The following is a 121,896-nucleotide window of genomic DNA, read 5'->3' as shown; positions in this document are numbered from 1 at the left end:
TGTGTGAAATGCAGCCAGTTTAGTGTACAGGACAAGCTGTGTTTGCTGCGATGACAAAACTGGAGAAACGGGGCTGTCCAAGCTCATTGGAACCCAGAGGTCATGAGGGAGTTTAAGATGGTAGACACTGACAGACAAGATTTGCATTTACACTTCTGGATTTGAGTTTTAATTAGGTATGACTGTTATTATGCCCTGGTTCTTTTGGGGGAGACAGAATATTTAACTTTTGATTTTTACAGGAGTCCACAGATAAGAGGTTTGGACTTTAACATTGAACTTTAAACTGTTGGAAAGTATAAATACTGTGGGACTTTTAAAATTGAACTGTGTTTCATATTATTATACTAACATCAGATCTTGGGTACAGACAAGAAAGGAAAGGTTCTGTCTTAAAGTGATGTGCTTGCATATCAACTTAATAAGGGGTGGATTCTTTTAGTTAATTCTCATTGTTAACTTGGTAGAACTTAGGGTCACACAGGAAGAAGGAATCTTAACTGAAGAACTGCCCATATCAAGTTGGCCTGTGCTTATGTATGTGGAGGAATTCTCTTGATTAGTAATTGTTACAAGAGGACCCAGTCACTGGGGGCAGTACCAACTCTGAGTAGGCAGTCCTGGGCTATGCAAAAAAAAAAAAAAAAAAAAGGCTAGGTAAGCATAATCCGCAGAATAAGCTAGAAAGTGAGACAATAGAAATAATTCCTTCGCCGAGCGGTGGTGGCGCACGCCTTTAATCCCAGCACTTGGGAGGCAGAGGCAGGCGGATTTCTGAGTTCGAGGCCAGCCTGGTCTACAGAGTGAGTTCCAGGACAGCCAGGGCTACACAGAGAAACCCTGTCTCAAAAAAATAAAAAAAAGAAAAAAAAAAAAGAAAAAGAAAGAAAGAAAGAAATAATTCCTTCATGGTTTCTACTTCAGTTCCTGTTTGACCCTTTTCCCTAACTTCTCTCAGTGATGGATTGTGTACCTTGAAGCAGAATCTAAATAGATTCCTTCCTTCCCAGTTGATGAAGACACCAGCAGGAAGCAAAGTGTGAAATTTTTCATGTCCTCAGAGTATTTTTTCTTAGAAGAGCTATTCAATGCAATTTTTTATCAAAGTTCACCATTGTAATAAGTCAATTAGATTGCCCTGGATAGGTGTAGTGGTTAGGTGCCAACTGGAATATGATTTAAATATTCTGAGGTTAATAACTAATGCTGGAAATTAATATGGCTGCAATTAGTTTTTAAAAACCATAGGTGTTTTTCATTTTTTAAGATTTATTTATGGGCTGGGCAGTGGTGGCGCACGCCTTTAATCCCAGCACTTGGGAGGCAGAGGCAGGCAGATTTCTGAGTTCAAGGCCAGCCTGGTCTGCAGAGTGAGTTCCAGGACAGCCAGGGCTACACAGAGAAACCCTGTCTCGAAAAACCAAAAAAAAAAAAAAAAAAAAAAAAGTTTATTTATTTTATGTGTGTGAGTACACTCAGTGTCTTCAGGCACACCAGAAGAGGGCATCAGATCACATTACAAATGGTTGTGAGTCATCCTGTGGTTGCTGGGAATTGAACTCAGGACCTCTGGAAGAGCAGTCAGTGCTCTTCTGACCCATCTCTCCAGCCCTGGCAGTTACTTTTTAACCAGCTATTTCTCAAATAAAAGACACAGAAACTGTTAGAATTACTATCAGGGGCAGCTTTCCTTATACACTGAAGGCCTAAAATCAGCCATAGGCCTAAGTCAGCCTGCTAACACAAAGTCTCGGGTCTCTGTGGAAAAACACTGAAACAGATAGCTATAAGATATTATAAACAAGCAGCTTTGGTGAAAAGTTGCCAAGTCTAAGTTGTCATAGACCTTGTAGATAGGTAGCCTTGATGGATAGTACCAACTTAGATAAGGACAAGTGAATCATAGGCAGAGTCATAGTGACCTGTCCCCTGAAGCTTCACCCAGCTGATACTCTGTTCTAGAAGATATCTCTACTCCCCCTGAGTCATTCCCTTCCCCCACATCCTGCCTTTTTGTGTATATAACCCCTGTGTGAAAAAGTAAAAATTGCGATTTGATCAGTATATAGACAGATTGCCATTCTTTGTTTCTTTGCCTGTTCCCCACTCCTGCCCCGCCTGCTCTTTTTCAGGTGACCTCCCTGGACCCCTGTTTAATGCCCTGCTAGACAGGGCAAATTACAATAAGGTTTAAAGCACTGGAGCTAAGCAAATATCAACCCTCTAAGCTATTTTTTTTCTCTGCTTCCATACCTTAATGCCTAATATATCACTTGCCATACATTTCATTTGCATGGCTCCTGCTTCATCAGGCAAGTCCTCATGATCATATTGTCATGACCATGGTGACTGACTTCCTTTTTCTCCTTCTCCTCCCTCTCCTCGATGGTCTCTACCCAAGGCCCTAAGCCTGGGAACTTTTCTGCCCAGCTACAGGCTGTCAGCAACTTTTATTAACCAATCAGGGATAATTGGGAAGCAAGGTTACACAACAAAAGCTGGTGTAGTGAGAATCTGCTCATCTTGAGGCAACAAGATCTTGGGATACAGAATTTAGTTTTTGAATATATAGCAACAGACCACACCCTGCAGATAAGGACTGTGGTGTTTGAATGAGAACTGTCCCTTCTGAGCTCCTATGTTTGAACACTTGATTCCCGTTAGTGCCAGTGTTTGAGAAGGCTAGGAAGACATTAGGAGCTGGAGCCTAGCTAGCTGAAGTATGTGACTTGGGGCAGACCTTGAGGTTTCTTTGTAGCCTGGCCTCACTGTCTATTCTGTTTTGCTTCTTATGTGTAGATGATGAAACACGGGAGCTTCCTAGGAAGTTCCATTTGCCATGGCTTTTTTGCCTATTTCTGTCTTCTCTGCCGTAGAATGCTCTATTCCCCTGGAAGCCTAAGCCAAAAGAACCTTTGCTTCCCAAAGTTACTTCTTGTTGGGATATTTTATTACAAGAAAAGAACAGTAACTAATAAAATGATGTAGTATAAGCTGAATGTTTGGGTCTCTCTAAAACTTACATGTTGAAGTCTAATCACCAGTGCTCCACTGATGTGGACATTTGGAGGATTGGCTGGGTCATTGTTGGGAGCTGCAGTGCTAAGATGGCGCGGACATCCTGTCCTCCCACTTGTAAACAATTGACTGCCCAGGTGCAAAAGGCAAAAGGCGCGCCAAAGTCACTGCCCATCCCGGGGCGTAATATGGGGTGATGAGTGAACAGCCAATCAGAAGTGAACACGCCACTCTAGGGTATATATAGCAGTGCCATTCCCGGGCTTGGGGTCTTTTCCGCTTTTGCTGTTACAAGAAGTAAAGCCTCGTCTGTAGTGATACCCGATTACTGCCTCCGTGTCCTTATTCGCAGGCGAAGGGGACACAGAAGAGATGCACGCAACAGGTCATGAGAATGAAGCCCTTAAAAATCGTCTCCCCGCCCCTATGGACGTTCCAGAGAGCTCTTGCTATTTCCACCGTGTGAAACAACAGCAATAAGTCATCAACTAAGAATCAGGAAATGGGCTCTTGCCACACAGTGAGTATGCTGGCATTTTGATCATGGATTTCACATCCTCTAGACTATGAACTTTTGATGCTTGTAAGTCACCTAGTTTATAGTGTTTTGGTAATAGCAAGCTACTTTCATGTCTGAAGACAAAGGCTCCCTACATAGACTATTCTGAGATATGGATAGATTTATGAGTTACTGTAGTCATTACATGCCTATTTCCCTGTTCTTTTAGCAGAGAGGGTCTAGTGGCAATGAGCATGCTCAGTACCAAATACCAGTCTACAAAAGAAGTCACTAAGACTCTCCAAGAAATGGATGGTTCTAAGCCAATGGCAAGAACTACACAAGATGAGTCTGAAACATCTTGGATCAGCAGAAAGTGAAAAAAATATGAAACTATTAAACTACATTGGTGAAGGATATGAAAAAGATACAGAAATCTCTCCAAGGAAAGCTGAAACAATTTGAGCAACAAAAAATAATATTGGATTTTAAAAGCCATCAATTCACAGTGCTGTAATAAATAACCAGACAGGCACCGTGATGCACAAGTGTCATGTTGGGACTAGGAGGTAGCGGCAGGAGGACCATGCCATATCAAGGCCAGCTTGGTTGTCTTAGTTACTTCTCTATTGCTGTGACAAAACTCCATGACCACAGCAACTTATAAAAGACAGCATTTAATTTGAGAGCCTATGGCTCTAGAGGGTTAAAGTCCATGACCGTCATGATGGGAAGCATGGCAGCAGGCAGGCATGTGGTGCTAGAGCAGTAGCTGAAGACTTACAGTGATCCACACCCACAAGGTCTGTATGGAGAGGAACTAACCAGAAATTATTTGGGCTTTTGAAACCTTGAAGCCCACTCCCAGTGACATACCTACTTTAAGAAGGCCACGCCTCCTAATCCTTCCCAAACACTTCCACCACCTGGGCAATATAGTAGTCAGATGTATGAGCTTCTGGGGGCCATTCCCATTTAAACCACTACCCTGGCTACAAACTGCATTCAGATTCTAGGCCAGCCAAGGCTACATAAGTGAGACCCTGCTTCAACAATGGGGCAGGGGAGTGCTTGTGTGAGTAGATGAGTAGATGGGGAAGAGGAGATGAAGTATTCCAAAGCAATTTATGTAATGACACTCCACTTTTTAAAGATACCATCTCACTGTGCGATCCAAACTGGTCTGGATCCTGCTGGCGGTTTTTCTAATTCAACCTCCCACATGCTTAGTGGATACTACAAGCTACACTAGAAAGAGTACAAATTTCCAGTTTTTTAATACTTTAGCTTAGTGTGTGTGTGTGTGCCGTGTGTGTGCCGTGTGTGTGCCATGTGTGTGCCATGTGCGCATGTGTGTGTGTGCAGGTGCTCTCAGAGGCCAGAGAGGGCATCAAATTCCTTGAAACTGCAGTGCAGGTACAGGTCTGAGCAGCCTGGTGAGGGTTCTGGGTCCTGGATTCAAGTTGTACGGAAGAGAAGCAAATGCTCTTAATCACTGAGCATGCCACCCTGCTGTCGGTGTTGGGAACTGAACTCAGATCCTCTGGAAGATCAGTATGTTTGCTTATCCAATTATTCACTGAACCATTTCTCCAGCCCTACGTGTCCAGTTCTTAAGTATGAACTTTGATTAATGATTTTCTTCCAGACACTGGAAACAGGAAACAGAGTAATTTTATAAGAAGGGAATGTGACAAAGCCAGGTAACCAAGGTCAAGGTCTACAGGATAAATTTTGCTGGTTGGATGTGACTTTAACATGTATGATGAAGCAAACCTTGTTCCTCTGAGAGCTCCAGGAGTTTAGCTATGAGAAAAGCACCAAATAAATTCTAGTGGGCTATTTTAAAACATTTCAGAGTAGCACAACACTGAGATACCAAAGCAAGATACCAAAACAAGAAAATGCCTGAGAAAGCATCACAATGGAGAGAAGACTAAGGAGGCATAGCCAGCACTGTGATTTGGGCTGCTGCAATCTCCCATGCATATGATCGGGACATTTTTGGTCCTAACAAAGGGATTTTGGAATAACCTAAAGATGGAGCATGCTTACCAAAGGAACCAACCCTACAATCAGAAAATTGACACTATTCACTCTACTCTCAGCCTCTGTGGAGCACAAAGAGATGCCAGTTGAATCCATTGCTCCTGCCTATGAAATAAAGACTCCACAAGCAATTTAAAAGCATGTGGTTTGGATTGCTGAACATTTATGGTTTCCCTGGTGGCAGTGTCCCAGGAGCAGGCTTGGGTATCTATCTTTTCCTGAATTCTTTGTCTGATCTGTCTCTTGCATCTGAATGGGTCTTTTGTGATATCATTTTTAATTAACTGGTAAGTAAACTGTTTTCTTAGGTTCTGTGAACTGCTGTAGAAAACTAACAAGTAGAGAAAGGGGTTGTTGGCCATAATTCTAGTGTATAGGAGATACAAGTCATAACCTAAAGAGTATGGTTGGCAACTGAAAAAAGAGGTGGTCTAATGGGACTGAGTTTTTAACTTATGGGATCTGAAACCATTTTCAAAAGGAAATTGTTAAAAATTGAATTAACTAATTGGTGTATGCTGGAGAATCTGGTAAAAAATGTTTGTTGCAGGGAGCAAAACAAGTTTTACTTTTTTTTTAAGTTCATCTTTTATAAGCAAATACCACTAGGTCAGGTTGCTTATGAACAACAGAAATTTATCTTTCACTGTCCTGGAGGGTAGAGGTCTGGGATCTAAGTTCTGGGAAGGACCTGCTGCTAAAAAGTAGAGTGTTAGACCATGTAGTCATCCTACAGGGTGGAATGAGGGCTCTCTGTGGTCTTTATGGGCATGGATCCTATTACTGTGGTATTTACCCTCACGACCTAATTGCCCCTCAAGTTATAATCACAGCAAAGTTAGAATTTCAACAGATAAAGTTTGGGCATACACACATTTAGTCAGTAATATCTAAATAATAGTGAAACATCCTGGAGCTTATCTGACAACAAAAGAAGAAAGCAGCCTTAGTGATTTTTCTCACTGTTGAGACAAAATACCCAAGACAAGCAGGTTAAGAAAGAATTTATTCTGGCTCCCTTGTTGGAGGTACAGCTCATTATGCCTTGAAGGCAAGGTAGCAGGAACACCAGGTAGCTGGTTACATTGTGTCCACAATTAGCAAGGAGGGATGGATGCTGGGGTTAGCTGGCTCTCTACTCTAACAGACAGTAAGTGCTTTTAACAGGGAACCATCTCCCAGACACAGTCTGCTCTTTATCAAACTTGGGTTATCAGGCTTGGGTCCCTAATGCCCTTATCCACGAAGCCATCTCCATGGTCCTTTCTCCTAACTTACTATCCTGCCTCAGCTACCACAATTACTGATAGACACTGAGGTAATAGAAAAAGCATACTATAGAATCCTAATATTTATTAAGTTGTTAACTATAAATTTATTAACTATAGAGTGCTTAAGAAAAGACCAGGCAGAGAGAGGATGTCTTTAGAAGCACCAATGGGTTAGAGAGAAAGAGAGAAAGAGTAGACTAAGTTGTCAATTTCTGTGCTCCTCCACTATGTCCCACTCAGTGGTGGGTCATCCCTGTGTGTTTTCATCAGGACCCATCTCATTTGATTTAATAAATGCCATAGTATTAAAGCAGGCTTACAATTCATAACATCTTCTCTTAAACTAGAGTGGATTCAAGCCACTTCTCTGTAAGTCCTGCTTGCTTATACTCCAATATACTTTGCTGAAATGGGCTGGAGTTAAAACTGATAGGTCAGTAGCTGGGTGTTAGCCATAGGCTAACTTATCTTTGCCTCCAAGCTGGCAGACTGTTGAGCTGTGTAGCACACTCCATCATGATTGAAGGCAGGGAAATACAAAAAACCTCTCTCAATAGACTATCATACTGTCCACCTTCTTCAATTGTAGAGACCATGACTTTTCATAGCATTGAAAAATGTCAGTTTTCACAGTGGCTGGAATTCAAAACTGTTTAAAGAAAGCGAAGGTTTGGAGATGGACCAGTGAGAGAACAAATGAAAAGAAGGTAGATAAAGGTGTTAGTAACGTTTCTTAAACCAGAAAGGAAAGAGAAGAAGCAAGGAGTCATAGAAGGCTTATTCTTTACTATTTCAGACACTTAGTTGGATGCAAGTTTTAACTCAAAATAAGAGAAACCAAATCAAAATAAAACAACAACAACAACACACACACACACACACACACACACACACACACACACACACACACACACCACAAAGCCCTAACAACAAAGTTTCTCCAAAACCTTCAAACCCCCGGCATGTAAAGCTGCTGAAACCTGCTCTGTGGTCAACAGATAAGACAACTCGAAGTTCCTGCCCAACGTTTAACTTACCATTTCAGGCTTTCTGCACAGTGGGAAAATGTAGGCTTTATTGAAGACATTTTTTTTAAAAAGTAGGAGCTGGAGAGGTAGCTCAGGGGTTAGGAGTACCAGATGCTCTTCCAGAGAGCCTATGTTCAATCTGCATAGCCTTTATGGCAGCTCACAACTGTCTGCAACTCCAGTTCCAGAGTACCTGGTACCCTCTCATAGACATACATGCAGGCAAAACACCAATGCACATAAAATAAAAATGCACATAAAAATAAATCTTAAAAACTCAAACTAAGCCGGGCAGTGGTGGCGCATGCCTTTAATCCTAGCACTTGGGAGGCAGAGGCAGGCGGATTTCTGTGTTTGAGGCCAGCCTGGTCTACAGAGTCTACAGAGTGAGTTCCAGGACAGCCAGAGCTACACAGAGAAACCCTGTCTCGAAAAAAACCAAAACAAAAAAACAAAAAAACAAAAAAACAAAAAAAAACCAAAAAAAACCCCCAAAAAACCCAACCAACCAACCAAACAAAAAAACAAAAACCTCAAACTAAGAATAATCATAAAATTAGATTAATATAAAAACAATAACTGAAAATAAAAATAAAACATAAGATAGCAATAAAAGCAATAGTCCAAAAGTGAAAATATATCAGGACACATTAATTAATTAATTAGTTAATTAATTAATTTTTGGTTTTTCGAGATAGGGTTTCTCCTTATAGCCCTGGCTTTCCTGGAACTCATTATGTAGCCCAGGCTGGCCTCAAACTCAGAAATCCTCCTGTCTCTGCCTCCCAAGTGCTGGGATCAAAGGTGTGCACCATCATTGCCCTGCTTCTCTTAATTTATTTTGAATTAAGTATCTTTTATTTAAACAGGTTTAACAACAAAATGTTACTGAGTTACAAATTTTAAAATGTGTGATTTATTAGATTCATTTCTAACTGAGACTTTGGAAAGGCAAATCAAAGTGTTAAATTGACTTAGGATACGTTTTGAGGGAAAGTGAAAGATGTGTGGTAAACACTTGTTCTTATACTTTCTCAGAGTGTTTTATTTTGGTCCTAGGATTTTTGAGACTTTGTACTCTATGTGTTAAGTATAATTGTATCTGATAATAACATTTTCCAAACAACTAAACCAAACCAAACCAAACCAAACCAAACCAAACCAAACCAAACCAAACCAAACCTAAAAACAAAACCCAAACTCCCCACTTCTCTGTATTCTTTAGATTTTGCTTTTCTTTTGAGACAGTCTCAGTCCTGCTAGCCTGAGCTCTCCATGTAGTCTCAGAACTCACAGAGATATACCTATCTCTGTCCAGGAGTGCTGGCATTAAACAAGTGTTCTCTGTGCTTGATGCTGCAGTAGAGTCTCAAGTCTTCACAGTTTCGGAAAAAACTGGCAAGTGGTTTTTACAAAACTCAGCTTCTCTTTTGGTCCTTGGCAACATCCTGTTGATGTAACTGGACTATTTTGTGATTCTTTTCTTTTCCCTTTTTAAAGCATTCACTCAATGTGTGCATATGTGTATTGTAGGTATGCATGGAGGTCAGAGGTTAACTTCTGGGAGTTCATTTTCACCTTCAGCCATGTGGGGTCTGGGGTTTACGTTCAGGTCTTCAGGCTTGACAGTCTGTGCCTGTAACTATTGAGCCACTTATCCTGCCTTACTTCCTGTTAGTTTTGAGACTCTCATGTAGTTCAGATCAGCTTTAGTGTCCCTAGGTTGCAGAGGATGACCCTGGACATCTGATCTCCCTGGTGATAATCTCCACAGTGCTGGGATGGCAGGTGTGGCTATCATACTCACTTTCATATGTTACTGGGGGCTCAAACCCAGGGCTTAACCCATGCCAGGCCAGCACTCTACCAAAGGAGCTACAGCCTGTGACCACTTATCTCTTGTAGATTAAAATAAACAGTAGAACCTTTCTGGGCTAAATCTTATCCATGATGCAAATGTGAAGTTCATGGGGTGGGAGAATTTAAAGGGTTTCCCCTTCCTTAAGATAATCTAGAGCTATTTCTGCTTTATAGTAATCCTTGTAAAATAGGGAGTTGATTAACTAAGACTGCTCCCAGTGACTGTTCTCAACCCGTGGTTGGTTCACCCCCCACCCCCACCCCGCCCCTTAGATCTTTAGAAAACACAGATATTTACATTGTGATTCATAAAAGTAGCAAAAAAAGTTATGAACTAGAGTTGAAAATAATTTTATGGTGGGAGAGGAGTCATCACAACATGAGGAACTGCATTAAGGGGTCATAGCATTAAGAAGGTTGAGAACCACTGCTCTAAGCTTAAAGTGGATTTCTTTCCTCTGAAGAGCTTTCCTTGGAACAGTGTTTAATGTTACATTGATGTCATAAGCCAGAAGATGGGAAAACTATGAGAGCTGGTAATTTTCATCCCGAAGAAAAACGACATTTCTAGTCTATTAAAAAATACTCCGTCATGAAGATTGACCTTTTTCTCCATTGACATTGATAGAAATTCAAACTGCAAAATCGAAGGATGGTGTATATATTTTTTGTAACGCACTTGATTTTTGTCTCTTGTTAGAACAAGTAACAGATTCACTTCAAAATCCTATTACAAATAAACATACTTTTTTGGTGTCACGTTATGGCTCCATTTATACAAACAACACACTTTTTTTAGTGGATTGAAAATGTACATTTTATTGAAAATGTAAAAATATTAATTTCTAAACACCATAAATGTGGGACCCCCCTTTCGGAATACACATAACTCACACACATTCCACAGGGGAAATCTGAGGGTAGCAAATATCCTAGGAAGACCCTCCAGGCTGCTTGAGCTGTGCGGTGTCCCATAGTAATTTACTGGCTCAGAGTTTTTGTTTAAAGCAGTGGGAAGTATTAAAAGTGCAAGTGACAATATCCTTGGCTTCCATATGACACGGAGATGAGATGAAAATCAAGATTACAAGTCAGTGGTAGGGCGGTGTCCCCTGTCTTGTTTCAAAGCACGCCACGCTATCCCGGGGCAATGTGTATATGCATCGTCCTCCTGGGAATTACAGGGGTGGCTGTACCCTCACTCGTAGCCCCTCGGGTGGCAACTAGGAGAGACTGCGGCCGGCTCCGCTGCAGGGGAAGCCCTCCCGCGCGCAGGTGGGCGGGCGCGCGCAGAGGGATGCGGGGCGCCGAGGCGAGTACCGGCGCCGCTCCCGCCGCCCCGCCGCCCAGCCCGCCAGGGGGAGCGAGTGCGCTCGGCGGCCGGCTGCGGGGACTGCGGGGCCTGCGCGGGCGGCGGCCGGCGACTGCGCCCCACCGCGGCGCACCCGCGTCCCCACCCCCTCGGCGCCCGCCCGCCCCCGGCGCGGCCCTGCCCGCCCCCTCCGCCCCCTCCCGCGGCGCCATGCGCAGACTCAGTTCCTGGAGAAAGATGGCGACGGCCGAGAAGCAGAAGCACGACGGGCGGGTGAAGATCGGCCACTACATCCTGGGGGACACGCTGGGCGTCGGCACCTTCGGGAAAGTGAAGGGTGAGGACGCCCCGGCCGGCGCGGACCCCGCGAACGGCGGGCGACCGCGCCTTTTCGCACCCCGCATCCTTCCCCGCGCCCGCCTTCCGGGTGTCTGAGCTCCGTATCCCCGGTCCGGGCGGCGCTGGGAGCGGAGCCCGAGGCCGCCGCGGGCTGCAGAGCTGTGGGGTCCACTGAGGTGGGGTGGGGGCGGTCGCCATGGCGACGGCGCGGCGCCCGAGGGGCGGGGATGGCTCTGGGTGCAACTTTGCCAGGCGAAGGAGTTGGGCACTGCGCGCGCTGGGGCACCCGGCGCGGACGAGGGGGTCTCTTCTCGTCTTCTGATCCTCTGTGCGCCCTTGGCGCAGAGCCAGCCCATCGCGCCCTGGCGGTCCTCGGAGTTGTCCCCGCCTCGCTTTTAGGAGGTTGGCGACCTAAGTGCTTCTTCAGTTTCCTGAATCGAAATGTGTTCTTCCAAAAGCAAGGTAGCTATGGAGCTATCTTTCCGAAATAATAATGCCCTTGTAAAGGACTATTGATCTCCATCAGGACTTTTGATGAATATGCCAGTGAACCGGCGCTGTGTTTCCTATGCGTGGTTTACGGTTGGATGCAGACGCTGCTTTAAGTGTTTCCGTTTTTGGAAGTTTTGCGGTTTCTGAGAGCCATACCTGGTAGGTAGGGCATCTGTTAGCTCCAGATGGTATTTGTTAGCTTATAGGTACAATTTCCGTTTATTCTCACACTATATTTATATTTTAGTAATTCAGTGCCCATCTTTTGGACTTTTTGTTTGTTTTGGTAGCATACCCTGCCTCAGCAAAAGCACAAGCATTCTGCCTTCAACAAACTTGCTCTATAGCCCACCATCTGTGACGAGGAAAATTCTGATTACAACCTTTGTGAGGTGGACTTTTTTCCCCTTTAAAATATTTAAGCCTGCTATTAAGTTTGGGGCTGATTAGAAATAATTCATGCATTGGTTTTGGAGGAATAATAGAGGATGACCTGCTCTTAGTAGGTATTCGATTGGAATGAAAAGTTTGTCAGATTACACAGCAAGCTAATTGAGCTCTGTTCTCCCAGGAGGAGCAGAAAAGCCCTTCCTTCTCTTGCCCTTTCCCAGTCCTAGAACTGAAAGTTGCTATGTAACCCTCAGGGGACAAATGCATAAACCTTCCTAGGAAAATCAGCAAGCCACACAGTGGAAGGGAGGAGCAGGTGAGGTCTAGGGCTGTAGCACTGATCACTGTAAGCCAGTGAGATGTTTGTGAACACTTTCAGGGTTTTGCTTTGTTTCTTCTTACATATGCATGAATGCATGCATGCATTTACTTATTTTGAGAGAGTGTTACGATGCTGTCCAGGCTGGCTTTGAACTTGTCATTCTTCATTGCGTCAGCCTCCTAAGTAGCTGATATAACAGGCAGCCCTTCCAGTGTTTTGTTTACCTTTAGCTAGGCATGTTCCCTCTTTGCCATTATATAGTGTGCTTCTTAGTTGACATGTTTTGCTAAGAAATGCTTATTAAGGCTCTGACTGAAGTGATAAGGCAGGCTTGAACTAAGAAGGCTTCTTCTGAAGGTCCTGCTTGGAATGTGGCTCCCGGTCCGCCATTCCTTTGACACAGACCAGAGTGAATCAATTGGAAAGGAAAGGAAGAAGAGATTGTTTTCAGTTTTGGGATTTGACCTGGGAAGTAGCGGTGACTCCTTGAATCTCCCTCCCAGTGACTCTGCTTTTCCTTAACCTTCACTTCTCCACCCACCCACACAACCTTCTCTTGAAATACTATCCAGTCAGTCATAAACCTCCTCCATCCAATACAGAGGGCCAGTGTGAGTCAGAGGATCATAGGCTTCATGGTTATAATTAAACTTGTCCTTGAACTTGTTAGTTGATGTGGGTCTAAATATTCAGCCAGTTCATTTTAAAACTGTTAAACGGTTGGGAGGTTGGGATGCTTTTTTTAACGTTAGTAATAGAAACCAGGATTTGCTGTGATCCTCTCCTTACTAAGGAATAGCTGGATTGCCGTATGTCATTTGGTTTATGCATCAGAAAGGGAATAGCATGACTGTCTTAGTTAGGGTTTTACTGCTGCGAACAGACACCATGACCAAGACAACATTTAATTGGGGCTGGCTTACAGGTTCAGAGGTTCAGTCCATTATGATCAAGGTAGGAACATGGTAGTTTCCCCGGCAGCCATGGTGCAGGAGGAGAGTTCAACATCTTCATCTGAAGGGTGCTGGCAGAATACCGGCTTCTAATAGTGCCATTCCCTGGCCTGACCATATATACAAACCATCACAATGACCATAGCAGGAATGTGACCCAGATTTGGATGTGTGTGTGTGTGGGGAAGACACAGTGTGTAGTTATGTATGTGCTTGCTCTTGCTGGGGGGGACACTATAAAGAATGAGTATTGTTAGGTGGGAGAGAAAGTGGGAGGCAGGAATGTGCAGAGTGGGTAAAAATAACCACTATGTCTGGTCATATTGGGAATTAACCCCAGTCTTAGTTTGACAAGAACTCTTTTTTTTTTAATTATTTTTATTTCATGTGCGTTGGTATTTGCCTGCGTGTGTGTCAGTGTGAAGGTGTCAGATCCTCTGGAACTAGAGACACAGGCAGTTGTGACCTGCCATTTGGATGCTGGGAATTGGACCCGGGTCCTCTGGAAGAGCAGCCAGTACTCTTAACCACTGAGCCACTTCTCTAGCCCTCATCTCTAGGAATTCTTAAAGATAATAGCATCAGCCATAAGTTTTATGTATCTATATATCTATGTATGTATGTACATACCGATCTGTCGTCTATCTATCATCTATCTATCTATCTATCTATCTATCTATCTATCTATCTATCCATTTTATTGGTTTTTGAGACAGGGTTTCTCTGTGTAGCCTTGGCTGTCCTGGAACTCATTCTGTAGACCAGGCTGCATTTGCACTCAAAAATCCACCTGCCTCTGCCTGGTCTAAAGGTGTGTGCCACTACTACCCTAGCCTTAAGTTCTAATTGAGAAAATGTAGAATACATTTTTCAAATATTATGCATGTTGGTAAATTTAACATAATAGAATCTAATAGAAAAAGTGACACTGATAAATGGATAAATCACCCGTATGTTATTTAGTGCTTCCAGGGAATTTAAGTGTGTTTTGGTTTTCTTTCTTCCTAACTTCCTTTTTTTTTCTTTTTTCTATTCTTTCTTTCTTTTTCTTTCTTTCTTTCTTTTTTTTTTTTTTTTTTTTATGATGAGATAGGGCCTCATTTAGCCAGGTTGTCCTCAAACTCACTATGTAACCGAGAACAGCTTTGGACTTATCCTTCTGTGTCTACCACCCTGGTCCTGGGTTTCAGGCCTATGCGCCACCAGGCCTGGTTTTATATAGTGTTAAGGACTGAACCCAGGGCTCCTGCATGCTAGCCAAATGCTCTATCAACCGAGCCACATCCCCCGTCCTAGAAATTTAATTTTGGGGCTAAATTGATAGTGGTTGTCTTGCTATGAAATAAATAGTAATGAAAAGAATTGGGTTACTTAATGATAGCATTTGGAGGAAAAAGTTGAAACAGATAACCAGGGTTTGGGGTTATGCTTGAATTATTATTTTCAAGGTTTCAATTATTATCCGCCCCCCCCCCCCATTTGTTAAGGTGTTAATCTCGACTCCTTTGCTTGTCTTCTGCTTCTCATAAAACAGTTATAAAAGCATGGACGAACAGTTGTGTTATTATAATAGTACAGTCAAATGGCTGTTCTTGACAATTTTATTGGGTTGTGTCTTCATGAAGCAAATATGTCCCTTTTACAGATAACCTTTTGGCGAGCATTTCTACATTAAGCCGCTATCTCAGTTAAGTAGATACTCTTTTCTTTGAAGGAATCAGAAACATTTCTTTAAGTTAAAAAAAAAAACAAAAACAAAACAAAAAAAACCCAAAAAACAACTACATATTGGCTGGAGAGATGGCTCAACAGTTAATACCAGTATAAATTAATACTATCTATAGTGGGCATATATACTAAAGTTAGCCTACTGATTGAATTTGTAGAAATTTATTCTGTAAATATGCATGTGCTTGAAGCATTGTATTATTCTATACCACATATATAACATAAAGCTTAGAATTAACTGGGAGTGGTAGCACACACCTGTAAACCCAGTACTCAGGAGATAGAGGCAGGCAGGAAGATTTGGAGTTGAAGCATAGCCTCTGCTACATAACAAGTTGAAGAAGAGCCTGGGCTGCTTGAGATCTTGCCTCATAAAACAGAACAATTACAACAAAAAGTTTAGAAGTAACTTTACACACACACACACACACACACACACACACACACACACACACACTCTCACACCATGGTGCATATGTGGAGGTCAGGAAAACTTAAGAGTGAATCATTTCTTTCTAGAGTTCTTCTTTCCACCACATGGTCCCAGGGATCAGACTCTGTAAGAGCTGTTACACACTAAGCCATCTCCCTGGAACTAACTTTCCTAATAGGCGAATGGTTATATTAGTTTCCTCATACAGTGAAATATCTTGTAAACATTTAGGGGGAGAAGTAAAGAATGATATGTAATTTAGAGAAGAGTTTTCTATAAGTACTTTAAGAGCAAAACATCATGTATAGGTACTAACCATTTATGTATAACAGGCAGAGGCAAATGTGTACATTCTTGCTCCTCCATGTAGAGCATGTTTCTGTGTAGATATGCATGAAACTGCTGTGATCTTTGCTCCACAGACTAGGTAGCCAAGGATGCTGTACTGTTGTGTCTGCTTCGTTCTTTTGTGCATATGCCATAGTCATTTTAAAAAAAACTTTATAAATATAATAAAAATTATTATTATTTAAGCATGAGTGCACACCAGAAGAGTGCATCACAACCATCGGGATGAGTAGCTTGTGTTCCTAACCATTGAGCCATCTCTCCAACCCATAGTCATTTTTAAGTGCCTAAATTTTATGAAAAGGGTGAGGTGTTACTGTGTTTTTACGGATTTATATGTAATAAAATAGCGTGCGGGAGAGGGACACTGAATTCACAGTTAGTGGTCACCTCTGGGGAGAGATGAAGAAAGGCTCTGGGAGGAGTCATCTAGGACTTCACATATGTCTGTCAAACAGTTGCTGGTATTTGAGTATTTTGTATAATTAAAAATAAACTTTGCCTTGTTATTGTGTGTGTGTGTGTGTGAGTGAGTGAGAGAGAGAGAGAGAGAGAGAGAGAGAGAGAGAGAGAGAGAGAGAGAGACTTGTGTAGATCTTAGAGAACTTGCTGAAGGCGTTTCTTTCTTTGCTTCCAGCATGTGGGTCCTGGGGTGTGAACTCAGGTTATCGGGCTTGGAGTCTGCTGCCTTACCACCGACCCACCCTTGTATGTTTTGATGTTCCTAAAACAAATCCTTTAAGCTCCCCTCTCAATAGGATTAAACTATTTCCTTACACTTTTATTAGTGGAATTTTCTTCTAATTTTAGAAAGGAAACGGAAGTGGTTAGGCAGCTAGAATGCTTCCAGGGGTTATTTCTATCTCTGTGGCATCTCTAGCTTGTTAAAATCCTTTTTTTAAAATATCAGATCTTGTTACACCTCGGCATTATGTATATGATTAGATCATTTGTTGACAATGTTTTGTAGTTAAACAGAGTCCAAGGTAGAGAGAACAATGAGTTTGTAGTTAGCTCATCTTTAGTTGATTAACTTCAAGAGGGGGACCTTATAGATGTGGCTAATGCAGGTGTTGCAATTTGCTTAAAAGCAACGTTTTAGCACTGTTGAAAACATAGAGTAACAGTCTGAAAATACAACTTGTAAGCTTTGACTGAGGGCAGGCAGGGCCGGCCCCTTAGGGAATATATACTCTTGGCAAAGTCCTTTTATTACATTCGCTGATTGATGTGAGCAGTAATTCTGGGGAGCAGCAGTTACTTTGACTCCACCTAAGTTTACTCAATAGACAATCTTTAGCCCAGTTTTGAGAAAAACAGTTCTGATTCTGACATGATGCCATTCCCTCCCCCCTTCTCGCTGCATATGGTTGGTAGGACAGAGTGGACAGGTTGAAAGACTGAACAGTCAGAAGAGCAGTAGAACTTGACCAGAATAGCTATTTATACCCTGGCAAATTACGGACCCTAAGAGTCCCCAGTTTTTTCATCTTTAAACTAACAGGCTTTGAAGACATATAATGACCCTGAGATACAATGTTTTAAAAGTGTTACACTGCCAATGTTAACGTTGCCAATCACATTCAAAGCAAACATTTGTGTTCCTATAAGTTAACATTGGCAACATTGTAATGCCATGGCTTTAAATGACTGACTTAACTGGGAAGAAGAAAGGTAGGAAGGACAGGTAAGTGGAAGGAGATAATATGGAGACCTGTTTGTTTGTTTGTTTGTTTGTTTATTTGTTGAGACAGGGTTTCTCTGTGGGGTAGGGCTGACTGTCCAGGAATTCTCTGCAGACAAAGCTAGCCTTGAACTCTGCAGTACATACATCTATCTGCCTTTGAGAGCTGAGATTAAAGGCATGCAACACCATGCCCAGCTGAGATAAGGCCTATGCTAAAAGAGAAAATATTTTATGGTCATCAGGGTTGAGACATTGTTTGAAAACTTTGGAAAGAGACGTTTGGATTACATTTATTTATTTATTTATTTATTTATTTATATGTTTGTGTTAGTGCTTTTTGGGGGGGGGCGGGGGTGGTCTCTCACCTTAAGTCAGAGCTCACACCCTTGGCTAATGGAACTAACCAGCCTGCTCTGGGGGATCAAAGCCGGTCGAAACAAGTGTAGAAGTACCTACTCCTCCACATGTGGCTGACCAATGTGAGAGTTGAGGTCTAGCAAACGGCAGAATAATCTGTGTCATCCCATTCGCATAGTTGTGTTCTCAATGATGAACCATGAAAGAGTAAAATGAGAACAAACCTACGAGAAAATGCTGAGATTCTTCTTCCCAGGGGCGTTATGCTCACGCCCAGATCAGAGTGGCTTAGATACTGTCCTGTCGCTCTGCAGAGGCACCAAGACCAAGGCAGCTAGTAAAAGAAAATATTTTACTGAGTTTCAGAGGGTGAGTCCATGACCATCATGGTGGGGAGCATGGCGGCCGGCAGGCAGGGCATTGGAGCAGTAGCTGAAAGCTAACATCTCATTCATAAGCAGGAGGTAAGGCGGGGCGTGTGTGTGTGTGTGTGTGTGTGTGTGTGTGTGTGTGTGTGTGTGCAGAGACAGAGACAGCAACAGAGACAGACAGACAGACCGACACACTGGACCTGGTATGGACTTTTGAAACCTTAAAGCCCACCCTATGACTCACCTTCACTAACAAAGCCATATCTACTAATCCTTCCCAAATCATCCACCAGAAACCAAACATTCAAACCATCACAAAGAAATAACATATTTTTTTTGGGGGGGGGGTTTATTTTTTTATAAACTGTAGGATTTCTCAGCCTTGTTAGTAAACATAATAAATCTATAGAAGGGAGAATGTCTATCTTTACCCAGGTTTGGGAAATCTCTGTGGAGACTGCAGTCCTCCACATATTGTATACATATATCATACACAAAGCACAATATACTTTATGCTTGAACAATGTGACTTGAGAAACTCAGTTCCAGTACTTTTAGCTGTATGACTTTTCCAGCTAATAGGAAGTACTTAGAGCACCAGAAAAGGGGGTGAGGAAGCTGACTCCTGACAGGCCGGGAAGGATACAACTTAACTTCAAAAGCAAAACACCACAGGAGCATCCAGTAGTCCTTGGAAGTCCTCTGAGCGAAACAGCGCCCAGCGAAGAATCGGATGGAGGCACGTTGTATGTGTTTACTTAAGATGAACATTTGTATCCCTGTCCTCATGAATTCATACTATATTTAAGTTATGTTTGACTAAAGGTGTGTGTGGAGGTCAAAGGTGTTGGAGCCTGCTGAAGCTGGAGTAACATGGTTGTACGCCTCCTGTTGTCGGTGGTCCTATGGAGGAGCAGCTTGTGTTCTAAACTGCTGAGCCATCTCTCTATCCATCCCCCTCAGGACGGATAGCTTGGCTTGGCCTCGACCTCCCAATTCTCCTGCATTCTCCTTTAGAGTGCTGGCCACTTTTTAAATCAATAGGCATATCACCTCGATAGGGCTGCATTAGCGCTAGAGTGTGGTGGCGTAAAACTAGAGAAAATTATTCTTTTACAGTCTGGAGGTCAGAGGAGTGAGAACGGGGGTCCCCAGGGCTGTGCTCCTCTTGAAGGTCAGTGGCAAATGTCTTTCTTCCCTCTTAGCCTCTGACTATTCCTGGTTTCTCCTGGCTTGTGGTAGCATAACTCTACTCTCTGCTGCTGCTGCCGCCGCCGTATGGCTAGTCTCCTGTTTATGTGCTCCTCACAAGAGAGCAAGTCCTTAGGTAACTGTGCTCACCCTGAAGCTAGCGTCATACCATTTTGAGAGCCTTTACTGATTCCATTTTTTCAAATTATTTATTTTATGTCTATCAGTACACTGTCTCTGTCTTCAGACACCCCAGAAGAGGCCATCAGATCTCATTACAGATGGTTGTGAACCACCCTGTGGTTGCTGGGACTTGAACTCAAGACCTCTGGAAGAGCAGTCAGTGCTCTTAACTGCTGAGCTATCTCTCCAGCCCCTACTAATTCTATTTTTAAAGAACTTTTTGTAAGTAAGATAACATTTTGAGGTTCCAGGTTGACATGGATCTCAGCTTGTCAGACTCCCTGTACTGTTTTATGTTTGTTTTCTTTCTTTCTTTCTTTCTTTCTTTCTTTCTTTCTTTCTTTCTTTCTTTCTTCCTTCCTTCCTTCCTTCCTTCCTTTCTTTCTTTCTTTCTTTCTTTCTTTCTTTCTTTTTTTCTTCCTTCCTTTCTTTCTTTCTTTCTTTCTTTCTTTCTTTCTTTCTTTCTTTCTTTCATTGGATATTATATTTACATTTCAGATTTTTCCCCCTTACCCATTTTCCCCACCACCCAGGAACCCCCTATCCCATCCCCCCTCCTCCTGCTTCTATGAGAATGTGCCTCCACCTACCCTCTCACTCCTACCTCCCACCCTCCAATTCCCCCTGACTCTGTGTTCAGCCTTCATGGGACCAAGGATCATTATTTATTTGTGGACACAGACATACATCAGTGTCAGGTGTTTACCTTTGTTGCTCTCTGTTGTTCAAGGTCCCTCACTGAACCTGAAGCTAACTTACCCTTTCAGCTAGGCTGGCTAGCATCCTGGGATCTGCCTGCCTCTACCCTCTAGATGCTGAGGTTACAGGCATGGGAGCTGAGACTTTGAACTTAGCCTTTCTTACTTTCTTCTTAGGATGGTCTTTCACGTTATAAATTGTATGCTTTTTTCAAAGGATTCTTTAAAGAATTTAGTTAATTTATTTTGTTGACTTTTTTGGTGGGGGCAATGGGACAAGGTCTTTTTACACAGATCTGGATGTCCTGGAACTTAATTCTATAAAGATCAAGTTGGTCTTAAATTCATAGAGATCAACTGCCTTTAATCCCAAATTCTGAGATTAAAATTGTGTGATATCATGTACCTTTTCTAGATTTTAGGGTAACTTTTTTAAAAAAATATTTAATATCATTATTTAATGTTAATTTTTAAAATTTATTTTTCTCTCATACATTATATCCTGTAGTGTCCCTTCCTTCTTCTCAGTCCCTCTTCTCTTTACCCTGCTCCTGCCCCAGATGTCCTCTCCCCGAACCACGTTCCCTTCAGAAAGGGCAAGCCTTCTGGGGATATCCACCAAACATGGTATTTCATCATGTTGCAATAAGAGTAGGCAAACTTTGGGGGTAACTTTTAAGTTGATTTGAGAGAATGTATTAACCAATGTTTCTTTAATATGTCTTAAGATTTTTAAATTTAAAAAAACTAGAATAAAGGGATTTGAAATTGATAGGCAGGGTTTTAGCAGACAAGGCTTATGTTCTAATATAGGAAAAAAGATCAAATGAAAGAGAGAAATTTTATTCCACATAGCCCCTTTATTCCAAGGCCCAGGATTCCCTCCCCTTTATAATAAATTAAGGGATCTTCAGTGCCTACTAGATCCTAGGACGAGGGGAGCCAGGTTTCTGACATCATGTTCATGCAAGTGACAAGGGCTGGGTCCAGGTCTATCATAGTGCCCTAGTCTTACATCTACAGAGTCCAGATGCCCACAGGGTAGAGCAGAGACATGTGTTTCCCTCCCTTAATAGGCAGCTTGTGGCTGCCATAGTAATGCATGATTTCAGGGACGCTGCTGAAAGGCAGGCTGTTCAGGCCCAACACATACTTGTGTTCCTTGGTCCGGGACAGCTTCATGTGCTTGCAGCTCTGACTGCTCTTAAGGAAGAGAGAGAAGTCATTCTTGCTGGTCTCACTGTTGCGTACCAGGTAGCTGGCCTCTTTGCACAGCCTGAGCAGGTTCTCAGCATCTGTTCAGCTGATGGTCTTGTGGTACCAGCTGAGGATGAGAGAGGGGAAACGGGGGGGGGGGGGGGAGGGGCGGCGGGGGGGGGGCCATCTCTGCCTCGATGTCCAGGCCTGCCCATTCTGGGTGTTCCCTGTAGGGAAGCCATGGGGTTGGAGGGAAGAGGGAGGGAGTGCCCAACTGGACACAGACACTCACACTGGTTTTCCAGAGGCAGTGCTGGATCTGTCAAGAGTGAACTTTTAGACAGTTTTTTTTTTTTAAGTATAGAAAAATTCAGTCTATTATTTTCAAATTTTCACTATAAAGCATCAGAAGATGTGTCTGATACGTTCAACTTTTATGTGTTTTACTAGAAGGATGCATACATATATGTTATACTGTGCAACTTCTGTTTTTGATTTATCTTTTTTAAAGTCAATTGTATCGTCATCATCATTATTTGAGGTAGGATTTCATTCTGTAGACCAGGAGGCCTTGAACTCGGAGATCCACCTGCCCCTGCCTTCTGAGTAGTGGCACTGAAGGTGGGCATTATATGCCTGGCTATTTTTTATCTTTAATTCATGTACACGTGTGCTGGTCTTGTGTGTGAGTTTGTACTTGTGAGTGCTGCTGCCTGCAGAGGCCTGAAGTCTTGGATCTCCCTGGAGCTGGAGTTACTGGTAATTGTGAAACAGCCCAGTGTAGGTGCCGGGAAAAACCTGTTGTGGGTGCTGGGAACTGACCTCAGATCCTTTGTAGAAACATTATGAGCTCCTAGCTCCTGAGTTATTTCTCTAGCTGCCCGAGTTTTTCTAAAAAAATATATTATTACGGTCTGACAAGGAGGCTCTTGACAAGGAGGTACCAACCCTGAGTGCAGTGCAAGTTCACTGATCCTGAGTTTTATCCCTGGAGCCTGGAAGGAGGGAGAGTCCTAACTCCTGAAGCTTAGCCTCTGTCCTCTGCCTGTGTGCAGTGGCACTGGGGGTGGGGGGGGGTGGGGGGAGGCACACTCACACATGGATACCATGCATTCAGTAATAATACGTAAAATAAAGAATTTAAAAGTGTTTAAAGAGTGCTGTTGTGTTTCCTTTCCTGCAAAGAGCATCAAGGGTTTTTCTTCTTCTTCTTCTTCTTTCTTCTTCTTCTTCTTCTTCTTCTTCTTCTTCTTCTTCTTCTTCTTCTTCTTCTTCTTCTTCTTCTTCTTCTTTTTTTTTTTTTGGTTTTTTGAGATAGCGTTTCTCTGTATAGCCCTGGCTGTTTTGGAACTCACTCTGTAGACCAGGCTGACCCCAAACTCAGAAATCTGCCTGCCTCTGCCTCCCAAGTGCTGGGAATAAAGGCGTGTGCCACCACTGCCTGGCGAGCATCAAGTTTTTAACCCAGTCTGAATTAGAGCTGTTGGCTGCGCCACTCACCATCCATGTACTTGTAGATAAGTTGTGTCTTCGTGTGCCTCAGTGCCCTGTAGAGTGGTGTTCATAATGCCAGTCTTCCAAGGTTGGTGAAAGTTAGGATATGTTTGTGTACAAAGTGGATGTGCTGTTGACTTATGATGCATCATTGTATTATACAATACAAATCAGCTAGATTCGTATTATAGCAAACGGTAGTTGTTTAAAAAGAACTTATGTGCCGGGCAGTGGTGGCGCATGCCTTCAATCCCAGCATGTGGGAGGCAGAGGGAGTTGGATTTCTGAGTTCGAGGACAGCCTGGTCTACAGAATGAGTTCCAGGACAGCCAGGGCTATACAGAGAAATTCTGTCTTGAAAAACAAACAAACAAAAAATCCAATCAATCAATCAAACAAATAAACAAAAAGAAGAGCTTACACGATTTAAACTATAGTCAAATGAGCCTGTATCTTGCCATCTGTGCTGGGAAACACAGAAATAAACCAGTCCCGTCTGTGGTAATAGAAATGTTCTTGGAAATTTTAGCTAGAAAACTACCTCGTTGTAAAGGACTGGTGATGTGTGTATGAGTGACCTGTTGAAAATTAACCATTGAGGAAACGGGCTGAACTTTGGAATCCAGAAATCTCAGGCTTGGTGCTTGGAGCGGTGGGTTGGGAGGGTGGGATATAAGCTGCTGAGAGAGGCTGGTGTCCAAGCCTCTTGATAAGGGCAGGCTGTTGAATACAAATGAACAGAAGGCACTGTTGGAAGAGCTAAGATCCAAAATGCCTATTCCCACATCCAAATGGGTAGTTCAGGGCTGGTTAAATAGGGGTGGGGGACTGATTTGGGAATGATGGAAACTTACCCCTCAGTACTAATGGCTACAATTGTCTGGTCACTTCCTATGTGCTGGCAGGGTGGATGGTCCTTTACAAACACTCATCCTTGTGTCACATGGCCACCCATGTAGAGCAGGAGATAGCAGGGTTTTACATTTGCAAGTTAGAAGTCTGCTAAGTACCTTCAAAGAGGAACAACGCCTGGGGCTACAGTGTGTACACACTGCCTTCTGCGTTGGAAGGATACCTGGGAATTCAGTCTGTTCCTGTGAAAGGTTGCATCTGGCAATGCCTAGTATTGTTGCCCTCCTCTTCCTTGAGCTGGCTGGATTTCCTTCCTTCCTTCCTTCCTTCCTTCCTTCCTTCCTTCCTTCCTTCCTTCCTTCCTTCCCCTCTCTCTCTCTCTCTCTCTCCCTCTCTTTCCCCTTTTCCCCTTTCACCCTTTCCCCCTTTCCTTCTTTCTTTTCTTTTCTTTCTTTCTTTCTTTCTTTCTTTCTTTCTTTCTTTCTTTCTTCTCTCTTTTTTCTTAATTGTTAGTTTGTTTTTTTTTTAACTAAAAAAAAAAAAAGAGTATAAAACAATACAGTTTGAAAGACAGCTGCTCCAGAATACCTTTTTTCTTACTTTTTTCCGTAGCCGGCAACTGCAGAAGCCTGTGCAACTTTGTTCTCCATGTTGACAGGAGGGAACCTTTCTTAAGAGTCTCTCCTACAACAGTCTGCTGTATTGGAACAATACAATGGATCAAACTGTTCTCTGAAGTTAGTCATTAGGAAATCTGCAGTCTTTTGTTTTTACATAATAAGCTGTAATAAACTAAGACACATTTATGTATGTTTTCAGTTTACTTCATAATTCAATTTGGAGACATATGTTTTTTTCTTTTTAAATGTCACCTTTAACTCTCAAGCCTTTCTTTTTGTTCTCTAAAGTGTTCCATTGGTTAATCCAGCCACCCCCCCCCAAACAACAAAAGGAATTAATTACTATGCTAATTTTCCGTTAGGCAGGCAGGAAAACCAATCACACCACTCTCTGTTGTTTCCTTTCTGTTTAGTTCTGCCTGCAGGGAGGCTTGAATGAGTACTTGCTTTATGATAGGTGATGTAGCTCCTGCCATCCCCCAGTTAACTTTCTCAGATTTTGTTTGAACACAGTTGAGCTTAATGTGATCTTAAGTTAGTAAACTCCCACCCCCCACCCCCATTTTCATTTATATATGTGTGTGTGCACCATAGAGCACATACAGAACTTAGAGGACACCTTTGTACATACTGCAGAAGTCTTTTCTTTTTCTCTCCGTCCACGGTCCACGTATGTGAGAGTGGGGATTGAATAAAGGTCTTTGTGCTTGGAGGCAAGCAGTTTACCCACTGAAGGCTCTCCGGAGTTGTTTTGAAAGTGAGTCCTCAGGATGGAGATATGCCTCAGCAGTTAAGAGCACTGACGGCTCTTCCAGAGGTCCTGAGTTCAATTCCAGGTAACTACATGGTGACTCACAACCATCTGTAATGGGATCTGATGCCCTCTTTTGGTGTGTCTGAAGACAGTGACAGTATTCACATATATACAATAAATAAATCTTTAAAGAAAAAAAGAAAGTGAGAACTTCTATCTAACCACTCGTAATTATTTGTATTGGATGAACAAGCTGTGGTAAGCTTGGCTAGATATTGGTGTCATTCGTTTTGCCTTTTTAACAGGTGGACTTCTTTATTTGCAGGTGAAATACTGAAATACTCCTTACTGAAGTGATATACTTCATTCCTATCCGTTGGCAACCTTTATTCTTGTTAAATTCTCTCAGTTTTTAGTATCTGACCATAAAATGTGCCACACTATTGCTGAGTCATACTGACTTTTAACTGACTTGAACTGTTGTGGAGGAATTTTCATTGTGCCCTTTGTATCCCTGTAGTCTTAAAAAAATAGTGAATGTGTGTATGTGTGTATATGGGTGTGCACATTGTGTGTATGTATGGAGATGTGCATGTGTATATGTGTATATGGGGGTGCACCTGTGTGTGTCTATGGACTTGTGCATGCGTGTATGGTGTGCACGTGTGTGTGTGTATGGATGTGTGCATGTGTGTATGTGTGTGTATATATGGATGTGTGCATGTGTATATGTGTGTATGGGTGTGTATATATGGATGTGTGCATGTGTATGTATGTATATGGCTATGAACATCATGTTGTGTTGTGTTAGGACAGAGGACAACTTTGAGAAGTTGGTTGTTTCCTTCCACTTTGTTGGTCCCAGGAATTGAACTCGAGTCAAGCTAGAATTTTTTTTTTTGAGAAAGTGTCTTACATGTTAGCTTCTGTTGGCCTTAAACTCATGGCAATCCTCCTGTCTCAGACTTCTAAGTGTTGAAATCATAGGCATCATATCTGGCTTTTCTTTAAAATGACAGTCTTTGTTTGTTTGTTTGTTTGTTTGTTTTGTTTTTTTTGAGACAGGGTTTCTCTGTGTAGCCCTGGCTAGCCTGGAACTCACTCTGTAGACCAGCCTGGCCTCTAACTCAGAAATCCTCCTGCCTCTGCCTCCCAAGTACTGGAATTAAAGGCATGCGCCACCACTGCCTGGCTAAAATGTCAGTCTTATGTATCCCAGGCTTACTTTGAATTGGCTGTGTATTGGAGGATGACCCAGAACTTGTGATCCTCCTGGACTGGCCCTGCAGGGGTACAGCATCACACCCAGTTACACAGTACAGGGGTGCAAACCCAGTGCCTGTTGTCTGTGCTATGCAAGCCCTTTACCAGCTGAGCTACATCTGCAACCCTGCTTTGTTATGTTGAGACAGGGTCTTGCTCTGTAGCCCAGAGTAGCTTCAAATTCTTGGCCGCCTTCTTGCCTTAGCCTCTAGTGCTAGGATTACAGGTGTCTGCCAGCACTCAGGTTGCTTCTTGTGCTCCACACTAAGTAATTTATTTATCCACTTTACATTTCTATCACAGCATCCGCTCTTCACCCAGCCCCCTCCTCATATGGCCTCTCCTCTCAGCTCCCCACCCCTTCATCTCTGAGAAGGGGGAAGTCTGTCCTGGGGAACCAACCCACCCTGGCACCTCAAGTATCTGCAGGACTAGTTACATCCTCTCCCACTGAGGCCAGACAAGGCAGCCTAGTTAGGGGACAGAATCCACAGTCAGGCAATGGATTCAGGGTAAGCCCTTGCCCCAGTTTTGGGGGGACCTGCTTGAAGCCCAAGCTGCACATCTGCTATATATGTGCAAGGGTCTCTAGGTCCAGCTGTCACTTACTCTTTGGTTGGTGGTTCAGTCTCTGGGATCCTTCATGGGTCCAGGTTAGTTGACTCTGTCTTCGTGGAGTCCCTAAGTCCTCCGAGTTCCTCAGTCCTTCCCCTAACTCTTCCACAAGACTTCCCTAGCTCTGTCTAATGCTTGGCTGGGAGTGTCTGCATCTGTTTCCATCTGCTGCTGGGTGGAGCCTCTCAGAAGACCGTTGTAGCAGGCTTTTGTGTGGGAATCCAGACTGACAGATACAAACATAGCCTGGGGCTCTAAAGTAGTAGAAGGCAGAAGCAATGTGTCTGTAACTTGGGCCAGTCTAGAACTTACTATGTAGACCAGGCTGGCCTGTCTCTCTCTCTGAGTTGCTGAGATTAAAGATGTCCACTTAGTTTTTTGAGATAGGGTTTCTCACTGGCCTGGAACTCATGGACTAGGCTAGATTGGCTGGTTTATCGTAAATGCTAAGTGTATAATCCTAAATGAGTCAAAGAGAATGTTCAGAACATCCCACCTTAGTTTCTTACTTGATGAAAGAAATTATGTCTACAGTTTTGGATAAACCTCAAGTGTTTTTGAAAAAAAAAAAAAACATTTATTAATGTGCATGTATATGTATTTAATGTGTATGTTGGGGCATGTGTGCCACAATTCGCTTGTGAGAGGATGGCCTTAGGGAGTTATTTCTCTCTTTCCACTACATGGACCCCATACTTTCAAAGGTATAGGATTATCTCTCTTCCCTCAAAATAACGACATCGGCTCCTCCACTTGTTGCCTTGCCTGGATTTGCTGCTGTCCAGACCAGCACATCTGTCACCATTTGGGAGATTTCTTAATTTCCCCCTGCATTGGATTCCTGCTTTTTGGGGGGTGGGCTCTTTTGGGGACAGAGTCTACGTCACCAAGGCTGGTCTTGAGCTATCTTTGTAGCCAAACTGACCTTAGACTCCCTGTCCCTTCTTACACGCTGGCAATCCAGGCAGGCGCTGGCACAGCCGGTTTTGTTTGCTTTTCGAGGCAGTGGCCCTATATCCCACGCTGGCCTGGATCTAGCTAGCAGCAATGTTCTCAAGACCAGGACAACAAGCCTGAGCCGGCATTCTCGGTTTTTAGAGCTCTTCTTCAGTGGGTGTGATGCCTTTTTGTTGATGCTCTTGTTTCTCTTCTGATTTTGATAGGATCTATGTTTTTCCATAGGTTCCTGGGAAAGGGCACACAGATACTAAACTTGTGGCGACTTTGCCTCACCAGCAGTATCTGAATTCTTCTGTTGCCTATCGAATGTCTGGGTGGGCATGGGCAAGATGGAATGCCTTTAAACATGATTTATTTACTTTTATGTGCATGGGTGTTTTGTCTACATATATCTGTGCACCATGTATATACTTAGTGCTCAAGAAGGCTAGAAGAAGTGCTCGTATCCCCTGGAACTGGGCTTGTAGATGGTTGCAGGCCACTGTGTGAGTGCTGGGAATCCAACCTGGACCCCCTAGAAGCGCAGCTGATACCACTGAGCCATCCATCTCTTTAGCCTAAAATCACGTATTTTTAAACTTCCTATTTAAAAATGGAAACTACATGCCATTGAGCCAAAACTGAAAACAGAACAAAACAAAACAACAGCAACAACAGGCAAACACGGGGGCTGTTAATGACCGGGAGTCATGTCAGTGTCACAGGGGAGTTCATTTATGTAGTTTTGAGCATGTGTGTGCTGTATGCATATGTGTGAGGTTAGAGGACGTGGCCTGCTTTCCCATTCTCTGCTTTGTTTCCTTGAGACAAGATCTCTTATTGAAACTAGAGCTAGGTAGTTAGCCAGTAAGTACCAGTAGTTCCCCTGTTTCTGTCTACCTGTCCTCTTTCTCCCAGTGTTAGGGTTAAAGGCCTGTATCATGCTAGGTTTTTTTTTTTTTTTTTTTTTTTTTTTTTTTTTTTTTTTTTTTTTAAAGTGGTGGGTTGTGGGAATTTGAATTCAGGGCCTTCTGCTTGTTCAGCTCTTCCTTGGTGAACCATCGTCTCTCCGGCCCTGCAGGGCAGGTTTCTGAAAGGAAGATGCCACTATTCTACATTATGGCTTTTGTTTGATTTTTCTTGTTTTGGGACCCAGTGTTACCTCATAGCCTGGGCCTTCTCTTAGTTCTCAGTCCCCCTGCCTCTGCTTCTGACTATTGCAAGGATAAGCTATCATGTCTGGATCCTTACCATATGATTTTTATGGTGGCATAGCAGTTTCTCTGTGTGTGAACATCTAGAGAAAGTTTTCAAACCAAAGACAGTTTGATTTTATCTGTGAAATAGTTTAAAGATGAATAGTAAGTTAAAGTTAAAGGGGTGTGAGTACCTGAAGGCATACAGGAGGAATTTTTCCTTTCTTATAATTGTTCCAAATTCCCTTTTCCCACAATCCATTCTTAGTAAGCACTTCCTTGTGTGTGTCTCCACCTGACTCAAGGCTAAACTTTCAAGGGTATCATTGGGGAGGTGGGCGGCAAATGTGTTCCAGTATTTTCCGAGTGTTTAGCTATTATAATACACCACAGTGTATTATCAGTCAGCACTGGTACTAACACATGAAAATGATTCCTTCTGCAGTGGGCAAGCACGAGCTGACTGGACATAAAGTCGCCGTGAAGATCCTCAACCGGCAGAAGATTCGAAGCCTTGACGTGGTCGGAAAAATCCGCAGGGAGATTCAGAACCTGAAGCTTTTCAGGCACCCTCATATAATCAAACTGTAAGCCCAGCTCATTAACCTGGTCCTGTCATCCGCTCATCCCCGTAGTTAACCTGCCTGACCTGGCAAACCAGAGAGAGAGGCCTGGCCTTCTTCCCGTTTCCAAGGCTGGAGATTTCTTCCTGCTCCTGTATCTGACCCTGGCTCACTGCCAATTACAGAACCTGCCCTCGTGTTTTAACATGGCTCATCTCTCCCTGATTCCTGTTCTTCCTGTTGTCTGGAAAGAGGCCCTTCTGACAGTACTCTGTGCTACTGTTTTTAATGGATAGTACCAACTGTTGGGTCTCTAGTAAAAGTTTCTGTAGCAGGTGCCAGGCCCTGTTTGATCTCCACTACTACCTGAAAGGGTTCGTGGGAGAGGCGAAAAATTCTTGAGTTACAAATTTCAGTTTTCTTTTTTTTTTTAAGCATGCTGGGAATTAGGCTCAGGAGGGACTGTGCACTAGAAATGTTTTTTCCCCTACCCTGCTTGTACTTGACCGTACTCATACCAGACTTTGAGGAATCCAGTGTTTCGGAAGGACAGTAATCCTAACAGTTGTTTTGAGGAAGCCCCAGTGAGGTCTACAGGTAACTTGTTTCTTCCCCTCTGTGTTACCATGTAGGCTATAATTTAAAGCTGCTGGGACTTCTCTGCTGAACTGGCTGGCTCAAACATGGTTTTGCTTTTATCTCTCATTTATTGAAGTGTTTTGATATATCATATCTATTGGTGGCCCCCCAACTATCCAGTCCTTGCTTTGAGATCCATTCGATGAATTCCAGGCCTGGTGCCTGCTCCTTCCTCCTTGGGGCGTCCATGAGATCTTTCAAAGAACCTGGCCAGGTCTCATCTCCCCATCATCAACTCGGCCCTGCTTCCCACACCGTTCTCATGTTGTCATCGCAATTAATTGTCACTTAACCCTTGGGGGAACGTAGGAGAATCATTAACAATCCCGTTTATCCCTCTTCCCACCATCACCCCATCTCTTCTTCCAGAATGTATCTCTGACCCTTTTCTCAGTTCTTCATCACCATCACACTGGCCTGAACTGCCTCACCGCTCACGGGCTTCTTCTGAGCATTCATTCTGTTCTTCATACTGCCACTGCTTATTCCTTGACTATGCAGACGACGATGAGACTGCTGGCATAGAAACATCCCATAGCTTTCCATATTCCTTTAAATAAAAGTCGAAGGTTTCTTCCCGGCTTGTGGAGTTCTGCATCTTTGGCTTCCAGTGACTAGCTTCACATCCCGTTTCTCTCCTGGCTTGTATTGCTCTTACTTTACCATGAGTGTGCCACGCAGGCTCCCAGCTGGGCCCCGGCCCTGGCTGTTCCTTCTCTCTGCCCGCTCCACCTTCCTCCTGGCAAAGGTAGTCTGCTCCTTCCTTCCTTCGGGCTCTGCTCTGTGTACTCTGTGGCCTTCCTGGAGAACTCTGTACAGAAGAAGAGGGTGCTTTCTTTGCTATATCGCATGTTCTGCCACTTACTTACTTACTGTCTGTCTCCTGGCACCTGGATCAAGAATGTAACAAACTTGCTTGCTTACTGTCTGTGTCTCCTGGCACCTGGATCAAGAACATAACAAAAACAGGAGGTTGGCTTTGCTCCCCACAGACTTGTAGCAGCTAGCACAGTACCTGGTATCTTATAGGTGCTTAGTAAATCTTTACTGAATGGATGAATACACCTGTTTTAATATTAGTAGATAATGTTTTCTCTCACCAGGTACCAGGTCATCAGTACACCATCTGATATTTTCATGGTGATGGAATATGTCTCAGGAGGAGAGCTATTTGATTATATCTGTAAAAATGGAAGGGTAAGCAGTTCTCATTTAATCCTGTACATATTTTGGTAACTCCTCTGTACTCCTTATTGCCTTACAGTGTCAGCAAGCAAGTCTCAGAGGTCTGTTTAGCAAACAGTTCCCTTGGCATGGATTTGTGTAGAGCCATAGGCTATTTAGAGGGAGAGGACCTCAAGGATGAGCCCTGAGCCCATTTAATTGACATGGATATAAAGCCTACTTGTTAAGTATTTGTTCAAGGTCACATGATTAGTGCTATACAGAGTTCAGTTAAGTCCCTAAAATTTTTTTTTGTTTTGTTTTGTTGTTGTTGTTTTTTCAAGACAGGGTTTCTCTGTGTAGTCCCTGGCTATCCTAGAACTCACTCTGTAGACCAGGCTGGCCTTGAACTCAGAAATCCGCCTACCTCTGCCTCCCAAGCGCTGGGATTAAAGGCGTGAGCCACCACTGCCCGGCAGTCCCTAAAATTCATAATCCTCCGATTTATGTTTTTAGTAATACAAACTTTTTTTTTTTTGAGACAGGGTCATACTATGCCACTGTGACTGCCATGTAGATACAGGCTGGCCTCCAATGCATAGAGATCTCCCTGTCTTTGCCTCCCAAGTGCTGGGATTAAAGGTGTGCCTGGCCTGTGCCCGCTCTTAATCTGCTTCCTAAACTTTCCCACTATGCTTTCCTAAGTGTCCCTCACAAACTGCATTATTAAGTACTTAAACGATGTCGGCCTTGTTGTCCAGCCCTGGCCACATTTAAGCTGTGTCCATGGTTTGGTTTCTGAGCTCTGATGTACTGGAATAGTAGGGGATAGGGATTTTGAAGGAGCTAGGAATTAGATTTACAGAGTTTAGTGTTTGAAGGAACCCCGGAGATTTAAGTTATATACAAGTACAGAGCACTGTCCCCTGCCCATACTTACTCTCAACTTGCCTGATTGGCACAAAGCCCTTCTAAAAGACCCACACCTGGCAGAGAAAGGAGCTCCCCTCCTTCAGTCAAAAGTTATTTGCATTATTCATTCTTTCATGTTATGTAGTATATCCCTTTAATCAGAATCAAACCCATTAAGCACGTTAATCTTTATTTCTCAACCTGGTTAATTTCTGTCTAAAGTTTTCCCTTTCTCATCCTTCAAGGCCTCATTCCTATCCACTGGAGGAATTCTTCCTGAATTAATCAAGGCCTGCTTTTCTTATCTTTTTTCTCTCCCATTTGTCATTTCTAGTCATTTTGCTGTACACTGTGGGGAATTCTTTTTGTGTTACCTTTGGAATGCTGAACTTTCAGCCATCACATGTTTATATTTCAGATCTCTGCCTTGTTTTCTGAAGTTCCCTTTGGATAGCTGCCTGTTTGGCTTCACAGACTTAGGCTTACCTGCTTGAGAATGACATTTTGGTTTTAAATGTCTTTTGGCCCCTGTCCCGCTCCGATTTCCGTGCTTTCTGCTCATTTTATTTGTCTCTATCTTTCCCCCCTGTGACTCTTACTCAGATATCTGGTGATTCCTAGCTGTCTACTTAAATTTCAGAGCAAAGTTTCAAATGCCAAGCCATTTATGGGTACCATTTATAGTTTTCCCATAGGTTGGAGACATTAATTTTGGTAGGGTAAATTCTTTGCTAACAAGTACAAGAAGTATTTTCTTCTTCTTCATTTGATTTGGTGTCTGCTTTTTCCTATTTTCTTGAAGGTATTGGTTTAGCTGTTGGAACTGAGTTGGGAGGTGGGGTTAGGTCTCTTCTGTTAGTATGCACGTAGTCTACATCTTCCTGACGGTGCCTTATTCCTGCCACAGAGCCCATGAGAGTGACCTGGCCTTGCCTTGCCTCAGTAGCCAGAGGTCTTTCTCCCCATTGGTGGGGAATCTAAAGCTTTCTACAGAGGCCTGCTGTCTTGTTTCTGGCCCACCCCTCACTCTGCCTCAGAAAGTTGCTGCGTGCCCACTTCTTAGCTTTCCCAGGGTTCGATGTGCAGATGTGTTTATTTTTTCCTCTAGGATTTGGTTTTGCTTTTCTCTTTCTGCTGAGTTTTCATCTGCTGTCTGCACACTCCACTTGATGGCTGCTGTCTTTCCATCCTTTTGTTTTGTGGTCCCTGTGTGTTGCTGACAGCACCCTAGTGCTGTTTCAGGGAGTGACACAAAAGACTTGGTGTTCGATGTTTATCAGCTGGGAGTATGCTTTGACCTGGCTCATCTTCCTTTAGTCTCTGCCATTCTTTGTACTATATTTTTTATAAATAAAATTCTTTTCACCTTTGCAGCCTCTCTATGTTACTTCCTAACATTTGTTAAATTTTCTCTTCCTCTTTGCATAGTTTTTTTTTAATAAACATCTACTGGAACGAAGGCATGAGATTGGAAAAGTATTAATGTATTTTTCTTCAGGAAGGGTATCTTACACTTTAGTGTAAGGGTATGCTACACTTCAGTAGTAGTGTTAATTTTGTATTCAAAGCAATGACTGGTTTCTTTCTGTCCCTATGTTATCTATGCGTTAAAAGTGTAGAATTCTGGATTTACAATGTTCACTCATGACCTACTGGAGGATCTCATGTGCGAGTTCTTGCCTAGGGAATCAGTAGCTTACTTATTCAATACTCTGTCCTGGGGCATGGGTAAGGCAGCGCTGCTTATCCGTTGTTGAGCAAACATCAGAAAATACAGAGATTTGAAGATTATTTTTAAAAGATTATACTTAAAATTTTTAATTGTAGTGTAAGCTGTTTTTTTTTTTTTTTTTTTGGAAACATACAGAATGTAAATGTGCTAAGGATTTTATTTTGCTTAAATGAAAACATCTTGGGCCTGAAGAGATGGCTCAGCAGTTAAGAGAGTCTGATGTTCTTCCAGAGGGCTGGGGTTTGGGTCCTGGCACGCATGTCAGGTGGCTCACAATTGTCTCTAACTCCCGGTCCAGAGGACCGGAGTCTTGCCCCTGTAGGCACCTGCATGCAGATGTGTACACACACACACACACACACACACACACACACACACACACACACACACCTTTAAAAAATAGCTTAAATTTCTGAGCATAGGCTATCGTTGCATTGTGACTCAATTACAGTATTTGCCTGTCATTTCTTCATAGTCGGTAATTGTCCCCCATATAAGCATCACTTTCTGTATTCTCTTTTCTTTCCCTTTTCATTGATTAGATTTGCTCTTTGACAGTTTCATCCATGTATTCTGCATCCTCTGTTTACTCTCCCTCCCTGTCCCCTTTTTTCTTCCACTCCTGCCTTCCCCCCCTCCTTCCTACAGATCTGTTTACCTGCATGACTTTGTTTTGTTCTGGGATCCACTGAGTTTGACTAGGAGCAGCATCTGTTTGACCGTGGGTTTGGATCTGCCCATTGGAGAACTTGCTGTATTACTCTGTGGCCATTTTCTCTCCACTGTGATGCTGACAGTTTTTTTTTTTTTTTTTTTTTTTTTTGGGGGGGGGTCCTTATTTTTATCTACTGGAGTAGGGCCTTCCTTTCATTCTTTTGTATTCTGAATCTCTAACCTGTATAGCATATTGAATGTGCTCAATAAGTATTTATTGAAAGAGGGAAGGATTAAACATTACTGATTGGAAAACATTCCCAGTTTCAGGTAGAAGTTGAAAGTACTAGAAATAGCCCATGAGCTACAGAAGATGTGTTTTTTAAGTGTAGTTTATACACATAGAATCAGAAAGCCGAGTTGCTGATTTGGTCCCCATAAGCCCTTGGCATTTCAGTGCACGGTTGCATGCCTTCCTTGCCCATTTCAAAAGTACCTCATAGGTGAACTTCACCTGGAAGGTTTTGTGCTCTGACAGTTTATAGGCTGGAGAATTATAAGTAAGAATGTTTCCATTGAGAGGCACAGCTTAAAATGCCTTTCTACTTTTCCTAGTTGGACGAAAAGGAAAGTCGACGTCTGTTCCAGCAGATCCTTTCTGGTGTGGATTATTGTCACAGGCATATGGTGGTCCACAGAGATTTGAAACCTGAAAACGTCCTGCTTGATGCACACATGAATGCAAAGATAGCTGACTTTGGTAAGGATGGCTTCAACTATTTAATGAGTATAAGTAACGGTCTTCTGATAGTGCTTATGGGTATACTAGAATCCCACTCTGCAAATGAACAGTAAGGTCTGCACTTAATCTTATGTCTTCAAAGTTGATCATAAAGAGATTTAATTATTTAGCATGCGCGCATGCACGCCCTCGCGCGCGCGCGCACACATACACACACACACACGCACACACACGCACATACACGCACATACATTCACACACACACACACACACACACACACGCACATACACGCACATACACGCACATACATGCACACACACACACACACACACACACACACACACGCACACACATGCCAGAGGACAGCTTTTGGGAGATGTTTCTGTTTTTTCACCACTTGGGGCTTAGGGTTGAATTCAGGTTGTCAGGCTTGCTGGTAAGCACCTTTACCTGCTGAGCCTACCCACCAGCCCTGAAATTCAGTTTTGTGACCGTAAATATTTCAACCCATTAACGTTAGGGAGATCATTGGAAAAGAAGTGACTAGTATTTGTCAAGAAGGTAGCAATTTAATTTCTAATATGTTCTTTTTGGTCAAGTATGGGGAAAATGGAAAGTGAGATGGAATTATTGAAAAAAAAATTGAAATCTAGAAAGATGAGTCATATGAGGGAACTTAACTTTTAAAAAATTTAATATTTAAATGCTATAAAGTTGTTTTTCAGATGTAGTGGCACATGCCTTCAAGCTAAGAATTCCAGAGATGGAAGCTGGTAAAAATCATTCTGATCATCTGAGTCTATTTTGCTTAGCAATATCTATATTAAAATATAAGCATTTCAGGGATATTCTACTGTTCAAAACCACCACTAGTTTAGTATATACAGATTAAACTCTAGATATTGAAATACATTGTACATTGTTGTATAAGGTCAGAATATTTGGGACGTGAAGATTATGATCATGTTAAAGGTTTTTTGTTTGTTTGGTTTGGTTTTTGCTTTTCAGAAGAAAACTAAAAGGCGGCTTAGCTGGGTTGTTTAATGGACTTTTACTTGCTTTTTGTCCTTGGGAAATCTTGAGTGGCTGTTTTTTGTTCTTTCAGGTCTTTCAAACATGATGTCAGATGGTGAATTTTTAAGAACAAGCTGTGGCTCGCCTAATTATGCTGCACCGGAAGTCATTTCCGGAAGGTAGTGTTTGGCATTATGCTATTTCTGATGTATTTGCAGTTGCTTGCTTTTCTTAGGTTTGTTAGCCTGTACTGTCATCTTGAGTACTAATGAGGACGTAAAAGTAACATATTTGCTTGCAATAACTGTCATCTCAAAGGCATACTGCCTCAGCCTGCTAACTGAGGCCTAGTCCTGGAAGCTTCTAACCTCTGTACAACCTAATCTAGACCTAGAAAGATTTCAGCTTTTGAGACTTACTGCTGAATAAGCTTACCCCTTCCTTGTTCTTTCTGATCTGTGGCTGGTCCGACTAAGTTGTTCTGGCTCAAACTCCTCTCCAGGATAACTGATTCAATCTGACTTTCCTGGGCTTCTCCTGAATTGCTCTGCTTGGCCTCAAACTATCTCTGTCAATCTGTTCTAATCTTTTGGCTCCATCTCAGTCTCTGGCTGTCTTCACCTGTGTCTGGCTTGCTCTTCCTCTGCAACCTGTCTCTGTATAGCTGTCCTGGTAAAACGGCCTCCTCTCTCCGCACTGTCCTTAAGTACTTCCTCTCTCTTCTTGTGAGAGTTGGGCATATCCTATTTTGTCAGATCTTTTTCTTCTTCTTCTTTTTTTTTTAAAGATTTATTTATTTCATTTATATGAGTATACTGTAGCTGTCTTCAGACACACCAGAAGAGGGCATCAGATCTCATTACAGATGGTTGTGAGCCATCATGTGGTTGCTGGGAATTGAACTCAGGACTTCTGGAAGAGCAGTCAGTGCTCTTAACCTCTGAGCCTTCTCTCCAGCCCGTCAGATCTTTTTCTGATTTGTCACTTTGTCTGCCACTCAATTAGAAGTTACTCTCAAACATGGGTGCTTTCTTCTATAAGCTAACTTTGTCTTCATTGTTTGGGAGTAAAGGTGTGTACTAAAGGCGTGTCTAATAGCCACAGGAATTAAAGGTGTGTGCTAAGGCTGAGCCACACCATAACCAGAAGCAGTTTTTTTTTTTCAGTAAATAACACAATGTCGGATTCACAACGTGATAAAATATCCTGCAACAGAAGGAATATATTTTCGTACTTGCAGATTTTCTATTTTAAAAATAATACACAAGGAGCTGAAGAGATGACTTAACGGTCAAGAGTACTTGCTGCTCGTTTAGAGGACTGGAGTTTGGGACCCAGCAACCTCAATCTGGGTGGCTCACAGGTGTCTATAACTTTACCTCCAGGAGACTCAACACACTCTTGGTTTCTGCAAGCAGTCACATACATGGGTGCATACATACCCAAAGACACACACACACACACACACACACACACACACTCACACACACACACGATAATAATAATAATAATAATAATAATAATAATAATAATAATAATAATTTTAAAAAGTGGATAAACTAATAAATCCATATATAGAGGAGAATGTTGGTTTGCAAGTCATGTTAAAATAGTTAGAATGAAGTACTTTATTTTTTTTTCCCTCTGGTGGGAGAATTTAAAGTTAATCAGTTGTAAAGGTATGTAGGTAAGTCACTGAAAACCTGACTATTGAAATGCTTACTCATGAGAAACTTAGGCAAAAAATTAAAAATGTAACATGATGGGCAACCCTTGCTGGCAATTCTAGACCTTGAGAGGTTAAGGTCACTGTGTGCTACCTATCAAGACACCAACTGAAAAAAAAAAAAAAAAAAAAAAAAACCAAAGCAAACCAAACCACCCAGAAAGCAGAACAGAGTTACAAGTGTAACGTCACATGTAGTGTCCTAAATATTCAAATAGACGCCATTCATGTGGTAACTTCATGTTTTATGTGGAAGGAAAGTGTCTTAGAGCTGAATTAAAGAAGTGGTCCTCTAAAAAAACGGACGGGCAGAATGTAGTGCATGCTTATAGCCTGAGCATCGCACAGGGATGCCGAGGCAGGGCTATATAGGCAGACCCCGCACAGGGACGCAGAGGCAGGGCTATATAGGGAAACCTTGCACAGGGATGCCGAGGCAGGGCTATATAGGCAGACCCCGTATCAAGGAAACTCGAAAGTGAGCTGAGGGGAGGGGCAAGAGCAAGAGGGCAAGAGGGTGATAAAAAGGGAGAAGGAAAGAGAGAGACTCATTTATGTTCTGAACTACTAACTAGCATTGAAAATACAAATGTATTTTCATCAGTTAGTTTTTTTAAATAGTGTGAAACCAAACTTTGTTTTATTTCCTTGTTTTGTTCAATACTCAAGTGTGTTCTTTTTTCCTTTTTTTTTTTTCTCGATAGAAATAGAGACAGTTTAGTGACAAAGAGAAAGGCACACCCAAATTTGGAAGTTGGGTAGTGGTCTGGGAAAAGGTATTTGCTCAGAAGTTGTAAAATTTAATTTAAAACACAGACTTTATTTTAAATCATATGTGTGTGTGTGTGTTTGTGTGAGGGTATGTGTATATCAGTGTAGGTGCTGACAGAGGTCAGAGCCCCTATCTCCACCCCTCGGAGTCACGCTACAGGCAGTTATCAGCTGTCCCGTGTAGGTGGTGAGCACTGAACCAGGGACCTCTGTAAGAACAGCTCAGGTTCTCAATGGCTGAGACATCCCTCCAGCCCAAAGAATTTATTCTTTAAGTCAACGCTTTGGCCAGGCTTGGTGGTGCACCTCTGTAATCTCTTTACCCAGGAGATTGGTTAGACAGCAGATTGATGTGAGTTTGTTTCCAAATCAGGCTGCATAGTGAGACAGGGCCAGCTTGGCTATAAAGTAAAATCCTGTTGCAAAAACAAACAAGCAAAGAGAGAAATAAAAAAACAAGCAAAAATCAAAATAAACAAAAGGACAGAGCTTCCTCATGCCGGCTGGATCACTAATGAGGAGGTAGGAAATGCCTGTTGCTCACCAGTGTCGACAATCATGTTTTAATAACCGCTCACCCAAGCCATTTCCTTGTTTAAATGTTTCAAAAAAAAAAAAAAAAAAAAAAAAAAAAACCCAGTGCTTTTCATTTTCATCAGCTTGTTATTTTTAGACTGTTCAAGAAAAGTTAATCAGGTGGATTTTAAAAAGTGTGTTTTCTATCACAGTTCCTTTGGTATGAAAAAGATTCAAGACCTAGATGCTATGGGAATATAACTAAAGAAAAAAGATATGCATCATGATCAAGCATGCATAAAATAGGCTCTGAGGGAAATGTAACCTGTTCAGTTTGGATACACTTTCCTGGAGGTCTGTGTGAATAGGAGCACTCGTGGCGAAAACAATGTTTTACCGCTGACTGTAGGAAGCACTTTTGTCACTTTAAGGGTTCATTTTCCTCCTGAAGCCAGCCCCCTGGATGATTCAGCTTGTTTGCAGCGAGTTAAGATGCTTATCTAGAATGCTTGACATAGAAGCCCTGGAGTAGAGCATTCTGTGAATGCCACTTCCCTGGACCTGCTTCTGCAGCTCAAGCTTCCTGAACTTTGTGAGGCTTTTAGGAGAAACGGGTTCAGAGCGTATCACTATAGACTTGAATCTTGGACCCAGGGAGTTGGCTCAGCTGGTAAAACATCTGCTGCCAAGTGTGATGACCAGAGTCTGACCCCTGAAACCTGGGTAAAGGAAAGAGAACTGACTCCACAAAGCTGTCATCTCAGCCCCACACCCACTGTGGCAGATGCATACCATACACTGCACACACACACCAAAGTTTATTTTAAAAAATTATTTCTGTGGCTCAAATTCAACATTGAACATTCAACATTTAACATGGTTCAAGGTTTGACCTTATTGGTAGGAACTTTGACGGTCATCGTAAGGTGATGCAACAATTTGACCCATGGATCACAAGTTACAAAATGGCTTAGTTTTTAAAAAGTAATGCTGATAAGTTTAGAATCTTTCTGCGCGATGTGCAGCAGACGCTATAGATACCATATTCTGACTACTGATTTCTTTAAAATGTATTTTCTTGTATTCTCCCTAAAGTATTTGTATTTGAAGACTGTTGGCTGATGCTTTTTGATACTGTGATTAACACGGTCAGCATTCTCTTTGCAGATTGTACGCAGGCCCTGAGGTGGACATCTGGAGCAGCGGGGTCATTCTCTATGCTTTGCTGTGTGGAACCCTCCCTTTTGATGATGACCATGTGCCAACTCTTTTTAAGAAGATATGTGATGGAATCTTTTATACCCCTCAGTATTTAAATCCCTCAGTGATCAGCCTTTTGAAACATATGCTGCAGGTAGATCCCATGAAGAGGGCCACAATAAAAGATATCAGGTAACTCACTTTATCTACCTACCTACTTACCTACCTACCCACCGTCCATCTGTTCGTCCATCCATCCATCCATCCATCCATCCATCTATCTTTTGGCTGTCCTGGAACTCACTCTATAGACAAGACTGGCTTTGCCTGCCTCTGCCTTCTGAGTAATGGGATTAAAGGCATGTGGTACCAACACTGCACGGCAAGATTAGGTAGTTTTAAACCAATGTGTTTTTCTACCTTTTTTGAATCTGAAGACATGGGAAAAATTTCATTTTAATAATGACATATTTTTCTTGTAGCAATATACTTTGAGTCATAGGAAATTAAGTATTGCACTCAATTGAGTATTGAGAAACTGCTGCATTGTGTATTAAGTTTAACCTAGTTTAAGTAAGGCAGGGCTGATGGTGGTCATTATGCTTCTCAGGTTGAGGTAAGTCACGTCTCATGAACACTCAGTACTTCTTGGTCACCTTAGTCTGTCATCAGTGTCTCTTTGCTTTCCTTAATTCTTTGATCTTCTGATGGCTAGAGTACACATTTTTTCTGATACTAGAAGTAGAAAGAACTAAAGACAAGCTATGCATATATGAGTAATAAGTTGAAAGCATTAGGGCACATGGGACTTTGAGCTGATTCCTTGCCACTTACTCCTTATGCTAAAAGTCCTGTTGAAGCTGGGTATGGTGGTGCACATCTTTAATCCCAGCACTTGGGAGGTGGAGCCAGGGAGATCCCTGTGAGTTCAAAGCCAACCTGGTCTACATCGTGAGTTCAGGACAGTCAGAGCTATATAGGGAGACCCTGTCTCAAAAAATAAAATAAAAAAACCAACCAAACAAAAGACTAGCTGGAAAGGAGACCCCAAGCAGCAGGGCACGGCAGATGGGAAAGGAAACTCATTCTATTAAATTGATATTATGAAATAGCTAAGAGAGAAGTATATTTGCATGTGTTTTCAGTATTTTTCATAATTCAAATGTGATAGAAAATTCTGTACCAGGTGGCGCACACCTATGATCCCAGTACTTGAGAAGCTGAAAGAATATGACAGTGAGTTTGGATCCAGACTGGACTACACAGTGAGGATTCCATCTCAAAAACCAGTCACTGGTTGGAAACAAACAGATACCCTTAAAAAACATTATTTTTTTTCAGTGCTTGCTTTTTTTTTTTTTTTTTTAAATAGCATAGTTCTTGTTATAGCTCCATATCCTTTTATATATACAACTAATGAATATAATATGAAATCGTTCAGAGGATGGTCTTTTGAGTCATATACAACTGGGTTGCAAGGATGAGGATAGATTTTTACAGGGATGAATTGTTTATCATGAAACTAAGCATGTAGTTAAGAATCTGTAGGATATTGCTCTGTGTTTGTTATTAAGGACTTTTTCTGTGACATGAGACAGTGTGACATCCACACAACGATTTCTTTCTGAGCTGGCATGAGGCTGTACTCCGTCATTGTCATTTGGGTAGACATATATATACCTTTTCATTTGGCTGCCTCCATCTTCAACAATTAGTGGCAGGGGACTGGAGGGATGGCTCAGTGGTTAAGAACACTCGCTACTCTCCCAGAGGTCCTGAGTTTAATTCCTAGCACACACATGGTGACTCACACCTGTCTATAATTGTAGTCCTGGGGGATCTAATGCCTTCTTCTGGTGTGCAGATTGTATAGACAAAATACTCATACACATAAAACTACATAAATCAAAAATTAGTGGCAAACTCTGTTCTCCTTAGCATATTCAATGAAGTATGAACTAGAAGAGAAAAACAGTTTAAAGAGAACAACTACGGTAATGTAGCATGAGTATGAACTCACAGCCTACTCTCTTGAAACTATTCCTTTTATTCTTGGTCTTACTGAAAATCCCTTCTTCCAACATTGCTGTCTGTCTTAGGGAACATGAGTGGTTTAAACAGGACCTTCCGAAGTATCTCTTTCCCGAGGACCCGTCTTATAGTTCAACCATGATCGATGACGAAGCCTTAAAGGAAGTGTGTGAGAAGTTTGAGTGCTCAGAGGAGGAGGTCCTCAGCTGCTTGTACAACAGAAACCACCAGGACCCGCTGGCAGTCGCCTACCACCTCATAATAGACAACAGGAGAATAATGAACGAAGCCAAAGATTTCTACTTGGCAACAAGCCCACCCGACTCGTTCCTCGATGATCACCATTTACCTCGGCCTCACCCTGAAAGAGTACCATTCTTGGTTGCCGAAACACCTAGGGCCCGGCACACCCTGGATGAATTAAACCCACAGAAATCCAAACACCAAGGGGTACGGAAGGCAAAATGGCACTTGGGGATTCGAAGTCAAAGCCGACCCAATGATATCATGGCAGAAGTATGCAGAGCGATCAAGCAGCTGGATTATGAATGGAAGGTAAGAAGGCTCGACCACGCTCTACCACGTTTGGCCAGCCTGTAGACAAAAGTCCTTTGTAGAAGAACTGACGTGATATGCCTTTGTTCTTGTCCATATCAAATGCCAGGTTGTAAACCCCTATTATTTGCGTGTACGAAGGAAGAATCCTGTGACAAGCACATTTTCCAAAATGAGTCTACAGCTCTACCAAGTGGATAGTAGGACTTACTTATTGGATTTTCGTAGTATTGATGGTATGTATACACAAAACCATGGAGGCCTGGTTACCTAATTTGGTTTATAGTCTTTTTTTTTTTTTTTTAAATAAAAACTAAGCATGCAAAGTAGTAAGTTTCAGCATGGCACCTTCTTCCTTCCTCTCTATCTTTTTCCCTTCCCTATTTTTATCGCTCCCTCCCTCTGCATGTGTCTTGGAACACACGAGAGGGGCCGCAGAGGTCAAGGTCAGGTACCTTCCTCCTTCAACTTCCGTCTTACTTTGGAGACAGGGTCTCGGGAGGTTGCCCTTCAGGGGACACTTACTAGCCAGCAAACTCCAGGGATCCTTTCATTTCTGACTCCCAGTGTTGGTGTTGTAGGTGTTCCCTTGCTGGCCTGGCTTTGACATGGGTCTGGGGATCAGCATCAGGGTCCGTATGCTGTGCAGCAGTCTCTTTATCTACTGAGCCTTCTCCCCGCCCTCAGTGCACACTGTCATACGTGGCCTCTGTCCTTACCACCCTCCTCACTGCCTGCCCTCCCCGCCTCAGCTATGTCTTATGAAGCTTCCTGGCCCTTTCCTGCTAATTCAGTAGGAAACGTGACTTCCTATGTTCTGCAAGACTGACATTTGTGAAACCCGTTATTCTTGCTCCATGTTGTATATGTTTTATAAATTATCATCTTGGGGCCAGGGATTTAGTTCAGTATTGAAGTCCTTGCTTCACTGGCTTCAATCACCATCCCCACTTCTCCCAAGGTAGAAAATGACTATTGTTCTGTAAAATCTTTAAACATATATAGGGGTTTTGTGTGTGTGTGTGTGTGTGTGTGTGTGTGTGTGTGTTTTGTTTATGTTCTAAGTGACATTTGAGAAACTGCAGGGTATGAGCACTGACTTGCAGTGGGGAAGGAAGAGTGCTTGAGGGGCGGGAGCTTGGTTGGCAGGAGCTTACTGTCCATTTGGTTCCTTGGACAAATCCCTCGACTCCTCTGGCTGCTTATATCAGTAAAACCATTCCTGGGTGAGATTAGTTCCAAGATACCTTCCATATTACAAGTGATCAATGATGAATTTTTTGTTTTGCTTTGTTTTTGAGATAGGGTTTCTCTGTGTAGTCCTGGCTGTCCTGGAACTTACTCTGTAGACCAGGCTGGCCTCGAACTCACAGTTGCCTCTGCCTCCTGAGTGATGGGAATTAACGGTGTGCTTGCCACTGCCCAGTGAGTCTGTAATTTTAATTACTATTATTGCTAGGAGATATTTATTAAAACCCAGGTAATTATTTGCTGGTAATTAGTGAGAGTACTGTATCACATACCCAGTGTTGACTGGTCATTGTATGCAGTCTTTGTGCTGTGTATAAAAGTGGTAAGGGCCTTAACACAGGCATACTTGCTCCATTTGAGAATTTATGTAAAATCAACATAGTTTGGGGAGCTGGCTAGTAGTCTCACTTAGGTGTTGGTTAAACACTTGAGGGAGAAATAGATAATAAAACATTGAAATTCTTTTTACCCAGATGAAATTACAGAAGCCAAATCAGGGACTGCTACTCCACAGAGATCGGGATCCATCAGCAACTATCGATCTTGCCAAAGGAGTGACTCCGATGCGGAGGCTCCAGGAAAGCCCTCAGAAGTCTCTCTTACCTCATCTGTGACCTCCCTCGACTCCTCTCCTGTTGACGTAGCTCCAAGACCAGGAAGTCACACAATAGAATTTTTTGAAATGTGTGCAAATCTAATTAAAATTCTTGCACAGTAAACCTAAAACTTTGCTTATTTCTTTGATGCAATAAGCATGCATACTAAATAATAGCCAAATACTTCCATTTTACCAAGTTATATATGTGTATATATAACTAAGGATTGGCCTTTCGGAATACAGTTTGCACAGGGACTGGAAAATGATTGATTGTTAAATGCCTAATGTGCAGAAATGAATCAGGATCATTCTGTTATCCCTTATTCAGTAGGTCCACACAGCATAATATATACACAATGGATTGTAGGTTTCAGGCTCACTTGATTTTTGGCCATTTGAATTTGCAGTAACAGGTCTCTGTTGACTATAAATTTACCATAAAGCCTTCGCATATTAGTACATGCTGGCGTGTTTTATATTAGCTTCATGAATTTATTGAGTTTGCCTAGAATCCCTGTAGAGCTTATTAGGCAATGCTGTTTTCTGGGCTCCTTAACTTCTAAAATAGCTACTAGTTCCCATTTTTGGTAACATTGTGAACTATTTCCATAATCCTCTTAAAATGCTATTTTTGTGTAGTAAGTCATATCAGATAACAGTCTGAATTTAAAGTCTTTCTTTGGCTTGTAAGCCTCCAAGCCCCCAGAATTTATATGTTCAGACTCTCCAAGCCTTCAATTTACTTTCGCAGTTTTTCCCCTCTAAGTTTTGTATATGAAGTGCTGCTTTGGATCCAAGAGCCGAGTTGCTCACACTGTACTGAATCACGTTGACAGACATGCTATCATGTCAGCCAGTATTGAATGTCATTTGATTGTGTATTTTTAAAGTCAATCCAGTGCATAGAAAGGATATCTTATATAAGCTCTGAATACTAAGATTGCGTTTTTTTAACCCCTGATTTTATTCTGAACAATTTTTAAAGAAAGAAAAGTTGAAAGAATATAGTGACTGCATGTGTATCTACCACTTAGCTCCTGCAACTACTGTTTGGCCATATTTGCTCTCTATATCCACACATGTATAAAATACAGATATGCACATATATTTGTGTATATGTTTGCTTTTATTCTGAACCATTGAGATGTTAAGATACACATATCAGCCCTAAAGACTTCAGCATCTCCTAAAAATAATGATAATGTCCTTTAAAAACCTCCTGAATCCATTATAAGATCAATAATTCCCAGATAGTGCCTGGTCTTCCAGATTTAGCTGTAACTGCCCAGAATCCCATTAAGTTACGGCCTGATTTCATTTGTAGTTCTTTAATCAGGTTAATAACACTCACTGTTTTGAAAAGATGTAGAAGAAATCCTTTCTTCAAAATGGTCAAGTTTATTTCAGGTTTTAATTAAAAAAAAAAATGAATGGCTAAAGAAGTTCGAACTTTCTCGATCTCTGATTTGTATGCCTCTCTCCTCTTTTATCCATAGCGTAGAGTAATAGGTGTAAGTGAAGATTTAAAGTCACACAAGGGAAAGCTGGTATTGTATGAGCTAATAATTAGTTTCGTATCGGCCATATTTGGTTTCCTTTAAGTTTAGGAAATTGGTCAGAGAGGCTCTAGCTCAGGTGAGGCTGAGTGATCTCCAGCAGTGTGAAAATGCATTTTTCTTTAAACATTAATCATCTCCCATTTGTAGGAGACTTTTCCCCCACTGCATTCACTTAGAAATATTTTGCCCCATCTCTAAATCTGTCCAGCACTTATGTAACCAGATGGGAATGCATTTGGAGGACACGATAGCTTGCCTAAAAGATTACACTATAGTTTATGCACTGATTTCCGGACAAAAATAACGCATCTTTTTGTTCGGGGCTTGTTTTATTCAACTCTGTTTTGAATGCTGTATAAAGTAATGGAGACTCCATTTACATGAGTTCCCAACTGTATTTATACCTGTGTGTGCGCCCTCTGCGTGGGGCTCCCAGATGTCACTTATGCTGTCCGAATGCAGCGCTGTGTTCCTGATGTGTAGAACAGAAGGCTGCATTTGTAAAGTTACAGATTTGTAAATAGCACTAAGTAATATCTATAAACTGTTGGGGGGGATGGGCCACAAAAGGAGGAGCCAATTAAATAGGACCTTCTAAAATTTGTTAATTTTGTAAACGTTGCTTCTTTTATAAGTTATTCTGATTCCTTTTAGTTACCGAGTTTTATTTGAAAGATATTTAAATATTGCACTTGTATAAATAGTATGTTAAATGCAGACTATTGCAGTTAATTTTTTTTTTTTTTTTTTTTAAAGCTAGGATATCTGAAATGACAATTTTCAGTTAAGTATGTCAAGCCCGGGACAGAATTTTCACAAATGTATTGTAGTTTGCAAATTCTTAAACTGAAAAGGTAAGCGGAGTCAATGCAAATGATTTTTAATCCTTTTTTAAATTATCTTTTCAGCAATTTATATTTTTTTTTGTGATTTTATGCAACCATATTTTTACTTCGTCTTGACAACTGAAAGCTGTATGATGTTTTTGCCAGAAAAGTACTGTATACATAGTTTTAAATATAACAGATTTTGCTGATATGTAAAAATTTTGCCATTAAAGTTGATTTCTCGTGAAAGGAACTTTTCTACCAAGTTGGGAGACTCAAGAGCTTAATATATCTAATTTAAAATAATTTCACTGAAATAAACACCATTGCTTTTACTTTGATTCTATTTTTTCTTAAGATGCTTTTGTAGTGTTTTGGAGTTTTAGATAATTTTATATGAATTCTCTCCTTACCTTGCCCCTTTGGATCTTTGATACCATTCAGAAATGAACTAATATGGCTGGGTGTGTAAGATATGTATTCCAAATGTCATCTTGGGAAAACCAACCATGTTGTCTAAATTCTTCTTCTTAACTCCTCCTCCTCCACCTGCTCATTGTGGGCTCAGACATGATAAATGAAATTCTACACACAGCCTAACTGTAAGCTGGTTGTTGGGAGGAGCCAATCATTGTGGTTTATGTATGTTTGCCCAGAGTAACCTGATTTAGAAAGATGGCATAATAAAGAAAAAAAATTCATTTTTTTCCCTGTTACACCGTCCTTCTTATTTAATCAAGGTTTGGGATGGTGGGGGCACTTGTTCATCGATGAGTATCTGGGTTCTTTAATGTACTGAAATATAAAATAGTGCTTGGTTATATTTTCATACTCAACACACTGATTTTTGTCTCTCCTAAAATTGTATAGATTTCACCTAGAAATCCTCCATGTAAACAAAATATTAAGATGTAGACAGTAAAAGCTGAAGCAGCTGTCACAGACCAATCACAAACATAGGACTTGAGTCCCATCATTGGCAGAATTCAGTTACTATTCTTGAGGCTTTTGCTGGATTGCTAGCTTTCTAAGCATTGTATCAGAAAAGCTTCATTAGAGATGTTATGAACAGCATGTAAAGTTCTTTTGGAGAGCGCACTTTTCTAAATCTTCTCTACAAGTTTACACAAGAAACTGTGCCAAATATTTAGAGGCTGTTCAGTGACTTGGAGGACTTTGCTAAGTCTTTACCAAAGTAGAGGGCATCATAGTTAAGCTACCCTGAGAGACTGGGAAGAGGAACAAGAGTCTCAAGCACTATATATTCATTCACATGGCCACTGTGAACCAATCATGACAGATGTCACCAGGACAGCAAGATACAGGTCCTGCGCCAACCATCTTATTGGGGATGGATGGAGATACACATAGACACTAAAGTACAAAAATGTAAGTATGGACTGAGTAGATACTCAAGTGTTTCAGAGTTGTAGTAAATGTGACCGACCACATGAATGTCCATTCAGATTGAGGAACGCTGCCTTCACCAGAATGTCTGTTATGATTAATACGTGTGTTCCCAACTCTGACATGGGAAGACCTTCACAGAGGTGTGGACACCAAGGGTAGGAAATACTGAAGTCCATTTTAGAGGCTGGCTACCACAGTCATGCATTGGTTATTTTGAATACACTGACTTACTTGGCAACTCTAACAAATATTAATGAATGTAATCAAAATATAAATAAAAATTGAAGTCACCATTGATCTCAAAGTCTCTGGGAAGCTGTCAAGATTATTATGTAAGGCGTACAAACAATTCTGTCATTGGTAACAGATATTGTTAACTGTTTTTTTTTTTTTTTGTTTTTTTCCAGACAAGGTTTCTCTGTGTAGTCCTGGCTGTCTTGGAGCTCACTCTGTAGACCAGGCTGGCCTCGAACTCAGAAATCCGCCTGCCTCTGCCTCCCAAGTGCTGGGATTAAAGGCGTATGCCACCAATGCCCGGCTGTTTTTCTTTAAACAAGGTTCTTTTCTAATAAAAATTGTGTGTGTGTGCTCGCGTGCATGCGTGTGTGTTTGCATGCCATAGCACATGTATGGAGGCCAGATGACGACTGTCCAACCAGTAGGTTTTGGGGACAGAACTCATGTCACGAGGTTCAGCATCTTCACCTGCTGAGTCATTTCACAAGCCCCTTCCTTGCTTTGTTCATTTCAAGAAAAGGTCAAAGACCTAAATATGATTAATCAGTTTGTCAGTGGTTCAAAAAACCCGGCTGTGCCAGGTAGTGCTGGCACATGCCTTTAATCCCAGCACTTGGGAGGCAGAGGCAGGTGGATTTCTGAGTTTGAGGCCAGCCTGGTCTACAGAGTGAGTTCCAGGACATCCAGGCTTACACAGATAAACCCTGTCTCAAAAAACCAAACCAAACCAAACCAAACCAAACCAAACCAAACCAAACCAACAACAACAAAAAAACCCAGTTGTGTTCCACAAGACAGTGGAACTTTATAATAGCCTTAACTGGTTTTTTACTGGGTCTGGAGAGATGGCACTGTGTGCTCTTCCAGACGTCCTGAGTTTAATTCCCAGCAACCACTCAGTGGCTTACAGCCATCTCTAAAGGGATCCGATGCCCTCTTTTGCTGTGTCTGAAGACAGCTACAACGTACTCATTTATTAAAAAAAGAGAAAGAGAACAAAGATTTTATTCTTAGGGATGTGTATGTGAGTGTACGTGCAGGCACTTGAAGAGGCCAGAACTTGGTGTTGGTAACTCCCAGAGCTGTAATTACACGGAGGCTATGAGTTGCCAGATGTTGGTGTTGGGAACTGAACTTTGGTCCTCGGGAAGAGCAAGAGCCAGTGCTCTTAACTGCTGAACTCTGTCGAGCCCTCCTAATGGAATCTTCACTCACTTTTGAGAGACATCACACTTCAGTAGCAGCAAAAGCACTTAGTACCATAGAAAAATGAATGCCATCATTTAGAAATACCCTTGGTGAAGCAGTGATATTTGGCTAATTACAGTGAGCCTGGAAATTGGGAATCTTGCCAGGTAACATAGCCAGGTCTCACCTCAGGAGAACCTGGTACTCCAGAGTTTACTGTAGGAGTGTGATAGAGGACTACATCACTGCCATTAGAAGAGAACTACCATCACTGCCGTCATTACCTCGAATCAACGTAGCGGTTCTATCACTGTGGTGTTTTGACAGCCAGTACCAATGTTCTCTTTCGTGAAAAATGGCAATCTGTACCAGTTTTGGGTATGGAAGGGCCTCTAATACTTGGTATCCGTGAATGCCAGAAGAGGGCAACAGTTTCCCTGTAACTGGAGTTACAGATAGTTTTGAGTCTCAATGGTGAATGTAAGAACTGAAACCAGATCCTCTACAAGAGCAGTAAGCCATCGCTCTGGGCCAGGATCAGTGACTTTAATGTCAGTGTTGGGGTAAGAGTTTTCTTCCAGGGAATATTTGACATTTTGGAGAGAAACGTGTGTGAGGGGGTGTTACTAATGGTATCTCAGTATCCTACCATGTTTCTGTTTGGTTTCAGACCCAGGAACAAAAAGCTTAGGTGCATATTTTACATACCAAAGCAGACTTGGCCTTCAGGTTCTCCCAGCATCCCTCAGTCCCTATCTAGTACACCCCCACCCCCTCTGAATTTCCAGCACAGGGGCTGGACACCCTTCCCTCAGAGGATCTTTGCTATATAACCCAGACATTTTGTTTTCTCCCTTCCTCCCTCCCCACCCCTTCTCTCTGCCTAAGCGCTTTCTCTCTTTTTCTTTCTCTTCTCCTGTCTTCCTCCTCTCTGGCCTCCTTTCTTGGGGCCAGTGAACTGGGCTGCCTGAGAGTAGCTTCTCAATTAGCCTGCATTTGTATATATATTAATCTGGCTTGAATTGGCTCGTTTTACCAGTGGAGAAATAACTTACCGGTTTACCTCAACAAATAACCAACCGGTAAGAAATGCTGTGGTGAACTGAAAAAGCATGGTCTCCACAAATGGGTCTTGCCTTGTGGAACACAGCTATGTGGAGAAACTTACCGAGTTTTCAATTTTCTTAATGTGTACCAGTGTTAACATCTGCCTGATAATTTACCTGTAAGAAGTGACAATTGCTACTTTCAGGCTCTGTTGTGGATTCCCACAGGAAGCTTGCAGTTCAGCCTCATCCACCCTGATCAGCTCTTACTTAAGGTTTCTGTTGCTGGGATAAAACACCATGACTAAAGTGAACTTGGGGAGGAAAGGGTTTATATCAGCTTCTAGTTTCACATTATAGAAGGAAATCAAGGTAGGAACTCAAAGCAGGGCAGTAATTGGTCCTTTAGGCTTGCTCAGTTTGCTTCCTTAAATGGCCAGACCACCTGCCTAGGTGTGGCACCGCCTATAATGGGTTGGGTCTTCCCACATCAATCAGTAATCATGACAATGCCCTCGTAGATTTCCTTATAGGTCAACCTTTTAGTTGCATTTTTTTTTTCTTTTTTTCATTTCATTTCTTTCTTTTTTTTTTTTTTTTTTTTTTTGGTTTTTCGAGACAGGGTTTCTCTGTGTAGCCCTGGCTGTCCTGGAACTCACTCTGTAGACAAGGCTGGTCTCCAACTCAGAAATCCACCTGCCTCTGCCTCCCAAGTGCTGGGATTAAAGGCGTGCGCCACCACCGCCCGGCTAGAGGCATTTTCTCAATTAAGATTCCCACTTCCATAGCTATGTCTATGTTTCTGTCAAGTTGACAAAAAAAACCCAACCAGCATAGTTCTCCTTTGAACTTATTTCAGCTCGTTTTTTTTTTTTTTTTTCCTCTTCTGCGTCTGCTGACCGTCAGCAGCTGGGCCTGTCTAGACTAGGCTGTAAGCCATTTACCTGAAGACTGTGTGTATTGCAAAGCACAGCTGCATGGCTCTAGTTCTCCAGCCCGGAATCCACTCCCAGCTGCAGTTAGAGGGCGCTTCGGTCTGGTGTCCTTACTACAAATCCCATAGTTCCTAGGGCGCCGCAGTGACTTCTGGGATTAGTGGTCTTGTAGAAGGGCGCTGGCGGGTAAGAAAGTCTTCTTTTCTTCTGTCCGCTTTGCTGGACTGTTAGGAAGTACCAGGATAATTAAATGCTTTTTTTTTTTTTTTTTTAAATAAAGAATTAGGAAGCACAGGCAGGCAAGGCAGATTAGAATCCCGACAGGATAATTTCCGCTTCCGGTGCCAAAGGGCAAGTGGAATGTAAACACGGCTCCACGAAGTGGCTTTCAGGTAACTGGCTGCGGGTTGGCGGTAGACGACAGAGGTAGCAAGGGGTGAGGGTGCTGCGTGCGGCGAAGAGGGGCGAGGGTGGCCCGGTCACGTCCACAGCTCCCTTAGGCGTGCCTCTGTCCTGGGCACGGGGCACGGTGGCAGGGTATGTCGGCCCGGCGGCTTGAACTGCTTTTCGGAGTTCATTTTTATTGTAGCTGAGGCAGGGGGTCAGTTTTGAATACCGGATTCTCCTTTGGTAGCATTTTGAGGGAATCCGTGTCTCTAATTCTTCACCTCCGGATTAATCTCTCCTTTTCGGAGGGTTGTTGTGATTCTCTACCTCCAGCCGGTGTTTTTCCATCTTGGGTGCCGCATCCTCTCACGCAGTCAGTTGAAGAGGACGTTTTACTCTGTCTCAAGCACTCAGCTTGTGGCCGGGTAAAGTGTCAAGTCGAGAGATTATTGTGGAGATCATTGTACGTGGTTTTAGAATACAGTTGTCATTGTTTAGAATTTTAATGCCTCTCATCAGTTCTGTAGAGCATGTAGACTTTAATTTCAGATGAGAGTTAACCCGAAACCTGTACAGTTGTGATTTACTCACTTGATATGTTATCCCGGTGGAAAGTGTTTAGAAGCTTGGCACCTTACCCATCCATGTACAGATCAACCAAAGCTTCTTCCGTAAGCGGTTTTGGTGATTATGTAATTAAAAACACAACCTAGAGGCACAAGAAGCTCATAACGTAAGATGAAAACAGTTTAGTTGAGATGTGAGTGGCTTGTTATACAATTCCTCCATATAGATTGTAGGTTTCAGTAGCCCTTATTGCTGTTCACGAAATTGTGCCATCGTGCCAATTCAGTTTAGGACGTTTTAATCATGGAAAAGAGGAGCCCAGAGTCATTAATTGACAGTTGTCTGTATTTTCTTCCCAGCGGCATTTAAGATTCGGAATGAAGTCAGCATTACATTTTCCTTGGGGAAGATGTTCACACATGCCAGGATTCTTCCCTCCTTTAAGCCTGATCAACTTCTATTCTTTCTTGAATATTCTTTCTTTCTATTCTATACTTTCTTGAAGACCCTACTGTGCGTTGTCTGACAGGTCATTGGATCATGCTTGGTAGCGCCTACCTCTGTTGTAATTGAATTCAGCTTCCTGGTCTACCGGAGAAAATATAAACTTGGTATTGTCCCAGGAACACATTCCTGCTTTTTCACCTTTGTAGGTCCTTGATGCTGCTTGGTGTTTCTTCATTAATATGTCGTTTCTAATTTCTACAAGGACTGTGTTAGGTTCCTTTCCATCCTTCTTCAATGCATGCATTTATTTATTTGTTTTCCTTTATGTTGAGTAGATGTGAAATTTGATGTGAAATTTGAGGACATGAAATCCCTAACTTTGTTTGGACTCTGCTCCTGAACTTGAGAAATGTCTTCTTGTCCCTCCCTCTTCAAGTTGGAACTCGTCAATGTCTGGTGGCCTCTGCCTCTATATTCTCACAGACTCATTCCTCTTTGATTTCTATAGCCTCTGATTGCAAGGTGTCTGTGGGGGAGAAGGACACATGCCATGGGGCCGACGGTGTGTGGCAGAGAGCCACCCTGTGGGACGTAACCCATATCTGTCCTCAGCACTTAACAACAGTGGCTTAGGGTGGGAGATGGGGAGGGTGGTAGGTATCTCAGTGATTTGCTAACTTTGGTTTTCTCATTGTTCTTGGCCTCATCCTTTCCCGTCTCCTGACAGATTTGACCAGTGATTTAAAATGAAATTGCCTTCAGTAAACACAGCAGGTTTTCTGTCATTAATTGATCTATTGCACTGTTTGGTGCCCCACACTGGTAATGTAGAAAGCAAAAGCAATTTCCATGTTCTCATTACCTTTAGGGGCAGCCGTAAGTACAATCGAGCCACCACCACCTCTTCTTCCTCCTCTTTTCCTCCTCCTCTTGTATTCTAGTATCCTTTGAAGGCATTCTAAGCATCCATTTCCCCAGACTGTATTCCCTCTGTGCCTCTGGATTTGTGGTCAGTAGCCACACTTTCATTTTTACACATCTCCTTGTTTTCTCCAGGGATGGAGATATATAAAGGGATTTGCAGACAGAGGAAATACATTTCCCCATGTTGTGATGAGGCCAAGGAGGAAGCTTCCAAAGTCCTCATTCCCTAGTGAAGTTCATATTCCATTATGTACCCAGGATTTCCCAAAACTCACTGCTCTCTGGAGAGCACGTGGTTGGCCTACATCAGCCTATGCACTCTGTGATTGCTGTGACCTACTACATTTTCTCTTGCTCAGCGACAGGCCTGTGACCTGTAATCCCTCAATTCTGGTTGTCTGTGGGAGTGACTGATAGCCACCCTCACGTTGTTGCTGTTCTCTTCCTGTTACTTGTACTCCACTGCAGCCATGGGCATCAGTGACGAACACCTTGGTATTGCCAGACACTTACTGCTGTCTTCCCTCCTTCCTCCCTTTCATAATGCCTGTTGTTTGATAATTGCAAAAAGACCTGAGTTCATTGCTTTCTCCTTAGGGTTACAGAATCCTCTAAGAATGGATAAAATCTTAGACGCTCCTGAATGCACACAGCATCTAAGATTCCAGTGCATCCTAAAGCCCTTCTGTGTAGCTTGTGAGTGACTGGGTTTCTTAATTAGTCCTGTTGCTAAGTATGATTGAAGACTTCCAGTGTCCATCTGTTCTATCAGCTACTCTATTTCCTCAATGTTCACAAATGCTAGGCTTACAAAGCCAATTAAAAAATTTAAATATATATATTTGATGTTCCAAATAATTTTGTTGAGTCATTAAGTATTTAAACCTTCTAAATCTCTCCTGTAGTCAGATGTAGTGGCACACACTTGTAATTTTAGCCTATGGAAGGCTGAGGCAGGAGGATTATGAGTTAGAGTCCACCCGGAGCTATAATTCTGAGTTTCAGGACAGCTGTATATATAGTGGGTCCTTTTTCAAAAACACAACAACAACAACAACAACAAAAACCTCAAAGCATGAAAAACTGTATTAAGGAGAATTTCAATATTTTTGAAAGGAGAGGAGCAATGAATGAGTTGCCCATGCTTGTCTCCCAACTTCCTCAGTGACTTTTGAAGTGATCTGGCATCTGCTCCATGCCATTTCTTACCGTTAGTGACTTTGAAAGATTTTCTAGGTGTCATATAGTTTTATAGCAAATACACTGCTGTTCTTAAAAGAAAAGATTTTTTGAAGTTCAATCCTACTATTATTAAGACAACTAAAATCCAGGAGTGGCTTATTCATACTGTCGGATGTCTAGTCTGCATTGTGATTTAGTCTTTCCTAAATGTCCTTTCAGTGTTGTTTTAAAGTTAGGAGTGAAAGAAGATACTCACAGTAGGCTCAGTTTTGTCTCATTGGTCTCTTAACCTAAGGGCTGCCACCTTTCTTTCCCCGCTTCCCATTTCTTCTCCCATTTGTTCATTTCTTGTTTTGTTTTTCTTCACTGTCTGCTTCCTCTTACCCACATCTGATGTGTTTTTGAGCAAGCTTCACCATACCATGTGTTTTGTATGAACTGGCAGAGGCCTGTTGGGCTTCAGGGATAGTCTGCAGGAGCACAGCACTCCCCTTAGGAGATGAGGTTAGCAGGAGTGTCCAGATGTCACCTCTGAAATTAGTCGTCCTTGGTGATTATTCCCTCAGTCCACAAGTAGGCGCTAAGAGGCTGTAGTCTCCTGGTAGTCTGTGTCCGACTGCTCCTTAGGATACGTTCATAGCAGTTTACGTTTCTGAAATTTTTCAGAATGGCTTCCTTTGGGTGGAAGAGGAAAATTGGAGAGAAGGTTTCCAAAGCCACATCCCAGCAGTTTGAAGCTGAAGCAGCTGATGAGAAAGATGGAGCTGAGAATGAGGATGGGAACTGGCTTTTCGCCAGCAAACGGAGGAAGGAAACCCTGCAGGAAAGCTGTAAACAGAGGAGCAAACAGCTGAAGGACGAAGGGGCTCATTTGGCTGAAAACAAAAGGTATGCTTTTGGACTTTTAAAAAGATTTTATTTGCTGGTCGGTGGTGGCGCATGCCTTTAATCCCAGCACTTGGGAGGCAGAGGCAGGTGGATTTCTGAGTTCGAGGCCATCCTGGTCTACAGAGTGAGTTCCAGGACAGCCAGGGCTACACAGAGAAACCCTGTCTCGAAAAAACCAAAAAATAAATTAAAAAAAAAAAAAGATTTTATTTATTTTATGTATATGAGTGCTCTATCTGCATGTATGCTGCATGCCAGAAGAGGGCATTGGATTCCAGTATAGGTGGTTCTACCATGTGGTTGCTGGGATTTCAACTCAGAGATTCTTAACTGCTGAGCCATCTCTCCAGCCTTAGAATTAATTAATTAATTTCTTTCTTTCTCTCTCTCTATCTCTCTCTCTCTCTCTCTCTCTCTCTCTCTCTCTCCCTCCCTCCCTCCCTCCCTCCCTCCCTCCCTCCCTCCTTTCTTTCTTTCTTTCTTTCTTTCTTTCTTTCTTTCTTTTTTTTGTAAGTGGAGGACAGTTTACTTTTTCTGGTTCACAATCTCTAATGGAATGAACTGTTGTCTTAGGTAGGGTTTTTGTTGCTGTGATGAAACACCACGACCAAAGGCAACTTTGGAAGGAACAGGCTTATCTCTTCTTGCTCTTCCAGGTAGCAGTCCATCACTGAGGAAAGTCATGGCAGCAACTCCAGGCAGGAACCTGGAGCAGGAGCTGAAGCAGACAGCATGGAGGGTACTGCTTACTGGCTTGCTCCTCATGGCTTGCTCAGCCAGCTTTCTTGTATCACTTAGGACTACAAGTCTAGGGGTGGAACCACCCATAGTGATCTGGGCCCTTCCACATCAAACATCAGTTAAGAAAAGATGTAGCACAGGTTTGCCCACAGGCCCATCTGGTGGGGACATGTTCTCAACTGAGGTTCCCTCAATTTAAAACTACTATGGCTTGTGTCAAGTTGATATAAAACTAATCAGCACAACTATATATTTTATAAATTCATGGTTGAAATATCTGATTTCATTTCTTAAAAAAGACATATTTCAGAGTTACCTGCAAAATTGCCATTTATAGTCCTGTTAAGATGTAAACACTGCTTTGTTGTATCCTCCGGATGTTTGTCTAGGGAGGTGTTAGGGAGCATAGCACAGGGCTTCTTGCAGTAGGAGACTTTGTCACTTACTGTCCTCTCACTTTCTCCTTGGGTTTTGTTTTGAGACAGCGTTGCTGTGTAGTCTGGCCGAGCTCACCTGCCTTCCTGCTTGCTGCTGATTCTTTTTTTTTTTTTTTTTTTTTTTTTTTTTTTTTTTTTCAAGACAGGGTTTCTCAGTGTAGCCCTGGCTGTCCTGGAACTCAAAACTCTATAGACCAGGCTGGCCTCAAACTCAGAAATCCGCCTGCCTCTGCCTCCCAAGTGCTGGGATCAAAGGCGTGCGCCACCACCGCCCGGCATTTGCTGCTGATTCTTAAGTACTTTTGTAGATGTGGTGTACACAGGAACTTGATCATAGCATCTTTTCTTCAGAGCCCTTCACTAGCTAAATTTCTACACATGTACCTGTTTCTTCTTTATCTTCCCCTTGATTTCCTATTTCCTTTCTCTTTACCTTGCTTAGATCTTTCAGTGGGAATGAAATTTCTTCACAATTCAGTGGAAAACAGACAAATGTTTCATAGCATATGCTGGAAAACAAGATTAGAAGAAAATAAAAATAGACCTTAATTAATTAATTAATTAATGATGCCTGTAAGAGACAGGCCCTTGAAAACTGTCTCCTATAACCCAGGTTGTCCTTGACCTTTTGACCCTCTTGTACTAGGACTGCAGGTGGTGAGCCATTGTGTCTAGCTTTATCTGGTGTTGGCACTGCTAGTCAAGCCCTTTCCTAAGTGAGCTACACTCCTAAAGTCTACGTATAAAATATACAGTTAATAAAAGAAATCTCGAGTATGAAAGATTTTTTTTTATTGGATATTTTATTTACATTTTGGATGTTATCCCTTTTCCCTATTTCTCCCCCCCCCACCAAAAGCCTCCCCATTCCATCCCCCCTCCTCTTGCTTCTATGAAGATGTGCCCCCACTCAGCCACCAACTACCACCTCCCTACCCTCGAATTCCCCCACACTGGGGCATCCAGCCTTCACAGGACCAAGGACCTCCTCTTTCACCTATGGCCGTCAAGGCCCTCCTTCCCCGCATATACAGCTGGAGCTATGAATCCCTCCCTATGTGCTCCCAGGTTGGTGGTTTAGACCCTGGGAGCTCTGGTTGGTTGGCATTGTTGCTCTCCCCATGGGGCTGAAAACCCTTTCAGCTCCTTCATTCTTTTCTCTAACTCCTCCATTGGGAACCCCATGATCAGATCAATGGTTAGCTGTGAGCATCCACCTCTGTATATGTCAGGGTATGGCAGACCTAAGGAGACAGCTATATCAGGCTCCTGTCAGCATGCACTTCCTGGCATCCACATCAATGTCTGCCTTTGGTGACTGCACATGGGATGGATACCCAGGTGGAACAGTCTCCAGACAGCCCAACCTTCAGTTTCTGTCCCACACTTTGTCTCCATATTTGCTCCCGTGAGTATTTTGTTACTCCTTCTAAGAAGGACCGAAGCACCCACACTTTGATCTTCCGTCTTCATGGGCTTCATGTGGTCTGTGAGTTGTATCTTAGTTATTACGAGCTAATATCCCCTTATCAGTGAGTGCATACCATGTGTGTTCTTTTGTGATTGGGTTACCTCACTCAGGATGATATTTTCTAGTTCCATCCATTTACCTAAGAATTTCTCGAATTCATTGTTTTTAATAGTTGAGTAATACTCCATTGTGTAAATGTACCACATTTTTTTTTTTGTGTCCATTCCTCTGTTGAAGGACATCTGGGTTCTTTCCAGCTTCTGGCTAGTATAAATAAGGCTGCTATGAACATAGTGGAGCATGAGTCCTTGTTATATGTTTGAGCATTTTTTGTCTTTTCAGTGTTTGAGACAAGGTGCCAAGGTCCTATAGAGCTCAGGCTGCTTGGGACTTGTGATCTTGATTGTCCCTCCGAGCACTGGGGTCATAGGCAGGTTCTCCCTGTCCAACCATCCACCATGCCAGTGCAGCTTTTCACAATGAAAAATGTCCTGTCCTGTCTCTGTTAAAGTTGATATTTTCTGTATGCCTAGACTAATCCTTTTATCATCATGTATTAACTATACATAATAATGAGTTTCCTTGGCTTCATTGTCCTATGTGTTATAATGTATTGTCATAGTCTCCTTCCTGCTAGCCTCTCCTGCCCCCCCCCCATTATTGATCCCCTTGATTTCGTTGTTTGTTTTTTTGATGACACAGTGAATTTCATTAGGGTTGCCCATTAAGTGCATGGGATGCCCATGTGGCTATTTATAGGCACATGGGTTATTTTAGTGGCTCGTTTACTAAAGAAAATGTCTTTACCTCTATCAAGTGTTACTTATAGATCGTTATGGAAGTGTGGGCCCTCATGAACCCCTCCACCCTAAATAGCAATCAATAACCAATTAACCAATTGTTTTCTTTTTATTTTTGAGACAGGGCCTCTCTCTCTCTCGCTCTCTCTCTCTCTCTATATGTATCTTTATATATATATTTATATATGTATCTATCTATATATTTATATATATATATTTATATATGTTTTTACATATATATACATACACACATATATACATATATACATATATATATGTATGTGTATGTATATGTGTGCATGTATGTGTGTGTATATATATCCTTAGCTGGCCTAGAACATGCTATGTAGACTGACTTGGCCCTCAAACTCATTGAGATCTGCCTCTGCTCCCAAGAGCTGGGGTAAAAAATGTGAGCCACCATGCTCAGCTTTTTGTTTTGGAGATTGGGTTGCACATGGCAGGATGATCTCCAACTCAGATCAGTTCTCCTTTTTCAGTCTGCTGAGTGTTGGGAATATAGGCATGAGCCGTTGTGCCTGGCTAACATCAGCTAAGATCTTAATAGTGTAATGCTAGTGTGTGTATTCTTTGTGGTATTTTAGGCATAAAGAGTTTTTTTTCTTGGGGCTGGAGAGATGGCTCAGTGGTTAAGAGCACTGACTGCTATTCCGGAGGTCCTGAGTTCAATTCCCAGCAACTACATGGTGGCTCACAACTATCTGTAATGGGATCCAATGCCTACTTCTGGTGTGTCTGAAGACAGCTACAGTGTACTCACATACATAAAATAAATAAAATTAAAGAAAAGAGTTTTCTCTTGCAGAATTTTATAGATTGTGTTTTAGAAGAAACCAATTTTAAGTTTTTCATTTATGAAATTACTTTTAGAATATCTAGTAAAACATGTTTAGAAATTTCAGTAAGCTCCTATTACAGTTCATTGACACTGTTATGTTGCCTTTTCTCAAAACTACACTAGTGTGAAGAGGAAAAAGCCATTGGCTCCTGTCAGGACATTCCCTTAGAATTTTCTGTGGTCAAGGAAAGATAGCAACTTTAGAGATAAACAAAATAGCTCGTGGTTTCTGCCTATGTTTAAAACATTGAGTCATGTCACTAAAATCAGCTAGAAGCTTCCTTTAGGATCATGAATTTTTTTTTTTTTTCTGTTTAACTTTTGTTTCAGAATAATGTATACATAGCTTTTGGAAAGTGACCAGCTAAAAGGATCTGGTAGAATTAAGTAATTTGGCTATTCAAAACCAAACAAAGGGAACAATAATGGTTTGAACATGCCTGAAAATACAGAAGTTTGACAGCAGTTTAAGGAATAGCAGTGTAAGGAGTGAAATTTAAGTGAAAAGCAGCCACACAGCCTGGTTTCTCCCTGTCAAATTAGGTTGATTGTTACCATGGCTTTTAGCCACACTGGCCTTTCTTTTCACCCAACAGTGTGTGTGTGTACATGTACATGCTTGTGCGTGGCTGTGCGTTCATATTTGTCTGTGTGAGCGTGGAACCAGACTTACTCAGCAGGCATTTTCCCGGCTGAGCTGTCTCCCAGCCTTTCATCCCTGTAATTCTTTTGTTGTGTGACGAACTTGTCTGGTGTGTTTTCCTGCCCTTCAGATTTCTGTCCATGAATTGTTCTCAGCTCTCTCTGGTAGGCAGGCTGCTGTGCAGCAGCGCTCTGAGGCCCTGTCTGTCTGTCTGTCTGTTTTCCTTCCTTCCTTCCTTCCTTCCCCCTGTACAGCAGTTTATTTTTACCTTTTGTATTTCTATTGTCTTCAAGTTACTTTACATATTGTTACTTGTTTATATGTCCCTGTGATTTTTCTCTTGTTTTTTAAATTCATATTTTCTCACTGAGTTTTATTGAGCATGTAGAATTATTTGAACACATGAATAGGGTCTTGTTCAAATAGGTTGCTGTCATCTCTTCCCTAGAGAAGGCTTCATTCTTTGGTATCGTCTTTTACTGCCTGTTTGATGGTGGCAGGTCTTCCTTAGACTTATTTTGCAACTTGAGTTTTCTCTTCATAGTATTAATGATTCTTTATGACAAAAAGTTTACTTCTGTGTCCAGCCCTAAGGAAGCTTGGTGCTTTTAAGATGGGCAGGTGTCTATAATGGTTACGAGTATGGATTTTGAAGTAATTTTACCTCCGTTCAGGTTTTATCATAATTATCATTTCTTTCTGTATTAATTTTGGACAGGTCATTCAGGTTTCCTCATATAAATGATGACATACGTCTTAAAGATTATTGAAAGATTTCAGAACAAGTCCATGTAAAAAGAGTATAGCATGATATATATATTGCCCCTAAATAAATATGTGTTAGATAATTATGTATTGGAATTTTATGGTACTGGTTTATAATAATGCAAAGCTTTTTAGAGGTTAATTTCTCCAAATATTTTTTTTTTGTAGACTTATTTCTAACTAGGATTTGTCTTCCAAAGGTAAAGGGTATAATAGCTCCCAACATTTTAAAATTGGTGCCTAGTTTCAACCACTAGATGGTGACACTTACATAGCTAAGTGGCTTTGTTATTGTGGAATGGGTATGTATGCGTGTGAAGGCCAAGTGTAATTAGAATTTATTGTGAAAGTTACATAGGAAAGTATAACGACGACAGTGAATTTGAGTATGTTTTCACCTTGTGATGCACATCCTGAGTCCAAGCTTCAGTGTATTTGAAGTCAGTGGTTTTGCCTCACATCTCAGGAAAAGAGTGGATGCAGTCGGTGTAGTGTGTGTATTCCTTACCCTCATGTCCTTGGAGTGTCCCATATCTGTAGATTCTTTGTCTTCGAGCCGTGGTAATGAATACCAAATTCTCATGAAAGATCTCCCCCTCCACTTATGTACCGGGACTCATCCCTTCTCACTTCTCAGGAACATTTCCCTAAATATCTCCTGGTGTCTGTGTTACCTGTTCCTCCCATGTGTCCCCTTTCTAACATGCTGGCATGCCTGATAACATGTGTTGCCCTACCATCCGAACCCCAGCTCTTTAAGTCTCTCTTCGCACCTACTTGGATACATAAAAAGCATCAAACTTACCAAGCAGAACATCTGAGTTTTTACCCAGCCGTCTGCTGCTTTCCCATAGAGGAGAAAGGCACTGCCATTTCCCCTGGTTACTTTAGCCTCAAACCTGAGTCAGCTCTCCGGCTTACTCACCTTCTCAGAGCTGTTCTGCCCCACCTGCTTATAAGTCACTGCCTGTCTGAGAGCTGACTCTGTTTCTGTAGCTGTCTTTTCTGGCTGCTAATATCATAATAGACTAGTGAGACCCCATTCGTAATACCCCATTTGAGAGAAAGGCTATTACCCCTTGACACTGACCAGATGAGACTTAGTGAAATTCTGGAGAGAGTAGTGCAGGTTAAGGCTGTGTGCAACAAGCTTTGACTTGTGGGAAAATAGCATACAGGAAAGATCCCCCTCACCCAAGCCCCCATTCATGGTCGGCTTGCAAGGCACACTGATTTCATAGGTATCACTGAAGGGGTTTCTCATGATAGTGGTCATCTAAGTTCATTTGCAGAACTGTTGGCCGTTTCCATAGGCTTGTATTTGCCTACTTCCCTTTTGCTTCCAACCCCCTTCTGGTTTACTTGAGATCCCAGTAGAGTTAGGCAGGAAGCTTTGACCTCAGGGTCTTGTCCAGGTAACCAATGGACATTATTTCTAGATGCCTTTCTTTCTTTCAGTCCTCAGGCCCAGCCCAACTTGAGTTTCTTATACCATATACTCTTTTATCCACTTTCAGTTTTCACTGCATTTATCCTGGTTTTACTGGGAGTTATCTTCTCCCTGGATTTCTTAATAAACCCATATTGGTCTCCTTGTGCATGTTTTTATATCCTGATAGCTTATTCTGCTCCCTTGATCTGGATGTCTTTAGAAATGTAAGTCATGTCAGTGTTGGTAAAGCCGATGAATTCTCCACCACAACTCCATGAGATCAACACCTCTAGCCCTGGCCTGTTAGGTTTTCTGTGGCCGTGGGTTGGCCTACTTCTTTAATATAATTACTTCCTTTCTCCTCATACTATAATCATACTGGTTTGACTTTGTATCCTCTGAACATGAAGTGCTTAGTCTTGCCTTGGGCTCTTGCCTTTGTCTGGAATGGACTTTCTTCAAATTTTCAGATGTTTGTCCTATCTTGTCATTCAGGTCTCAGGTTATATACATTCCTTGGAAGACTCTCATGTTCACCTATCGCCCATTGTGAGAAGACACTTGTTCATTACATGTCACATCCTTCTTTAAATCATGAAGTTTACATTTGAATCTCTTTCTCATGTTCTTTTCTCCATAAAGTACTTTAGAAAGTTCTAGTAGAATAGTAGAGACCTTTTCTATCCTTGCCCAGAGAAAGTGACCTATAAATATTTATTAAATATGCCATTAACTAAATAATAGCTCATTAGATTTGAGCTGTAGTAAATTAGAAATCCATTCGGGAGCAAAGTAACTAAGCACTGTGCCCTTTCCTGTGGTGAGTGAGCATGCTATCTACCTTGGCCTGGTCACCAGCTGCTCTTTGTCTCATTGTCTGGCATTATCTCTCCCTGCCCTGTGTAATCCCTGAGCTATTCACCTTGCTTCCTTCCTTGTGCTGATTTCGTTCCATGTTGTTAAGGCTGCCTTTAAACTGGCTGAATCAGACTTTGGCCATTTATTAACCACGGTGACTTTAAACCAAGGTTTTATCATTTAATGTTTCCTATCCAACAGCTGCAATAGGGCTGTGTCTTTTCAGTCTGTTCCAGACTGAAGTTGAGTTAGGAGATAGGCTGCAGGAGTTGGGAGAGACCACAGACTGACTTAAGTGCCAAGTGTCCTATGACCCCCAGATGGAGGAACTCAGTGGTGCCACTGTTGAGCTGTAGGAAGGATCACCTATGAAATGAACAAGGGCGCGAAGGAGACTGAGAGGGGGTGGGGCAGCTCAGGGATCTCTTCATTGCTTGCTTCACCTTAACTGTTGGGAAATAGCTCATTTGCTCTTTAAATGTTTGTATATTTAGGCAAGAAAGGCCTCAACTGGAAGCATTGAGTGCATTTTCAAAATAGAAGTGGTAGGTGAGAAGACATTCTTTTCTTTTTGCTTTACTTTTGTGTTCCATACAAATCTGTGGGAAGTGTGTTTGTATGTGTGCACATGTCTCTATGTGTATGCGTGCATATCTGCCTGATGCAAAGAGTCAATAGAAAGAGCTATTCTGTTCTGGTGAATTTCCCAGTTTATCTTGTTCTTTGTATATGGACAGCTTTGGTGGGTGGTGCTATGGTAAGCCATTTTCCTTTGCAGCACTGGGGGCAGTGACATTTTGAGCAGTATAACCTTTTGACAGCTGTTTTTCCCATAGGCTCTTAACATCCCTGGCCCCATGTGTGGCCCCTGCCACTAATTCCTTAAACACATGTAGTAACAGTTGAAGGATACCTCCATGAATTTCCATAACTGATACCTGCTACACTGTAATAACTGCTTCTAGTTTACTTAGGCAGAATAGAACATATGAAGTTAAGGAGGACATTTGTGGTTGCTAACACAACAGACTTGCATCAGTAGCTAGGCCAGGCAGAGATTGGGGACCAAACCATTGCTGCTGTTTAAAAGTAAATGTTTATAGTGACAGAACCACTGTCACTGCTTATGGTCATCTGTTTATGTCATGTCTGTGGCTGATTTGTGACACAGTAGTTGTGACAGAAACTATACTGCTCACAAAGTCTATCAGCATGTCATCCTTTACCCTAGAGACCAAAACCGTCCATGGGCCTTAAAAGCTGCAGAGATATTTGAAACATTAAACATCTCAGAACTAAAGTCTCTCTGCTCTACCTAGAATTCCCTGTCCTCCTGTCCCCTTCTCTCTTCTTTTTCCCCTCCCCCACCCTCCTCTCTTCTCTTTTTTTCTCCGAGTACTCACAATCCTCTGTCTTAGGAGTTTTATAATTCCTGTTACTGAAATGATGAGATGGACTAAAGTAAAAATGGCGACTGCTTCTTGTGTTTCCAGAGACGAGCTTTTTTTTTTTTTTTTTTTTTAACTTCCTGTTCCCTCTTAGTGTGTCTTCTATGCTTCTCTCTGTTTTCAGAAGTCTCATGTAGCAGGTAGGACAACTCGAGTGGATAGAAACTGTGATATTAATGACTTTTAAGTGCTCAGACGTTTTCTGTGGGCTTAAAAGAATTAAAACACACACACAGAGACACAGACACACACACAGACACACAGACACACACATACACACACACACACACACACACACATAGACATACACAGACACACACAGAGACACAGACACAGACACAGACACACACACAGACACACACAGACACACACACACACACACACACACACACACACACACACACACTCGAGTATAAAAAACCAAACACTTACTCAGGCCAGCTCTCATGATTGTCCTGGCATAGTCAAGAGGCAGAGGCAGGTAGATTTCTGAGTTCAAGGCCAGCCTGGTCTACAATAGTGAGTTCTAGGGCTGCAGAGTGAGACCCTGTAGCAAAACAAACCCTCAAAACAAACCTACTCTGATTTCTAAGTTCAGAAAGAGGTACACATAAGGACAAGAGGGAAATTCAGTAAGACGTTGTTGAGGTAGTTGTAGAAGGCCTGGTAAGAGCTATGTTACATACTATACTACCTTGGGAGGATTAGTGCCATGAAGTTTGGGACTTGTCCTGTAGCTGCTCTCAGCTTTTGCTTTGTAAAAGGAGAGCAAGTAATGCCAATTTTATAGGACTTTGAGTACTAAAAACAATTGTATGTTAAATAATTGTACTATTTCTCTCCCTTTCAAAAAGTCATAAAATGTAACATACATTAAAAAGATAAAAAAACCATAATATTCTTTTTTTTAAAAAATATTTTATTTATTTATTTTATATATATGATGAGTACACTGTAGCTGTCTTCAGACACACCAGAAGAGGGCACCAGATCTCATTACAGATGGTTGTAAGCCACCATGTGGTTTCTGGGAATTGAACTCAGGACCTTTGGAAGAACAAGCAGTGCTCTTAGCCGCTGAGCCATCTCTCCAGCCCTCATAATATTCTTAAAAATGAAAGAGTTACTCTGAGGTCAGTCAAGTGATATCACAGCTAGTGCGTGGAGCCATCAGCAAAGGATGACAGCAGGAAGAACAGAGTGTTAATTTACTAGAGGATGTTTTTATGGATTGAAAGATGACAAGGTAGAAAAGACAGTCCTGAAGTCAGGTGTGTTTTCACTAGGAGCTCTATCCAAACCAAGGCATGCATGGTCAATGGCTGGGCTCAGGGTAAAGAGCCAGCTGAATAGAGCAGAAGTGTGCTGAGCAGTGTAGACAAAAGATTGGGCAGACATGCAAATGCTAACTTGAATTTGCTACCACTGTTTTAGAAAATTTATTGCTATAGTATTTGTAAGGAAATTGTGAATGGAAGGATTATTGTGAAATTCCAGAGAAGGAATAGAACTTTGCAGTTCCCAGCTTTTCCTGTTGTCAATTGGGAACATTGTTTAGACTGGTTTGGCAGTACTCACAGTCTACCTAAAGAGGCAGAGCACTTTCATGTGATACATGGTTACTGCCCTGTGGATAAGTCATGAAGACTTAGTACAAAATAGTAACCACAGACTGTTTGATAATCTGTGTAATAGAGAGTAGTACATAAAGCTTGTGTACATAACCGGAAACTGGCACATTTCTGGCTTTTGAGTGGCTGGTGCATTTTTTTCTTCTATTATCCGTTTCATGTTATCACATTCCTAATGTTCTGATGAGATGTACTTTATATTGTTGTATGTAAATTTTGTATTATAAGTTTCTGGATGTAATTTATTAATCTTCTTAGAATTTGCATATTCATCTGATAGATGTGAAAGTCTTCAGTAATCACAAGGATAGATTCTCTCTAACGTTTTTAAATTCTCCAGATAGGCTGAAATGATGTCAGAACAGTGGTGAGCTCCATTCCTAGCCCAGGTTAAATTTTATTTATGAAATTTAATGCTTCAGATTAGACAGAGGCAGCAGTTTTCTAGTCATGGCTTGTTCTGTGTCATCCCATGTCATAATATAATATGTTTACTCTAGACTACTCTATGTCTTCCTTACTTCTTCAGAAATGTAGATCCCTGTTAGGGGAGCTGAGTACCCATCCCACTGCATGCACAGAACTTGTAACAGACACCGAAACAAATTCAAAGTTTCAATTTATTCTCTAAAGAGTTATTAAGAGAGTGCTATTACCAATATTCACCAAAATAATTTTGTATACCATCCACATGTCCATTTCATTTTTGTATATTTATGGACACGTGGATGGTGGCACATGCCATTGTTCACATGTAGATGTCAGAGGACAACATCTGGGATTTTGTTTTTTCTTTTCATTCTATAGATTTTGGGGATCAAATCAGGTCATCTGGCTTGGGGAAAGCACTGTTACTGCAGAGCCATCTTGCTTGTATGTTCCTAGAATAAATTTGATAAGGGAGGCTTTTCTGATGAAAAAGTGATTGATTGGGTTTAATTCAAGGGAAGGAGAACTCCATTTATGTTTTACCATTTGCATATTTTGTGGACTTATTAAAATAAGCAGATTTGTCATTAAAAAGAAGACAAGGTACATGGGTGAGGGAGAGATACCCTCTTCTTTGTTCCTCTCTCCACCTGAGGCATGAGAGCAGTTGAGCTAACCTTTCCCCTCCTTGACTGCAGCACTCAGGAGAGCTGGCCCTGTAGCTCCCCTGGGCAGCACAATAGAACTGGCCCTGGTAAGCCAGCTCCCAGCCCTTAGGGCATGACAGTGGGGAGCACTGACCCTTCCCCTTGCCAGCTTGGCATTGGCTGAGCTAGCCAGAGCAGTGCTGGAGAGTTTGGCCTGGTGGTGCTGGCTCAGGAGAGCTGGTGGGCTGACCAACTCAGCTACCCACCAGGTCCAGATCCAGGGCTTTGAGTTGGCCACCACAACATCTATCCAGTCTCTGATCTGCTGGAGCAAGTGAAGAGTCCTGTCCTGCAGATCTAAAGCACCAGGACCTCTATGACACAGGGCAACAGCAGGATATCTGAAAGGAGTCCCAGTGATGATCAGTATTGATGGTGTAGCAGAAGGCAGAGGCCTTGAAAGAGACCAATGACTCACTGCAGTGAACCCTGCAAGTAAAGATGCCTGGACAAAGGAGTGCACTTTGTGAGACACTGTGACGCACTACAGCTTCCATAACAAGATACATATTTTTAATTTTAGGTATTTTCTTTTGCAGGGAAGTTGCAGGGGTGGAAGGTAGATACAAAGGGATGAGGAGATGAGAGGAATTGGGCTTCGTGGGGTAAAATTCACAAAGAACCAGTGAAAAATTAAAAAGATAAGACAACTTGCTATGGTCATGAGGTTTATTTTTTATTTAGTCAAAATTATTCTGTGACATTGATGTTAATTTCTGTTGACTTATAATTCTGTTGACAGGTATATGAAACAAATGAAAATGTAGGTAGTACATATATTTAATTATCCCTCTATCAGAAGTCAAACTTGGAAGATTAAAACTTTGACTTTGTACATACAGAAAAATTCATTTTCTAGTACAGAGGTTCTCAACCTGTGGGCCTTGACCCCTTGGGGGGGGGGTTCAATGATCCTTTCACAGAGATGACATATCAGATGTTTACATTACTATTCATAACAAGGGTAAAAATATGTAGTAGCAATGAAATAATTTTATGGTTGGGGGTCACCACACCCTGAGGAAGTGTATTAAAGGGTCACAGCATTGGAAGGGTTAAGAAGCACTGCTCTAGTGGGTGTACAGAGGATACTACAAAAGGATAATTGTGGTTAGTACAGTAAAACCCTGCAAGTTTCTTGTACTAGTAGCTGCTGCACCATTGTTTAAATCTGGTTTGGAAATGACCTTTATCCATTGTTGTGTGCACCTTTGTGCAGTGTCAGTGCCTTCCTGCTGTTTTCACAGTTAGTTAGTCTTGTATAGAAAGATGGTTTGGTTCTGTCCTACTTAATTAGAAACTTCATTTGTGTAAATAAGCAGCTTAAATACTGGAAGTGGATGTGTGATTTAATCCCCATAACCGTATAATTTCAGTAAGTGATCTCTGCTTAGCTTAGTTAAGGTTTCATTGCTGTGAACAGACACCACAACTATGGCAACTCTTATGAAGGACAACATTTAATTGGTGCTTGCTTACAGGTTCAAAGGTTCAGTCCATTATCATTAGGGTGGAAAGCGTGGCAGCATCTAGGCAGGCATGGCGCTGGAGGAGCTGAGAGTTCTACCTCTTATTCCAAAGGCAGCTAGAAGATTGGCTCCTATGTGGTTAGGAGGGTCTCATTGTCCACCCCCAGTTACACGCTTCCTCCAATAAGGTCACACCTCCTAATAGTGCCATTTCCTGGGCAAAGCATATTCAAACCACTACAACTGCTGAAACTCTGAGCAGGTTAGGATTTATTTTAGCGCATCTTTATATCTTTTCCTTTGCCTAGTAGGACCATACTAGACCATTCAATCTGAGCACTACCACCGATCAAGGTTCCTGTCTCCTATATGTGCTTGTCTTATCTGCATATTAAATTTATGTACTTAGTAAAATGTGTTTTTCATATACATATACAGTGTATTTTGATCAATTATATCATCTACTACTTCTGCCCTCCAGCCCCATGTGATGCCCATTCCCTTTCACTAAATGCATTTTAACTGCAGTCAGTTCTTGTTGGTGGATAATCACAGGGATGAGTATATTCTCAGCTGAGGTCAAACAAGGGCGTGGTCTACCATTGTTTCAGCTGATACTACTATAATTGTTGTCCTCTTCGTGATATTGGACACTTTCTTATAGTTGTGTGCTTTCTGTTGATTATATTATTTAAAATCACTCCTAGATCTGGTGTTGGAATGCTCTGTTACTTAAGAGGGTTTATTGGATCATTTAAAAACAATGCCTGAGAAGAGAGCACCGAGAGGAGTTGAGGAGAACAGGCAGAGCAGTGCTTCTGGGTTCTGACTCAGGTCTTCACACTTGTGTGGCAGGTGATTTACTAAACAGGCTATTTTCTAGCTCTAGAAAATGTTTTGTTAATGAGAAATTATTCAAAGCTTTTATTAACTTAAAATTTAAGCATTTGATACTTCTATATTTTTTTATTCTTAAAAGGATTTCACAAAATTATTCTGGTGTTATAGTATGCTTATAGTTGTTTCAAAGTATTAATACCAGTATCAACACTAAGACTAAATATAATTTAAGTGCTATTTTTAAATTTCAGGGCCCTGTGTGTTTCTTTTTTTTACTTTATCCCTTCACCACTATGCTTAACTCAGGCTGGATTTTATGTTTTTCCCTAAATAGTATCAAATGTATTCATTTCTGCTCTTGTATTCTCTACTTAGAATATTTTTTTTCAGATTTTCATATGGCAAGTTGGTTTTTATTTTCAGTAATGGCCCAAATAGTACCATTTCAAATAACCTTTTGTAAGTACTAAGACAATGTGGGTGGATTTCTCCTAGTACTTTTAGTCTTCTGATTCTATTTTCTTTACAGCAGTCATATTTATTCAGTTACTCATTTCATGTCTGTTTTTTTTTTTTGTATTAGAATGTGTGTTCTGTGTAAGTAGATATTTTGTGTTCTTCATTGCTATATGTCCAACCTGTAGCTCCTAGTGTGTGTTCACTATAGACTGTGTGAATGTGGGCCTTATCAGTTTGCTTTGATGATTTTCTTAGTAGGATTTATTGTAGTTTGATAGAAACAAAGAAATCTGAAAGTTGAATTGATCAAAATTTAGGGAAATAATGTGCTTGGCAGAAAGGTAAAGGTGACTGAGAGTTGTATGCACTGTTTGTTGAACTAATTAGTCAGTGATATTATATAGGCTATATGGGCAAGAGCATCTTGTGATGTATTTGAATCAAAGAAAATAATCCAGGTGAGTCTTTAAGCATAGGGCATTTATAATATGGTTATCTGGGAAAAGAATAACCCAGGCAGAGGAAATAACAACACAAATGCCCTGAAGTGGGTGTATGCCTAGTGTATCTGAGAAATATCAAGGAGTATGCCCAAAGTGTGATTAAAGCACGCAGGAAAGAGGCCAGGTCAGAAGGGAGGTTAGAGATAGAAAAGGAAGCCAGTCTTTATAGGCCTTTGTAGTCACTGTTTTATTGCTGTGAAGACACCAGTGTGTCTCCAGTAAGAGAAAGCATTTAGTTGGGGGCATACTTACATCTCAAAGGTTTAGTCCATTACCGTCATGGCAGAGAGTATGGTACCATGTAGGCAGGTAGCTGGAGCAGTAGCTGAGAGCTACATTCTGATCCATAGGCACAAAGAAAGAAGGGGGAGAGGTTACAGGGGAGACAGACAGAGAGGGACAGAGAGGGAGGGAGGGAGGGAGGGAGGGAGAGAGAGAGAGAGAGAGAGAGAGAGAGAGAGAGAGAGAGAATATGAGATTGAGAACAGTGTATATGTGCAGGGCCTTCCATGGTATCCACCCTACAATGACACATTTTCAGCAAGGCCACACACACTCCAAGAAGGCCACACCTCCTAATCCTTCTAATCTTTTCAAATAATGCCACTCTCTTGTGACTAAGCATTCAAATATATGAGCCTTTGGGAGCCATTTTCCATTTATTTATTTATTTATTTATTTATTTATTTATTCATTTATTCATTCATCCATTCACTCACTCACTTTACATCCCGATTGCTGTCCCCTTGCCCTCCCAGTCCCCTCATCACATAGCCTCACATATGCCTCCTCTTCTCCTCTGAGAAGAGGGAGGCTGGGGCCTTTTTTATTCAAAGTACCAAAGGCATTTTTTCTCAGTAAGGTTGAGAATTAACAGCTGCCTGTTGAGATTCTCTGCTTTTGGGGTCCACACTAGCCCCACGTTGGGGCGGCCAAAATAATGTTGGGGTCCACACTAGCCCCATGTTGGGGTGGCCAAAAAACGTCGCAGCCCAGGCAAAATGTTGAGGCCTGGGCCAACCCACGTTTGGGCGGCCACTGTATCCCGGCCCAAGCTGCCGCTCCGGTCTGCGGGTCGGGGTTCAGCAAGAGCAAGGGTGAGGGTAGACTCTACCTAATGTCTGACGTGTCTGATTCGTCTCTCTATAGTCTGAATGTCTACTGTCTGCCTCTGCCTTTTATATGTCTTACTTCTAAGCCACGCCTTTTGGTCACACCTTTAATCATGCCCTTAGGTCTTGTCTCTAACTCTGATCTCTATACTTCTAAATTATACTCTTAAGTCACACACCTTTAATCTCACACACCTTTAATCTCACGCACCTTTAATCTCAAGGCATCTAAACCAAGATTATCGGAGTGTGCTCAGCTGTTGTAGGCTATTGTAATCCAAGTCTCATGTCAGGGTATATGGCTCAAGATGGCTGCAAAGCTGATAGCCGCTTTCTGCTAAAGTCGGCTCCCAACACTCTGCTGTGCCCTATTAGTACTTACTTTCCTTATTTTATCAGTTTGCTCTTCTCCATAGTTTTAACTCTTCAGTTTCCTGTTTTCAGATTCCACAAAGGGGAATCTGATAGGCATATGCCAGTTGTACCAGGCCATAGAAATTATACAAAGTCAACTTGACAATGGATTGGCTTTTTTGGATTATGTATTTTTCTTTGTTCCAGTTAGCTGTGGCCTTGGTGAACGAACTTGTGGTCTTCCTTCCCTTCAAAAAAGGACTGGTTAAAACCCAGTTTCTAATACCTACCAATAAAGATACTACTGAGTATATCTCTGTCTCTGTCTCTGTCTCTCTCTCTCTGTCTCTCTCTCTCTCTCTCTGTCTCTCTCTCTCTCTCTCTCTCTCTTGCTCTTTCCTATAACTGTATAATATTCAGCCTTTAAGCAAGTTTGGTATAGAGAGAATCTTGTGGTCTAAAGGAATGAAGGAATGTTTGATATGTCTATAAAAAGTACAATACATTTAAAAACCTAGACTTGTGATTTCTTGGGGAAATACCCAGAATTGTGCTGACACATGATAAAGTTGGGGTGGAATTGGCAGGTTGCCCACCCTCCTGTGTAGCCCAACAACCATACTCACGTGGACAGCTCTGATTGGACTTACTGGGCTATGGAGAAGAGGAGGAGGGAGAACTTAGGAGGGAGCAGGTAGATGTCTTTTCATTGAGGAATTCTATGAGCTAAAGGCTATGAAGGAGCTGGGCTTGGTGGTAGATTCCTTTAATCTCAGCACTCAGCAGTCAGAGGCAGGTGGATCTGAGTTTGAGGCCAGCCTGGCCTATGTAGATACATAGTAAGAACTGGTCACCAAAGCCTCTCAAAGCCCAAAAAGTCTCTAACAGTGGTCTAGGCTTACTTCTTTCTGTGTGATTTGGCTGGAATCAGAGGTTGCCACCTTCTCTTGAGTTGAACATTTAACTTGTAGTTAAGCTTCGAGCCCTACAGCAGAGTTGTTCATTGTAAGTGTGGGTTGACCGCCCACCACTAATGACTTTAAAAGCAAACTTTGTGAAGCACACTCCCACTATGTACTCTTTGTGCTTTGTCAAGATGGTATGAGACTTAACCTGGGGTTTGCTGATAGCTTCTGCTGGTCAGTCCATCCGAGAATCCTCCTGTCTGTTTCCAGTGGTGATATTTCAAAGCTTGTGCCATGCTCCGGGTTTGCTGTAGGTGTAGACTAACTGCACTCGGGTCCTCATGCTTGGGCAGCAAGCATTTCACTGATGGAGGAGTTTGGGTCTTTATGTACAGCATCCTCCGTAATAGAGTGGATGTTCTGAGAGGTGGCTGTTAGCTTCCTGTGTGAGCCCAATGGAGTATACTTACAAAAACTTACACGGCAGTTGAAAAGGATGCCTAGTGAGGAAATAGGACCAAGTGTGGCTTAGCATGAGGTGCGGGTGTTACGCTTGATGCCTCCAAACCCTACCCGACCCTTGTAGCTGCAGCATTAACTACCTTTGGGAAGTTAGCTTCTTTAATCTTCTGCTCTCTTATTTGTGAAATGGAGATAATAACTAATGCCACCTGGGGTTCTGGTGAAGGTCAAGTACAATAAGTAACTGGCATTGTAGTCTATGCTCAGTGACTGTTAGCGTTTGCTCATATATAATTCACAAATCTCCTTGTTGTCTCCAAGTGTAATGTAAAAATGAGAAATATATTTAAGGCCCACACAATTATGCATGTGGTATAAAGAAAAATAATTGGACTAAATAACAACTTAGATGGTTTAAGTCAGTCTCTTGAGTTGGCTTTTTGGTTAAGCGAGTCAGTGAAAACAGGGTGTATGGAGTTTTACTTCTGGTGTATTTACAGTGATCTTGTACAGTAACTTGTTCTCCTAAGTACAAGAGATGAACTCTAAAATAGCAATACAAAGATTGTGAGTTAGATGGGGAGATGATTCAGTTGATAAGAATGCTTCCGAATCTCTAGCACTAGATTAAAAGCTGCATGTGTGCCTGCAACCCCAGCATTGCTGGCTGAGAGATAGTGGATACCAGGAGCTCACTGCCCAGCTAGCCTTACAAAACCTGGATTTTTTTTCAGGCTCAGAAAAGACCTTTCTCAAGAAAATAGCATGAAGAGCAATAAAGGAGGATGCTGTCCTAATGCTGCACACACACATCGACACAAGCACACACCGCACACACGCATGCCACACATATACTATTGTATGTTATATGATTATAGTTTATATTAGAGAATATGAACCAGTAGCAGTTGTTTATTGCCAAGTATTATGTATTGTACATATAGAACACATACTGAGAAAACGAAGGGTCTGGAAAACAACAAGAAATGATTTAAGAGAAGATAGTGTGTGACAGAGATTGTCAGTGGCTCGCAGCTCTGGGACTGCAGACATGTCCAGGTCCTCGGAAAGAGGAGCAGTGCTCATTAACACTGCCTAGGGAGGAGGAAAAAGTGCACAACCTCTGAAGACTTTGCATCAAGTGTGCTAAGGGCAATTTTAGAGTTACTGACTTAGTTTAGCTGTTGGTGGCTACAGCTGAAGATAGTAGTTGAATACCTGGCTCTCAATCTTAAAATAAAAGGTGGTAGTGTGCATTAGTTATTAGTCTTGTTGCTGTGATCAAAGACTTGACAAGAGGCCACTTAAGGGAGGAAGAGTTGATTTTAGCTCCTAGTTTGACAGAAAGCAGCTGTCATTGTAGAGAAGGCATGAGGGCAGTGGTTCCACCCTGGCAGGAGGGTGTGGTTGGGACTCCTCATGTCTCACACCCTGCTGGAACAGGACAAAGGGGGGAGGCAGGAAGCAGGGCTGGTGTTTAAAATATTTAGGTTGGCCCCCAGTGATCCATGTCTCACTGAGGTGCCACCTCTTAAAGGCAGCTCTGACAAATGACAGCAGGAAAGTAACTTCAGTGATTTAGAGAACCAATGTCTACGCGGTCTCTTCCTCCGCTTTGGTGGCTGTAGTAGGAGCTCCTCCTTTTCTCTCTTAGTTTCTTCAGAAGGATTTGAAAGTGTGTGCACGAAAACCAGAGACTTAAGCACATAGTCCCTTGTAGAGACGCGTGATGATTTTGTGCTCGCTCCTGGGAGCTTCTGAGCCTCCCATCACCTGTGCAGAAGGCCTGATGATGACGCAGTGCCTCCACTTGGATTGTGTGGTAGTCCAGGACTTTATTTTTGTATTTTGTAAAAAAGATACAGTCTTTTGTTTTCAGCAATTTGAAAGGAGGCAGATTGTGTCTAAAGACATAAAAACTGTTTTCAAGCATCCAGATGAAAGGGTGGGAAGAGAAAATTGATCCATATAGAGTTGGGTTCTGCTTATGGGATTGTTCATTCAATAAAGATGAATTAAACAGTGGGAAAAAAAAGGTTCTACAACTTTTTCAAATAGTGACACTATTTGAATTAAGTGTCCATACATATACCTTTAAGGGACATGTCACAGTCAAACCACAATATACTAGAAGTTATCTGCATATTATTTTGGGTACATTTTACCTTTCTTTTAAGCTTGGCATGTATTTATATTATGAACAAAAATAGATATTTGTCCTTTCTATGACTAAAAACAATTTGGGGAGGAAAGGGGTTATTTTGCTACATCAACACATCACTGCTCATCGTTGAATAAAGTCATGGCAGGAACTCAAACAAGACAGGAGCCTGGGGAAGAGCTGTTGAGAGGCTGTGGAAGAGGGATGTTCACTGGCTTGCTGGGCCTACTTCTTACAGAGAAGGACCATCAGCCCAGAGTGACCTCACCCACAACAGGCTCAATTCCTTATTCAAAAAATGCCCTACAGGTTTGTTTGCCTGCTAACAATCCTAAGGAGGCATTTTCTCAATTCAGGTTTCCTCCTCTCAGATGAATTTAGATGTGTCAACTTGTCATAAAACTAGTCAGGATGACTGTCATCTCTGCCAGGTAGATTGCTATAGCAGAACCTAGGCTTAGAACTGCATTGCAGGCTTTTAAGACAAATCCTTTAAAGTACATATCTCATCATTGAAGTTAATTAAAAAGGAAAGACATTTGATTTCGCAGCCCACAAAGCTCTTAATAATAATAATAATAATAATAATAATAATAATAATAATAATAGTGTATAAATGCTATGGTGTGTGTGTGTGTGTGTGTGTGTGTGTGTGTGTGTAGGTCAGAGGACAAGTTTATGGAGTCAGTTCTCTGCTTCTACCTTTAGGTGGGATCCAGGGATTGATTTGCGTGTTAGGCTTTGCCCCCTTAGTCATTGTGCTAGCTCAGGCTCCAGAATCTTAGAAGGCAATTTGTAAGATCTCTTATTTATATTTTGCCCTTTCCTCTTTTTTTTTCCCCTTCCATTTATTTAATTTACCTAAGCTTTTATAACAGCATTATTAGTAATCTTTAATAGAAAATTTTCTTAGTGATTATTTTTGAGTTCCTGAGTTTCAAATTTAACATGTACTCTGAAAGTTAAAATATGATATTAATGTAACTTTAACAACTGCAGATACCAGGAAGCAATTCAGAAGTGGGATGAAGCACTCCAGCTAACCCCAGATGATGCCACCCTTTATGAGATGAAATCACAGGTAATAATTATACGGGTCTGATTTTTACTATGTAATTATGCTGTGGGTTTTTTTTTTTTTTTTTTTTTTTTTTTTTTTTTTTTTTTTTTGGTTTTTCAAAACAGGGTTTCTCTGTATAGCCTTGGCTGTCCTGGAACTCACTCGGTAGACCAGGCTGGCCCCGAACTCAGAAATCCGCCTGCCTCTGCCTCCCAAGTGCTGGGATTAAAGGCGTGCACCACCACCACCCGGCTTTTATGCTGTGTTTTTTCAGTGAGCTGTGATGATAAATTTGTCTGGTCTCATTTCTTTTTTCTAATATAATTAATTGTTTTAAAAAATGTTAGCATGTTATATATAGCTTTGTTTTGTGTATAAAATTAGAAATGCATTTGTATGGGAATCGGTGGGTGGGACGCGGGGGGGGGGGAGTCCTCCACGATGGTCATAGGATGACAGGCCACAGTAGACAAGAGAAAGTCAAGGATTCCAAGATCTTTATTGGCATGATGGATGGTAGATGGTCTGGATGTGCACCTCTCCTTAAGCCAGGGGGGAGCTGACTTAAATAGGGAGGGAAAGGGGGAGGAGGGTCACTTAATTAGCCATGCCCTCTGGCGTTTAGGTAACTCATTTATATGGAAATCTCTCGAGGCTAAAGCCTGTAGTCATGCCCCCTACCTGTGGATGGTGCTGCAAACCTCTCTGGGAGGGGCTGCTTTGTCCTACTGAATTGTGACTGAGTTGTACAGGTTAAATGGAGGTCTATGCCACTTGTTAGGAGCCTGGATTCTGGTAGAACAGTGGAATAAATGCCAGTCCGCCAGTCCCTTGCCGAGTCTCCAGGCCACTTTCAGCCAGCACTTCTACCAAAACCCAAGACCCCTTTCATGGCCCCACACATTTGCTTTTGCAATGAGCTCAACTATTATTTCAACCTAGCTCTAAGAAGATATAACATATAGATAAAATTACTAGTTAATATTTTAAATAGATGGAAAGTTTCTACTTTACTTATAAATTGTCTACTAGTAGCTCTTACCCCCCAACCCCCAAAATGAAAATGCGTTGTATTTTGGAAGATATGTCACAGGTCCATTGCTTCATCATCCAGAGCTGCTACTAGAACATGCATTAGTCACTCAGTGAAGATGTTTGAGGAAACCCAGACCTATGCCTGACTAATGGAAGAGGAAGAGGTTGAGACTGCCTTTTCTGTACAAATTGCCTAGTTAATGTCACTTGATTATTAATAATTTCTACTCAAAGAGACCTTTTTTTAGGGGGCTCATTTCAAATTTTTCAGGTGCTTTGGATGAATTAGATGTGAGAGCTTAACAGAAACAAGACTTTGGGAAGGAGCTGTGTACCAATTAGTACTCCTAGCAATCAGGATTAAACTCTAACTGTTGTGGATGCTGGGATGAGAATGACCAGGGATGACTTGATCAACAGCTTTGGTATTGTGCCAGGTTTGGGACTGAAGCCATCATGGAGGCATTGCAGGCTGCTGCAAAGCATATATATCTTTGTGGTTGGCCTGTTTGTTGTTGTTGTTGTTGTTGTTTTTCTGTGTATTTGGTTGCTGAGAAAGTGACTCTGAGCACCCATAATAATGATGAACAACATACCTGGGAATCCTCAGCAGAGGGATCATTCACAGTGAAGACTGTCATAGGGGACTCTACAGAACATGGAACAAAGGCTATTGTACCTCTGAAAGGAGACCAAACTGAGTACTTGGAGGAAAGAATAATAAAAGAAATTATTAACAAGTAGTCTCAGTTTATTGGCTAACCCATTATTCCCTTTGTGGAGGAGTATGATAGAAAAATCAGTGGTCATGATGCTGAAGACAAGGAAGAAAAGAAGACTGGTGATGAACCTTAAATAGAAGTTAATTCAGTGGGAGGTGGAGGAGGAGGGGAGGAGAATGGTGTGGTGATTTGAAAGAAAATGACCCCATTGGCTCCTAGGAATGGCACTATTAGGAAGTCTGGCCTTGTTGCAGGAAATGTGTCACTGGGGGGAGGCTTTGAGGTCTCAGGCACCTCAAGCCAGGCCCAGTATGATACTCCCTGCTGTCTGCTGATGCATCCAGATGTAGAACTCTGAGCTACCTGTACAGCGCCATTTTTGTTAGCATCTCACCATGCTTCCTGTTATGATGACAGTGGACTAATGTAAGTTAGCCCAAGTAAATATTTTCCTTTACAAGAGTTGCTGTGATCATCGTATCTCTTCACAGAAATAGAAACCTTAACTAAGACAAATGGTGACAAGAAAAAGAAGACTAAGGAAAGGTACATTGGTCAAGAAACACTCAGCAAAACCAGTCCTATTTGGGCCAGAAATCCTGAGGACATTAGTGATGAAGAATGTGCTTGGCCAGTGGTTGGGACGTACGCCTGGTAGGGAAGCACCACCAGGTGCTTTGTTGTTGAAGGGCATTTCCTTGTTTTAGTCCCAAGACATGTTCCTTGTGATCTCTTTAAGCAGAGGAAAAGAGAGAAAAAGGAAAAAGAATCACATAAAACTGTATGCCTGCTGTTTGTCATGGGTAAGGAGTTAATTCCTGAGTATATGATTGTCATTACAGAGAAGGCATATTCTAAGGATGACCCTCCAAATAGTTCCTGTGTTAAGTTGTAACAAAGCAATATTTTGAATGTTATCAAAATGAATTGGGTCAAAAATTGCTTAGAACTGTTGAGTGAACTGGCAGAAGATAAAAACAAGTTTTATGAGAAATTCTTAAAAAATATAACTTGGAAATCATTGAAGACTCACCACTGCAAGAACGTTTCAGGGCTGGTCTAGTACTCCATCTGCTCTGGGGATGAGGTGGTTGTCCAGGACTGCTGTACCAGAATAAAGGAAAGCCAGAAAGACATCTACTCCATCACCAAGTACTTTGTGGTTACCTTGGCCTTTGGGGAACATCTCCAAAAACATGGTTAGAAATGACACAAACAATAAAGCCCATTGATAAGCACTGTGTCCAACAGCTGGAGGAATTTGAGCAGAGGATTTTAGTGTTAGTCACCAAAGAAGGAGAGTAGGGAACTTCTAGAAGATAAAGAAAAAAAAGGAAGAGAAAAAGACAGAATTTCTGCCAAATTACAGAAAGACCCTTGGAAATAAAGTTGGAAAAGGTAGAAGTCATACCAAACTTATTGGGAACTTCTCCAGGCTGTCTGTCACAAGTACATATGAATGGACAGTGAACACAGAAAGAGTCAAGAGTCAAGCCTTAAGAGACTTCAGCAGTGAGTTACATGGCAGCAAAGAAACACCTGTGGATATCACAGAAACTTCGCTGAAGGATCTGGTCATCTTGCTGCATGAAATTGTCCTTGTGGCTTCAGTCTGGAAGATCCTCAGACACATGGCAACAGGATTTACAGGGTCATCAGACTTGGTCCAAGTGTTGCTGAAGGTGAAGGAGTACCTGCCCATGATACTCCTGCTGCTGAGACTGAAGAGAGGATGCTCCTGGAAGGAGATGAAGGAGACCAGCATCATCAGTTGTTACATTTTCAATACATAACCTTCATTTCTTTTTATTTTCCAGCAATATTTTTGTTTTATTCTTGTTGATATTTTAAAAAGAATCTTTGAGACATGACAAAGACACATAATGGTTCTTACTCCTTAGTCATTAAAGAAAAGCTAGAAATGCCTTCTCTGGTTTTATCTTGGCTAATTTGAGTAGGTTAGTAGAGCATTTGCTATAGGAAGTCATATAACCTATGTTATCTTTGTGATTGATGTCAAGATTGATGGATTTCTTAGTAGACCAGATCTTGCCACTTAAGGACTCTGAGATATATCTTGTTTAAAAGAAAAGCAAATGTTAAGATGCTTTGAGGTCATCTTCTAGGATTGCTTTTTAAAGTTTCCACCCCCACTTGTTATCGTTACATGTGCTAATCTTAGAAATAAGTATATAAGCTGAATCTTCCTGATAGAAAGAATTCCCCACAGGACTTGTTGCCCAAAAGAAGTACTGAGGAACAAATTTTTAAACCTCCTTAGGTCTCGAAAAGCCAGTGGAACAGTGATTTAAGTAAGACTTGTGAATGAAAATGGACTTCTCAAGTCAAATCTGCCCAAAAGGTAAATACAGACGAGATAAAGAGAAACAAATGTATAGATAGATCCTAGGGAAAGGCTGGCATAGTTATTACCAGTTAGAAAACTAATGTATTAAACATACATTTCTAATATTTTGTGGAAAAATTCTATACAGAAGCCTCTAAACACCTGAATTAGGTATCTAATAAATATTGAAAGTCTCAAATAGAGCTGGGCATGGTGACATATAACTGTAATCCCAGCATTTAGACTAAGGCAAGGAGAATTGCAAATTCCAGGCCACCTTGGGCTCCACAGAGAAACTCTCAAAAGTTAAAATAACAAGACAAAGTCTCTAAAAGAGCCTTAGGTATAATTTTTGATAAATTATTGCAGTTGAGCCTTGATGTATACTAACAAGCATTGGCCACACAGTACTCTCAAATGAGAGTCACATGCTGTACCAGCTTTGAGTTATTCTATTGAGGAAGAATCCAAATAAATTAGGTCCACTGAAACAGATTTTGTAAAGCCCGTCTCTTGCATGCTTTCAGGTTCAGGGCCAAAATATATGCAGATTATGGCAAGATATATAGTGAAATATATGAAGAGTTTAATTTAGAACCTAAGAATGGTACTTGTGTCAAGAATGTTCCAAAATGTTCATGGACCAAAGATTACGAATGGAATAAAGTCTTTTCCACAGGTTGAAGTGAAGCATTCAGTTATCTAGTTCAGTGAGGTTTGTGTGGTTTGAAAAGCTCAGTCCTGAGGTCTGCAGGTGCTTTTATTTTCTCAACAGGTAGATGTGCACTTGGGACAGGGTGGTTGGGTAAACAAACGTATTTATCTAGATCTAGCAGCAAGACTTGAGTGTTTCCTAAACAGTACGTTGTACATAGAGTGACTAGAAGTGAAGGCTGGGCTTCAGGTAGCTCCGAGCTACCATGGCTGCAACTCAACCTCTTGGTTTTGATCACATGGACATAGAGATGGTTTATATTTTCACTTATTTTGGGAGTGAAAAAAGGTATAGAATTTCTGGTAATGAATGTAAAGCAGGGAATAAAAGTCATGGGAATGCTGTGTGCCAGAATAAAATATATTCTGTAAAGGAAAGTCGTTGTTTGTGTATGATTATCAACCAGAAGTTTGTCAGTTTATCTTATATATGCTTATGACAGGTTTTGGGTTGTTTTCTTCTTTTTGGCACGCAGGTCCTGATGTCTCTTCATGAAATGTTTCCAGCAGTACATGCAGCAGAAATGGCTGTCAAGCGTAACCCACACTCATGGGAGTCTTGGCAGACTTTAGGTCGAGCTCAGCTTGGATTAGGAGAGATAGTCCTGGTAAGGAAATTAGATTGTTATAATGCTCAAATTGAAGTATATTTTGATTTTCAAAGTAAAATGTTTACAGGTGCTTGTTACCCCATGCTGCCTCCCCCTGGTCTTCTGGATTCTCTCCTCTCTTTTTATCCCTTACCCCACCCTGTTAGTGCACTTTGTTCCCTTAGACAGACTTTTAATGTATAATGTGTCATTTAATGTATACTAAGATGACTTTATGTGATTCTATAAAATCTAGAAACATTAGATGAGAGAAAATACATGATGGTTGTCTTTCTGAGCTTGGCTTGAGACACTTAATATGATTGTCTACAGTTGCATTCATTTTCCTGAGAACAATATAAGTTCATTGTTCTTTATAGCTTAAAAGATGCGTTGTATATGTGCATGTAACACCTTTTCCTTCTCTTACTCTGATGTGGACACCTGGGTTGCTCCTTACTTAGCTGTTGTAAGTAGTGTTAAATATTGATGTGTAAGTATCTCTGTGACATGTCTCCTTGGTGTCCTTTGAGTTAATACCCAGGAATAGTATAGCTGGGTCAAAGCTGGGTCAAATGATACATCAGTGTCTAGTTAGTTACTTTGTTTTTCCTAAAACATCCTCCATGCTTTTCATGACAGAATCTCACCAAGGTCTGATTTATGTCCTCTAATAGCTAATGAGTATGAACATTCTTTCATGTTTATTGGCCATTTGCATTTCATCCTTTTCTATTTTGACATTTTAAAAGTTAAAATGTAATTACATTTTTTCCCACTTTTTTTTCTTGCCACCAACCCTTCCCATGTCCTTCCTCTTGCTCCTTCTCAGATTAACGGTCTCTTTTTCTATTACTGTATCTGTATATAAACATACATGTATAGTATATGTAAATCTACACGTGTATAAATATAACCTTCCTGGATCATTTAGTGTTAATTGCTTGGTGTGACTTTAGGACTGAGCACTTGGTGTTGGATGGCCAGTCAGGGTGCTCATCCCTGGGATGGCTGTTTCTCCTCCTCCTCAGGATTCCTTATGTGTTTGCAGGTCTTTTTTTGGTGATGGGGTCCTTCGTGCTTTACCCCTTCCACATTACCGTGTGTGTTGGAGGTGTAGTTGGTCTTGTTTAGGCACCCAAATTGTTGAGGTATAATGGGTGATGCTTTTCTTTATGTTCTGGGCAAAACAGTCTCTCAGCAGATTGCTTAGTCCTCTGGTCTTTTGTCCCCCTCTTCCTTAATGGGCCCTGGGCCTTAGGTTCAGAAATTGTGGATTTGAATCAGTTGTTCGTGTATTTTGGCCAGTTGTAGTTTTCTATAATGGTTTCCATCTGTTGCAAACAGGGGTTTCTTAGATGAGTGGTGAGAGCTACACTTCTTTGTGGCTGTAAGGGTAAGTATTTACAGTGCAGTTATATATTGTGCTGGTTTATTAAAGTGGCAATAGAAGGTTCTCCTCTAAGATCAGTGACCTCAGTAGCCTCAGAAAGTTGGCTAGGTTTCCAGCACCAAGCATCATTGAATGGACATTAAATCTCATTAAATAGCCATTGGTTATCACCAAGATATGAACAACAAGGGAACAGATTCCACAGGTGTGCAACAGCTTTAGGGATAGCCTCCACTCTAGTTGTTCATAACCCACATGAAGACCAAGCTGTACATCTGCTACATATGTGTAGGGAGGCTGAGGCCTAGCCTGTATATGTTCTTTGGTTGATGGTTCAGTCTCTGAGAACCCACAAGGGTCCAGGTGTCAGGTATTGGTTCTTGCCCATGGAATGGGTTTCGAGTTGGTTATTGGTTGGCTATTTTCCTCAGTCTCTGCTTCATCCCCTGTGCCTGCATTTCTTGTACACAGGATCAATTTTGGGTTAACACTTGTGGATGGCTTGGTGTCCCTCCCTATTGCTCCACTTGGGTTCCTAGCTGGCTACAGGAGGTGGCCTCTTCAGGTTCTATATTCCCAATGTAGACCTCACAGCTAAGGTCACCCCCATTGATTCTTGGGCGTCTCTTCTATCCCAGGTCTCCGATATGTCCTCACTATACTTCCCCCGAACCCCCACTGCCATGCAGATCTCCATTCATTCTCATGGCCTTCTGGCTATTTCCCCTGTTTCTCCCTATACCTCGTCCTGAACCTCACTCCATATTCCCCTACCTGTCTTCTCTCCCACCCAGCTCCCTCCCTCCCTCTGACTCCTATGACTATTTTATTCCCCATTCTAAGTGAGATTCAAGCATCCTCACTTGGGCCTTCCTTCCTGTTTAGCTTCTTTGGGTCTATAGACTGTATTTTATGGCTAATATCTACTTATTAGTGAGCACATACTATGCCTGTCCTGTTGGGTCTAGGGTACCTCTCTTGGGATGATATTCTCAAGTTCCATCCATTTGCCTGCAAAATTCATGATGTGTTTATTTTTAATAGCTGAATAGTATATTCCATTGTGTAGATGTACTGCATTTTCTTTATCCATTTTTCAGTTGGGGGACATCTAGGTTGTTTCCAGTTTCTAGCTATTATGAATAAAGCTGCTGTGAGCATAGTTGAACAAGTGTCATCGTGGTATATTGGGGGCATTTTTGGGGTATATGTCCAGGTGTAGAATAGTTGAGTCTTGTGGTAGAACTATTCTCAGTTTTCAGAGAAAATGCCAAATTGATTTCCAAAGTGGCTGTACACTACCAGAAGTGGAGGAGTGTTCCCCTTGATCCACATCCTCACCAGCATGTGCTGTCACCTGAGTTTTTGATCTTAGACATTCTGATGGTATAAGATGGAGTCTCAGAGTCATTTTTATTATTTGCATTTCCCTGATGACTAAGGACTTTGAATATTTCTTTAAGTGTTTCTTGGCCAGTTGAGATTTCTCTGTTGAGAATTCTCTGTTTAGCTCTGTGCTTATTTTTAAACTTGGGTTACTTGGGTTGTTGGTATTTAACTTTTTGAGTGCTTTATAAATTTTGGATATTAGCCCTCTGTCAGGGTTCATTGCCTTTGTAATCATACAAAAAGATACTGAGTTTTGTCAAATGATATTTCTTCATCTATTGGGACAAACCTATGACTTTTTATCTTTTATGTAGGGTTGGTGAAGAGCCTTTCTTAATCTGCAGGCTGCCGTTTTGTCCCAGTGACAGTGTCCTTTGCCTTCCAGAAGCTTTTCAGTTTCATGACTTTCATTAGTTCTTGAGCTTAGAGCCTGAGCCGTTGGTGTTCTGTTCAGGAAGTTGACTCCTGTACCAATGAGTTCAAGGCTATTCCTCACTTTCTGTTCTATTAGATTTAGTATATCTGGTTTTACTTTGAGGTCTTTGATCCACTTGGAGTTGAGTTTTGTGCTTTGTAGAGTCTATGTAGAGTCTATGAGTAAGATTGTATCATCTGCAAAATGGGACAGTTTTACATCTTCCTTCCTGTTTTTGTTTATATTTCTTTCTTAATTCTTTGGTTAAGACTTAGAGTTTAGTCATGACTAGAAATGGGAAGAAATGGTTCTCTAATACCAAATGGTCAGTCCTGAAAACATATATACAAGTAACATTATATAGACCAAGCAGGTTATATTAAGGAATATATGCATACATATGTGCATATAATAACAATTAATGAAAAAAGAGACCTTGAACTTGAAAGTGAACAAGGAGCTGCATATGAGAATGTTTCCAGGGAGGACAAGGAAGGGAGTAATGTTGTAATCATATTATAATATCTAAAATAAAATAAGAAAAAAGAAATAGGAAGAGCTGGACTCATTCTTGATCTTTAAGGAAAGTAGCCAGCTTTTCACGCTGAGAGTGATGCTGGTTTTGGGTGTTCTGTGCGTGGCTTTTACTTCTGTTTCTACATTAATCATTGCCTTTGTAATCATACAAAAAGATACTGAGTTTTGTCAAATGATATTTCTTCATCTATTGGGACAAACCTATGACTTTTTATCTTTTATTATGTGGTATACTTGTTGTCCCATGTTGAACTGTGTGCTAAGTATGATTCTTTTAAGATCCTCAAACCCGCATAGCAGTGCCTCTGATTTAGTGGCTTTTAAACACCAGCATTTTGTCAGTCTTCCCCATTACACTTGTATGTTTTTTCTCTACCATGATTATCTAATTATTATGACAGAAGCCTATCTTTTTAAAAAATTAATTGTAAAAAATTGTATTTATATAAGTGTGTGTGTGTGTATGTATGTGCACATATATACCTATACCTACTTGTAGGTATATAATTGTACCTAACTTGGTGGTTTTTAGAAATAATCCAAATAAAAAAAATCTTTTCTCCCAGGCAATTCGAAGTTTTCAAGTAGCCCTCCACATATATCCAATGAACCCTGAAATATGGAAGGAAGACCTTTCTTGGGCAAGAAAGCTCCAGGAACAGCAGAAAGTAGCACAGAGGATTGAAAAAAAAGAAATCCCACCGGAAGGACCAGATCTCTCCCCAGGGTCCATCCCTGACTATGACTTTGAAAGCGATGAGATTGTTGCTGTTTGTGCAGCTGTGGCAGAAAAACAGAAGTCGGCATCTGCAAATAAAACAATGGTTATTGTGTCAGCCTCTGGGACTGTAGAGATCGTAAACGAGAAGGAAGAGGGCTCTTCCACCCCAGATGGCTCTGTCTTTATCAAAGCCCGATGAAGCCATACACAGTGGAAAGATGTTTGAATCTTTTCTTCTTCTTCTTTTTTTTTTTTTTGGTTGCTGCTTAATGCTTAGGTGACAATGCACTGTAGAGGAAGAGGGAAAAAAGTTCTGTTTTAAAACAAGTTTTTTTTTTAGATGAAGCATACAAAAATCAAGTTGTGGAATTATTTTTTAGTGAGTGGACTGTGCTTCTGTAACTTTCAATATATTCTTAAGGTTAGCATCTTATGTAAAGTGTGTTTTGATTGATAAGCATTTAATTAGACTGTATGGGAGAGTACCCAGTTTGGAAAGTGTGTTCTTGAATAGTATAACTAACTGGACAGGCTGCTACTGCAGCGCTGACATGGAGACTTTGCTTTGTGATAAAGGAAGTATGTGATTTCTTTCCCTCCTGTAAATCTGCTGTTTTCAGTCTCCCATTTTTCTTGCTTCACTAGTGTAAGTTTTCATCGAGATTGACTATTTCCGACATTCATTTGGATTCAAAGTTATCACTTCGTTATATGTGAATATTTGAAATATTTGAAGTCTGCCTAAAAATGCATGCAGATGTGCATCCTGAACATTTCTTTGAAGGTTTTGTTGTTCTTGTTGTTGTTATGATGTTCTACTTTGTGCTTCTGTCTTGACTTTAAAGTTATGAAGTGGTAAGTGCCATCGTCAGTACTTGATAACTGGATACTGGTGGGTCAGAGACCGATTCATTTTACTGTTATAATTGAGTCATCTTCACCACAAGTCAGTCCTTTGTAAAGATGAATGGCATTTGCAGATTGTCAGTAAAGTCTACTCCTGTATTATCCTGATCAAAATAGAGTTTCTTTTCCTTTTTTTCTTCTAGAGGGAGGCTAACTAAACTAGCCCACTGGGTTAGCTGAGCTAGAGCCTCATACCTCCTTTCTTATTTTTGAAAGTATGAAGAACCTTGAAAACATTTCGTCCCTTACTGACTTTTGTTTTTTAGCGACAAGTTCTTTTAGCCCATGCTAGCCTCAAGGTTATCTTCCTGCCTCAGCATGTGGACTGCTGGGAATACAGGTTGATCTACCACAGCTGACTAATACTTCTTGCTTGTCACTTTGCAGTGAACAATCTATAAACATCTTTCTAAATAGCTTTTTTGGGAAACTGTTCAGTGAAATGAAAAAAAAAATAGTTACAGTTTCAATTAAGTATAAAATCTCTCCAAAAGTAGAAAGACAGAGTTATTGGAGAATCAGTATGTGACTGACAAGCAAGGAGCTGGAATGTGATTAATAGTATAATTCCACAAGTACGAGACGGATATGATAAGGAAGCAGATCAGTGTCAGGTGTGGCAGCAACTGCCTGTAATCCCAGCACTGAGGAGGCTAAAGCAGGAGAGTTGTGAGTTCAAGGCCAGCCTGGGCAACATAGCAAGCCCTTGCCTCAGAACAAAACAAAAACAGTCAAAAAAATAAAACAACACAAGAAAAAGTGTATTAGAAATTCTCAGTCACAGTCACAAACCAATACTATTATTGCTATGGATTATTGTCTTTTGAATATATTGTTTTTGAATATATTGCATAATATTATAGTACAAACATATGCAACTGTCAGGTACTGTTCATTCTGATACTCAGGCAGTTATTGATAGAACAATTTTTTCTTTTAGAGATAAAAATTATCTCTGTTGTATTATGTAATCTTATGAATAACTATTGGAACATATGAGTATGGTCTGTATTTTTATGAGGATGATATTTTTTGAGGTATTTTAGAGGGATGTTCACTAGTTTTCTCCCCAGAGTTAGAGAATCAGCAGTTTCCTTAAGAAGTATATTCCCCACCCCCATTATATCTTCAGATAATTAGCCCCTGAATAGAAGAAAGTTTTAGAATGATTAAAAAAATTATTTTGTTAAATAACAAGGGATATTCTCAGAGAGTAGCTAGTAGTCTAGAGGATTGAATATGTCACATTTGATATGTTACATACAAATATCTGTTTATTATATAATTTGTGAATAGTTTTTCCTCCGTGTTTTGGAGATTTTCCTCTTAGCTTTTAAAATTAGATTCATCTATCTTTTTTTTCCTGTGTAGAAGTATACATGAAAGACTTTGCATGGTTCCTTACGCATGCTAGCTAGCTAGTTCTAGGAAGAACTTGTCTTAGTTCAGAAATACATCTCACTTCTTCAGAATTTTGAAAAGATTTTTTTTTATAGTCTTTTATCTGAAGTATCTTTTTTTCCCAGTATCTTTTGATACTGAAAGATGTTTGTCAGTTAGAGATTGTTCTTGGCATAGAGTCTATGCCTCAACCTCAAAAGAGGCAAGCCCTCACATGGCCTGCATGTTGCTTCCCCACTGCTGAACCTGTTGTTTCAACTGTCCTGGTATTGGTGGGTCATGCTAGTCTCTCTGTTACCCAGGTATAAGATGCAAAATAGACGTAAGATGTGGGGAAGGGGAGAGTGAATTATGAAGAAGAGAGAAAGGTTCAGTTCTCCAGATCCCAAAAGCTACTTTAGCTAACATTTCATGCAGGAAGAGAAACACACATCCGTTATTTTGCTGTGGTGTGAGCAACAGTATATAAACGTTTACTAAAGCTGTTAATTCTAGTAATACTCAAATTTTATGAATCTGGTGAAAATGACACTCATAATGATATAATTATGTTTAATAAATGATCAAAACCAACAGTATTAGTGATAAAATTATATTGAATATGGATTTTTGTTGTTCTGGTTTCAAAATTGTATGGTATAGATACTTACTCGAACATTACACATTGAGACTGTATGTGAAAACTTGAGACTCAGGTTACTCTCCAGGCTGCAGGTGCCTAGGGTACAAAGCATTGTATCTTAAATATTTAACAGTATGGGAAACTTATGGGGGAGGCAAGTCAGAGCTCATAGGTACTGCAGCTGGGGCTGTTTTGGACAAAACAGGATGTGATGGCATAATCATGTAAATATTTTAATTTGCTACTAGCTCAAACTAATGAGGAGTTAAAAAGAGTTGTCTTAGAAAACTAGTATTTTCTTGATTGTATCAGGATAACTCAGCCCTGTCAGTTTGCAGATTATACATTGCACAGTGACTCACAGGCTGGCTTCTCTTTCCCAGCAGTAAGAGAATTAATTATTAATCAGCTCTTAAATTTCCTTCAGTCAGAAACCCTTCAAACCCCACTCGGTAACAGACATTCAAGGCTGGGGTTTCATGACATGGCATATGTCTAGATGAGTTAGGAGTTAACACAAGAACCTTAATCATCATCTCAGTGTGTGTGCTGAAATGGGGTTTTCTGAGATGAGGTGAGTTTAGGATTGTTGGCCTCGTAGGCTAGAGAACCTCGCTTCTTTTTTTTTTTTTTATTAGATATTTTATTTACACTTCAGATGCCATCCCCTTTCCCCATTCCCCAGCCTTAGAAAACTCCTATCTCATGCCCCCTTTTCCTTTTTGCATTTATATATTTTTTAAAAAATGTTAATCATAGGCTTTATAAGTTTGGTATTGTTCAATCAGAGGTGTAACCCACTACCCAACCTAGATATAACAACTATCTTTGACTGGTGGAGATACATGAACATCTGCCTCCCTGTCTCCCCCCTCTTTCTCTCTTTCATCACCTGGCTTCTCCTCTCCTTCTTCTTCTCCTCTTCTTACTACTTCTCTTCCTCTCAGTACTCCTTCCACCTTAGCTCCTCCTACACATCACCCTTCCTGTTAAAATGAAACTTTTCTCTCAAGATACAATTAGAGCATAATTATGCCAATTTGTACCAGTGAGGTACAAGATAGTCCTAATACCCAGTCCATCCTTTTGTTGACTAACCAGCACCTCTGTCATCTATCCTAACTAAAACACTTAGTTCTGAACCTGGCTTTAGGATGAATGTCAGCTGCTGACCATCCACTCAGCTCTTTTCTCTCAGGGTAAATAGCTATAAGTTTTCAACCCCGTCAGAAATCCAGAATGACTGAGTTGACTATAATTGTGGGAAGCACAAAGCGAGAACCTCACTTCTAAAACTAGTAATAAAGGAGGACAGTTTGTAAATTACTTTTTTTTTAACCGAAATAAATTGAAATGAAGATTTTTATCTGAAGTTGTGTCCCTTAGCCACATGCAAAATTGAATAGAGGTACTTTAAATGAATGTAGGAGCCATGGTGGACCTTGGGCCAGTATACAGTTCCTTGGTGAGTGTTATGTGTGAACTGCCTGTGTTGTACTTTGGAGGGTGGTGGGAAAGCTGATCAGTGTGAACCAACGTTGTTGGGAAAGCATGTTAGGTAGGAATGAATTCCTTTCACTTGCTTCTGAGACCATCCTTTAACCAAGGAATCCTGAGCTGCCTCCCGCCTCCCGGGGAGATGAAGGACAGGATGTACTGGTCCCTTTCTCCTCTTTCTCTGGGTTGCTCATGTCTCCTTCCAGCTATATTTTCATGGGGAGCGGTGAAGACCAGGGTTGGGGATGGAGATGGGGGTTGGGGGAACGACACCCATGCCCACTAGAACTGCCAGTAGATCTGTGAGCTCTCTCTAGCTCTAGGGTCAGTACTACCTGGCCATTACATGCAGGCATCTGGTATAATCTCCATGTTCCCAGCTCTTAGGTAGTTCGGAGGCCACAAGGACTCCTTTAAATACTAGTATTTACTTTGGACTCACTTAGGATCATTTAGGACCCCCTTAAAAATACTAGTAAAGATGGAGTATATTTCAAAGTAAGCCTGAAATTTAGTTAAAAACAAAATGTAGAAATCCTAATTTTTTGCTTTTTTTTTTTTTTTTTTTTTAAGCTGTGGAGATTTTATTGAACATGAATAATGTCTGTTACAAGGCAACGGGAAGATTTGCTTACACCACTTAAAGGCGTGCTGCTTGGAATAGTGGTGAGCCATAAGGCTGAAGGGGGGAATGTGGAGCGAGGGAGTTACAATCTCCTGTACCCACTTTTGCCTTAAGTGTCTATAATTTAGACTATAAACAACCACTGTAAGTTTGCAGATTGAAAAGTTGTTGACACGTGTCGACAGATGTATGCATCTCCACCGTCACCGCCACGGTGAGTAGTTCCGTATCTACCCCGAAAGCCTCCAAACATTTTAAACATTCTAGCTTACCTCTACCCCAGGGCGTGATCTGCTTTCTGGGGCTGCAAGTTAGACTTTACTTTTATAGAATTATGAATAAATAGACTGTACATATGTACTCTTATGCCTGCATATTTTGCTGAGCACAGTTTATTCAAAGGTTTTCCGCGCTTAGACCGTTCTATTGCATATGTCAGTGATGTCTTCTGTTCTGTTCCTAACAGCTTAGTCATCGCTCATGAACATTTCAGGTGTTTTTCTTTATGAGTAAAGCTGCTATGTACAAATTATTCATTCTCTTTATGGACACGTGTTGCTTTCTTTATCCTAAGTGGATACGATTAAGGCCGACGCTTGCTGTATATGGAACTTACGTGAAACTTTAAAGATCTCCCAACTATTTCCTAAAGTTCTCCTTATTTTGTATTTACTAGCAATTGCTGAAGAAGCGTTCATTTTCTCATACCTTTGTCAGTCTTGGTATTGTCCATCTTTATCATTTTAACCAGGCTACTGGATGTTTTGTCTATATTTCCCTGGTGATGGGAGACTGTGTTTCTTCCTTTTTTCTTTTCTTTTTTGACAGTGTCATGTGTTCTGGCTAAGCCAGGTTTGAACTTGCTGTGCAGTTAGGGACAAACTTGAAAATCCCTTTTTCTTCCTCTCAAGTTTTGAGGTTAGAGGCGGTGTGGACCATCACACCTGGTTTATATGGTGCTGGGGTTTGAGCCTCAGGATAGATAAGCACTTCTGGTTGGCCTGCTTCCCAGTACCTGGTGCTGTTTTTCATGGATGTACCTGACATTATCTCTTGGGGAGAAGTATAGATTCAAATTTCCACATTTTAAAGTTTGATTTCCTTACTCGGTTGTATAACGTAACACTGGATAAGAATTCTTTATGAGTTACTGTTGTGAATATTTTCTCTCCTGTAGTTTTCTTCAAACACTATTCAGAAAGTAGACACCTTAGACTTTGGCAAAGGCCAGTATATATGGGTTTTCTCTCTTTCAGTTCTACTATGTGCTGAGAGATCAATTCTTAACTTGTAAGTCACAAGGAATTTCTATATTTTCTACAATATATTTTTAGTTTTAGCTTTCTGTGACTAGTTTTGTTGTTTGTTAGGTTCATTTTATATGTAATATATAGTAAAAGCTGAGGTTCAGTTTTTGATGTCTAGCACCATTCATAGAGAAATAGTTTCTTTCTACCTGGCATAGGTTTGTCTTCTCAGTACTTGGGAGCAGAGGGGCCACTATGGTATGCAGGACAGCTGGAGCAAGACCCACTTCAAAAAAGAAATAAGCAAGTATATATGAAAAAAAAAAAAGTAAATTATGTTTGTTTATGATAAGCTACGGCTACTTTACAAATGTTAAATCAGTTATGCTTCTGGGATAAACTTTTCTCTGTCATGATGGATTATCCATTTTGAGTACTGCTCAATTCAATTTGGTAATGTTACATTAAGGATTTGTGTGTCTGTTCGTAACAGGATATTGGCTTATACTCCTTTTTAATGTCTGGGTTCAGTTTTCAAATAGGAATTATGCTGAACACCCTAAAATGAGAAGTATCTTCTACCTACTCTTCTTAGAACGTTTTGTAGATGTTACTATTCTTTCTGTAGTACTTAATAGAAAGGTCACATGAAGTCACTTAGGCCTAGATTTTTCTTTGGGAGATGTTTAATTACAAATTTAGTTTTAAAAATAGCTATAGTGCAGATATTGTGTGACATTGAATGATACCATTAAAGCCCCAAAAGAGCCCATTCATGGCCACGTTGATGTGTCTTACAGTCCTTTATTATTAGAAAGTCTCCGTCCTGTCCCCTACCTTTTTGAATTTTGAGATTATAACATGCAACCACAGCTCTTCCTTTCCCTTCCTCTCTCTCAACCCTCTCATATGCCCCTCCCCATTCCCCTTCAGATTCATGGCCTCTTTTCACTTATTGTGTATGTATGTACATGTATGTATATGTGAGCACGCACACACAACATACATATGCATACAACACACACATAAACACAAATTCTTTAATATAATGTCTACTCTGTATAGTGCTCCTTGTTTGTATTACTTTTGTGTTTTTATTACATTTGACTTTGGACAACCAGTTGGTGTGTTCTTCCCTGAGCAAGAACGCTTTTCCGCTCCTAGCTTTCCTCAGTTGCCTATAGTTGCCTGTGTAGGAGTGAGGCCTGTGGGCTTTCCCCTGTCCAGTATGACATGTCCATTGGTGTCATCCTTGTTGTGCTTATGTTTCCTCAGTTATATTGGTAGGACTTTACGGATATAGGACTTTACTGATGTTTCTAGGAGACACGATCTTGCAACAAATTCCTTGATCTTTTGGTTCCTTTTTTTCTTTGAATTTTATGTGCATTGGTGTTTTGTTTACATGTTTGCGGGTGAAGGTGGTGCCAATCCCCTGGAACTGGAGTTATAGACAATTGAGTCTGCCATATGAATGCTGGGAATTGAACCTGGGTCCTCTAGAAGAATAGCCAGTGCTCTTAACTGCTGAGCCATCTCTCCAACATGATCTGATTCTTAACTATCTTCCTTCCCCCTCTTCTGCAATGTTCCCTGAGCTTTAGGTGCAGTAGCGTTTTGTAAATGTATCCATTGGGACTGGGCTCCACAACTCTTCATTTTAATTGGTTGTGGTTTTCTGTAGCAGTCTCTATCTGTTGCAGAGAGAAGTTTCTTTGATGAGGGGTAAACACTGCACTTATCTTTGGGTATAAGCACACATCTTTATAGTGTAGTTAGGGATTATGCTGGTTTAGTAAAGTGGTGATTGCGCATGGTTCTCTTCTAAGAGATATGACTTCCCTACATCTGAGTAGCTGACTGTGTTTCTACTGCTGGGCCTGATTTCTCTTTTGTTGAGTGGATCTTAAGTTTAATTAGAGAGCTGTTGGTTACTGCCAAGGTATGTGTGCTGCAGCTGCACCCTTACGGTTATCATGCCCTGCTGGTCATTGATGTGGTTCATAGGCATCTAGCTGGGTAGGACTCCCTCTTTTGGAAGCTTGCATGGTGCCCCTGGTACCAGGGAGGGGGCACTCAGGTCGTTCTACCTCAGGGGTCTCTAGGCAGTGTTTCTGGGGTGCATGGTGTCTTCAGCAATAGGGACTACTTACCTTCTACCTCTGCTCCCCCATTATTTTAAAAATGAACTAGTCATTTTTTCTTTAAGATTTTTCATATTTTAATATTTTGCTAATTGTATTCTAGCTGATATTATTAATGTTCTTCTGTGTTCATACTGCTTATAAATCGGTTGTTAAATCTAGAGGCTTGGTCAGATTCATTTTCTTGGTGGGAGCAGGAGTCAGGGAGGAGGGTGGTAGCCTGGAGCACTGCTGGAAGTTAAGCATCATGCCAGCATGTACTGATTGCCCTTTTCTGGTATACTCTCCTTGCTGCAGAGATGAAACGCCTCACAAAGAAACCTGAAGGAAGGGCTTGCTTTGGCTCCTGGTTCGAAGATGCAGTCCACCTTGGAGTGGAGTGCAAGGTGACAAGATTTTCAGGTCATGTAGCACCTGCTGTCAGGAAGCAGAGAAAGCTGGACACTGGTGTCTTCTCCTTTTTATCCAGTCCAGGACCGTAGCATTTCAACAGCTTTAGTGATCACATTTCTTTCTCGAACTTGACCCATGTGATTGCATTTACTGCTTGTTCACTATGTCATACTAGACAAGACAGGACTCTGTACTAGCCAGTTAGATGATCAGAATTTTCTTACATAGAAAATCTGAGACCAAGTGGTCTGAGCAAGTGTTCTACAGCAAGGAACAGAACCACACAACAGTCTTTACCATGTAGCTGTTAAATATTAACAATCCACCATGGACCAGAAGACAGAATGGTGGCTTTCTTTTCCTCGGCTGTTCTTAAAGTATATACTAGATTCAAAAATAAATGAAATTGTGTATCTGTCAAGTTTATTTGTTGACTCTCAAATTCCTTAATATGACTGTATTTGTAGATAAAGTGTTTACAGAAAGGATAGCAAGGTGAGGTCCTTTCCAGGGTGCCTGGTGGTTTTATCATGGGGTAGGGTGGAGCAAACAGAGGTTTTTACACAACATGGTAATACACACAAAGGCCATGTAGGAATATATTGGGAAAGTTGTCAAGCCAACAAGAGAAGTCTCAAGAGAAACCAACCCTACCAACACCTTGATTCTGAACTTCCAGCCAATAGAACTCTGAGAAAATAAATTCCTATTGTTTAAGCCATACCCCATAGTATTTATTGTGGCAGCCTTGGTAGATTATTGTACCCAGATAAACCACTAAAAATAAAAAAAAAAAAATCTTTAATAGACATTTCTCTAAAACATAAAAGTAGCCAATTTCTATATGTATATGCTTTCAAAATATCATCAGTCTATGAGGACATGCAGTTAAACTACTGCACACCCATTAGATGACTGTAATGAAAACTATAATAATGTTGACAAGGTTATTGAAAATTCGAGGTCTTATATGTTGCTGGTGAGAGTGTAAAATGGTACAGTCATGTGGAAAACAGTTCAACATTGCCTCAAAACACTGAACTTAGAAATTACTGTATGTCCCAGCAATTTTATTCCCAGTTACAAGCCCAAAAGGATTAAAAACATTTATACACAAAAAAGTGTTGCAGCCTGAGCTGCCCCCTGCTTGGGGGCCAGAAATGTTGAGAACTGCTCTACCCCATGTTTGGGGTCCAAAATGTCTTGGACCATCCTGTCAATGTTGAAACCCACACTGCCAAAAGCCTTGCGGGCTAAATTGTTCCGGCTCGTACTACCCCAAGCAGCTCTGGTCCACGGGTAGGGGTTCAGCAAGAGAGAGAGTGAGGACGGACTTGAAGAATGGAGACCAGACAGACTGTGGTTCAATCCCTTTTATTCTTCAGTCTCTCTTCTTCTCTCCAAGTCCCAAGTCTTGAGTTCCTAATCCCTAGTGCCTCCAAGTTCCAAGTTCTTTCTCCAAGTGCTAAGTGCCTACTACCTAATAATTCTTCTTCCAAGTTCTCTAGCACAAGTGTCTTCTTCCTCAATGCCTAATTCCTACTCCAAGTTGTACTCCAAGTTGTACTGTCTAACCTAATTTCTAGTTCCAAGTTGTACTGTCTAATGTCTAATAACTAACTCCAAGTTGTACTTCCGAGTGCCTAATAATCTGTTGCAAGTGTCTAACCTAATTCCTACTCACTAACTCCAAGTGGTACTCTCTGAAGTGTCTGATTCTCTGTTACTCCAAATTTTTCTGAACTCTCCTGTCTGCCTCTTGCCTTTTATATGTCTCACTTCTAAGCCACGCCTCTAAGCCACGCCTTTAATCATGCCCTTAGGTATTTTCTCTAAATCTGATCTCTAAATCATGCCCTTAAGTCACACACCTTTAAGTCTCACACACCCAAGGGAAAATCCTGGGTATCTAAAGCAAGATGTTATCAGAGTGTGCTTAGCTGTTGTAGGCTAATGCAATCAAGTCTCTGGTCAGGGTATATGGCTCAAGATGGCTGCAAGGATGATAGCCACCTTCTGTCAGCTCCCCACAAAAAAGTTCTTAGCACTGTTTACAATAGCTGAAGAATGAGATCAATGCAGACTGGTCAATTAGAAAATTGATGTATCTATTTCATGGGCTATTATTCAGACATAAAAAGGGCTAAAGTACTGACTAATGTCATATTAGAGACTCATGAAAATGTTATTCTACCATAAAGATAGACAGCAAAAATGCCAGTTATTACATTATTTTCCTTGTATAAAATATTCACAATAGAGAAATCAATAGGCGTATACTGGTTTTTAAGAGCTGGGATTGAGAACAATGGCTACTGATTGCAAGTGGCATGTGATTTCATCTTGGGATTATGAAAATGTTTGGGAATTGGATGCCAGCGATAGATGCATTTTTTAGTTGAACATAGTAAAATATTTCAAAGGATGTATACTTTAAAGAACAAATGTCATAGTATGTGACTATTTCAGTAAACAAGATTAAGCCGAATCAGTGTTCTGGATAGTGAGTCTGAGGTAAACATGAATATGTTTTGCTTATCAGTGATACTAATTCATGAATGAAGTTTTTGCTTGCTCCATGGGGACATAGATGAAGCTATATACACATTAATTTATATATAAATCTAGTGATAGATTATGTTTATTGAGGCCTACAAAGATAATGTCTTGATTTTTTTGCCACGCTCTAAAAATAGCTTTCAACACTTGCAAATAGTAAATTGTGACTTCAAGCCTAGAAATTATTGCTAAACTATTTCCTAAAACTGGCAGCATCAGTGTCACCTAGGAACACTTTAGAAATGTAGGTACCCACACCTACTGGGGTGGAGCCTTGCTGGCTGTGCTGATGCAGTTGTGTAATCTCAGCACTCCACAGGAGTTACAGGCCAGCCTGAACCATAGAGCAGGACTCTGGAGAAATGGGGGGGGGGGGCACTTGGGAGGGGAGGAGAGGAGAGGAGAGCTCGAGGGAGAGGTAAGATAGGAAAGGGAGATGGAAGGGGAGAGGAGGAGAGGAGAGCCAGAAGGGAGGAAGAAAAAAAAAAGTAGGTTCTATAGATGATTTATGCAGGCTAACATCCCTCAGTCCCTACCTGTTAAAGGGTATGGCTGCCGTATGCCACCCTGTACCCTGAAATTTCCAGCCCAAAGACTGGGCTGCTCTTCCCCCAGAGGGTCTTCCCTATATAATCCAAATATCTGGATATGTAACAGCCCTAGCTGGCTTGGAACTTGCTATGTAGGCTTGGTTGGCCTCAACATGTGGAACAGACTTCTGGCTTCTACATCTCAAGCACTGGGATTACAGTTGTGCACTGTGGCACCTGACTAAACCCTGGTGCTTACATTCCGAAATCCTGAAATGCTTGCAGAATGTTCTGAAGAGGAGTCTCAGGCTGCTATAGTAGAAGAGACTGGCCTACTCTAGGGTGCCCCATAACTGGACCCAGAATTAGGTATAGACCACACCTAAATACCAGTTTTCAAGCACAAAACAAATGCAAAGAGATGCTTTATTAAGCAAGGCAAAGAGACAAAGAGGCTGAATCTGAATTGGGCAGAAACAGTAGCAGCAATTAGCTTTGCAAGTGTGAATTCTCAGAGGGACAGGGCAGGCCCGTGTTAGAATGAGCTAGAATGTGTGTTGCTAAGTTCTGATTGGGGATTTATTTTTCATAGTTCTGGGGGAGGGGTATAGAAATGTCAGTGTGTCAGCAGACGTCATATCTGATTTCTGTTTCTTGCTGTGTTAGCACTTGGTGGAAAGGGAAAGATCTGCTGGAGGATTCTGAGCTTATTCACTAGGCTCTATCTGTAGACCAAAGCAGTAGCCATTCTGAGTAGCGCTTCTAGAAAGAACAAGGAGGCAGCAGGCAGGAGGGTAGAGGTGAATGCCACTTCCTGGTTTTGGCACCAGATGAATGAAGAAAATAAAAGGAGAGGAGAGGAAAGGAAAGGGCATGACTGTTCCTATATATGGTAGAGGAGAAAGTTTATTATAAATATGTAGGATAGCATAGTCAGAGGAAGGAACATCTGGGAGAGTCCAGAGTGGTCATCACCCTAAATCATGTAGGGAGATAGGGAGGGGAAGGGAGAGGGAAGAGAGGGAAACCAGGTGCACCAGCCAGGAGGCCAAAAGAAAGAGCAGAGAATAAGTAACCCAGAAATCTGGATTATATAGGGAAGACCCTCTGGGGGAAGAGCAGCCCAGTCTTTGGGCTGGAAATTTCAGGGTACAGGGTGGCATACGGCAGCCATACCCTTTAACAGGTAGGGACTGAGGGATGCTGGGAAGACCTGGAGACCAGATCTGCTTTGATTCGAATACTAGTTGTCTGTCACTTGGATCATGGTTCCTAAGTAAGTAGATTGAAGGCTTTAGACTATGCTTGACAATTTAATAATAATTTCATTATTTTAAAATTATGTTTAAAAATAGTTTAAAAGTTTCAATTTACCTCATTAAGGGGATAATTAACCCCTCCTGTCTCTTTAGCATAGCTTAAGGTGGACCCTACTTCCAATATGGTTTCTTGGTCAGCTGGTTGATTGGGCCAACAGAATTAACTCAGGAGACATGGTGTATCTCCACTCTCCACCTAGAGATAATGCACTTTTCCCAGTTTCCCCCATCTATGCAGTCACTTCATGGCTGCCATGAATTTCTTTTGGGTCTGCCCATCTAGTGAAGTCCTCACCCAGAAAAGCGTGACTTTTCCCTTTTTACTCTTTTCAGATGCTGGCTTGAGCTAAGGTGTGCTTTTTTGTACTTTGGGCTTCCTTACTCTGTAAAGTGCCTCTTCCTACCATGTGGCTGCTTGTCTGCCATGTGGCTGACCTCCATATCCACATGACTGAATGGCATGGCCTTTACTCTCTCCTCTGTCCTCTTCTGGGAAGCTGGTGAGGTTCACAACTTGCTGCCTTGGAGTTTTTCTTCTAAAACCAATAAAAGGGTCTAAAAGGTTCAAACCAACCAACCAACCAACCAACCCAACCAACCAACCAACCAACCAACCAACCAACCAACCAAGCAAACCAAGCAAACCAACCAACCAACCAACCAACCAACCAACCAACCAAGCAAACCAAGCAAACCAACCAACCAACCAACCAAACCAACCAACCAACCAACCAACCAACCAACCAACCAACCAACCAACCAACACTTTAAGTTTAAAATGATATAGCAAACAAGAAAAAAATCTGTTCATGTTTTCCAAAATTGAGACTATAGAACTCAAATGGAATGCAATTATTTATTGTAATCTCCGTAATAATTTCAGTCGGTTCAGCTACTCTTTAAAATCATATCAGTATCAGGCTCAGAACTGAACCACAACCAAGCAATTCACAAGGACACGTTGAGCAACAAAACATGCTTGACATTTCTCTGAGAAAGCTCCTCCAAACACAGGTACAGTAATTACTGCGAGTTACACGAAACTGTCGGTGTCTGGACACACACACAACAGAGAAGAAACCACACCAGAGAGCCATCTGTGTCTCTTTCTGTGAAGTTGCCTTGCTCTAAGTTTTAAAGGATGCTGTCAGACATCTTGTTGAACAAATAAAACTACACACGCTTTCAGGACAGAATAAGCTACTTAGACTTTTTATACTATACACTTCCTTATGAGTAGCTAGAGACGTTAAAAAAAAGTATATTACATCTATCTTTAAAAATACCAATTTGTGGGGACAAAGGTTGAAAATATTTACTAGCAATGTTAGGTACTCCTGAAATCACAGTTTTCTGGATAAATAAATGTAATACTATGTTTTTCTTTTTTCATTATTATATATAGCTTGGAAAATATATTTTAGGTTTAATTTTCACATCTTAAATAATATTTATTTTTTTCCTTTGATACTAAACTATTTTAAAAATTTAAATTTATTTTATAGATATTAGTTTCACTCTGTTTTCAACACCTTGGCCTGAACTTGTTTATGGAAAAAAAATAACATTGACAATATTAGCTGGTTATAGTGGCAGGAGACGGCATATCATATGTTTTTTATACCTTGTATTAACAATAAACCTTCTCACAGAGAAGAACATAAATACCTTAAATTATATTTCTAACAATAAAAATTCACATTTCATGCTTTAGTGAGACACTTAAGTCAGCTGTAAGGTAGTCCTCAGAGTTTGGGGTAGAGCCCTTCCAGTAGCTGGACCCTTGCTATGTGCCAAACAGAAAGCTTTTTTGCTATGAAAATAGCGTAGCTTCTGCCATCTTCCTGTCCAGTAGAAAAAGCTGCCAAGTTGCAACTGCAATCTTGAGTCACAGCAGAATGACAGCCAATGTGCTTCAGGCCCCAGGCACTCAAGGGCCCCAGTCTGCAGCCTTGAGTCTTCAGAAGCTCAAATGTTCTCTAGTGGGAGTCCCAGATGAAGACAGCCCTTCTGAGTACAGCCAAACACATGTATGTCTATTGCACAGGATTTTATACGATTCTAAAACAGTGCTTTCTCTCCCCTCCCCCCACCTTAGCTACTATATACATTTTTCAGATAATTTCAGCGTTTCACTGGGGAACGTGACTTGCAGAGAGTTTTCTTTAGAGGCAGGCTCCTCTCTGTGGCTCCCACTAACCTCATCCACCAACAAGACACTCTCAGAGTCCTGGCCCTGGGAGGAGTCTGAGGTCTCAGAAATTCGCAAAGTTCTCAGCGAGGTGGTATCTGCTTGGGTCAGGCCCATGCCATGAGTGCCTGGAAGCAAATTCCTGCCTCCAAGGCTGCTTTCAGTTAGGTCTGGCAGGTACAGGAGGGTCTGAGACGTGCTGCTCATCTCCCTCAGCTCCCGGGAGAGGAAGGAGCGAGAGTGGCCAGACATGGCGGAAGATGTCCTGCGACTCTCTGAGCAGTGCTGCGCTGAGCCATCTCTGCCGGAACCACCAATGCGGCAGAAGAGGCACTTGATCTTCTCTATGGCTTTACTGAGCACAGTCTTCCGAAGAAGGATGTAGATCCAGGGGTCCAGGATGGGGTTCACAGAAGCAATTCTGATGGCCTGCAAATCTGGGTTTCTGCTGATGTCTTTTACCACGCTTGGCTGATACAACTGGTTGATGAACACCCGCACCTGCATAAACGAGAGGCCCACGTTGAGATTTAATAATTAGGCAATTTGGCAAACCACTTAAGTGCTGCATTTACTTTTGCAACGTGACGTGATGTAGCTGCTCTTATGGGGTAATGCCTGCTTTGCAACAGCAGTTTACACAACAAGCCAGTTACTGTATTTTAAAGGAGACTCATTTTGTAAGCCAATTAACGGCGTAATCATTACAAAACAAACAAACAAAAAAACCCCAAAAAACCTGAGTTGCCCAAGCTTTACACTCAGAGAAAATACTTTGTACTTTTGACCCACCATCAATATCTTCCGTCATACAGAATCACTGGAGAATTGTATGTTTTCAGAGAGATGGTGTCTGCTTGGGTCAGGCCTGGCTCTCCTTGTTCTCCCTAATAATGGTGCTATTGTCTCTTGAACCCAGACCTTTCTCTAATCCTTATCTTCAACAGCAATTTCTCATTGAAGATAACGTCACGGCAAAGTCCAAACGCCTCCATATGCAACACCTCTCCTATCCCTCCTCCAGTCTGCCTCAGGAGAGCATTTCTAAAGTACATGTCCGGTTGTGCAATTCCGCCGTTAAAACCTTTTCAAGATAGGGTTCAATGGAATTCATGGACGTTCCATAACTCCAATGAGAAGCAAACCCCTCCTCTGGGTTTCTAAGGCCTTTTAGCCAGTAGCCAAGTACTCGGAAACCAGTGCACAAACAGGGTAGTAAAGATGCCAACTTCCTGTGGTGTAGTTAAGCTATGAAGGCAAGAGCCATGTCTGGCAGCCTACCGTGTACTAGGCATGACATAAATGGACTACACACCAGAACACCCTAGCAGCTTGGCTACTTAGGAACCTTAATTTGAACAGTTAAAAAAAAAAACCCGACTCTTCTCATAATCATCTACTGACTCAACAATATCCTTTTCTGTATCTCATCTCTCAACAATGAACGCTTACTATGTTTGAGGTATTATGACAGTTTCTGGGAGCCAACAGTTGTATGAGATGCCCCACACCACTCAGAGGCAGAGAGCAATGTATGTGGTGCAGAGGCCAGGGAAGGGAGATATTCGCCACACAGCAATCAACAGGACCAAGAAAAATGCACACAAGGTGCAGCGACTGCGTGTGGGCAGGCATGAGGAAAGCCCTCTGGAGAAGCAACAGTGTTGGGTTTTGATGGAGGAGGGGCAGCCTGCCAACTTCCCACAGAAGAAAATAAGTTCCTGCAGAGAGAAAGCTTCCTATGCAGAGTCATGGAAGAGTGAAATGATATGCCATCTTCTAGGAAAGTCTGATGATTCACTGAAATGAGCAAGGTCGTTGTAAGCTTAGGGATTGTTATCATTCCCTAGCGGAGAAAAGCACTTGTTACCACTCTCAAGTTTATTCCTAACGTGTGTGGTAAAACTTATTTGTAACCCAGGTAAAATGAAGCTTTGAGATCATAATCATTGTCTGCTTGTGGGAATTATCTCAGGTTAGGAAGAAACTCTCAAGGTTAAGGGAGGAGGGATAAAAGTTTTAAAGGGAGAAAGAACACTCCCGAAGAGCCTGCGTCAATTAGAAACAAATGCTTACAACAAGATTTGGTGATTTCACTGTCATGGTGTTTTGTGTAATAATTGGTGTAATGATTCAGACTGTATTGCTTATCAGGAAAGGGCATGGATATGTTAAGGAAAATAGCAGTTTGGGTAAAAAAAAAGCTTAAAAAAATTAAAGATATATTTTTAATTTGTAAAATTCAATTTATATGCAACTTATTTCTTGATGATGTGAGCCAATGATACAACTCTACTTCTGTTTCTTCATTGATCTCAGGCCGATGCCCATCGGTCCTTGATCAGAACATTTCCAGTGTTCTTATTTGTCACTGTTTCTCCTCACTGGTTTTGGAAGTATATCTGGTTGTAAAACTTGACCTAAACTAAACTTCTATCTGTTCTGGCGTCAACAACTACTCTTCTAGGAGCCAAGAAATTGTTAAGTCTAAAGATTTTGGAGAAAGGATTAGCAACTACAAGTCTTGTAGTATAAGAGTCAACTGGGCTTCAGGTGAAATTCATATCTTGTTCTCTAGATGGCAGATAAGTAAAAATGATGGAAACAAATCATCAGGGTATGATGTCTCGGATGTCTTGTCTTAAGATGGTTTTAGAGTTTTTGGTTCTGCCAGAACATGTGAATAGCACACTTAGTTGAACAGAATCCTTGTGAATACTAGTAAAAACCTGGGCTTGCGATGGTGCTTGTTAGGACAGTGCTTGTTTGTTTTCCAGTGCCCCAAAGACAAGCACACAAGCAAAGATAAAAATTCCTTAGTGCTACTCAGGAGCTGAGCAAGTTCCCCCTCTTTTCTCAGATGATGTGTTTATTACCTGGAAGGCTATGTGTGTGTGCGCGTGCATGCGCGTGCGTGTGTGTGTGTGTGTGTGTGTGTGTGTGTGTGTGTTTGAGACAGGGTCTCATTCTTTACTAGGCTGGCCTCAATCCCTTGGTGATCTTCCTCATCTCCCCAAGTGCTGGGATAAAGAGGCGTAAACTAGAGACCCGAAAGTGTTGAGGACCTTTGCAAGCTTGCTATCTTCCTGATAATCAGGTCTGGTCTGGGCTCCATTTACCAGATGAATTTCATGTTGTTTTCCTTGTTCCACCAGTCTGGATTTATGTCCGAAATTTATTCATAGTAATGGGGTCATCGCTAGAAAGTACGGTGGTCCCTGTTTTGCTCACACTCAACATTATGTTTCTAAAGATGAAAGAAGTGTTGGGCTAGAACCCTCTGGGTAGTAGCCCTGTTTGTGGCAGGGTTTCTGTGGACCTGACACCCTAAGCCTCTAGAGGGCAGTGTTGCTCTACTCCAGAGAGGCTAGTGCTGTATCTCCTGGGATGTTCTTTGCACAGGTATTTGCCAAGAAGCTTTCAAAACAGTCTTGGTTAGGTTTGGACTTTGAATTATATATGTTAACATGTTTTAATACTGGTTGCTTCTTTACCAAAACCTCAAAGGAAACACGGTTACCTCTGAGTAGACGGCATTTCTGAACAGTTAAAACAGAAAGCTGTAGCTACTTAAAGGAACACATGAGGAATTCACATTTTGTTTTCAAATTTCTGTGATATTTTAAAAAGTCACTGTTGTAAACAAATGAATGATGTAGTATTTCATTTTATCTTCAGCCATGATTAAATTTGCTAACAACATGAGGGAATAAAAACAAAGTGCATATAAAGTTCTATTGTAGAGTTCCATGGGGGCTTGGGGGAGGGGAGCTTACAATTGGCACAGGCCCCAGGATCTGGTCATTTGGTGTCTTTCAGGAAATGAGAGCTCATAGGAGTAGTATATGGATGAGTATAAAATACAGCATTCTGGGCTAGGATATGGTCCAGTGCAGATACAGCCCTTACCTAGCTTGCATAAAGCCTGAGCCTTAATTCCTAAATCTGCAGAATAAATTCAATAAGTAATTCCAAATTCTAAATTCATATAAAAAAATCCTCAAAAGTCCATTGAATTATTTCCAGGGACTCAAATGGAATGGAGTGGAGCTTGACTTTGCCTCCACCAACTCTCAGTGCGGTGTCAAGTGAGAGGAAAGAAAAAGGAACAAACCCAGAAGCTTTGGGCATTTTATAGCATTTGAATAAATACAGCATCTCTGGCTTTACTTTAAGGTCCACATACTCTATAAGGTGAGTTCCAGGACAGCCAGGGCTACACAGAGAAACCCTGTCTCACACAGCCAACCAACCAACCAACCAACCAACCAACCAACTAACCAACCAACCAACCATCCAGTCAACCAACCAACCAACCAACTAACCAACCAACCAACTAACCAACCAACCAACCAACCAACCAACCAACCAACCAACCATCCAGTCAACCAACCAACCAACCAACCAACCAACCAACCAACCAGAAAAAAAAAAAAAAACAACCAACCAACCAAAAACCAGAAAACCAAACAACAGTAACAAGAAACTGACCCCAAAAGGCCACTTGCTTTCCTGTCCCTGAAGAGCAATGACAGGTTTGGTAGGACCATCCACAGCAGTGCCATGCGAGGAGCTGAGAGTACTTCCATACACCCCTTCTCCAGCAAGCCCTGGATGTTATATAAATGTGTAAGTTCAGTCGGTCTGCAGTTATGAAAGCATGTGTGTTGCTGATAAAACAGAATGTTTGAGTTGGAGAGGGGAAAAAAATTCTAAAAACCTTGCTGAATACAAACAAGGCTCTTTTCTTCCGCTTTAGACCACGAGCAGCTGCAGACCTTGTGAATGTAACTTGTGCCTGGTGTTGGCAGCGATTGTACAGTTCTGAACGTCTTGAGACTGATTAGACATTAAGCCTAGGGGAAAGTTGATGGGAGGATATGTGGTAATGTGGCATAGAGGCGCCTGATGTGTTACTGGACAAACTTTTCCATAGTTTGCCTGTGGTGTGTAGGTGTTTACCATTTATACTTAAGTGGTTTGGGTTCTTTTGTTTTTATTGTTGTTTGTTGTTGTTGTTGTTTTGAGACAGGGCTTCTCTATGTAGCACTGACTGGCCTGGAACTTGCTATGCAGATTAGGCTGGCCTGGAACCCACAGAGCTCTGCCTGCCTCTAACTCAGGAGTGTTGGGTTTAAAGGTGTGAGCCACCACTCTGAGCTGTGCATACATTCTTAAAGTGCTTGGACTAACATGTATTTCATCACTTAGTATTTTTTTTATTAACCTATGTGTGGAAACATGGCCCCTGTGGACTATACCAATAACTGCAGGTATAACACAGCTTTGGGGGGACAGCTGATGGCTGGCATTAAAATCATGCTTAATAACCTGTTTGGAGGGAATGCTGACTTGAAACATTGAACTCTTGAGTAGACTGATGTAATAACTGATGGTCTGAATTGAAATGCCGTCCAGTAAACGGGAGGCTCTGTAACTGGATTTGAGCATGGGGCGACTTATTCTGTTCTAAGCACAGAAAAGGAATTATCCCTGTGTGCTCTGTTCTCTCATTGCCTTGTGAAGAGCCTAGAATTGACACAGCTGTTACTAGAAGTCCTTACCACACCCCTGAGAAACACATGGTCATGGAAAATGCTCTTAACTGAGTGGTGGTATGAGTCTGTATTTCTTGTGCCTTCTCGGCCACTAACTGACCATTCATTGCCTGCAAGTTACTTTATCCCTACTGGTTAATATCTACGTTACGAGTCTAATTTAAAAGTTGTTTTGCACGCCTAATTCACAACCTCAACACTTCTGCACTAAGGGAGAAAATGTCCTGTCATAGATGTTCCGTGAAAGCAAAGCTTGAGATGTCAGTGAAGAAGGTGAGAAGAACTGATCAAAGATTCATTCCCGGCCTTCCAGTTAGACACAGTTCTTCATCTGTAGCTGGGGAAACCGAAGAGGGGAGTGGGTGGGGACGTGAGCCTGCTCCACTGAGCCGATTTCAACAAGCTGCTGGGTTTGGCAAAACCTTGTTTTTCTGTACTGCTCTGCAGTCCTCCCAGGGCTCCTAAAAGGCCTCTCATTTCACATTTGTGACTCATATATTGCTTCTAGGAAGTGCAGTTTGTTTTAAAAAAAAAAACTTGGTTGTTTTTTTTTTTTTTTTTTTTTTTTTTTTTTTTTTTTAGAAAAGCAATGAATCTCCTTGGTTTTGCTACAGTGGCATCTAAATTAATCACCTTCCTTTTACCTGCACATGTGCTTTCTGCTCATGTGAGCATTTAATGGGCCCACTTCCAGTTGGGCTCCCACAAAACATATTCCTGTTTACAGTTTTATAAGCTGCTGGTGATGCCTTTATAGACTTTCCAGTAAGCAAGCAGAGAAGCGCAGGAAGCACTTTCCCTAAAGGATGGAAAATTTACCTGACTGAGGCAGAAGATTAATTAATTTGCCATACTACTGGTAGCTCCGAGTAAGAAGGAAAAAAAAAAAAAAAAAAGAAAAAGAAAAAAACCAAATAAGCAATAAATATGTTCCTGGCTTCCTGCATGTGGAGGAAAAATACCTTTCCCCGAGGCAAAAGATCTGATTATAACTCTTGTCTCAACATTAGTATTATAACTGCAAAACTAAGTACCGGGAATCGATCTAGCTACAGTGTTTAATATGGTGACCTTAGGAGTTTCCATTGATTTTATGTTTTTAGAGAATGCAAGATATTTATCTTAAGCATGTGTTTCCATTTCTTCAGTGTCTCCTGCCTTTGACAACAGCCTCTCAGCCCTGAGACCAGTTATTAATAGCAGAAAGGACACAATGACAAGAACCATGTTTCTACCACAAGTTGCTTGTGCTATAGTGTGTGCTCCCACTTTCTCTATCCTTGGTTATGACCCACTTGGAGAATTTTGCAGATTTGGCACGTTCGTCATATCCACACTGCAATTCTCAGCCTTTCTCAGATCTAGCTTTCAAGCTCAGCTCTGTTTTGCATAACAAATTGAAATTCACTTTCCATTCTAAATTATCAACCGTTCTGTTAAGACCTCATCTAGCCTCCTCTTCCCACAGGCCCTGGGCCGCCTGTCCTCCCTCTGCCTTGTGTTATCTCTCTGAACGTCCAAGTCAGCTGTATTTGCTCTGCCAGGTAGCCTTCCTAGAGCACTGGAGACGACCTTCGTTTCCCTCCAACGGATGAGCACCCAGTTTCCTTCGATAATGTTGAAGCACCAGTTCCCTTTGAACTGAAAGCATGTACGCCCAACTGCCTTAACTGTCAGAGAGTTTGCAAAGCTTTAATCTCGTGTATTCCCAGAATATGGGGGCGGGGCTGTAAAAACAGCCAAGAAAGACTATAACCCTGACAGTTTCTTTCGGTCCTTTCAGCAAGCGTTGCATTGTGGGTGACCACATGGATTCCGTAGCTCTCATCACTTGTCACAGTCGTTTTTATTTAAATTGCCCCTGAAAGACTAGATTTTTGTAGCCCAAACTCAAGGCTAACATCAGAAGCTACTCTGTTTATTTGATTACTTATTTCTCACGAGAGCAAGCAGGTTTCTGACCAGCGTGATTGCCCCTTAGCTGTGCCAGTCTCAGCTCTCAGATACAGATTATTACTTAACATCCTCTACCTGGTAGTGACTTTCAGCAGCATTTTTCACCAGCTAAAAGGTGATAAACATGCAGCTGTAAATACAGCTCCAGATCCTCACACATGTCAGGCTTTGTCATAAATGGCCCTGAAACCGAGGGCCAGGTTAGCCCATTAGAATTTGTCTCATACGCTTCCCTAGATGACACAGGAGAGTAGTTTGTCGGTAGCTTCATGTGAACTGTAGAGTCACAGGCTCACTTCTAACCAACATGTTTAGAGAGCATGTGCATGGTTGCTAACGGCCTAGCTCTGATTCCTCAGGTCATCCTGTTACTTTGTCATCCACTGTCCCGTAAAATCAAAGGCAAAGTTAGAGGCCTCAGCTCTTCCCTTCCAGATATCCCTGCATTCTGAGTTGCCATTACAGACAGTAACATGTATTTATGTGGTCCGAGTGTAACTTAACTCCATAAATTGCATTAGGTAGGTTCTGAGATGGCTTTAAAGGCCCTTCTGGCCAGTCATATTTACGTCTGTTTATACACATTGGCAAGAAGCTACTGTATGCTGGCTCTCGGCCGACACTAGGTTTCCTTCCATTTACAGTCACTTTTGTAAGAGATAAAATTATGTCTCTATCAAAGATACCCAGTAGTATTAACAAGAGAAAGAAAAGAATAATAGGTCATTACGTTTACTTCTACTTGTTCCCACTGGACATAGATGCTAATCTCTTTTTAACCAGGTAGTTTAGAATTTCTAGGACTGCACAGTCTTTTGAGAGTGAGAACTCAGAACAAGATAAATTCTAGATGAAGAATTATGCTCGACCACTGATTTGTTTCTGGTGCATTCTGTCAGTTGCATGTAAAAGCAGAGACTTTGAGAGGCGTTTGCTTCTTTCTACTTAGAGTATTTTAGACATTCCTGAAGCCAGCTTTAAAGACTGTGCTCCTCAAAGTGCACCAAGACACCAACAGATGCTCGCCAAAGGACCGAATTAGAAGTGTTCCAGCAAGAGACTATTACTACAGGGATGAGGACTGGAGTCTCCATAAAGGAGAAACTGCACCGCTCCTGGTCTTTGAGAATTAAAGCGCCATGCACACCAACTAGTCCCTCGTGCTTTCTTAGCTTGCAAAAAGAATACAGAACTTGAATTTGGACCATCCCCAGTTCAGGAGTCTGTTCAAAGGTTTTGGGTGGGTAGGCGGTGGAGGGGTGGAGGGTCTAAGGGAGGCGGGTCGGAGGCAGGGTGCAGCATAAATGTGTCTGCAAGATTATTCTAAGCAAGACACTCGTAATAATAATAAAAAAAAAGTCAAAGGAATGCAGAAATCAAAATGTTTGAACCCGCACCCTGTCTCCTAAGGAAATGAATTCAACAAAGCTTATCTCCCTTGGTTTGTGGACTTTGGTCCACAGAGTGGAGCGCTAGAGTAAGTAATGCTAGTGAGTTGTGCCCCCCCACCCCCCAAACTGATCCTGCCTGAAGGTACAGGGAAGAGACAAAGCAAAACAAGACAAGAAGGGGAACCTGGGGGGGGGGGGGAGGGGCGGTGCTGTCCAGGGGACCTCAGAAGTCACGCTTTCAGGGAAAGAACCTCAGGGGACCTAGGGGGAAATCACCTGCTGAGTCTCTTTAAGGTCAGGACTTAGAAGGAAAACCTAGGTCTGCTCAGAGACGCCTTGAAGTGGTACCAGCCCAGAACTGGAGAAAACTCTGTCGCTCCCAAGGAATCAGGGAGAAGGAGGGGAGTGGGGAGGCAGACGGAAGCCGGAGAGAGGCCCAGTGGGTCCCAGCCCCAAACACTTACCACGAGAGGGATGGAGCAGATGAGCACCACCAGAGAGGTGGCGATGAGTAAGATGACCATCTGGATCTCTGCACCCGCGATGCGCCGGAAGCTCCTGCGCCGGCGAAAGTCGCTGAGGCGCTGCAGGGCCGGAGAGGCGGCCGCGTGGCCCCGACAGGTCACCGAAGCCACCGCTGCGGCGGCGGCCGCGTGGTGCTGCTCCGTGCCCAGCGAGGTGCGGCGCATGAACTGGCGGTGCATGCGGAGCAGCGCGCCGCACACCAGCACATTGCAGAGCACGGTGGCGAGGATGAGGAAGGAGCTGAAGCCGGCGTACATGTAAGAGAAGGCAGCATAGGCCGTTACGTTGGTGGTCCAGTCTATGAAGCACCAGGTACCGGGGTACTGCCGCTCCGACCTGCCCAGGCCCATGTTGGGCAGTGCGCAGAACAGCACGTTAGATGCATAGACCGCGAAGAGTGTAAGGCCGGCCAGCCGCTTGTCCACGTAGTGGCTGTAGAAGTAGGCGTGGTTGATGGCCAGGTAGCGCTCAATGCTCATGGCACAGATGATGCTGAGACCCGACAGGCCAAAGAAAAGTAGGATGAAGGTGCTGTAGTCACACAGTGCCTGGTCTCCGGGCCACTGGCCCTTCATGTATGTAGCGATGGTCACTGGGCTTACTAACAGTGTGCCCAGTAGGTCAGTGACAGCCAGCCCACATACTAGAGTGTAAAAGGTCGTCTCCTTCTGCTCCTTGCGTGACTTGCACAATACTACAATGGCCACCAGGTTGCCCACCACCCCGAAGATGAACATCACTGCAGGGATGGTCACTGGGCTGTTCAGTCTCTCTGAAGTGGAGGAGAAGGATGCGTTGACTCCGGGGATGGACATGATGGTGGTTAGTAGTACACAGCTTTGGAGCTCACGGCTCGATCTAGGGATGGTATCTAGAGAGAGAAAAAGGAGAGACGAGCCATTTACCACTAGCAAGGTGTTCGACCCATGGCCAAAAATGCTGTGTCGCCCAGATAAGGAGAGCAACCAGATCCGACTTCCTCATCCGTAGCTACTCGCTAACTGTGGCTACTTAAATCCCCAAGCTCTGGCTTCGTTCTGTCAAGAGCACCACTCTGCTGACATTAATATTAATAAGCTGATAACTGTCTTTCCCGCCAACCCCCGCCCCCATGCTCAGCTCATTCCCTTGCCAAGATGAGCAAGACCCTTCTCAAGGGAAAAGTGACTCCCTAGTGATATTCCCCACAGAGTGGATAAAATGCTTATCGAAACAAGTTATGGACATCTAGGACATGATGGACATTTTGTTCTTTGGTTTCCCGGAAGAGCGCCTGACCACGCAAAGACCTCCATCCCGACTTACCTGTAGGGTGGGGTTAGGAGCCCGGTGCGCCCCAAGGTTCAGGCCTCAGTCGTTCTGAACCTACCTCCAACCTCAGCCATCAGTCTCTTCCCACGCAGTGCGGGACTTGTCAAGCCTTTGCCACTCTCGGAACAGGGGCTCGTTGGCTGCCAACTTTCCGGAACTGAGGTCAGAGTATCTTGCTTTCAAAAAAGCTTGGAAAGCAGGAGAGGCTAGCCGGGGATGGGTCAGTGAAGTCCGGTCTGGGGTTTCTTGTTTGATTTACTAACCCCTCCTTCCTTCAAAGATGAGTCTCAGCTTTGCAGAGCCCGCAGGTCTAGTGCGGGAGGTCAGCGTCCAGGTGTGTCGCCACGCGTGCAGGTGGAACGGAGCGTAGGTCCGGGCTCCCTGCTCCCCAGCCGCGGGCTGAACGGACAGCTATCGGAGAAGGCGGCTGCCGCTGAGGCCGCTCCTTGTGCTCTGGGGGCGGCACGGGCTCCACTGGGCCTGGGGCTCTGACCTGGGGCTGTTCATCTTCCTCTCCCACTGCCGGGTTTCGAGCTTCGCTCTCGGCGTTTCCAGCCTCTGAACAAACTTTTCTCCTCCCGCAAGTTTCCCTGGAGGGGGCGGAGAAAGTCAGAGCGCGGCCCGGGCTTCCATTGGCTGACCTGGAAAAGGAGGCGGGGCGAGACTTCCTCTAGCACCACCCGGGAGCCCGGTGATGGAGGGCGGGGCGGAGAGGCTAGGGAGGGCTGGAGGGACCTGCTCCGGTGCCACCGCCGGGTTGCGGGTGCAGCTTCAGTGCCTTCCCTCCCTCGAAGGTACCGAGATCCCGCAGACAGAGTCCCCAGGAAACCCCAGCTCGAGCTTAGCCACCCCCGAGCTGTGCGTTTAGTGGGAATGATGCTGAGACCTGAGTCTGGTCTACATTGCTCTGTGGGTTAGAGAGGGTTAATTCTCGCACCTTCCACCCGCAGATCAAGCATCTGGGTCTTCAGAAGTAGGGACAATTGCTTTAGGGTTCTACCCCGGAGCCACTGAGCGGAGAGAAGTGGGTGTGTGGTTATCCGTGGGCGTGTACGCCCTAGCGCTCCGGGTGGGACTTGGCAGAGGCATGGGTGAACGGGTGAGTAGGTACCATGCTTGGGCGGGGAGACGAAGAATCCATCCTCTCACCATAAAAGGACTTACTTGGCAGTTCCCTAGCTGCGCTCAATAGGGCACCAAAGCGGGGGCGGGAAGGAAGGCGAGCTACACGGAACTGCGACTTTTCCTCGCTTAGGTGGCGGAGTCTTCGGGCTTTCTTTGGTACACCTGAGATTTAGTTGGGGAAGACTGTCTAACTGTCGAGTGCTCTCTTCCTCAGGAGGGTTCTTGAGCTGAAACAAGTGTGGACAGCAGCTTCCGCTTTCCTGTTAGGTTTCTGATAGCTGCCTTCACCTGCAGCATTAGAAGGGGTTTGAAACTCAAGTAAATAAACGGATTTTCCAGGCGTTGCCTCTTTGTTAAACTCAGAAAAGGTCTATTTGCCTTTCTCTATTCTATGGCTTATAGTTTGTTCGGCTTCTTCTTTGATGAGGAACAATCATTTCTTAATTATCAACTATTCTCCTAAAAAAAAAAAAAAACCAGAATTTAAGATGAGAAAACACCAGAGGGCAATTAAAACCGTGTCACTAGCTCCTTTAAAAACTACACAATGATACTGTAGAATGGTTTTCCAAATAATTTAGATTCTTAGAAAAACCTCACTCCATCTGAAGCACACATGTTTAGCATCTTGTGGGGTAACTAGGTGGCTTGAATCTTGTATGAGACAAGTAGGTATACCTCTAGTGTTAGTTTATGAATACAAAACAATCTGCTAAGAATTTATCTGATTCTTCAGCTAGTTTCAGAAACAACCGAGTGATGGGAGAACCAATGAGCATTTCTGATTTCAGCTAACTTCAGACCTAGAAAACTACTCAGAATTGTGTTTACTTGCATAAGGGAACATGTGGGCATAGTAATACATTCCACGTGCAAGTCTTTTCTTCATGAACATCAGGAAGGGAAAGCATTCTTATCTGATACAAAAAAAAATCAGCGGTGATTATTTTTTGTTTGCTGTTACCGTTGATGTCGGTTTGTGTGTGTGTGTGTGTCTGTATGTCCTTTGGATAGTAATTTCTAGAATGGTGTCACAAATCCACACCAGAAAATAAAGACAGAAACTACCCTGCACCCCCATTCCTTGTGACTGTTACTCATGTTAGCTGGTTGTCAGAAAAACACACGAGACAACATTTCCCATAGCCTGCTAACATACTCTTTCCCAGTTTCTTTCCTCTTGAAACTCCCGAAATGAAAAAGTTAAGATTGGTGTGGTGGTTCAGGCTACAGGAAATAGTTTCAGTCCACACAGATGGCCTTGGCTAAACTAGATATAAAGCAAGCCTAGGCTCACAAAGCTTGGAAAGAGATTGGTCGGGAGGGGAGAAGGGAGGGAGAGGGAGACAAACAGATGAGAGGGAGGTGAGAGAGGGTACGGGAAAGAGAATAAGAATGAATTGTGAACAGTTATGAAATTTCAGAGAAAATTTTAGTTAAAAATTGGTGGTATTAATTTGTCATGATGGAGAGTATATTAAGCTGGTCATAGTGGTACAGACCTGTATTCACAACATTTGAGAGGCTGAATGAGGGAAATTGAGTTCAAGGCTAGTCTGGGCTTTATTGTGAAACCTTGTTTAAAACACACCTAAAAAGCAAAACTATTAAGTATCTTGAAGTATATATTATTGGAGAAAATCAGTATCTATTATTGGATGTGTTATCAACCAAGGCATTTGATTACTAGTCTTTTAAACTTTCTTCCCAATAGCTTTAAGCTGACAGAAAATAAGAATCCAGTTTACAAAGCTAAAACAAAATACAATGAAGCTTCTCTATACCTTTTTTTGGTCCACCAAATACAATGTTCCTTCTTATGTACTGTAACTAAGAAGTTGCCTTCTCTTTCTCCTTAAGATATATTTATTTTTAATGCTATGGGTGTTGGCTTGTACATATGCCTGTGCACCACATGTGTGCCTGCTACCTGTAGAGACCAGAAGAGATGGTTGGATCCTCTGGGCCTGGTGTCACAGAAAGAAGGCTGAAGGCTGTTTATGGATGCTGGAAATCAATGCCAGATACTCTGCAAGAACAGCAAGTGCTTTTGACCACTGAGCCATTTCTCTTGCCCTGGTTCACTTCTCTTCAAAATAGTGAGTCTTCAGAAGTAAAAGCTGAAAGTTTCATCTTCGGCCATAATATCTCCAACATGTCTTTGCCTAGGAAGTTAAGCAGGGTCAGGCAGGGTTAATACTTGGAAGGGAGCATTGAAAGTTTGGGAAACATTTTATTTCCTTGGTTTGGAAAACTGGGGCAGTGGAGTTCAGTTTCCCTCACATTCTGCCAGGAATCCACATTGCAAAAGGAGAGACTTGCCATAATCCTGTGGGCAATTCTTGTTATTGTTTGTATATTTCAATGAAGAGATCTCTATTCTAATCTTTGTTCTTTATTCTCCCTGGCAGTTTCTGTCTTATCCCTACCTCTCTGCATTGAAGGTTCAGTTCTTTGAAACTGTCATTCATCCCTCCCTGGAGGTTTGAATTAGTACAAGAACAGATTGTTTGATTGTTCCGTTCTAGTCAAATGTTTTGACTAAGCTTTCAAGCAAATAACTTGAACTGAGAAGCCATTTAAAACCAAAGGCTGTTGTAGGCTGCCACCCACATGCACTTCAGCCAGCTTGGCCTTGAACAGGTTTGGATCTTCCTTGGATGAAAGGGATGAGCAGAAAGATGAATCAGATCAGACCCCATGTGCAGGTAACTGATGCCTACCTGCTAGAGACTTTCGGTACTTCTGGAACTAGAGTTGTAAGTGATTGTGAGCCATCTGGCAAGGGTGCTAGGATCCAAACTCTGGTCCACTGGGAGAAAAACAAGAGTTCTTACCTGCTGAGTCGTCTCTGCAGCCTGTAGTCTTAATCCTTTCATGTTCTTAGTGCATTCCCCATGTACTAACATTCATGCAGGTAAAAATAACAGGAAGCCTGCACCAGTTGTATTTGTCTTTGTCTTTCATGACTCATAACAAGGCAAATGCATCTATCTGGCTGAACAGTACAATAACCTTAGACACATTTGTCTTGCAGTGGGTTCAGTGGACTACAAACAGGGCCCTGACCTAATGCTGGGTCTGGAAAGAGGCTCACACAGTTGTAGTCCTAATGGTGGCCCTACCTTTTTAGTGTCGCACTTCAAGCGTGGGCTCTCCTAATTATCTTCATTTCCTCAGTGTGAGCTCTGTGCTGAGTTTATTGCTTGGAGTTGTGCCACATGTCAGTGCTGTGACTGACTCCCTCAGTGTCTTTATGTGTCAACAAGCTGTCACGGTGGAGGTCTCACCACAAGTGACTGCTTCAGGCTGCCTCCTGCTCCAAGAGTTTCACTTTGCAAAGTAATGTTGTTTTCCTCTTGTTTTAATTCATATGGTTTGGTCACACCCCTACTGTGATTTACCTTTGCTTGTCTGTATTTGAAGGTATGGGGGAAGTGATAATGCATTATTACTTCAGGGCTCTCTTCTAGAGGAAGGAGGGTCTTTGAATTAAATTTTAGTTTCTTCTCACCCAAATCTCTGTTTTATAACATGTTAAAAGATACACAGCAATGAGGGATTACCTTCTGCTTCTGGGGAGTAACAAATTAAACAGTAAGATGTGGCATGTTTTGGGAGATACTTGGACAGCCCTGGCCAACAGCACAAAAGAGGGCTTCTCATGTCTGGCATTGGGGTTTTGTCATGGGGGTCTTGACATTTGGCCCTTGTAGGGAGTACCATCAGCACAGATGAGAAAAATTTATTAAAAAATTTATTTACATGTGGAATTATGTGCCCAAACATGAGCTGAACAAGGATGATACCATAGACATCCCAATGGGATGGGAAAAGCCCATGAAGCCTCATTCCTACACAAAGATCCATAAGCAACTGAGGAAGGCTGGGAGCGGGAGAGGTGGTCATTCTCAGGGAAGGGCACACCAGTAGTCTGTTGCTGCTTTGCTTATCAGGGTGGGCTATCCACAGGGATCTGTAGGTCTCTGGCTCAGCTGGCTAGCCAAAGAGTTATAGCTGTTCAAGGGGAAGCTGGAATAAGGTGGTCTGCTGGGCCCCTTCTGTGCCTACAGCTGCCCTAGACTTGGTGGCAGGTGGTAAAATGACAGTGGGCAGCTAGGGGCCAAAGTCAGGGCCACGGAGCAGGAAGTGACTCACACCCAGCTGGTTGGTCCAGTGCCTGAAAGCTTAAGGAGAGAAAACTCTTCCCTGGAGTGTTACAGCTCAGTAAGATAGGCAGTCTCAGATGATGTTTGGTGAAATAGCTTGTGGACTTTATTCCTTGTGGATAGGACCTTATAAACATTTGTAGGTGGGGTGGAATCTAGAGGCAGATCCTTTCTATTGGCTTGGTCTGAGATGTTAGGGATGCCTCATCTACATGTGGAAGGATGTCAGGTATTGTCTCTACAGTGACTGATTGTCACAGTCCTCTCAGTGGGGTGTTCCAGGACAGGAACATGATGGGGAGTAGACTTAAATGCCTACCATTCCCAATTATGAGAATTGCCTGGGTTCCTGAATCTGCTTGACCTTACCAGGTTTTTTGTCTTGTGGCACGATCCACTCTGCCACAGTCTAGTGGCAAACAGACATGCAAGCAACATCATATGTACCAAACAGGTTATATTTAGGAATGAGTATGTGTATGTGTATATACATGTATTTACACACACACACACACACACACACGCGCGTGCACACGCACATGCGCACACACACGCACACGCACACGCACATGCACACCCAATCAAAACTAGTGAGAAAAGAATCCATGGTTTGAAGGAGAGCAGGGAAGGGATATATGGATGGATCGGAGGGAGGAAAGTGAAGGGAGAAACATTGTAATTAAACTGTAATCTCAAAAGGAAAAAAGAAAAGAGAAAGATACACAGAAACTCTCTAGTTGATCGTTACTACCAGTGCCATGTGTAGCTGATGACTGCCCACAGCTTTCCATAGCACGTTGACATCTGCATCCCTGCATGGCTTTCCTGGAGATGTGAGGCAGGTGAGACAGAATTAACAAGGCCCTGTCTTAGCTTGCTCTTACACACACTGCTGGGTGTTAATCCACATACTGGCTTTAACGATGAAATCCAGCTCTTGAAGCTGGGCATGGGTAGGATGCTTGTTCAGCATGCCTGAGACTTTGGGTCTGATCCTCCTTCTCCCCATCTCCATCCCTCCTCTCTCTTACACATAAGTGCAACCCATCAGATATAGTATACAGTTGGACAATGGAATATGTAGGTTAGAAGTGATGTAGGCCACTTGCATACACGATTCTGATCTGTTGTGTTTTCTGTTTCCTAGTCTGCAAACAAAAGGCACAAGGGCAGTATATGGCATGTGGTAGAGCATATGTAAAAAGAGACTGTGCTCACAGATGTGTGCATGGGGTGGGGATTTCATTGCAGTCTCAGAAGGCTCCCTGGTACAATAAAGAGAATGAAAGATGACCCAGTGGAATGTGAGGAGTTTTGTACTCAGTTCAGTAGTTAGCTTATCTTTTTTTTTTTTTAACTCCCTAGCCCCCCAGCTATGATTAAACCTAGGGCCAGTAGGTAAGCACCACACACAAGGCTCCATCCTTCATCCCTTTCAGTTCTCTTCAGTTTACAAGACCAAGAAGAAAGAGAAGTGATGGGTTACCATGTAAAACTGGTAAGAGTAGCACAGATTCATCTGGTGTTTAGTCTGGCTGAGGTGCTGTACAAAATGCTTTCAGGTGCTCCCAACAAATAGATGAGAAAGACACACAGTGGGAATAAATGGGTTAAGGACTGTAGGAGATGTGATTTTTAAAAAAGCTTTTCCAGTATCTAAAGGTCCTTCCTGCTTATGAGAAGCTTCCTCTGGGTGACAGTGTTTAGAGAAGACTTTTGATGAAAGAAGGCCAATGTGCTGGATCTTCTTTTTGCATCTCTTATTAGGGGCATCAATTGGCCTATCAGATTCAGAAATGCAACCTCCAGGGAGACAAAACAGGGATGGAGGAATAACTTTAGCAGCCACTTGAGGTTGCTTTGAATCTGGCTGGAGAGTGCTCAAGGCTGCTT

At 42.0% G+C, this 121,896-nt stretch overlaps 3 protein-coding genes and 2 pseudogenes across 10 annotated transcripts; 4 read left to right on the top strand and 1 right to left on the bottom strand.

Moving 5' to 3' along the window:
- The first annotated feature begins 1,482 nt into the window (after nt 1-1,482).
- Prkaa1 (protein kinase AMP-activated catalytic subunit alpha 1) lies at nt 1,483-48,630 on the top strand. Of its 5 annotated transcripts, none has more exons than XM_076916163.1 (9): nt 1,483-3,538; nt 29,905-30,046; nt 31,765-31,858; nt 35,739-35,883; nt 36,972-37,059; nt 41,061-41,285; nt 43,193-43,679; nt 43,789-43,915; nt 45,404-48,630. In XM_076916163.1, coding segments are annotated over exons 1-9 (1,554 nt in total). In that variant the 5' UTR covers nt 1,483-3,537; the 3' UTR covers nt 45,649-48,630. The 5 variants fall into 5 exon arrangements, with proteins under 5 accessions (XP_076772278.1, XP_034379323.1, XP_034379324.1 ...); XM_034523432.2 differs by lacking the exon at nt 1,483-3,538 and adding an exon at nt 11,209-11,374; XM_076916162.1 differs by lacking the exon at nt 1,483-3,538 and adding an exon at nt 25,389-25,528.
- A 4,248-nt stretch (nt 48,631-52,878) lies between these two features.
- Ttc33 (tetratricopeptide repeat domain 33) lies at nt 52,879-91,414 on the top strand. Of its 3 annotated transcripts, none has more exons than XM_034523423.2 (5): nt 52,879-53,122; nt 56,904-57,125; nt 78,611-78,692; nt 83,966-84,097; nt 88,380-91,414. In XM_034523423.2, the coding sequence occupies exons 2-5, from the start codon at nt 56,905-56,907 to the stop codon at nt 88,731-88,733; spliced, it is 789 nt and encodes a 262-aa protein (XP_034379314.1). In that variant the 5' UTR covers nt 52,879-53,122; nt 56,904; the 3' UTR covers nt 88,734-91,414. The 3 variants fall into 3 exon arrangements, with proteins under 3 accessions (XP_034379314.1, XP_076772273.1, XP_076772274.1); XM_076916158.1 differs by having other exon boundaries at nt 53,112-53,267; XM_076916159.1 differs by lacking the exon at nt 52,879-53,122 and adding an exon at nt 53,134-53,156.
- On the top strand, nt 79,275-84,016 carry LOC143435065 (heat shock protein HSP 90-alpha A2 pseudogene; annotated as a pseudogene).
- LOC143435055 (heat shock protein HSP 90-alpha pseudogene) lies at nt 81,324-84,016 on the top strand (annotated as a pseudogene).
- An 11,200-nt stretch (nt 91,415-102,614) lies between the features above and the next one.
- On the bottom strand, nt 102,615-115,320 carry Ptger4 (prostaglandin E receptor 4). 2 transcript variants are annotated; one of them, XM_034523233.2, is made up of 3 exons: nt 114,768-115,320; nt 113,338-114,269; nt 102,615-104,469 (listed from the first exon to the last, which is right to left on the bottom strand). In XM_034523233.2, exons 1-3 carry the CDS (start codon nt 114,781-114,783, stop codon nt 103,879-103,881), a joined length of 1,539 nt encoding a protein of 512 aa, XP_034379124.1. In that variant the 5' UTR covers nt 114,784-115,320; the 3' UTR covers nt 102,615-103,878. The 2 variants fall into 2 exon arrangements, with proteins under 2 accessions (XP_034379124.1, XP_034379125.1); XM_034523234.2 differs by having other exon boundaries at nt 114,704-115,317.
- Between the last annotated feature and the right edge of the window lie 6,576 nt (nt 115,321-121,896).

This window comes from Arvicanthis niloticus, chromosome 19, assembly GCF_011762505.2.
Source record: "Arvicanthis niloticus isolate mArvNil1 chromosome 19, mArvNil1.pat.X, whole genome shotgun sequence".
In the NCBI taxonomy this organism is placed as follows: Eukaryota; Metazoa; Chordata; class Mammalia; order Rodentia; family Muridae; genus Arvicanthis; species Arvicanthis niloticus.
Note: the sequence above shows the minus strand (reverse complement) of the source record. Positions and strands in the feature narration are given on the sequence as shown.

Excerpts from the sequence above, each read along its gene's own strand:
- Prkaa1 (XM_034523432.2), top strand. The coding sequence starts at position 11,248 with ATGCGCAGACTCAGTTCCTGGAGAAAGATGGCGACGGCCGAGAAGCAG. Across the intron at positions 11,375-29,904 it reads CACCTTCGGGAAAGTGAAGG|TGGGCAAGCACGAGCTGACT; the intron begins GTGAGGACGCCC and ends TTCCTTCTGCAG. Across the intron at positions 43,916-45,403 it reads GGATTTTCGTAGTATTGATG|ATGAAATTACAGAAGCCAAA; the intron begins GTATGTATACAC and ends CTTTTTACCCAG.
- Ttc33 (XM_034523423.2), top strand. The coding sequence starts at position 56,905 with ATGGCTTCCTTTGGGTGGAAGAGGAAAATTGGAGAGAAGGTTTCCAAA. Across the intron at positions 57,126-78,610 it reads CATTTGGCTGAAAACAAAAG|ATACCAGGAAGCAATTCAGA; the intron begins GTATGCTTTTGG and ends TAACAACTGCAG. Across the intron at positions 78,693-83,965 it reads TTTATGAGATGAAATCACAG|GTCCTGATGTCTCTTCATGA; the intron begins GTAATAATTATA and ends TTTGGCACGCAG.
- Ptger4 (XM_034523233.2), bottom strand. Across the intron at positions 104,470-113,337 it reads TCTGCTCCATCCCTCTCGTG|GTGCGGGTGTTCATCAACCA; the intron begins GTAAGTGTTTGG and ends TCGTTTATGCAG.